This window comes from Ostrinia furnacalis, unplaced genomic scaffold, assembly GCF_004193835.3.
Source record: "Ostrinia furnacalis isolate ACB-3 unplaced genomic scaffold, ASM419383v2 OfSCF0629, whole genome shotgun sequence".
In the NCBI taxonomy this organism is placed as follows: domain Eukaryota; kingdom Metazoa; phylum Arthropoda; class Insecta; order Lepidoptera; family Crambidae; genus Ostrinia; species Ostrinia furnacalis.
In genome coordinates, this window is record NW_021130868.1 from 280,271 (window position 1) to 424,449 (window position 144,179).

At 36.7% G+C, this 144,179-nt stretch overlaps 10 protein-coding genes across 12 annotated transcripts; 5 read left to right on the plus strand and 5 right to left on the minus strand.

Annotated features, from left to right (window-relative positions):
* Window positions 1-12,330: 12,330 nt before the first annotated feature.
* LOC114366353 (larval/pupal rigid cuticle protein 66-like) lies at window positions 12,331-12,969 on the plus strand. Its single transcript, XM_028323213.1, has 2 exons — window positions 12,331-12,400; window positions 12,484-12,969. Exons 1-2 carry the CDS (start codon window positions 12,389-12,391, stop codon window positions 12,967-12,969), a joined length of 498 nt encoding a protein of 165 aa, XP_028179014.1. The 5' UTR covers window positions 12,331-12,388.
* Window positions 12,970-16,397: 3,428 nt separating this feature from the next.
* On the plus strand, window positions 16,398-78,268 carry LOC114366356 (Chronologically inappropriate morphogenesis). 3 transcript variants are annotated; one of them, XM_028323218.1, is made up of 7 exons: window positions 16,398-16,519; window positions 44,062-44,207; window positions 70,273-70,496; window positions 71,449-71,771; window positions 72,150-72,355; window positions 72,934-73,128; window positions 73,703-78,268. In XM_028323218.1, exons 2-7 carry the CDS (start codon window positions 44,087-44,089, stop codon window positions 73,921-73,923), a joined length of 1,290 nt encoding a protein of 429 aa, XP_028179019.1. In that variant the 5' UTR covers window positions 16,398-16,519; window positions 44,062-44,086; the 3' UTR covers window positions 73,924-78,268. The 3 variants fall into 3 exon arrangements, with proteins under 3 accessions (XP_028179019.1, XP_028179017.1, XP_028179018.1); XM_028323216.1 differs by lacking the exon at window positions 16,398-16,519 and adding an exon at window positions 24,150-24,921; XM_028323217.1 differs by lacking the exon at window positions 16,398-16,519 and adding an exon at window positions 24,150-24,921 and having other exon boundaries at window positions 72,150-72,346.
* Window positions 78,269-82,744: 4,476 nt separating this feature from the next.
* Window positions 82,745-83,668, plus strand: LOC114366357 (tubulin polyglutamylase complex subunit 2). Its single transcript, XM_028323219.1, is given in 2 exon segments — window positions 82,745-83,331; window positions 83,333-83,668. Coding segments are annotated over 2 exon segments (774 nt in total). The 3' UTR covers window positions 83,520-83,668.
* Window positions 83,669-83,857: 189 nt separating this feature from the next.
* Window positions 83,858-85,052, plus strand: LOC114366360 (larval/pupal rigid cuticle protein 66-like). The gene is made up of 2 exons (XM_028323221.1): window positions 83,858-83,931; window positions 84,425-85,052. The coding sequence occupies exons 1-2, from the start codon at window positions 83,920-83,922 to the stop codon at window positions 84,953-84,955; spliced, it is 543 nt and encodes a 180-aa protein (XP_028179022.1). The 5' UTR covers window positions 83,858-83,919; the 3' UTR covers window positions 84,956-85,052.
* A 3,179-nt stretch (window positions 85,053-88,231) lies between these two features.
* LOC114366358 (cuticle protein 21-like) lies at window positions 88,232-89,774 on the minus strand. The gene is made up of 2 exons (XM_028323220.1): window positions 89,677-89,774; window positions 88,232-89,013 (listed from the first exon to the last, which is right to left on the minus strand). The coding sequence occupies exons 1-2, from the start codon at window positions 89,686-89,688 to the stop codon at window positions 88,363-88,365; spliced, it is 663 nt and encodes a 220-aa protein (XP_028179021.1). The 5' UTR covers window positions 89,689-89,774; the 3' UTR covers window positions 88,232-88,362.
* Window positions 89,775-100,454: 10,680 nt separating this feature from the next.
* Window positions 100,455-101,674, minus strand: LOC114366368 (larval/pupal rigid cuticle protein 66-like). Its single transcript, XM_028323230.1, has 2 exons — window positions 101,640-101,674; window positions 100,455-101,047 (listed from the first exon to the last, which is right to left on the minus strand). Exons 1-2 carry the CDS (start codon window positions 101,649-101,651, stop codon window positions 100,526-100,528), a joined length of 534 nt encoding a protein of 177 aa, XP_028179031.1. The 5' UTR covers window positions 101,652-101,674; the 3' UTR covers window positions 100,455-100,525.
* A 1,251-nt stretch (window positions 101,675-102,925) lies between these two features.
* Window positions 102,926-104,547, plus strand: LOC114366354 (cuticle protein 18.6-like). Its single transcript, XM_028323214.1, has 2 exons — window positions 102,926-102,937; window positions 103,043-104,547. Exons 1-2 carry the CDS (start codon window positions 102,926-102,928, stop codon window positions 103,820-103,822), a joined length of 792 nt encoding a protein of 263 aa, XP_028179015.1. The 3' UTR covers window positions 103,823-104,547.
* A 77-nt stretch (window positions 104,548-104,624) lies between these two features.
* Window positions 104,625-105,554, minus strand: LOC114366367 (larval/pupal rigid cuticle protein 66-like). The gene is made up of 2 exons (XM_028323229.1): window positions 105,491-105,554; window positions 104,625-105,282 (listed from the first exon to the last, which is right to left on the minus strand). The coding sequence occupies exons 1-2, from the start codon at window positions 105,500-105,502 to the stop codon at window positions 104,713-104,715; spliced, it is 582 nt and encodes a 193-aa protein (XP_028179030.1). The 5' UTR covers window positions 105,503-105,554; the 3' UTR covers window positions 104,625-104,712.
* A 4,893-nt stretch (window positions 105,555-110,447) lies between these two features.
* Window positions 110,448-111,436, minus strand: LOC114366369 (larval/pupal rigid cuticle protein 66-like). Its single transcript, XM_028323231.1, has 2 exons — window positions 111,376-111,436; window positions 110,448-110,934 (listed from the first exon to the last, which is right to left on the minus strand). Exons 1-2 carry the CDS (start codon window positions 111,385-111,387, stop codon window positions 110,524-110,526), a joined length of 423 nt encoding a protein of 140 aa, XP_028179032.1. The 5' UTR covers window positions 111,388-111,436; the 3' UTR covers window positions 110,448-110,523.
* Window positions 111,437-112,720: 1,284 nt separating this feature from the next.
* CPR65 (cuticular protein RR-2 motif 65) lies at window positions 112,721-113,509 on the minus strand (the record flags this gene model as incomplete). Its single annotated transcript, XM_028323232.1, has 1 exon — window positions 112,721-113,509. A coding segment is annotated over one exon (504 nt), but the record flags the coding sequence as incomplete, so codon positions are not given.
* Window positions 113,510-144,179: the final 30,670 nt, after the last annotated feature.

Genomic DNA, 144,179 nt, shown 5'->3' on the forward strand with positions numbered 1-144,179 from the left:
TATGGGCATGTATGGAAGTGCGCATATTACGCCTATTTGATTTGGCCGATTCTTCATACAATTTAAAATCAGGCACAACTATCGGCCAACTAAAAATCGGTGTTCTGCGCCTAGTCTTATTGTCACTTAGTATCAAAGTCGATTCGTGACACTTTTATTTAAGTTCCATACTTTGAAGGCAATCTCTATTGGTGAATAACCCAGAAAAAAATTAAAAAATGTGTAATTTTTTCCTTATCCAGTTAATGGCTTGTCACTTTCTGTCTTTTCATTTTGCTGAAAAGAAGAATATATTTTTCAGTTATATCGGTGTTATATGGCCGTTTTAGTTTATAAATAAGAAAGTAAAAGATTACGTCCTCCAGACTTATAATATTAGTGTAGGTAGATAAATTTCGGCCTTTATAAAGCTAAATTTATATTAAGAAGATTATCCTACACGTGTATAGTTAGCGATTCCCGATTGAGATTTACTTAAATCCTTTAAACATCCAAAATTGTAGGCATATTTTCGACTAGGTAGTCTCTATGTTCAGATTTGAACTGACATCAAGTATGTCTTAAAATTTGTTACTTTTTTCTATCAGAAACTGAGCACAATACGTTTCAAACGCGACATTTAATATGTGTACCACATTAAAGTACTTACAGCTTGATGTTTAGGCTGTGTAAAGCTTGTCACAGGCAGACTGAGCTCGCGGCGTCGTATGTTCGGGTGGGCTTTTTTGAGTGTTCCGATTTTTATGACACCAAAATAAAACAATAGAAAAAAAAAAGAATGACTAACGTAAAAAAATATTCATGATTATTTTCAAATTGTGTAAAATGTATGTTTTATCTTAAACGCTTGAAATTAATTAGTTACTTTCCCTAGCAATACCGCATAAATCCACGGGCACAGCTAGTCCAAAATAAATATTCAGATCAAATAACTGTGTAATTCCAAAGTAGGGCTCTCCCCAAGGCATTTACTTTTCGAACATCATCCGTATCATAGACAAACAGTCAGTGCCTAGTTAATACTGTTCAAATTACAAACGATATTGCTTGTGGCACCCGGGCCGCCCTGTAAAGTTTGCCCAGGCCTGATAGCTCGCTGTCAAACTAATATCCGACCTAACAATGGATTCTGAACATTTCTTTGTTTGTCTCAAGATAATTCCGGTCGGTATTATTTTACATTGACTATTGGGTGGTATTGAATCAAACTGATACGGTAAGAAATATAATGCCGTGATTCTAAGGGGGCTCGATTAAGAAAGGCTCGTAAAGTCTCACTGCAATTTGTTATAGTCTGTTATAGGCTATACATAATGTTCTACGTTAAACTTGCTATTATGTGTTACTGAAGCTTGTAAGCTTTAAAAATAGGCAATGTGATGCAAAACAATATACATTTAATTTAAAAAAAATTATGACATTTTTTAATTAAAGTGAATGTTACAACTGTAGTTGAGATAACTAATGTTTTGCGGAATGAGTTAAGTGACAACAGGTACACTTTTCGATTGACCTTTATGTAGAGATCGTTACGACGCATTTTCGGTAGACGTTTTGAGACGTTCGTTTTTCGTCCGTTTTGTAAGACCGCATTTGAAAGAGCTCTAATAATTCGACATTTCCAATGATTTTCCTGTTACTGACGTAAAGTCACACTAATTTCACAAATCATATGCCTAACGGTAGTTTAGGTACCAGACATTTGCGCTAAATGTTGTTAAAGAAACAAGTTGCATTTTATCTCATTGTTGATGGACCATTATTCGAATCGTGCGCACAAAGGGAGATCGGCGTAATCGCCACTTGTGACATACATCCTCAGATCATAGAAAGAGAATAGATATGAAGTCGCGCGTAACTACAACGAGAACCAGTGTCCCCACATTTCCCCCACCACAGCTCCCACACACACATTCAACTGTGTAAAAACAAAGCGACTGAGAGTCTACGACAACATGTGCAACCGGCTTAAAAGTGCTGTGATTGGCCAGAAGGCGTGCCTTATGGCCAATCAATGGCCGCGTGACGTGACGCACACTTTGAAAAAAGCAATTAGAGAGAAGAAAGATAAAATGGAGTCGATAAGATATCGATACTTTAAATCCTGGGGGCAAGGCTCGAAATTGGTTTAAAAAATGCTTGTATGAAAACCTTTTTATTATTATACGTTATTATTATGTTCTTTAACGATTTTTGCATAAAGGAGTCAGTTCCATTTTGTATGGACGAAAAACTCAGAATCAATTATTGGGACTAAATGAAGTTATCTGACGACATTTCAAAATTAGACATTATCCTAGCTGCATCGCCTTCCAAATAGGATAAAAGATAATGAAATTTTTGAATATTTTGTAATCGATCGTTTTTATGAATCAAGTTTTCGAACGTGTCTCGAAATTCAAGCCATTTAAAATATGCACCGTCAAACTTGGCAATCTGTATCTGAGGTAGCTTAATACCAAAATCATGATGATCGGAGGAGCATTGAGTGTCGTTAGCAGTGATCGAATTACGCCTACAATCTTTGTCTATTTGAGCTTGGCGCTCAATGAGCACCTTTGCAGTGGCCATGTTTGTAATAATGCCGCTCTCAATGCTTTCCCGCTCATTTAATTCCAAAGATAAGTTTTCAGAATTTAAAACCTCGATCTCACTTTGCAAATCATCAAATTTTGTCGATAATGACTCACATTTTGCGATTCTAAGACTTAATTCGGATATTTCCAAACTAGTTAATGACTCTTTAGTGCTAATTTGTAGCAAGAAATTTTTAAATTTAGTTATTTGGCCTTTGATTGAGCTACGTTTAATATGTAATTCCTTTAAGCTGGCCATATTTAGTTATTATTGAGATTCGCGAAGTGAAATTACTCCAATTAAATAAAAAGTACAATGAAAAATGATAAGCTCACGTTCCTCGCTTTGACTGCAAACCAGGAAACCGGTCGCGACAGCACAGCAGCCGGTGGTACTCGGATACTTCGAAAATGCAGATGGAATACAGCTGTGCCGCGCAGCGAAGTAACCCTGGAATGTTCAGCGAAATGCGTGAAAATAGGCACTAATTACTGATATTGCGAGACTTAGCTGTCTCTTAAAAACAGTTATTAAACACTGGAAATGAATGCACTTTGAATGATTGAATCTTGTATTGCAAATATTGGAATGAAATGTTTAAATGTGAAATATTCACTCGAAAACGTTTACTGTTGTCAAAAAATAAAATAATCTTTAAGAAATGTATGTTAGAATGTGGATTGAAACTGGATTGACGATATTTGTCGATATTGAACGAGAAATTGTATTGGAATATTGTAGAATGGAAGTTGCGGATGGGGCACTTAGCTATCTGATCTGCGCTGCGGTGTGATGCTCCTGTGACGTCACTGGCCCGGCCAGACGATGCTCGTTACCTCCTTAGATCCTTGGACAACCTCAGACTTCTTGTGCAAATTCCCTTTGCATGTTAGTTAGCATGATGATGAAATTCGACCGTTGAACAAATTCCTTTCATCGGATTTTTCTTGATATTTTGATGAAATTACTTGATGTCTCGATTGTTCCCCTCATGGGCCACCAAATTATGTTTCGTAAAACATGGTGCCATTTAATTAAAACACTTTCTTTTACGGTTTTACAAATATATTGAAACCATGACAGTTCAGTACGTTGACAGCAAGAGAGAAAACAAAAGAAGTCCTATACTAATTAAAAATAAAACGCCGCGCCGCGCACAGATTGAAGCAAGGAGGCTGAACGCCTCAACATCATTGTTTTTGTAAAAACTTAAAAATCGCAAGCAACTCATGATTTTTTCATTCAAAATTAGAAAATAGAAAATAATAATTTACTTCTATTTATCGATAATAGGAAACCGTATTAGAACACGAGCCCTGCACTATGTTACGACCGGCACATGCGGCCGTACTGTGTATTTTCACGCGTCAGTGGATATCGGAAGAAATAAAATACATTGCGCAGTAGTTACGCATGACATAAAGTGGTTGCTAACTAAATCGTCAATGTACAACGTGTTTGAATTTTTATCACCACTAATTTCGATATCGCAGTAAATGTCACGGCACTGAATTCGTTCGTAAAAATGTTTAGTTTTTTTTATTTATAAGCAAAATACCAATGGATTTGCAATACTTACATGTGGTAAATGACTTCATTGTTCCTGTAGTTCTTCGTTTCACTTATGTTATTGCACGTTACGACGCATTATCCAACAATATCTGAGAACATTTCCTCAGTACGACTGAATCGCGACTAACCTGGCGTCGCGGGCGATGTTCGTTTCTGGGCATATCGCGGAGACACGCGCCACGCCCCCGTTTCACATCTATTCCCTTCTATGATCTGAGCATACATCCCACACTTCTGTGTCTATACGGCATCGGCCCTTAATCTTTTGAAGCGCATTTGAAAGAATTTAATAATGAAGCTAGATTGTAAAGGTAATTCGAAGACGATTTTTCACGAAAATACTTTCGGTTTTTTTTTTCAAGAAGAAAGTTTCCATTGAACGTTATTCCAGTTATGCAAACTCGCACAACAAGAAAAGCATTATGAGATTACGATACAGGTATAAAAAATACAAAATAAGAAGTCTTGTGTTTGGTGAACAATTTAATCCGTGCGCTCTTAGTTTAAGATCTACCTACATTTATTTTATAAATAATTGAAATAGGTACCATGTTTCTCATTTTGTACAAGTAGTCCAGTCAATGAATGCTTTAACGACGGTGTAGAGAGAAATCCCTGGAACACAATTTCTGACCTCGGGACTTTTAGACGTCTATACCTAAAGAACCGTTTGAGGTACATTTATGGAATTTGAAGCTGATGTTTATCTTGCAAGTCTCAACACATGAGCCAAATTTGAAGTGTTAATGCACAGTACTTTTTGAGTGATGAGGAGTCAAAAGTGGCTCCAATTGGTTCGTCTAAATATACGCACGGTGTAGTCCCCTCCCTGGAACTAGGCTTAACATGCTTCCGCATGTCTAGAATATTAGCTCAATGTTGATTTAGTCGATTTTCTCCTGTTGGAAACATGTAAGACTAAAATAAAATTTCCAATATTACAGACCTTCTAGAGCAGATGCCGCGAAAACTATACAAGATATATAAAAACTTGACTATCTCACCTGTAGCAAATTTAATAAGCTTTTTTTGGTTCATAGTAGTCATGTCACTAGGACGCATCGTTTCCGAGGATTAAGTGAAAAACCGAAAAGCGGTACGTTTAAACCCCCCTCTCCCCGACGGCTCAAGGGCTAAGGGCGGGGACTTTTGCTATGTTCACCTCCTAACTAGTCTAAATAAAGTCCTGAAGTCAAAAATTGTGTTCCACGGATTTCCATCTATAATGCTTTATTGACTGGACTAAAGTTTTCAAGTGAAATGTACAATTTCTTTTGAGAAATAAATTCTTAAACCTAAAATATTATACAACAAATTTTAATTGTCAATTGTCAAACTTTTCGAATGATTGACGAAAAAAATGCATTAGGATAGTACTTACATAGGCCAACTGAAATAAAGAGAAACAGTAGGTCAAATCAAATATTCATAAAGATATAATGGTTATGTAATACATTCAAATATGTTCATGTTAATACCTATAAAATTAAATAATCTTTCAATAGCACCAATAATTAACTTTAAAAAAAAATAAAACCGACTTCAAATGCGTGAACACAAAAAAAAACTAAAAATTGCGTATAAAAAAGTTCATCCCCAATTTTCCACCCTTGGGGGTGAAATTTTTTCTTCAAATTCGCATGAAACCACCCTTTTGATAATACCTATTCAACAAAAAAATAATCGTTCAAATTGATTTATAATCGGCGGAGATATTGCGTATAAAAAAGTTCATTCCCAATTTTCCACCCTTGGGGGTTGTTTTTTCTATTATTAAATTTAAATGGGACCACCCTTGAGGTATTACCTATACGCCGAAAAAATATTTGTTCAAATCGGTTCATAATTGGCGGAGTTATCGCGTAACAAACATAGAAAAAAAAAAAACATACGTGTCGAATTGAGAACCTCCTCCTTTTTTTTGAAGTCGGTTGAAAACTGAATTACGTTGCATCGGCTGAGTGGGTCACACTTGTGTCCCCATTGTAGATGGATTCATAGATAACCGAATGTAGAGCGTCTGACAGTGCAGTAGTGATGTGTAGTGTCGCAAGGAATCGACGGTCTTTGATAGATAATCGATAATAATCGACAAGGTAATTGAGTAAACCAAGTTTTTCTTCCATTTACTGAAATCTTTATACTTTTTCATTACAGTTTTACCTACTGTTTTCATTAAAAATGCACCGTCAATCATAAGTAACTTTTACTATGTGGAAAATTGGAAAATAAAATTTTTCACCGATTTCCTTAAATCAGATTGCTCGATCCAAATAGGTATTCAAGTCAGATAAATTTCATTGCCTAAGTTAATACTCATGAAGTGGGAAATAAAGGTAGATTTTTATGTTTTCCACTGTATAGTATTGTATGACTACATTACTGATAAACATATTAAAAAGACAAATTTGGGTACACAATCTCCATTTAAAATGTCTAAAAATTAAGACATAACTGTTCGTGCACATCACGCAAGCAGGATTCGATCCCTCACCCACAGCCAGCGTTGTAGTCCGGTTCGCGTTTAAATATCAATAATAAATTAACTGAGTCGATGCTCGGCACATCACTTTATAGGTCGGACCAAACACATAACTAAAAATCCGCTCGTCCCGGCCCACTTTTTACTGGACTATTTTGAGCCTCGGATGATTCGCAGATGCATTCTTTGTTGGAATTATCACTGATTTATCGTTCAAAATGTACTGGATAACTGTAACAACCCACAGCGATGTAAAAATAGTGCAATACCTTCTGGCGCATTCGGATAGAAAAAATGTTTTTCATGTTTGTTTCAGAGTTCATTCATTGACTATGTCGCGATTTTGTGAATGGTTTCAATATTGCTGATATCTTTCAGTAGATAGCTTGATAAATAATTATTAATAATCTGCTAGATTTAAATATAATTGTGCGCACTTTTTACAAAATTACTAATAAAGTAGGTACGAAATCGCTTCTACCTTCGGCCTAAACATCACTTTTCGTCAGTGAGATACGGGCCAAGAGCTTCCTCGTTGTGAATTTCAAAAAATCCAACCATATTATGGACTATGACTATGGTAACCATTTTTATCAATGAACAATTTATACAATGTTTTTCCCCAAAACTGTACGAACCTAAACAAAGGCGGCGACTAGTTCAGAAACGGGGTCAGTGTTGCCAGCAACAAGCGATGCAGCTGCCGAAATAGATGTCGATAAATAGGTCGAAAGATGCGACGCAACTAGTTTCGATACATTTCGCCATTTTTTTAGGGCGTCCCGCGACTCGCTTAGTTATTTATAGAAAAATATCGAAAAGTTGAATTGAATAAAAAAACTAGTTTTCAACTTGATACTCCGTGAGAATACCGGGTGGCAGTTTATTATTTGCGAAATGTGTGTAGGTGTGTTCATCAAAATTAAAAACTAATGAACAAAGAAATAGATAGAATACGTACGTACAAATAAAAACATAATGATTGTAGAGCAAATTTTTTTTTAATAATTGAACATTTTAACCGCGAATTTATTGTATGGGAAACAAAAGGCAAAGATAGCCACGATTCCTTCGCAGACTATATTGATTAAAGATATAGTTTTTCTAATTTAATTAATTATTGCGTGGTACACACTTGTTTCCCTTGATTTTGCAGTGGGTGAGTTAATCCTTTGAAGGGCACGAAACAATGTCCATTCGATTCTATTTTATTTGTGTAGAGCTGGTTCTTAAATTTATTTTCTCTAAGATAAACACATATTCAACTTTAGCCACATAAAGCTGTTACATCCCATTTAAAATAAATTTAATTCTACACAGCCCTGTATCTGATGTAAAATTAATCAAACGAAAATTAGGATAGCCGCGTATCTATTCAGAATTCGCTTCTGCCTGACCGGTTTTATTTATTATGTAAAGTGCGTTCTGTCAATGCAAATGAGTCGTTATGCGTTAAACACAAAAGCGAGATGGAAATATACCGAAACCGGTTGTTGGAGCGAGAGGGGTGTACACGGATTCTTTTGAAAGTAGGCATAGTAGTTTGGAATCAGGAAATAGGCATATCTGCACCAAACTAGAACTACACGACCTTGTTGGCATGTGTGTCTACATGACATTTTGAGTTTAAATAAATTTGCCTAAATATTTATGTTTTAATTAAATAGCAGAGAATAAACGGGTATTAATAGAAGTTAATAGCTAGGAGTAAATTCAGAAACGAGAAAAAAATATTATAAATGAATCAATATTTAATGGACAAGAATGCGTGGACTCTACTTTTTTAGCTCAGACTTCGTTTCTAAATTATTTTGCTTGTAATAAGGTTATTTCTTTCTTTCTTTCTTTTTTACGGCCGACAAAGTGTCCTGAAAAGAGTCAATATTTAAATGATATAACTAAATATTGTTAATATACCAAGTCTTAACCTTTAATAAAATACATAGGCTCTATTTATAGACGATTTCCAAGTTTATAATTTAATCTTCACTGTATTTTTTGTACGTAACATTTGGAACAGATTATCCGCTTATGAAAACTTTTTCACTAAGCTATTCTCGTGCTGATTTATAATAAATTATATTATATTATAATACTATGAAATATCCATCTTATAGCCTCTTTGGCGATGATTAACTTATTTCTAATATAATGTAATAAACAGACACATACAGTTTTTCTGATTGAAAAATCACGAAAAAGTGAAATAAGTGAATTTTTCGTGTTTTTTTTGCATTATGCCTATTAGTGTGGTTTTAGCAAATCTTACATAACAAATTAATCAATAGGAACGCGACCCAAATGTCAAAATGTCAGGGTCAACTATTCGTGAATGCTGTTGGTTTTTACGCGTGTTATAATAATGTATTTCGGCACGGATTTTTCATGCAACCTGCCTGCTTTTTTAACATGAAATGTGCGTAAAAATATTTTAAATTTAAATGACAAGTTTATAGGAAAAATAACGTTAATTTGCATAGAATTAACTTAAGAGCGTTGTCACATTTTTCATGCAGAAATCGAGAATTTGGCAGATTTCGAAATGATTTTAGTCATATAATTTATTGTTATAGCTTCTTTTGACTTATATCATCGTAATTATCATACGTTTTTACGGAATGTCTATTGACAAAATCTCGTTCAAATTGGATTTTTGCCTACGAAAACAGCGAATTTCGAAAGCCCGATTTCCAGGTAACTCGCGAAGGCACAACTTTGAACTAATATTACAACAAATTTATTTCTAAGTAAGAAGATAAAATGTATTCATTAGAATAAGCATACCCTGAAGAAGAAAGTGTATTGAGAAAATTTTGATGTTTAATTCATTAAAATGCATTTTTATCATGTCTAAGATAGTCAAAATTCGAGAAAATTACTGCAAGAAAACAGGTCACATCTCATAATCTAAAAGTCATTTGGCAACATAAACTACTTTATACTTAAGAAGAAACATAGTACTATTATTGTGTGAAAAAGAAAAAATATCTATCTTCAATCTTCAAATGAAAAATTAATTTGAAAATACTATAAAATCGGGTGCATCAAATGGCATAAATCAGTCGTGCTTTGGCACTCGTAGACGCCGGGTCTATGTCAGTTGACTGCCCACTGACGTATATGCGTCACGCGTGATTTTTTCGTAAATTGTAGTATGATTGAGTACTTTTGATCCGCAAGTATTTTTAATTTATTTGTTTAGGTAAATCGGACTTGTAATTTCTTTCTTTTCAAACTTTTTATTATTTTACTTACAGAATATGGGTAGAATAGATAAAAGATATTATTATGGTATCTGTTTGGTCAGGAAAAAATAAATGACTAATAAAAATTTTAACAGGGTGTCAAAACATTAGTCTATGCTATTGTGTTTCTACCAACATAAAATATACTCTTCCTTACTAATAAAAGTTGAATAGCGTCTGTATGGTCACACAACGCTTCGTCATGTTTTTCCGAAAGTTCAATTACTGACGACTGAATGAAAGAAATTGGTGCGTAACTATTCATCTGATATTAAACGTTTAGTAATAAAGGGGTAGGTCAGGTAAATGGCAAATCCACCAGCGGTCGCTCGATGACACTTAGACAAATAGTTTTATAAAACGTCAACTAAGTTGGTTAGGTATTTGTATTGTAGATACTTATACAAATGAATGTATAAAATAAGTTTATTTTTAAAAGTATTGGTACAGGGTGGAAACGATAAGTGATTTCACTTGATTTTTAATTATACAAGATATCGAGAAACTGTTTACTGTTCCTGTAAGTGCTTCATGAGCTCTTTAAAACAATAACAATAAATATGTCAAAGAATAAACTGGATCTATGCGAAAATTCAATGTTTCCTAATTTCATACTAAATGTATGCCGCCAGCCATACCTGCCATATTAGAAGTGTTAATTTTTTAAATTTAAATTTTTAATTGAGTAATATATAATAATCAAACAATTAACTCGTAAATTGCATTCTTATTTAAATTATTTACGGAAAACATGATTTTAGGTTTAACTTGCTACAATATCATCAAGAGATACTAATTAATAAATACTAGATAAACAGATAAAGGGGACGGCATTAATACTCTCATCATCACTCAGAATTCTCAGAAACCATTGATTTCGTGTTTGTTTGTAACTGTATTAAATGTATGAAAGCTGGAAATATAGGTTTTTTGAATAGATTCAGTTCGTTCTTAAACATATTATTGATGCCGTTCGCTAGGTCTCATGAAGCACTTTTTCAGTAAGTAACCATTTATAATTTTCAAAAAAGTAACCATTTGTTCGACATCTTGTATACCTACTATAAGAAATATTCGAGTGAGATCACTTATCGATTATTTTCGTCATCCTTATTTGTATTAAATTTAATTAAAATATACTAAGGCTGAGATGCACCACCTAACTTTGACCCTAACTGACAATAACCGGTGTTTTATGTTAGACAGATTTTTGACATCCAAAATTTTAATGTCAATGTTAAAGTAATACGGTGCAACACGGCCTAACAAATGTAACAAATGTATAGGTATATGTAGACAGTACTTTTTATTTTCTTCATAAANGAAACAAAATATTTGTCTTAATACAAGTCTGGGATAGCTATTATTTTACATTTTGTTAATAGCTGTATACCTTAGCTGCCATTTTGATACGTTTGTTTTGTTAGCACAGTGTACTGTGAATGATTACTCTCTGGGCATGCCGTTCTTTTATATGAGTTTATTGTTTCATAGGAAGTATATCAACACTGAGTAACTGTACTCTCTAGGTCACGCGCGAGGAATTTTCGTCGAGCGTAATTCACCGATCACATATTTTAATCAGGATATATAATACGCCTTAATAATTAACAAAATCGCTAGGACGTAGAATAAAACGAAAAAAAAAACAGCCTAAACTTCTGACACGTGCACTGTATGTTACTTTTCTTTTACTTACCTAAGTTTGAGTCAACAATAAACCTAACAACATGTTAGCAGCAGGTCATTGACATGTATAATAAAGTCATTATCATTGGTTCAAAAAGTCCCTTTGTGGATTATTATTGTTTATTATTTTTACAAAGTATTGTAACTACATTTTGTTTGCTCCTTTTTGATTGTGCTTGGTTTTTTAATAATTTACTGTTTGTATGACCGAATGCGATGTTGAAGCTCATTGGAGGATGCATTCAGCAGTGGACGTTCTGTGACTGAAATGATGATGATGAATAACGAATAAAGAATAGGTATATTCTTAGCCTGACTTGCACCATCTTACCATAACATAGACAAACGTCAAAAATCTGTCAAACTCCATACAAAAACACTGGTTATTATTACGGTTAAAATAAGGTGGTGCAACTCAGCCTTACCTAGTTGTTCTGTTAAATGTGAAGCTATGAATATGAAAATGTTAACTCTATAAATAAACACAAACGAATTAAAAATATACTTAAATCCAATGAAAACCAATAAGGTCATAATAAAATTATTTGCAGCGTGTTTGCAACAAGTTACCAAAACTGTTTTTATGTGTTTCAACCAGTTTACAAATTTTAGTGAGTGTATTAAATAAATATCCTGATTCAAATAATATGTGATCGGTGAATAACACTTGACGAAAATTCCTCGCGTGTGACCTAGAGAGTGTAGTTGCTCGCTCAGTGTTGATATACTTCCTATGAAACAATAAACTCATATAAAAGAACGGCACGCCCAGAGAGTAGTAGTCATTCACAGTACACTGTGCTAACCAAATAAACCTATCAAAATGGCAGCTAAGGTATACAGCTATTTACAAAATGTAAAATATTAATTCCATATAACTATCCCAGACTTGTTTTAAGACAAATCTTTTGTTTCCAGTTCGTCGTTGTTGCTCTCCTGGTGGCGGCCGCTCACGGCAGCGCGATCCACGGCGCCGACTACACCAGCTTCTCGTACGGCGTGTCCGACCCGCACACCGGCGACGTCAAGAGCCAGCACGAGACCCGCGTCGGCGACAGCGTCCGCGGCCAGTACTCGCTGCTGGAGTCCGACGGCACGAAGCGCACCGTAGACTACGCCGCTGACGCGCACAGCGGCTTCAACGCCGTCGTCCGCAAGGACCCCGCTCTGGTCGCGCACGCCGCCTACGCCGCGCCCGTGGCCCACGCCGCGTACGCCGCGCCCGTCGCCCACGCCGCTCCCGTCGCCTACGCCGCGCCCGTGGCTCACGCTCCCGTCGCGTACGCCGCGCACGCCGCCGCTCCCGTCGCCGTCTCTGCCTACTCCACCTCCCTCGCCCACGGCGCGCCCCTCGCCCACGCCGCGCCCCTCGCCTACGCCGCTCCCCTGGCGCACGGTGTTTAGATTTACAAAAACTAAATATTTATTATTAACTTTTAGATAATAAATAATTTGAATGGCACTTACGATGTTTAGTTACGAGCTCTTTGATGGACACAGATATTATAGATAACGTTTAAAAAATGGCACGCTCGTTTTCATACATTTCATTCTATTTATTTAACCTATCCATATTTATGTGCGGAAACGTCACAAAATCAGAATAAATTTTAATTTTTCCAACCCGCATCATAAAAACTAAAAAGTCAGAAGTAAAATTTAAATAGTAAATATTTTTCATAAACAAGCTTTTGATGCTGTAAAAAGAATAAAATAAAACATAAATTCTTTCAAACCCATCAACTTATTACTTTACTCAATTTAAAGATTAAAAACTTGTCGCGAGATTTACTAGTGCAAAAAATACATTATTTACGTAACTTGATTTTGCTAAAAGTCTGATCAGAGAAAAAATCAAATAGGTAAATTATACATTATTTCTTTATTATTATGTATGATGTACTGTCTTAGGTACGATACAACTACGGATTAAGATCGTTTAGTCGACGCAGCGTTGAAATTGTACAGATAAATGCAGTTTGCGCACTCACTACGCGACGTCAAGCAATAAAAACCTAAAATTCGAACGCCAACTTTTTGCTACAACGCTCTTAAGAAATAATAAAGTTAACATTAATATAAACGTTTTCAAAATGAACGACGGTTATATTATATTAGATGAATGGCGAAGCCTTCATGTGTGTAATATTTCCATTTTATACGTCATTATCGAGTGTGATCGACTCCCAAAAAGTAACTAAAGTTTTGAGTAATTTCACGTAACTTAACTTAGGGCTATAGCCCTAAATTAAATACAGTGTACTATGACCGGCAGCGAGATGAAACTAAATATTTAAGAAACACTTCGTTCACTCCAGTTGTAAATTCTCCAACTCATAACTAATGATTATAATTGGATGTAAAAACTAAACAAAAGTTTTGGATTTAATTATCACTGATCTTCAGTATAATTATTTACCGTTTTTCATAACTTATTCGCGCACAATTAAACTATGTGATCAAAGATGAATAAAATAATTTGCGAACCGGTAATTAGCTAATGTCTTTATCAATTTCAGCCGTCTGAAATATTAAGGCTGGGTTGCACCATCTTACTTTAACATTGACAAACGTCAAAAATCTGTCAAATTCTATACAAAAAACACCGGTTATCGTTATCATCATCATCATTTCAGCCATAGGACGTCCACTGCTGAACATAGGCCTCCCCTAATGCTTTCCACGTTGATCGATTGGTAGCGGCCTGCATCCAGCGCTTCCCTGCTACCTTTACGATGTCGTCGGTCCACCTTGTATCTTATAGTTATAGTCTTATAGTTATAGCTTATTGTTATCGTTATAGTTACGTTCAACGTTAGGTGGTGCAACTCGGCCTAAGTAATAGCACATTTCTGAAAGTTTATTAAACAGGGAGTTCTTTCACTAGTGATGCGTAACGGATCGATAAGTCGGTAAAAATTAATTGACACTTCTACGAAGTTTATGTCAGACGTTTCCCGTGTTTTTACCAATATCTAGGTTTTCTCAGTCCATACCAGATCGGATCCTTCGAAGAAATCTTAACATTCTTCTCGTTAAGGTATTGAATATCAAAACATTACTTCTTATTACAAAAATATTTGAATTGGGATAATATGTATTTCCTCCTTTCAAATACCTAGACTAGGCGTACGTTATCTATAACTAAGTAGGTAGTAGTTTTCAGAAATTAATTAGGTATACATACGCATATAAACAACAAACAAAAACAAAAACACAAAGAAAAGTCGAGTTCATATTCAAATTGTAGGCAAATACGATAGTTTAAAACAAATCATAATAAAATGGTTTCAGGTATATAAGAAACGACTCATTTTCAAATCGAAATCAGGTACATACTACGCCAATAAGTTGAAAAAAAAAATTACTTAAGTATTCATTACATTACATTTTGTTACCTAATAATAATGAGTAAAACACAAAAATAGACCTAATTTAAACCACCAGTCTATTTTTGGGCAGACTATCGTATCGATATACTTTTTTTAATGCATTGTCACCATTACGCAGCAAAATAAGTTAAAATTCTTGTAGGAATGTGTTTTGGTTATCCAAAGGCGAAACTCCGAAACTTCATGTGAATTTTAAAGTCTTATAAATAAAAATAAATTTAGATACTAATAGATCCAGGATACAATGTATTGCCTTGAACTCGAGAGGACCGGCAAGAACTCAAGGTAGAGTTTGCATGAATTGGTAATTTTACAAAATTTTGTACATTCATAATCTTTTGTTAATTCAGTGACAATGACAATGTTGAGGGTTATTCACGTACAAAAAACAAAATTTAAGGGTAATTCAGATTTTGTTCTGAAATACATTACATAAAATCCTTATAAATTAAATAGAAAAAGAATTTAAAATATCGTATTTCGAAAGTAGTGATGTGTATATTTATAGGTCCTAAATCAACAAAAGCACCATGCGCGCTTCGTAACGTACGACACGACTACGATTCGTTCGATTGGCTTTCGATTCAAAGGATAGTGCCAGGGTCTGGACCAAGTGTTGCCCAGAATCAACCCATAGTGCATTTTGTTCCTCAGGCCTATACTAAATTTTTTTTGTATTTATTTTCGTGATAGTTATTTTTTTTAATAATATTGTACTCCATGTTTTCAAAACGGACTAAAAATAGTTTTTTAGATTCGATTTTGTAAAAAAATAATAATAATTTAGCGGGTGAAATTTTAAAAATTATATTACGCATGTTTCAGAGTTGGATATGATCAGAAATTATCCTTGATTTCTAATACTTTTAGCAATCGTGAAAACAAATTGCATGCATTGAAATTTTCAAAACTTTAATTTGTTCAAATTCTAAGTTCAAAGCAAGATCTCAAGAAATTGACATAAATAATTTTCTCGAGACGCCGATATGAGCAGAGACAAACTAAATAACAAAGTGACGTCTACTCCAGCCGATTCCGCGAATTAGTACAACGAAAATCCGCCCAAATACGAAGAAAACCCGCGCACCAAAACGAATTAGAACAAAAACTTTCGTGAAGGCAGAACGGGCCAGCAATTACCTAAACTGAACCCATAGTCTTACCGATACAGGTGGATTGATCGGACAAACAGTGGAATTTATAAAACCGTTACGCAATGCATTTTTTAGGGTCGCGAGGTAGTCAGCGCTTTTCAGAAATTACAGCGGGTGGGGTGGTGGTGCGAGCGGTGGCGGGATATGACGTTCGATTTAAAGGGTAGGCGCGGGGTGGGGAGGGGTGGGGCGTCGCTGCAGGCCGGCTGTTGACGGGCGCCCGGCGCAGGCGTACTGCCGCCGCCGGCGCCCACCGCCGCCCGATTTCCGTGCCGATGACAGTTGGCCCGGACTTACTTCCTCGTACTCGCGTGTCCGCGGCTCCGCAGGGCCCGACTCCTAGTTCCTGGCCTGGCCGGCCCGCGCTGATCTCCACGTCGCGCCCGATGGCAGATTGACGTTCCACACGTAAGTACATCTCCCGCCGGCTGCAGTTTCTGTGCCGCGCCACTGTTGAACTGACGCGCAGTCTGAATGAAGACGTGTCGTGCTCGTGACTATTTTGAGGACGATTTTGGGTCTGGAACCCATCGGGCCCACGCTTCCTTTGTCTAGTTCCTTGCTGATGTCATCCATGTAACACTTACAGGTAATTCAATCGGGAGCTTTGCCATTTGCCGGCTCTACTTTCGGATGGCACGAGTAATAGTGACCTAATTAATACTAAGCATGTCACATTTTAGTGTTTTATAAGTTATTCCGCCCGCGGCTTCGCCCGCGTGGACTTCATATTTTTTTCCAAAATAAAATGTAGCCTATGTTACTCGTGAGTAATGTAGCTTTCGAATGGTGAAAGAATTTTTAAAAACGGTCCAGTAGTTTTTGAGCCTATTCATTACAACCAAACAAACAAACAAAGTTTTCCTCTTTATAATATTAGTGTAGATTAAATAAACAAGCCTCGTTGATCAAGTGATGTTTTAGAGTTTGAATGTGAATTATGCACACCAATTAAGTTCTGAAGCGTTGTTGATCGTGGACACAGAAATTGCAGTGCCTGTAACATATGAGTAACGTCTTAACCTAACAGCATTTTAAGTTGGAATGGGGGGTTACAAAGTCTACTCGCATTTTCTTATTTACGTGCGTCATGCCTGCATCATCAAAGATTGTCTTGCAGTTTTAGCATGACTTTTGTGTTTGGGAGGCCATGCCTATGGATTTGCATAGATAACTATTAGGCAGCAGTAACTAATGGGTCCCGAAATGAAAACCTTTTGCGATAGTGCACAATTTGTAATGAAAGCACGGGTTTTGATAGAGCAAAGAATCATAATAGCGTTATTTACGCATTTAATAATCATTTTATGCGTTTTATTTTTAGTGATTAAATATTATCTGATTACTATCTTTATTTACTTATTTATAGTGAAAACGGTATTGTAAGTGACATTTTATTAAGACTGATAAACTAGATTTTTTTTAATTAAAAAGATTAAAATCTTTTTTTTAAACCACACTAATTGTTTTCGACCTGCGCACCTTCATGTAAAATCCCCATCACCTCGATGTTTTTGGTAATTTTCTATACAGAACATTAAAAAGAAAAATAGGTTCATAACATAGACATGAGTCACAATTGACTCAATTGATGCAAGTAGAAACTGTGAAGCCAGGACTTTCAGCTTGACCGCCAATAAAAAAGTAGCATAATTAATAATTTTCTAACAGGTGATATGTTTGTTAAATTGATATTCAATAACCTTACACCGTTGAAAATAATTCAGAAAACAAAAACTTTTAGAACCTATACTTTTAAACAATTTCATATTTCAATGAAATGCATTAACTCTTTTAAATTAATACTTATTCTGAAGAAAGATACCTATTTAAAACTAGGGTTACTTTCAGTATTACTGAATCGTTGTCTAATTTGTCAATCAAACTGTAATTGATACAAGTATGACAATATTCAACTGGTACTTTTGTTTTCATTACCTACTTAACTATAAGGGCCCTCGCCCACGGCGACGTTTCGTAGCGATGCAGTCGCGCGTTAGTAGCGCGTTGGCATCACTTATGCAGTGCGTTGCAAATGCGACTTACGCGCGTTAGTAAAGATAATGAAAATTCTCCGTGGGCGAGACAAGACAAACAATAATAGTAGCTTTTCTCTACGCTTCATTTCCGATTATTAAAAAAAAAACACGTATCCAAACACTGCAATTTAACCCTGAAAAAGTAACAAGCACGTAATGCTTTCTGTATATTTTTAAACTTGAAATAATATTCGCTGTCGCCGGATCACAGATGCATGGCTTAGGCACTGGTACGCCCAATACGCATGCGCTGTTTACCCAGATGTACAGAAAATGCCTCCAAAACAATTCAATGTAGGTAATAACTGCTATTTCGCAGCACATACGTTTCACCTTAGCCATCGATTTAGAATTGATCGGAAATTTCTGCTGGTTTTGTTGAAAGTTGCCTACTAAATTTGGGAGCCACTGTAGCCGATGTCGCTATGAATATTTGATGGGAAGCGTTTACCTCCAATGCCGGGTAGTTTTATTTATAGTTACTTATACATGAAAGACAGTCACATCATTTATGTAAAATCTTAACAGGGTAGAGCTACGGGTAAGTGGGCCCATATTATCTTTAATTTGTGTGTGCGTGATGCAAGAGTTCAAATTCGTATGCGTTTTGATCTTCAGTCAGACCATAGGATTAATGGGGACACACAAAGGCTTAGGTAATGCCAGCTGCAGTTGCAGATTCGATTCCCACTAGAGGTGTGATAATCATAATTAATACTTTCTGAGAAAAATATAAAGTTTGTCCTTTATATCTTTCTCAGTAGAGCTTGCGCAGTGCGCTCTACTTAGTTTGGGTCTGGGTAAATTAGTTACTTTTTGTTATTGAAACTGATTAGTTATTTTAGTATTTTATAACATTAGTAAGAATATTATAACTAGCTAAAAAAATAGGTTATGATAAATAAGAGGCAGACTCATTTCCGCGATAGAAAAACGTGTGTAATAGATTATTTTGATAAAAATCATAGATTACAGAATACTTTGACGCTGTTTTTGAGGCAATTGTAGTTAATACAGTACATCAAGGTGTAGTATCTTAAGCCGTTGGAATAGGAGCGAGTTTTCAACAAAAATTTTGTGTCCGTCGACTGTACATAGATAAATTATTCTATTTCGACACGAGTGTATGATTATTATAATTCTTACATTAAAATGAATGCGTTTTAGATATTCATACCAAAAATATGGTCAACCACCCTAAAATAAATTTTCAGTCCAAAAACTGTTTTTTTTATACCCATTCAGTTGTACATTGTAGAAGTAGTAACGGAGATGTTAGAAAAACGTGTCTAATATCTCCATGAGATAAGATTTGCCCCTGACTTGTGAGTCCAAAACAATTAGATTAGATAACTTGCACGTATTGATTAACTCCACCTCGGTAGTGGGACATCTTGATTTCTTGCTAGATTTTGTATTTGATACTAATAGAAAAACATTGCTGATTGATACTTATTCTCGTTAAACGCCTCCGGTATACTTATACCTACAGACCATCGACTTTTAGTTGGCCGATAGGTGGGTCAGGCTGTTAATCAGTATGGAGATGTATGAGAGTGCGCACATTACACCGATTTGGTATCGGCCGATTCTTCATACAAATTAGAATCGGGCCCAACTATCGGTCAACTAAAAATCGATGGCCTGCGCCTAGGTTTACAATCAGTTATTAGTTACTTACATCTTCTCTATTTAGTTTTAGTGACTATACTCGTACACGCGATATAAGTTTGGTGTAGTCTCAGCATTGGCCCACTTTATTGTCCTCATTGTTTAAATGGGACGTGTAAAAGCGCATTTTAAAGGTCTAATTGCAAAATTTGGCAAAATTTTATAGTTGTGATCACATCGAGGCGTCCACTTTAGGCCCAGAACAGACGGCGAAACGCAACTGCAACGAAACTGCAACTTACTTTTGAGTTGCATCTAAGTTTCTGCCATAGCGTCCGTTGAGAGACCACACATGACGCGACCAGTTTGAAAGTTTCAACTTAGATGCAACTCAAAAGTAACTAGCAGTTGCAGTTTCGTTGCAGTTGAGTTTCACCGTCTGTTCTGGGCCTTAGTGGTAGAGGTGAACACAGCTCTGAGCACGATCTCCCGCCAACTCTCCCTGTTGTTAGTAGGCTGACTGGCGCTGGTTATAATATATTATTTAAAAATATCAAATTCAAACTATGAAAGTAAACCAGTAGGTTTTCTTTTCACTACCAAGTCGAAATTTACTGTTCATTCATATCAAACTTTAGATCAGCGTGAGGAGTTTAGACCAAATCCTCCATTTGCTTCTGGTAAATTAGAGAGGTTCTTGCTCCTGCAGTGGAGACCAAATGGCCTGATTGAAGATGGCGATCAGTGTGATCACGATTATTATTATTATTATCCATTATATCCTTTAATATTCCATTGTACCGCAAATAAAATTATTTGATTTGATTTGATAGAATTGTCTAAAGAATCGAAGCCGCTCCGCAGGCCTCTTTCCGTCGATCTAATTTCAATTTGATAACGGCACGGTGCAGCGGTGTGCGTGCCGAAGGTTGATTAGATAACCCTGCAAGGATTTTACGAGCCCTAACCGTTTGGGTACAGGTTGAAGTTTTTTGGCGTTTCCTACATGCTTAACTTTTTTGGCAACGTTTAAAATTTGTTATTGTATGCCCTTTCTAGGGCACATACGCGCATCCAAATCAAAGCTTACTCTACCACCATTTTGAGAAGTGACATCCCTTACAATTCCATAAGAAGGTTTTTTTCAGTCGGGTAAATTTTCTTACCAAACCCTCAACTTAAGGAGAGCTTGCATTAGTTTATGACGATTGTACGACATAAACAAACCTAAACTGTTGCAAATTAATATAGTATACGCCCATGACTCCGGGCATACATGCTTATTCACACTAGCATTTGCCCCAGCGGGAATCAAACCTGCAACTACACAAATAATAGCGCACAGCGATTTTTTTCAAACATATCGGATTGCCAAATTACCCCTTGATTACCCTTGAAGACATATTTCTTTACGCGAATCATTTTTCCTATAGATTTTAGCTTAGGGGGAATTGAAGGAAAGTAAACAACACAAACAAGTATGAATTTCATAACTACAATGTCACGGCCAAATGTAAGTTAAGATGAATAGGCATTTCTTGCCAGGCAACTAAGAAACGAAAACCTTAAAAGTATTTATCGAATAATTTACGAATAATTTACAATAATAAATATTATGGAACTACATAGGTACAACTAGAGAGTGACTTCTTGTGAAAAAAAAAACCATGTTGAGATCCGCGGTTCTTTATTTTAGTTGGAGAGAACTGTCCGTAAAAATACACTCAATTTTATGACCGCATGAACAATTGATAAACTTAATATAATCTGTTTTTGAAAGCTCTGAAAAACAAGTATACTTTGACTACTGTTCGTGAAAACAATTTAAAGGCGTCGTAAAAATGTGGCAGTTGTAAGACTCATCATCATCATCATCAGCCATAGGACGTCCACTGCTGAACATAGGCCAATATTTTCCATGTTGCCCGGTTCGTAGCGGCCTGCATCCAGCGCTTTTCTGTGAACGAAGCTTATGTCCAATGTCCATGTTGTGCCCTACCCAGATTCGGTTGGGAGCTCAATTCTCGAGAATGTTGACAAGTATGTCTACCTCGGAGAAATGATTTAGCTAGGTAGGCCCAATTTCGAGAAAGAGGTTAATCGGCTCGGCAGCCTTCGGGAAACTACGCAACATCTTTTCATCCAAAATACCTCAGTGCCTGAAGACGAAAGTCAAACCAATGTGTGTTACCAGTGATGACTTAAGACTGTCTAAAGAAAACCTATAGAAAAAGACGTAAAAAAAAGCCCTTATTTTCACAGGGCGGCGCATTTCCAACATCCTGTAGTCTAATGCTAAGCGTAATGCGTTATCACGTTCGCTCGTCACGTGGCCTTGCCTTATTGATAAGCCGAATGTACTTTACGCTATTTATTCTATGAATTTGGGCACGCTGATGCATTGTAAATAATTGAATTCAGGAAAATTTTACGTTTCAATGGGTTTTTATTAAAAAATACACAAAATTTTACAGTTGGGTTTTTGGTGTGGCCTAATACTCGTATTCTAAATCTAAAATAAATTAATTTTGATATACATATTTTACCGTTGCTGGGTTTTTGGTGACGCTAATATTCTCAATCCTCACTATTTCTTTATCCTCAACATTTCCACATTCTATATCCTCAACCTGTCAGGTTAGCGTGAGAAATGTGGGCCACACTGTAAGCCTAATAAAAAAACAAGGTCCTTAAATTCGGAAAATTTCAATTCGAAACGGTTAAGGCACAGATTTTTCATGATAAATTAGCTGTAATCAATGCAGTTTGAAATAAGAAAAGGTGCTTTCAGGAAGTGAGTCGCAAGGCCATGCCGTTTGTGGTTCATTTGCAATACAACGGTTAGTTGTTTCCGGGAGGGAAATGAACTAGACTCAATCTCTACTTCTAAATACTTCGACCGCGTTCTCATCATTTCAGCCACAGGACGTCCACTGCTGAACATAGGCATCCCCAATGATTTCCACAACGCCCGCTTGGTAGCGGTCTGCATCCAGCAGCTATGCAGCTATGGCAGAACTTAGATGCAACTCAAAAGTAACTAGCAGTTGCAGTTTCGTTGCAGTTGCGTTTAACCGTCTGTTCTGGGCCTTACTGCGCATATTAGTCAGGAAATTTCAAATTAGGATTATTCATTATTCATGCATAATGCTCTTATATTCCAAACGAACATACAGCTTAAATGAATGGACTACCTAAGGCGGGTTAAAGGAATTGTACTGCCTCTACATGATGAAAATGAAAAGACGCTGTCTTGCAGCGAAAAATAACTTGAAAGTATTTTAGTTCACTACTTTGTAAACACATTAACCTTAATTAATAGCCATACGACTACAGTAAAATTTTATGTTTTTATATTTCAGTTTAAGAATTAACAACAAGTGACTATAGTGACATGACGTTGCGCTCTGGAGAAATTCAAAACTTATAATCACCACATTAAAAAACGAGTGATGAAAAGTTTCAGTACTGATTTTTGAACCGTAAAGCGAGATGCTAACATGAGTAATAGCAATAGATAGACCCAAAACTACAGAAAGAGTAAGGAGGGAGTAGCGCCCCAGGTTGGAAACGTGTAAGACAGGCTATTAGATGTATTCTGTGCTATTAGATAAAAGGCCTAGGTAGTATAAACTTCGTATGTTGTAGCCTTGATGTCGAAGCTTGTAATTTATAATGATCAACATTAATTATTTATGTTCTCAAACTATAACCAAGTTTTCTTAAGCCTTTTATTTGGTTTTTGATATGCATCTTTCTTAAATAAGCTTGTGGCGAAACACAGAGAGATTGTATCAATTGAAATTAGTTCCACCATCTATTATACTTAAAAGTACATCTAAAAACTATTTTATTAACAATTGGAAACATTAATAACCAAGCAAAGCCATGCTTTTTGTTGAACGGTGTTTCAAACAGATTACAACTTTAACCCATTAGCTATAGAAATGTCTGTCGCTTAACCCTTTTCGTTGTTCAGATTTGACGAAAAAAAGGATGAGAAAAAGATCGCACTTATGCTTGAATTTAATAAAAAATTAGGAACACCGCGTTATCTCTGTATCGCGGTTTACCTCGGAGACCTTTTTTGATAACCGAAGCATCCAATTTTAAGAACGGCCTAGTCACGCAGATTATCCTGGCTTCAGGGGATCTAGATCGTCTTGCTTGAAAACTTTTTGAACTGATTTCGATGGCTGATCTTTGTTTTCATCGCTAGGTGGACTGTTTTTGTCTTCTGTTACATCGTTAGGTAGACTGCTTTTTAGGCAAATGAATTATTTTTTATTAATTTATGAAAGTATTTAGAAGGTAGGTATTATAAAAAAACATTCACTTTGATTAAACGTATTTTTATTCCATCTTGGTATGTACACTTTTATCTATCTTTTAATTTATTAAAAAGAAATCTTTCAAAATCAAAGGGGCTTACATTACAATTTCCTGATTGCTCACGATTTCGTTAACATTTTTCCTTACAATTTCTCAACGAAATTTTAATTAATTAAAGGGCCTTCAAATACAAAAAGAAGTCTTTATGATTATGTTTCCTAAATTCGTACTGAGTACGTAGACAAGATCAAGGCCAGAGAGTACCTGTAATTAGTCATTAAAGTCAACAACCTTGGATATCAACACGCGGCGGGAGCACCCGGCCTAGGCAGCAGCCGCGTCTATCTAGCCTGCGTGCACGCAGCCCGCTGCATCGGAGGGCCCGCAAGGTGCGCCGCCTCTAGCCGTCTTTTTTCATTTGCGTGCGTCTTTTTTTGGCATCGCGCGTTAACCTTGGATTTTTTCATAGCGAAGCGCAGCACGTACGCGCGCAAGTATCGGATAGTCGTAGAGCGTCCCCCACTCGTTCGGCGCGTCCGAATTTTCTGCATTCGGCGGCGCAAAGAGTTTTCGGCTGTCGCATTCGCGAGCGAGGCTCCCGACGGCTAGGAGCGACGCGAGCGCACACGGACCGAGCGGCGCGCGCGCTGCAACATGCGGAAGTGAACCAGCGACCGTCGCTGATGATACCAGTGAACCTCCAGTGTAACAGTGAACACGCACGCTCCCAGTGATACAAACTATGATAGTTGTGCATTGCTCGACAGAGCACTGATGGTTTTCTATTAACGATACAAAGGACTGTGGAATTTACAAAATGGAATCGAGGAAAGTATTGTTTTTTTATTATCAGCGCCCACACGTGGACCGACAATTATTATTTTCAAGCACCGCACATTATTCGGGTGTGACCTTACCAGGAAGTTGTCATGAGAAAAGTGCGTAGCGCTTAACCTCATTTAAAAGTCGCTCTGGATAATTTTTAAATAAGTTTTGGGATACAATGTCATTGATAAATATGTTTTGATGCTCAACGGTATACGATAAATTTTAAGTATTACGGTTGGGTACAGAAGTTTGCACCTTAAAATGTTCCTAAGAGAAGATACTTTTGCGCAGTGGTTCGTTGTCTACGAGTTTTTGCATACACGTGCTGTCATTTTGGGGCTATTGAACTTGATAATGAAGCCGAATCTCTAAAAGTTTTTTGTTGGAAAATATTGCATCACTGTTCTACGCTGAAGTTGCTGCGGCCGGTTCCCTGGCGATTTCTGTCGCTGTATCTGCGATGAGTCACGTGGGTTCTAGCACGTTGGTCGGTAACGAATTTGGTTAAGTGTTAATATAATGTTAAATGGATCCTGTTTGGGATAGTGCGAGTGCTTAGAGGTAATTTATGGGCGTGTATAGTCGAAGAGTAGGCCCGGAACCGCGGGGCCGAAACTGGTCGCGCAGCGCGTGAGCATTTGCATAGAAACTGTCAAGCGTCCGCGGCCTGACCGCGCGCGGGTAGCACCTAGCGCACAGCGCGGAAGAGGCCGCGGCTTGCCATGCGTTTCTCTGCATGATCTCGTGTGGCTAGTCCATTTAGCGACAAGTTCGTGACGAATCTTATAAGTTTAGTGTTAATATTTACAGCTGTATTACAAAAATGATACTCTTTCGTAATGACACTGGATGTTTATTTGGTTGGTTCCCTATTTAACTGCATGACGACTACGCTACAAGTATTTAAAACTTAATACAGGTACATAGTGTTTGCGTAGTTCAGTCTCAAGTTGACTGACCTGCAGCTGTTTAATTTATAACAACAATACTGTATTGTCATCCTCTAAAGTTTAAAGACTTACAGTAAGTAAAAATACATCATATTATTTACTTTCAATGCTTACTAACTACCCGACAGAGATCAGAGTATGACCTGGAGTATTGTAATTTGCGTTTTCACGACTTAAAATCGTATAGTTATGAATTCTAAACCTTGCGAAGTTCGTATGAATAGACAGAAAAGTCTCTCTTCTCAAAATTATTAAGATTTTCGGTATGAAAGTTCTATTTTTCTTTCTCATTCATAACAACATCCCAAAGTGAGTGAGAGAGATGTCTAATTCTAATATGTAAATAGTTTTATTTATACTACAAGCGTGTGAGTCGAATATACAGTCTTGAGTATACATATATGTACCTATAAATAATGTGTATCACATAATGCTCCTTCCGGGACTCGAACCCGCGATGATTTGATGGACCGGGGAACGGCCGTTAAAGTCCACTCGAGCACATTTCAAAGCAATTTAATGAATGTTGAAGACAATTGTATGACGCTGGTGTTACGAGGAAGGTCAATGCTACAATTTAATGTTACAAAATAGTTTTCGTGTAGATACTGATTTGTTGTGCGTAAAAAATGGGATTTAGTTATACATTACTCATGTTAGCGTCTTTCTTTTGCTTGTGTTTATACTCTGCTAGCTGTGCCCGCGAACTCGTATGCATGAAAACAGTTTGAATAATATATTCCGTTTTTGCAACATTTTTTTTTTACTGCTCCGCTTTCTCTATTGGCTGTAGGCTGTAGGCATCTATTGCCTAAAGATTTCTTCAATAAATGGGCTATGCAGCACAAAAATATTTTTTCAAATCGGAACATTATTTTTCCTGAGATTAGCGCGAAAGCAAACAAACAAACTCTTCAGCTTTATAATCTTAGTATAGTATAGATAGTCCAGTAGTGGACTTTGTATTATATCTTATTGCTAATTTATGTACATCTCTATAGCTTGTGACGTAATGTCTATTTTTCAACACCCGCATTTTTGTGTACGTCTTTGTGGCCTAAGGCTACGGATGCTGGTATGTTGCACATGTTAACAACATCTTCCATTGCCATCAGCAACTATTAACACCTTTATGTTGCGCCTACCGTCACAAAAGACGTCATTGAAGTGTCTATTTATAAGTAAACAACACTATTAATATTTAAATCAGTTTTCTCATTCATTTCACGATTCACTTCACTATTTATCTTATTGTTTTTATTTCATGGTGCGTTTAAGAAAAAACGAAATATTTTAAGGAATGACTCTACATTGTAGTTTTGAAAGTCACTGGCCAGTAATAACAATGAAAAAGATAAATTGTTATGAAATAATTATTATTAAAAAAATTCTCTAAACATACGGTTAGGTAGATAGATAGAACACCCTTTATTGTATACCACACAAGAAAAGAAAAAAAGAGAAAGAAATATATTTTTTTGTAATTTTTCACCGCTGTTCGTGACGCTCGGCTCTTCGCACTAGTAGTTCAGATGACAGATTATGAATCGGGGACTCGGCGTCGTGCTCTGATTGATCATCAATGCATTGGTACTTAGACGCCGGAAAAGTACCAGTTGATTGTTGACAATAAGGGCACCGCGCACTTGGCTCATGTCTCTAGAGATTGCTATGACTTTGATAGCTTGGGATCCAAGTCCAACTCCCCCAATTACTGTGGGATTATTTTTGATATAAATGATAAAGCGACACATCGATATTAAAATCTATTTTAGCTTTAACTAATATCTAATTCACTCTCGAAGTATAGTAGGTCCAAATAAAAGACGATGCAATTAGAATTAACAAATTGATGTAATAAATCATGAATGGTGCAACTGGATTCTTCATAGAAACATGCAGTTCAGAATGTATTTTACATTTAGCATCACACATCAGCTCAAAATAAATCCTATTGCAACTTTCATAAAATTTCACACAAATGTGACGTCATTCGTACTTTCCATGCAACTTTTAAAATAAGTGCATCAGCATTGCACCATCTCCCTGCAACCATGACGAAATGTGTACGTAAAGTTTCGACCACCGGCACTTTAGTATTGTTTACAAAGGGGTGTGCTAACGACTTATTTCATCTCGAGATACTTAAAAGGTGAGATACCAACGCCGTTCCGCGTAGTTGAAACCGTAAACCATACCGTCAACCCAAAAAAACTTGAGCTCTATTCCCAGCGGCATAAAGACCAGTCAACAAGCCATGATATCTGCATTGAAGATAACCTTACATTTGGTAGGCCTACCGCACAGATACACGGTTGATAAGAATTATGATTAGAACAGAATAACAGCGGATGCTATCAAAGTTGCAAGGCGATTGGTGCGATTGGTTCAATTGGCGCACGATTAGATTTTTTTTTCAATGTAGCGACAGATATTTTGGCAAAACAATGACGTCCCAGACAATTGATAGTCTGAACTCTTGTTGATCTTACATTGAATGTAGTTGAATGAAAAATTGCATAACGTTTTACGATCGAGTCACTAGCAACTAAAAGCGATTTTATTATGTACGCAAATGTTGCTCAGATAAATACGTATCAGTCACGTGTTCTAACGTTTATTCAATTTTAAAGTTGGTGTAAATAAGAAGAATGATCTTATGATGCGCACAAGATAATATCAATGCCAGTTATAGGCGTATATTTAATGAGATGTCAATTTGTCGGGTCTTTGTGTTTGAATAGAAATATACATAGATCTTTTTTGAGGAATTTCTATCATCTGAATGGCATGATTTGTTGTGAATGGTACATATGAAATCTCTAATTTATTCATTTGAATTTGGAAAATGAGGTGCGGGTTTACGATAAAATACCTACATACTCTTGTGTGATCTTTTAAAATTTCAGCCATATAAAATATTTTGTCGAAACCATTGTTCATAAGGTTCATCCTGATGAATGACCGACCACTGACGAGTTCATTACAATAGAAGTTTTGTGAGACTGTTTTGTTAATGCATTGTTTATTGTTGACATGTGTGATTGTGTGAGATTTATCACCATAACACCCTTGACCTTGCCCGGTACTGACCGTAACAACAATCGCATGGTGTCATGGATATAGAGCAGAGTGTACTCACTCACACTCATGTACTCTTATACGAGAATGTAGCTCACGCTTTGGTATACAAACATAAGTTATGGTCAAGCTGTTCGAAATTAGACTGCATTAGATTACATGGAGGCACTGAAAACCTGCCTTATAAAACGAAAAACAAATGAAAAAACGTTTACGCGCTACGACTATTACGTTTTTCACATGCTATGTCCCTCTTCAAAATACAATTCGAAATTAGGTAGCAAGTGAAAATAAATGATAGGTGAAAATCCCGCCCGAAGCTGTAGAAACGAAATTCCTTTGACACATTTTTCTCGATAAAATGGCTTCTGACACTGGCAGGCACATGCTTTATTGGTGAAAAAAAAACCTGAAATGACGTTGGAATTTTCGAGTGCAGACTAGGCAATTACTCTTTGAAGATGTGGCTACACGAGCCGTCCCGGGCAGGGCGGAGGGGGGAGGGGGAGGGCCAAGGACTCCCCCCGAGGACCTTGGAGGCGCGACGGTTATGTAACCTCAAGGACGCGTCGGTGCGCGTGCAACTTACGCATGTGTGGGTGGTCTTATGTACTTTAATTACGGATCAATTTCGGCTGGTATTAGCGATTCGATCTTGGAGGTGCAAATTGTGTTAATTATCAACAGTTCTCTCTCTTATTAATCGTAGCTAGAGTCGCTTTTGACAAGAAAAGCATTGCGGCAAACATTATAGAGTTTGTGCACTACATTTTCTCTCCACTATTATTGTGTGCATTGTTCATCAAATAATGCTGAGTATAAAATATCTACTTAATTAAACTTTAAATAACTACTGTCTTAATTTTTTAAATTAAAACAGTAGTTATTTAAAGTTTAATTAAGTAGAAACAAAACACGGGTCTTAACACGCGAAAGTTTATAATCTATTTTTTAATTTTAGTTGCTTTGAGCCCCATATCTTACCAGTTATTTTTGCAGTGGTCCGTATCTTACCGGATCTATTGATATAAAACCTTATATTACGTTCCTGAACAAGTTCGTATCGACCTTCCCATTGGTAGACCAAAATATAGTCTTAAAGGTGGTTCCACTTTTGTCTCTACTCGCCTCAACAATCGCACGAATAACCCTTTGCGCTATTTTTTCTCGCAATATTAATTGCGATTCGGCTCTTCAATGAGTTCGTTGGCCTTCATAATGTCGTCAATTACGTCACTTTTGCAAGCCTTCTGACTAAGCCATAGTTAGCAAGTACCTGTATCATGTAGGAAGTTGCCGAATATATTTTTAGACTAGCACGGACGGCACTTCAAGTTAAATACTACACCTTATGCTAGATGTTTTAAGTGCTATTTTGCATTAAACATTTTTCTACCTACTGTACCTACTTACTGCCTAATGCTGATTCAATTGTTACTTATACCTAATACTTTGGTAATATTTAACTGGCGTGCGAGAGAATTTGCATTGCCTCTGATAAGTTTTAATTAGCATGTAATTTTTGCGTTTAATTGCTAATGTGATTCACATAAATAATTATTCAATTTATAAAAAATTAAAAGGCCCAAAAACTAATTTACGGATTTTAGTTAAAAGCAGTATCTGAAAGTAAAACTAATATCGTAACTTCTACCACACATTCCTGTTTAGAACATTGAAAAACTATTAGTTTAATACTAAATTATTCGTACTATTATGTGTGTAACGGACAGCCAACGGGCGTGCGGAAATAAAAAATACCTTCGGTTTAAAATAAAGGTGTATTTCTGCAATATATGCCCTGACGGTTATCAAAAACATATACTTCAAAACTAGAAAACAAAAGGCATCAAAAATAATAAAAAAAGTATAAAAACATTACACAATAACTTTTNAGTTTTTATAGTTTTCCCTTTATGTGGCCATTAAACCCTAACTCTGTACCAAATTTCGGCTCTCTGTGTTTATGGGAAGTACTAGTTCTATTTTGATGATCATCAGTGAGTGAGTGAGTGTCGTAAAAGCGAAACTTTGCTTTCGCTTAACTTCGGAACTAAATGACCTACAGACTTGAAATTTTGGATTTTAAGTATGTGATTATAGCTTACTAGATGACGAAAATTTCTGTGTTCTGGTCTTATCCAGAGGTTCTCAAATAGGGGCCTGAAAATGCGGCGAAATGGTTCCAGTAAAGGATGGTACGGCAGTGTTTGCTTCGCGCTCGACTTGGCGGGGGCACTGCCGTGCCCCCAGATAAAACCTTATATTACGTTCCTGAACAAGTTCGTATCGACCTTCCCATTGGTCCCAATAGTCTTAAAGGTGGTTCCACTTTTGTCTCTACTCGCCTCAACAATCGCACGAATAACCCTTTGCGCTATTTTTTCTCGCAATATTAATTGCGATTCGGCTCTTCAATGAGTTCGTTGGCCTTCATAATGTCGTCAATTACGTCACTTTTGCAAGCCTTCTGACTAAGCCATAGTTAGCAAGTACCTGTATCATGTAGGAAGTTGCCGAATATATTTTTAGACTAGCACGGACGGCACTTCAAGGTAAATATTGCACCTTAAGCAGTGGTATTAAGTGCCATTTTTGCATTAAACATTTTTCTACCTATTGTACCTACCTACTGCCTAATGCTGATTCAATTGTTACTTATACCTAATACTTTGGTAATATTTAACTGGCGTGCGAGAGAATTTGCATTGCCTCTGATAAGTTTTAATTAGTATGTAATTTTTGCGTTTAATTGCTAATGTGATTCACATTAATTAATCAACTTATAAAAAATTAATAGGCCCAAAAACTAATTTACGTATTTTAGATAAAATCAGTATCTGAAAGTAAAACTAATATCGTAACTTCTACCACACATTCCTGTTTAGAACATTGAAAAACAACTAGTTTAATACTAACTTATTCGTACTATTATGTGAATAATATTACATAACTAAGTTCTAGGATAATTCCATGTATAGGTACTTACGCCCGTATTCACAAACATTACTATGAGGTCTCACAGTGCGCGTGGACGCACAGGGTGACACACGAACCAATCACAGAGCTCTATTCAACGCTGTGCGTTCGATTTGCTGCTTCACTTAAGCAAGCATCGTTTGCGAATACGGGCGTTTGTCAGTGAACCAAGACCTCTTATGGATATGGGACTACCTTCATGTTAGGGGTCAAGTTATAATCTAATCTACCATCTGAAAGCTCAACTCAAGCTTTTATCCATCAATATTTCAACCCACTGTACAATTTAATCTTTGAAGCAAAAGCTGTAAGTCGCGGTTACATAAATTAAAATCAAATTAGCCTTTTCATTGTTATATTGATATTCTGAAATTCCTATTCAATAACAAAACAATTTTCAAGGTAGCTGAATGTTCCTAAATTAGTAAGGCCTCGCGGTTGTGAGTGACTCGTGAGCGCAGGGCACGTGTTTGGACTTTGTTTGGTCTCTTTCCATTTCCTCTTGTAGGAAAAAGACGGGTGTCTGTTGTGCGTGTAACTTATGTCATATAAATCCAATAATGTATTTAAGAATGTACTTGCACGTCATTTGTTAACTTATTTTAGGTGTAGTGCTCGTTTGGAGTATCTACTCGTATGTACTTATTTACATTATTTGTATCTAACATAATTAATTATAGCTAGCTCGTATGTTTTTGGTCTATAGCAACGTAGTCTTTATATCTCACACCGTAGCCTATTTTTACTTAAGAAGATAGGATTAGACAACTGAAAGATACATTCGGATTGTAAATAAAATTAGTTCGACGATGAAACCAATGCGAAAAAAGCTCAAAAGTTCGGCGGTCGAATTAAGAACAAAAGTCACTAATTCGACAATCGAACTAATGAATCGAAGTACTTAGTGAGAAAATGTCTACATACAAATAGGCAGAAGAACAAAGTTTCTAAGCACCGCCCCGCAGTTTAGCTCGGGTCATGCACGTGGATGGTCACGTGACAATCGTGCTCGGCCAAAATGTGCGTACCGATTACACCCATACAAATGGGCGGTGTTCTTCCTCATTTCCATGGTTCATATTTGGCAAATAGTACGTTGGGGATTTAGAAAATATGCACTGTATTTTCAGTACTATTTTCAGGAGTGCTAAGCTTATTGAAAATTGATTCACCTAGAGGCAAATTTTGACATCTCTATCTCCTGTATATTTAAAAAAAAAAAATTCACTCGCGAAAAATTTTTAACACGTCAAAAAGAATTTATCAGCAAGTTTACTTACATAAGGGCATAATTAATATTCTTAAAGAAACCTTTGTTCTTGTAAAGTTATAAAATACACAATGTTATTTTGAAAACAAAAAATAGGAAGTGTATTTGACATAGGCCGATTATTATTACAATATTGTAAATACCCATTTTTCGTTTTTTTTTGTCGCTACAAGTGTTTTATGTACTGTAGCTAGTTTTAAAATAAGAATTGTAGAAGCCATTTATTATGTCATATACCAGCATCTTAAGCCGGGTCCAGACAAGTAGCAGATAGTCTATTATAATCCAGTAATAGAGTCTATTATACAACCAAACACGCGAATTCTGTCAAATGCCAAACTTGGTAATATTGAAAAACATAATCCTCTTTCTGGCGCAGTCGGGTAATAAATAATAAACACAAAAGTTGAACCTTATGGCTCTATAATTAAAAATGACTGAGAAAAGTTGAACTGAGTGCGTTCTCTCATTCATTATGTATGGACACAAACATTGTTTCAAGTATTACCTATTTACTCAAGTTTTTGTATTTTTATATTCTCGTAATGTAAGTATACGTGCCTCTTACATAGTAAAAAGTCAGTTACTGGCGTCATAATTTATCTTTTTTGTTTCTAGAGGTTTAGTTTTCTTGCAAAATGTACTGATGGAAATATCTTTTTCTGTCGCTAACAGGTCATTATTAATTATAATTGTACTTTTATCAGTTACTGCCCATATTCATTCGGTCAAAAATTTGTGGTTTATTTGGATAAATCCACAGGAAAACTCAAACCGTGCAATTGACTTCAATACAATGTACATCTCAAATAATTGCCTTTTATAGAATAAAGTTTACCTACTAATTTGAAACGCATTTTGTACTCGTAGTACAAGGAAAACCCATGACTAAGATGTCCCATTTTTGGAAACGATAACCTAAATGATGTTAATGTGTATTTTTTTTAATAAAAAAATCCACTTTTTATAAAGAATACAGCACACATTTTAGGGAACAAAAATGCGGGATAATTAAATAGTATGAGAACTATTCAAAAATGCACGCACTAATCCTATGAGTTTTGCATACATTTGTCCGTACATTTTTTCCCCACCGCGGACAATAAGTAATTTAACCTGTGTGGGACAGGGATACATGGGGATCAAAACTGGTCTTTGCTTTCGCTTATTTGGGTCAAGGAGTACCTATTTCTTACAACAAAACCCCACGATCCGGTTGTAGCATTATTTTTGATCGCCCTACGCGGAATCGTTGAATTTTTCAAGTTTATTTGTCCCTTTTTATAGTTCCTGGTACAAGCGCGATGGGGATATGTTCAAGGAAATTGAGATGACCATTAGTTGTAAATCCGAGGTAATTTGCTCGAAAGGTCTGCCCTTTTAAGAGATTCATTTGGACATAATACGACGGCAAATAGGTCTTGATCCTTGGATAATATTCTTATTAGAAAGACATTAAGTAAGAGAATTAGGGATAAGCTTTATTTTCCGCCAAATTACCCATATTTCACTTAAAATTTTAAGTTACACATTATTGAAATCAGTGTATTTATTTGCTTAATACAAATTGTAGTTTTTCTACAATATGTATTGTTGTGTAATTGTAAAAAGTGAGCTTCACATTAGTAAGATTTATTAAAAGTGCCAACTTTAACAAAGAAAAACACCTGAAATGTACAAACGTTTGCAAGCGAGAACAAGTTTTGAACGACTTTAAAACTTATTTCTAGCCAGTGATAAATTGACTCTGAAAGCACATGAAAGTTCGATGACATCTTTAAACTCGATATTAAGGATCTTGTACTTAGTTATAGTAGAAAATGAAGTGATCAAGAGATTACTTCAATTAAATAACATTATGTAACCTACGAAAGTTGTCATCCACGAATCTGGTTAATTTTAAACTAGTTCTAATGCACGCCTTTAAAACATTTTATGACCGACACTTTATTTCTAGTTGACCATTAATTATGAGGCTAAATCACTTCCAAATGATTATGTAATGCATGCCACCGTCCTTGTTTTAGTTATTTGATATAATTAAAAGCAATTTATTGTACTGAAATCGTACCGGAAATTATTATTTCAAAATAGTTTTTTGTCGAAACCGTTTGTGACACTCGTCCTAAAGATTTGCATCTCGGTAGTTAATATTATGATGTTTAATAGTTACAAGTAAGTTCTAAACAAAAACGAAAACAAATTTGTTTTTCAAATTGTAAACAATCCTCGTCCAAAGTTCAAAGATGTAGCTTACATTCTTTTCAGTATAGCTCTGTGGTTAGCATTTGGAACGAAAAAAGAATACAATCATAAATAGTCTCTGTACGCATCATACGCTTTTTAAGATAGCGCTAGAATACAGTTCTTCTATTTACGTAGATTCAATATTATCATCTCTTGGCTTGCTGATTCATACGTCTGGTTATTAACCTCAGAATTTCAGCTCGTGTTTGCTTCCAAAGTTTGAAACTAGGTATTCTAGTCATCCATTGTTATACATTATGCAAAACGCAGCTGTTTTTTGCATTCTGCTAATGTATTCGTGTTAATACAGAAAAAGACAGAGATCTAATAATAATAATTTAAAATTAGGTACCCGTACGTGCTAGGAATATTTTTGAAATACATAAATTATGCACTTAAAATAATATAAATCATTCCACACACATAATGAATTTGTTACTTACAAAATACTACACAAAGCCCTACATGTAATAAAGCAAAGCAATGGGAAAATGTTTTAAAATTCATCAAGTTGCATTACTTTGTTATGATGCCCATTTTAGGTCATCAAATAGTCATTGTCAAAAACGCAGCGACTGCGCAGATACCGTTATATAAGCGGCATGAATGGAGCGTTTTCGTGGTGCAGCGTAGTGAAAGGCAGCATACTGTACATACAGCCGCGACTAACAAAAACATTTAAGTATCATTCGATTTTACATCTTATTCCATCAATATAAGACCCCTGTTTCGTAGATGATTCGTTCGCGCTTGTACGGTGCGCGTGCGTGCATTCGGTCGTGGATTCACGGTCGCGTTGTGAGTTGAGGCCATGTCTTTTTGTACACACGGAAGTTTAGTTTTAAATGTCATATGACATTAATTTCTAAACCACGATCAATTAGAGTAGTGTTTACACTTTGCTTTACTACAACTTTGTGTAATACAATGTTGTTTTTACTTGTTACTTTATTCATGTAAAATCGTTCATCTTCATGAGAGAGGTCAACACATTTTTTAAATATTATTTTGATAGACCAAGTATCAAAATTGTTTATGTTTACTATAACCAAACCAATGTATAAAATGACAGTTGTAGAAATGCATAATAGTTTTCCAACTTACGTAAACGACATAATTTGAAGAGATTTGACTTCTGAACTAGAAACAAACCTGACAATACAGTAGCGCCGATGAATAGGTACCAGTAATTCTTTCAAATACGCATTCATCCCAGAACGCACAAAGGTGGTTATACACTAGTAGTTAATTGTCACAAGCTTCAGTGTAAAAGTTATCTATCGTGCATTTATGTGTCATATTTTTAAGAATAGCAGCTACTCTTTATTTCTGTTACGTGCACCGGGACGCATTCAAATGAAGTTACAAATTGCATTGGAATTCGTGTACAATTTCCTGTGCGAACTAAGAGTCTTACAAAAATATTGCAGTCGCCGTTTGCATTCTTGTATTCACAGCTTTACCAACGCAGTGCAACCTTACAACTTTCTATTTTGACTAAAATAATGACTCTATTTGTCACTAACAATGAATGATAGATGTCTTACACTGAACCGTCCCAGCTCCAACATTGTCAGGAGGGCGCTACTACCAATACCGGATTATTAGTTCCGATTTTTGCCACGTTGTACAACCATAAAATTATGACATTTTGATTTTTGCTACTTGACGTTTCAAAATAGCTTGACTATACAAAAATATTGGGCATCGTTTGCATTCGTGTGTTTCCAGCTTTACTAACGCACACGCACTGCAACCTCTTGCAACTTTCTATTTTGACGGGCCCCAACCTGCGTGGCAACTGGCACGTTTCTTCTATTAGAAAATAGTTGCAGTAGAAAGTTTTTTTGGCTTGCATTGTTATGCCTCTTGCAATCGTAGCTGTCGTAAATAATTAATTTGACTGTTGTATTTTAGATTTCATACTCCGATCGCATGAATTACATTTTACAATCTTGAACCAGGAATGTGCTGACAAACTTTAACTAAAATAAAACCTTTGTTACTCTAGCAAAACAAAACACTGCCACGTTTTTTGTTCCTGATCTTTCGCAACACACTTCTTCCATTTACTCGAAATAAATCAAGTTTTTTAAACTATACATTGACCTATTTGATTAATACTTTTGCACAAATATTTCAAAACGCACCTTCCGCGTCGCCTTGGCGCTTTGTCTACGAAACTTGGCAATTACCCAAAAGTCTGGAGCAAAAATCACTAACACAAATCCGTCCGATTGCTCATGCAATCGAGAGCCCTTGCAGGCACAAGTTTAGCATCTGCTATCGGTGACTTGGGTGCGATTCGCGTGGGATTTTTCCACACAAGTACTTCTGAAATCAACGGATCATTAGATTCTTTGATATGCGATTTGCAACCGTCTGTCCTTAATCTGTATGCAGGAGGTACATTTGAAATGCGAGTTTGCAAGATGACGAAGTAAAGTCAAAGTTCTGTTTTTGAAATTGCACAACATTTACTTAAACGATGAGTAACCTCTGCGAGAGTCCGAATCCATTAGTGCATTCACAAGAATTCAATCCAAATTGATACATTGTGAACTAAAACATAATCAATATCAAATGGTCACTTAAAATAGAAAAATAGGGCCAATCTGCTATTTTAACCAAAACGACCAATACACCATTTTATAAAAATCATAACATTTAGGTCCAAGCTCTGCTTAATAAATAAACCTACAGTCAAAAGACCCATGCGTAAATTTCCAAAAACCGTAACATTCCAAACAATTATTCCACGTCTTAGTCCCTGTATCCAAAAACCCAAAACTATCCGATACAGATCGACTTATCTCAACGTGCAGCAGCGCGAAACGACTGCACTTAGATAAGCGGGAGAATTTAGAAAACCCGTTTGCTCGCAGTGCGTCGGTTTCAACAGCGGGTTACGTAACCGCCGAATCTACGCACTGCGCATCGGTCATTCGGCCCCGCCTGTCTTTCGCAACTGTAACCGCAGTATGCATTTTCTATGCTGGCTGGCCACAGCGTAGTAGGACAGTATGTGAGGCGAACAGTGGCAAAGTCGCGGCAGTGTTATAAACAGAAGTTACTAATCTATGCCTTCGATTCCTAGAATTGATGAATTCCTAGATGAAAATATGTCTAGAATTCAAATATGTCAAATACTTTAAAAAATAATATGGGTTAGGCATATTACCTATTTGGAAAAATTGAAAATGCTGAATACAACGCCGTAATGTCTCGTCTCGTAGCTACGAACTACGAAAAAAGAGAAAATTGAATATCGGTACATTAACAAACCAAATACACCGCTAACTAACAAAAAAGTGGAAGCTCTAAACACTTTGTGCAAAGATTAGCTTCTACCCATTTTTGCACTGTGCCACTATCATTTGAATTTTGTCGTCAATGTAAGAGTCACGAGGCGACCCAGATTCCGCTTGCTCTACGCCTCTCGCGTTATACCAATACGTTAAATGCACAAACTCCGCTTTTCTCACGTAAAGCACTCGGATTCATACCACTTTTGAAGATCGGAGAGTGTAAATACAGCTGGAATACGCCAACGTAATTTGGACCTTTACGCTTGGGCTTTTGTGTGAATAAGGGCTAGATTGGTCTGCGCTATATCTATGTGTTTTTTTGCAGGGATGATCTCTTAGATATAAGCCCAAAGTTTGGTTTAGGTGCTAATAATGGAAGATCGCGGTTGGTACAAGGGAATACGAACGTTATTGCGTTGGGATGAACTACCTAAACATGAAAGTCATCTTTAAGGTTATTGTTTTTCTTAGACGGGTCATGGTGGTTTGTTTGGTTGTAAACTTTTTGCCTGAATAGTCCATTTAAAAGCATTGTTTTCATTTGTAAACAGGTGGTGCGTTTTATTAATACTATTGTTATCATAATACAATCTTATTTGTATGTTATAACAGTTCTTTGAAAGATTTGGCACGCACTAATCAATGGAGATAAGAATTCTTCAAGATAGCTAATGTATTTCCTAGTATTTCGTAGCTCAATGACTAAGTAATTGAGGTAAATGCAGTTGAAAAATATTGTACATACCTACATAAACTATATTTTGAATAACACATAGACATCTTTTCATCAATGTAAAATAAAACAGGCCTAAACTACTTTATTGTAGCATGAAATACGGCGCTTATTCTACCTTTATCTGAAAACTAGGAAGTTAAATTATATCTTATCGTAAAACAATTCCACGAAACTGACACTGAGTATGTGTGTATAATATGTATCTATCTGCATAAACACTTGTCTTCTAAAAAAGTTATTTTAAAACGCATTGAAAAATATTCATACAAGTGAACGTTTTACTAAATCCATTGTCATGGCGCAGTTACACTATGCAGGAAATTGATCGAACAGAAGTGCGAGCACACATACCGAAGTATGGGCGACGCACGGCGAAACTAACTGAAATGCATGTTTACACTATCTCGATCAATTTCCCGCATGGTGTAACTGCGCCATCAGTGTAGCAAACGCGACTCTACGTAGAGCCAATGCTCGTAGCATGCGTAGTGATTTTAAGGCTACAGCGAACGCACAACCCGAGCGATTTTGGACTTTATTTTTGAAAGCATTAGAGTTAAGTAACAGGTGCTTGGGGGGGAGATGGGAATCAGTGAATGTGCAATGCCGGTCGATGCAAGCCTTTGTTTCGGCACCGTTAGATGCTTGTACTTTGGATAGTTATACGATCGTTACAATTTCTTTGACCTTTTTAGAAATAATTATTAAAGTATGTTGGAAGTGGCCTCGTAATGATCTGACATGCATAGGTAGCAATCAGTAAGTATGAGCTTGTATCCAAGCAAATTAAATTCTAAAGATTGTGTAATTAGTGTATGGTGTGTGTGATAAAACTAATTTACACGTATTGACTAAAACACGCGCCATTTCCACTTCTACTTTAACTTTTAGTCTACATGTCTGGTGTGACATTTCAAAGGATTACCTAACGATAGGTTTAGGTACCTTTGAAATCCTTTAAATTACAAACCGGTGTCCGAATCCATACGCATTAAAATTTTGTCAGTCAAAATGGCCGCCGCTTTCATCATAATGATCATTATGTAGTATGTGCGTAGCCACTTTCCCATCTCGATTTCCACCGTTGCAGAGTGACCGTTGCGGCACTTTGCGCAACTCGGTGCAAGCCCCCCCTCCCCCATTCCCTCCCCCGCTCGACTACGCCTGCGCGCCTACTGCACCCCGGAACCAGGTCGCAGCCGAAATTCCACACTGCCCAGCCTAACTAGACCTACCCCTCGCCCCGCGATCGCCTTCAATCACCGTCCATCGACTGGGTCGACGCAGCTCAGCTTACGCCAGCCCAGATATACCTGCATATGCAAATACAGTTAGCCTGTAACGGTCGGGATCTAATCGATAAGGTATCGACGCGATGCAGTTGCACCCACCGCCCATTGCAGATGCGTAGCTGCCCCGGTGAGGGACTGCGTTCTGTGCTCTTCTGCATTAATTTGCATAATCGGTTATATCGCGCGTGATTGATAGCATCATGAGATCAACGCGACATATCTTCCGCGACCCGCGACAGAAGAGAGGGTATAATTTTTTATAATATCGATGTTGTAAACCTTTTGTTCTTTAGTTGTACCTACTGTCTTGTACCTACTATTTTGTCTTAGTAGAACTTTCTCCGCATCTGTTGCATCCTGTGAATGTTCTGTATGTTTTCTTAAAATTAGGGCTTTGTATTTGCAAAACTACTCTATGTCTAGTTTTCTTATCTTTATTGTCATTGTCTGAAATTAATGTTTCTTATATGATAACGAAAGATCAATCTTTTTGTGTAGTTTGTGAATAAAACTTTTTGTCTAAAGTAGGTAATGCATTTTTAATGTTTAATACTTTTATTGTTAGTAAAATCAAAGTGCTTATAATCAAGGTGTATTAGTACATCAAATAAGGATGGTTCCAAAATTCCATTTTGAAAATTCAAAATGTGAACGCATGACGTCATTACCCACTAACCCACCCCCGCCCTCTATCTGTCCCCCTCTTGCGTATGACGCTTTCCTATTCCATAGGCACTATCGATTGGTAGTAGATGCAACCAGATATAGGTAGCTCGTATGCATGTGCGTGTGGGTGTAAGTACTTCGCGTTACGTAACACAGATTTGGAGGTAGCTACGGTCCCTGCGACTGAATCGAACGATTTGAAGATTGCGCGCCGTTATGATAGTGCGATGATACGTTTTAAAAACGCAGATAGAGTTAGTTTTTCCGAATACAGACCCAGAATTGAAAGTTAAGCCTTTAATTGCAAGTCTAAACGGGAATTTGATATTGTAAAGAGAACAGAAACAATTTAAAAATCGTATCAAATTGATGCTACCTACAAGGCAGAGATTCAAGACGGATTCAGGCGTCAATTTGAGTTTCATTCGAATATTTCACTAATTGGGTAGTTTAAGAGCCATATAGTTAACTTAATAGTTAGCTTAATAGGTACGAGTATAAAGGCTTAGGCTTTTTAGTAGTCTATACTAATATAGGCCATTTAATACAGCACACTGCAATCAATACCACCTTAAAGATTTTTCACCACAGTTAGTATCAACGATTTCCGCGCACATGTCGTTTCCCGCCGTGGGAAAGCCACCATTGGCCGAACGCATTACGTATTCATGGGACAGTTCCGTGCTGAGGTGGTCGATGATCGACTGTCCACCCGACCTTGGTGGTTCACTAGCTAACCACCTTTATTGTGCCCTCGGTGTATTCGTTTGAAAGTAATAGCTTGGCTTGTTAATTACTTTTTCTGGAAGTATAGGCAATGTAATATGGCTAGTGACCTGTGATATTTCACTAGTTCAAGTTTTCCCTAAGCGGAAGGACATCAATGAAACGTAAACGTAATTTTTTGAATTACATTCGTTATTATCAAAATTTTGTGGTGGCTTAGTACTGAATTAAGTTTGATGGACTCCAAAAAGGGAGAAAGATTATTTTTATCTTCGATAGTGGAGCTATTTTAATAAGTTGCAATGTTATTGTACAAATAACGGCAAATCAAGTGACTTTACAACCATTTATAGTTTGATATGTTAACGACTGTACGTACAGTCAACTTACAATAGTTCGTGACATCCAAAGTACCCAATAAGTTGATAACACAAACTTATTTCAATGAGGGTTTTCACGAATGAAAGATCCGGTAGATGGCGGGACGTGGATGTGGGGTCTGACTGCTGCGTGATTGGTGGATTTTGACATATCTGTGAATGTCATGTCAAAAATAACCAATCATGCAGCATTTGGACCTCGCGTCTACGTATTGCCATCTGGCGGATTTTTCATTCGCGAAAACCCTCATTGCAACAAAGACGTGTTGCGAACTTTTTTGTATCAGGAGATTTTTTTTTTGGATCCATAAGATTCCGTATGCTTTCCGCATGTCTATGGGGTTCCTCCGTAACTTCGTTTCCGTATTTCCGGTTCTGTGTCGCGGTCTTTCATGTTGGCATCACGCTTTGGGCGAAAAGGATAGATAGATCTGATAATACATACAACTTTGTAGGAAGTACCCTCGTAGAGCTTTTACGCTCAACTTTGACTTTAATAAGTATGTTTTTTAAAGTCTGCTATGTTTGATTCTGCTAGGTGAAACAAAGACCTCATAAAGGTAGCAGGTGCTGAATGCAGGCCACTACCAACGGGTCAATATAGAAATCATTGGGAGGAGATCTACCTACGTTCCAACAGTGGACGTCCTGTGGCTGAAATAATGATAATGACGTTTATGCTCATACTCGTAGTGGCCATTAAGTACGAGTATGTAAGGTACATTGGAGGAGGCCTTTATCCAGCAGTGGACTTCATTTGGCTGAAACGAACGAACGATGTAAGGTACAATATGTTTTGGGTAATGCAATCACGGATAGCGTTATTACTACTCACAAGCAAGTATTATGCACGTAATGATGCTAATAATATTATGACTATTTGTCAGTCCTTCGTTCGAAGCTAAAATTATAACATTAACTTAATGTAACATCCCAATCTACCGGTACAGTCAATCACATTATTGTTGTGGGTAGACTCGAAGCAAGGCGCCCCATGCATACTCATAATGATATTGTTTTTATAAATGACTTCATCGGTGCGGTCTGTATTACACCCTTTGTTTAGATAGAGGGGATCAAGATACTATAAGAGCACGTGCCATAGTCTTTATCGGTGCTACGAATTGATGTTTTACATACTATTTTTAATAACTTTAGGTGTTAAATGATTAACGCGTAAAAATACGAAAAAAGTTTTTCATGATTCTACAGCGGATATGTAGGATTAAGGACAATTTTAAATCATCAAAAGGTGTTTGGCTAAAACATCTGTAACCCATCAAACCCAAAGCGGTCGCATAAGATCGCGCAACATTTTTTTTATATTGTATCTCAATTCGCGGGGCTTGAAGGGTGAAGCATTTTTGACCAAAATCAAAAGTAAAAAATATGGCTCTTTGTCTTTAATCCCTAACGGCGACACTGTGGTATCTTTTGTACCTCCTTTCTTACGGATAGTGTAAGTAAATCTGAGCGTTTAATTTGAACTAGTGATGTTTGTACAGGGCAGGTATCCGAGGCGGCCCGGGCATGGACTCCCAACAGCAGCAGTACTGCCTGAAATGGAACAGCTTCGGCTCCAACCTGGCCACCTCGTTCGCGAACCTCTGGAACTCGGAGAGTCTCGCAGACGTCACTCTATACTGCGAAGGTAAGACTTTGTACTTCTTTCATTGAACTGCCTTTGTTGTCTACTAGCTGTGCCCCGCGGTGTTACCCGCGGTAAAACGTAGCCTATGTTAGTCCAGGGTGTCAGCTAACTCCATACCAAATTTTGTTAAAATCGCTCCAGCCATATAGACGTGAAGAAGTAACAAACATACACATTACACACTCACCAACTTTCGCCTTTATAATATTAGACTTAGTGTGACTACACTTAGTTGGAGAATCAACTCCTTTACATCTATAGATTGAGCTATCGTGCACAACTCAATGCAATTTAATATGAGCTTTAGGTTTTTATTAGAAAAATAGACTGAAGAATCAAATTCAGGACTGTTCTACACAACGTTATTTTTTAGTGTGGATTTGTATTCTCGAATCTTAGCATTATAATCAGAGAGATGTGTAATGGAACTGCCTTCCAACGCAGCCATGCTGGGTGTTTTGGTTCCATGTCGTTTGATCCACATGAAAGCTCATGAACCGTAGATAACATAAGACACAGCGGACTAAAACTAAACCGATAATCGATTAGAAAGATATTTTTAAGTCGCCTAGCTTGTATTTGAGCGCTGACAAAAGCTTATGGAAGAAGCATTTAGTCCTATAACAACACTGCATAAAAGATATTGTACCGATAAAAATCTCGGTCAAATGAATCACAGCTACACAACTTTACAGCAAACACGAGGGTTCTTCATACAATCGGTACAGTGACCAAGTTCTTTACCTTTATGGAAAACAATTGAAGGGTTATAAAAACGTTTCTGAAAAGATGCAACTTTTTAAAAAAGTTTCGCAGGAAAATACTACTGCCCTTGTACATAAACAATAGAAAGCTCACGTTTGACATTAAAAAACTCACGTTAAAATTCAAAATCAGACATTAAAATTTTTCACAATAACCGTGGCCAAGTTCAAGTTGGTCCTTTCTTACGAGTCCATGAAACATTGTTTGCAGGGCTTCCGAACTTCAAAAAGTTAAAACAACAAAGTCAAGAGCGTTGTTGTTCTCATTATGTAATTGTAACAATTAATTTCCTTGACATTATGTACTGCCAAGGTTTTCATCTCTCCCTTTTTCTGTGCCAGAGTTGTGATTCGTTTGTTTTGTTAATTGTAAATTAAAATAAGTAATCTTAACCTAGCCCACAGGAGTCACAAACGGACATAGTTCCACAGCTGGACATTGGTTCAAAGTTGGCCTATCTACCAATGAACTTAAAAAAAAACTTAGATTTTTTCATACTCACCGTTCCGCATAATTACGCACGCCGTTTTATTTTTAAAAACAAAATTGTACTTTTGAAGATGTAGACTTTTTACGAAACGGAAAAGTATAATTTGGCATTTGGCTACATTCCAAAATGTTGACGGTACCTATATAAAAGTTTCTCGCTCTTGTTTTGATGGTCTATCCCACAGAGTTTTATGGTTCCTCTTATCTATGGCAATTGGATCATAAAATATTATTTTTTTACAAGTTACCTTCATAGATTTTTTTTTAATTTAAGCACCTATTACATTTGTTATTATTATTTTCTATTATTAACTTTATACGTAAGTTCCTCTTCAAAATAATTTTCGTGCAGTTAATTGAAAATGAACCTTAAGGCTTCAAGTTTAAGGATCTATCAATCATTAACGCAGTTGCCAAGCAGGACTCTACGATAATTTATTTACGACTGTGGTATTGATCGCTACCATAGAATGACGTTATTACTAGCGCATTGACACATAAATGGAACGTGACATATGTCAGCTAGGAAACTAAGGTAAATTCAGTGAACTGCTCCTGAATGAAATGTACCTACTACTGCTTTTTCTATTTATTTAAATTAACCGGCAGACAGTGGTGACTGAGTTTGTTGCGGCGCTTCTTCTCAGCACTTGCCAAATGTTGGTCTCGAAGCGCTGGTAGGGTAAAAAGATTATGAGACATGTAGAGGCTCCTTAAGTGCAAAATATTTGACGATTTGTAAGAACTATTTAATAGTCTATACAAATAAAGAAATTTTGACTTTGACTTTGACTTTGACAAAAGTGAAGTATTAAGTTATGATGTAACAAAAATAAACACAACATTGACAATTTATGTTATGATTAAATATCGCGACAGTAGTCAAAACGCATACCCAGTAAAAAAAAAAATAAAGTATTTTTGAAATCAGAGATACTCGTAGGTAAGTTCTAACTCGTAAATTCCAGGCAAACTCGCTCGCGTTCCCGCACCGCTCAGTCACTACAGTCAGGCACTTACTAAATGGCTCGAAGTTATGACTGCGATGTTCCCACGATTTGATCATAAAACAACTCTGAAACTGGATTAGGCATTAAAGGTTTCAGCCTACAGGCGATGTGGGTACCTACTAGAAATACATATTTGATTCTTTTTATTATGTCTTATGAGTTTTAAAGGAAAATAAATTGTCAACTTGAACATGGAGGACGGAGTAATAAAAATATACATAAAAACATACATAACATACAGGAAGTAAACAACATTTGAATTAATTTCGGCATTGGCTTAATATAGAATTATCTAATCGCTGCACTTTGAAGAAAACAAGGTTGATATTAAAGAAATACGAAGTTCATCTGATTATAATCACGCCACATAGGTGTTAAATCGCGTACGTGTCACAAATTACAAAGATATGGATATGTTAGTCTAATAATAATAGGTACGGTATTTTCATACAAAGTATAATATTTTGTTTGACAGATCATGAAAAGTATTTCAATTATCCGCGGTGTCCGATCGCCTATTAGGTACTTTAAAAATCCTTGAAAAAGTAAATTTTAAGGAATTTATCTATGTTTGAAAGTTCGAAAAACTTCGTATCTTGTTGTTCATATTATTAAGAAAGAAAAAAATTGTGTACCGAGTTGATAAGCGATAAGGTTACAATCCACAAAATATACAAATGAACTTATACATAATGTAAGAAAACAGTAGTAGTATACCAAAAATTTTCGTAACTCATCTTTTATTTAAACTACTACCTAACTGCGTCACTTATTATTATTCTCTAAAAACAACTTGTGAGTTCAAGTAATATCTGTTTTGCAATATTACCTGCTAGTGGTCATTGAACTGACTGCATCGTGCATGACGAAATGATGTATTTATTTTAGTATACATATAGTTATGAAAAATATTTAACGATTTACCTCTTATTAGTATGGTACAGTTTTTGGTTGAAAACATTCATATTGCGCTTTGCAAAAACATATTTGTTTATTTATTTAGGTTTACAACAGAATACAAATTAGTTTTTATATGAAACTATAGAAGAATATTTACACATTTTTTAGATTTCAGTCTTTACTAAAACTCTACCATTAGTTATGTTCCAGCCGACTGTGTTTGTAGAAGACGCAATATATTAGTATTAGGAGTTCCACCACCCACTGCTTGTCTGTCGCTGCCAAAACTGGCTGCTGCTGTTATGAAACGAATTCAAAACTAGATTCCAACTTAAGCATAAATTCAAGTCAATGTCTATGACAAGTTTCTGTTGGAAACTTCTCATGTTGTATTGTCCTGAACTGTTGGTAGAGCATGCTGTATTGGGGAGTATAATAAGTCAGACTCTAGCATGAGGCTGGTTTTAGTGTCACGCGGACCGTCCGTTGCGGACCCGCTCCGCACGGCCAATCTGTATGAACTTCTAGGGAGCGTTTTAGAGTAATGCGGTCCGGAGGAACCGCTCCGCTCCCTAGCAGTTCATACCGATCGGCTGTGCAGAGCGAGGCTCCGTTTCATCGGGCTCCGGTGGACACCGTCGGGTATTAGTGGCGGGCATGTCATCATGATGATGATGATGATCCATCCGACCGATTTCGGCCATGGCGACCACTCCGACTCCTAGCTGTCTTGACGGCGATGGTGTGCCCGAAGATGGCTTACGTAGCCGATCTTCGCGGCAAACCCCCTCGCACATTGGAGGGCATCTAAGCACGCCGCCAACATAGTTATAGTGAATGGCGGCAGATGGACGGGCCATCAAGTCATCGCGCTTCGCGTCGAGTTCAGTCGTACGCTGCTGTACAATAAAAAGGGCCTAACTCTACATACTAGGTAATAAATAATTTGAATAAGTGTTTTTCCTCAATACGGAAAGAATATCAGTTTCGTAACAGGCGCCACAAATTACATTATCGCCATTTATCAAGCCAATAACAGGCGTAATGTCACGAATGCAGGCGTAGCCTTGAAATTCGCTAAACTGATAAACAGGTCGTTGACTCCGCTGATAAGTTTTGGCACTACTTTTTGAATAACCAAATACGTGATACCTAGGTCTTATCGCTCGATGCTGGGAATGCAATGCGATAAAAATTAAGGCGCATTTGTATCGCGATACATCCGTATTTATAATGCAAATATGTGTTTTTGGATAAGTGCGAATGCGCACAGCTGCGACTGTGAAAAGCAAGAATGTTCAATTGGGTAAAAATTTTTTTGGCAAGTCTGAAGAAAGCCAGTGTTTATGTGAAAAATAGTAACAGGTCACAATTAAAACTACACTTAGTACCTAACTATTAACTAATTAACCTTAACTAATTTTGACACATGGCGTGCAGCATTAAATTCGTACATGTATACCGCAATTGGCTGAGTACACACACACACACTAAACACTTTTCCGTATAAAATATCTAAAACTTCAGCTAATAGTAATATGGTTGTTTTTCCAAGAGGTCCAAAATAAAAGCAAGCCATGGCAAGTTTCTTTTGGGGGCAATCGTGGAACGGAACCATATAAAATCGCCGACCCGAAAGCCTATGGGTTTAGTCACCCCGCGACGCAGCCTGGGTCAATGGGCAAATGGGCATACACTAGATTTATTTTATTTTCCTGCTGTTAGATTGATTATAGCACCAAGTTCTTTATTGCGCCTATATTTTAGGATATTTTGATGTCAAGTAAAACTTTTCTACTCAACATTAGTTTATCTACAATGACGATGTACTTTTAGTTAGAATGAATCAACATTATTTTTACATTATACCTATGTGTGATACCTACTTATGTGTATGTGTCACTTATGAATGCATCTATGAAACAAGTTATAATTAATGTATGTAGGTAAGGACATTATTTGCGAGTGTGAGTACAAAGGTGCTAAGCAAAACTATTCAGATATTTTTCAGAGGGAACTATAAAATTAATTATCTAATCTCAAAACTACAAATGATAAACTGTTCGTCTCAAGTCCATGCCTGAAAACAAAATCGTGAACGCAAAAACGGGGATCTGTTGATATGTTCGGGAGAGTCAATGGTCGCATCATGTAATTTTAATAAAACTTACATGACTTTTTAATATATAATAATAATATGAAGTTCTTTGTGTTCTATTTCTGTCATGACCAACAATAACTGGGACGTGTCATTCATAAAATAAATTATGTATTCTAAACTAATCACATCAATTTCCTAGGCTCAAACCAAGCAGAGCATGCAAATAGTGACTAGCTAACGGACCATAATGACTAAATAGGTACAAAGATGCACTAAAAATAAATAGTCTCAGGATTATGATTGCTCGTGTCACAGTAACGTTTTGTTACTTATGGGGTTCGAATCTACAACCCCAGTTGAGTTGTCTTGATGTCACTCTAATGCAGTTAATTTACCTTTAATAATCACAGCGATGACGTCATCATTACAGGAAAACTATTTAACGCAACTTAATGACGTTCGATTGTTACCAAGCCTCCGTTACACGTGTCGTGAAATTCTTGCATTATCAAAAACACGCAGTTATCACAACGTTTTGGCCAAAACATATGACGAGTTGCATATTTATCGCTTGAACCCGAAGGCCGTGGTTTGCGGTTTAATTCATGCGCTGAGATAAAGTTAATTAATTCAATTAGTTAAATGTTTAATCGGTCGGAGTTAACATTTCGCTTGGAAAGTCAAGAATGAGATGTCATTGCGCTAGCTAGATAAAAACATCGTTTGACATAAAATTTACCTTGAATTATAATTGAGTGCATTAATTAGTTAAAATTATGCAATTAATTATTTTAAAAAACTATTGAACTAATGCTACAGATACGTTTTATATTTCAAGGTTTTTATTATTTTGTGTAACTAATAGGCACACACACAATGCTTAGGTGTTTTATGGGTAACTTTTGTGTTAAAACTTTTCTCAAATTTAGCCTTATTTAATAGCTCACAGACTAACGCTGATTTTCAATGTGAGGCCTTACAGAATCCACGGGCGAGGTTTCTTTCTCATTTGATCGAAATCTGAATATTTGTACAAGTCATGTAACACGCACCATTGGTAGAAGCGTCGCAAAAATCTCCGAAATATCTTCACGTCGAAAACATTTTTCACATCATGCACAATACTTTATCATACTTGAACATTTCTTAAACCGTGTACTGAAAGTCATTGAGCACATAACCTAAAACACGTGACCTAGATCGTTACGCAAGCTCAGGTCATATTTTACGCTTTTTCGTCAAGATTTCTAAGGCTTCATGTGCCTTTCGAGGCCTTATCGAGCAAGTGCGCTAGACGCACCGGGCGGAGGGTGGGAGAATTGGGTGGGGAGGTGGAGAAATGGGGTAGTGGGGAAACAGGGTGAAGTGCGGCGCGGGTAACTGAAAATGCGTAGGAAGTTTGCAGCGAAGGCTGTTTTCGGGAGCGCTGTAGTTTTACAATGCATTATCTTTTACCGTCAAAGTTGCTCGCCGGAGTCGTAGGTTCGTGTCGGAAACTTTGAAATGTATTTTAGTGTAAAATTTTATCGGATTTCTTGAAATAACTTCCATAAATGATTACGTATACTGGTAAATAATACCGTAGCGAGAGATTATTAGATTTTTAAACGCATATGCGGTCTAATTTTCTCCGTGCGTTATCTTTATGGCATTGTGACAAATAAAACATTGTAGATAAAATTAAAAGTCAATAATACCAGCCCCGTGAAAATTTTGTAAATTGTTTATAAGGATGTCGATATTTGTTCTTGAGCCGGAAGAGGCTTATCTAAATAAAGTAGTTCGATAAATTTCGATGAGGCACTCGAACTGCGCTAACGATGCTAACGAGCTTATTAATCCGTGAAAATGCGATCTCAATTAAAAACAGATTCGTTACCAATAGCGATGTATATTCTTAGTAGCCTTTGTGTTCTAAGGCAAAGGCATCCTTTGTGATAAACAAATTAGATTAGATTTCGTTAATCTCCTGATTAAGGGTGCATTATTAATTGTCGCGTTCTGAAATGACAGTTTTAAAGAAAAAAATACTACGAAACTTTTTATAATATGTCTTCGCTATTGACAAATTAACATTGGAAACTTTTTTGGCTTATGAATAAACTAAACTTTTTCCTGTAACTATATGTAATATAAAAGCTGTATGTTTCTTTCATTAAATAAATAAATAAATAAAAAGGTGAATTAAGAACTTTACAAATTGCATTCTACACACGAAGGTACTGCTTGTGACCAGGGCTGTAGTAACACAGCCGAAACGTGGAACTTTATAGGCATGTGCTACATAGCAAATGTTGCTTTAAAGACCCGTGCTTCTCTATTTTAAAGGTCATTCCAATCTTGACGATCAGGCCATTATTTTCCAAGAGTCAGTACGTCTCTCCTGCCATCTCATGAACCTGGTGCTTTTGAGGGTGAATCTCATTTTACGGGTCAGCAGACGGAGTTCTCGTTAGGCGCATTTGTGAAGCGTGGCTTAGGCCGCGTTCACGCTAGAGGCATCGTCAGCAACTGTCAGTAAGCTCCAGTTGTCCTTTGAACGATAAAGCAGAATTTTGTGACTGCTGCAGCAAGTTTAAAATGTTACTGATTCTAGCATAAAGTTTATTTTCATTGTCAACGAGGACTCTTGACCTGCATCTCACCTGATGGAAAATGATTAACAGGCCAATGGTGGAAAAGAGCTTTCCATACTCAACTACAGAGGAACTAGTTATCTTACCTCGAACTGCGTCAATACAACAATGCTGTTAACATTTTTTGTTATGGCGACAAACTTATTTATGTAAGGTGGTAGACGTAGATGGCCAGGCGGACTTATTCCAGTTTTCACCATCAATCCCTAAGTCTTTTAAGTGACCCCTTTGGTAACAGAACAGGCATTTTGTTTTCATAGGACTCACTTAAAAAATAGGGATTGATGGTGAAAACAGGCATTAGAATACCAACCAAACTGAGCAGAAAATCTTGTCCCCACTGGGAATCGAACCCCTTTTTTACCGCCGCAACTACATCAAAATAACATTTGTAATTTAACTAATTCTAGCGTAAAGGACTGATCTGATCTTATGTTGGACGTAAAACGGGCTTCACCGGGCTAATCCCCTACGCAAGCAAGGCCAGTGTAGTAAAGTCAGGATCTACAGCTTTGTCGCCAATGAATCCCAACAGTGAAGGTTGAGTTGGGGTAACTACTTATCTTAGGAGCCCCAACCTATTTAATCAGAAGAGTAAATAAGTAATTGCGAGTATAACATCGTTTCGAATGGTAAAGTATAACGCCTGTATTTACAAACAATGCTTTCTTAAGTGAAGTAGCAAATCGAACGCACAGCGTTGAATAGAGCTCTATGGTTGGTTCGTGTGTCACCCTGTGCGTCCACAAACACTGTGAGATCTCATAGTAATGTTTGTCAATACGGGCGTTAGACTCGTATCATTCTTAACTCGTCCTAACAAAGGTCTGCAATGTAGACGTGAAATTCTTGGTAATGCACCTTTTTTGTTTCTGAAACGAATCTATACTAATATTATAAACAAACTCTTGTTTGTTTGTTTATTTATTTCGATTCGAAAAATTATTTCAGTGTTAGATAGCCCATTTATTAAGGAAGGCTTTAGGCCATCACGCTACGAGTAATAGGAGCAGAGAAACAATGAAAAATCCTGTGAAAATGGGTTTTCGCGCGTACGAAGTCGCGGGCACAGCTAGTTGCATAATAATAAGAAAGGTAGTTACTTAATTATTTAGAATCCTTATTATTTTAAACTAATGTTGATGCGCTGTTCCCATAACATGGAGGGCTCTTGCTAGACTCTCTATCAAGTAAGCCAAATATAAAAGAGTAAACTTAATCTATTAATATTTCTTTGTAAAAAACATTGTATTCCATGGTATCATGGTATCACTCGTATTCCAATCGAAACAAGCACAAACGACGTGGGCGGTCGGTGATATATTGTTATAATCATGGATAACTATAACAGTAACATTTTTGGGTATCGTACAATGAATAATTCAATACAAAACTAAAACAACGCGTCTTGGACTTTTTTCCTTGTTCTTGACTTCGGATGTTGTAGGGAGAAAAATGCAAAATTTTGTTTATTTATTTTTTTGTTTTCGTTGCAATCAGTATGTATGAAGAAGAATGTTTGGTTTCGAAAATTATTACGAGATATACAATTATCTGCAGTATAATAATAAGATATAAATAGCAACAATGCTAAAACCACAAATTTATGTAAAGTTGTGTTTTTTACACTTTTTTTTTATTCTAACATAAACCAAGTCGTTCGAAATTGCTAAATACTCACTGAACATGTTAAATTCATACTAATAATTTACTTACCCCGTAAATATCTAGCCAACCGAACAGTGTCACTGTTAGTCATTTGTTCCGTGGTGTTGCCAATACAATAAGAATTTAAGCTACAATGTCACGGCTGTGGGTCAATGTCGTATGACGCTTCCTCATTATTTCACTTCGCGTTTCTTTGCTCGTTTGTTTTGTAATCCACTGTGATGTTCTATTACTCGTACATCTCTATCTGTAAATAAAGTGTATTTAACGTTGTTATTATGCATTATAATTATTTTTGATGTGACTAATATTGTCATCACATAGAATGAATGATATTTGCGGTTAGTTTTCGTATAGATAAGCTTGTTTACAAATAAAATGAACGTATTTAATTAAAATAACTTAAATAAATAAAAAAATACGGCTATTTACCTGTTATGTTAAATGATAACTCGGAATTTGGAAAGCTAATAATAATTTTATTTACTACACTATTAGTTGTAATAAAAACAAACTAACAACACAAAAAATAACCAATTTGTGAATGATGCGCAAAAGTGACAAATCAAACGAGTAACAATAAAGGTCGACCTTCGTAAATGCATATGTCGCGATCCATCGACGACTATTTATAGTGAAACATCACTGACTCTGCGCAAGACCCTTCAATGGATACGTTTGTTTTTCTGCCGCGTTCCCCCTGGCATTGTAGCGAACGGACTATTGAGGAAATTAATGTACACCATAAAGATGTTGTCAGTGTGTTTGTAGGGGTAATCTATGGAAATGTTAATCCTACCTCTCTTTCCCATCAATGAAATTTATAATAGGTTTTATTTAGCCATAGAAAGCTCAGGTTTTCCGGTTTTTTGCCAAGAAATTCTGTCTCACCTAAATGCTCTCTATTAAATTGAATTTCGAGATCACGGATGACTACATAATAAATATAGATACCCTTGTAGTCTACTAGGTTTATAACTCTATCGTTTTTACCACTTTTCTTTCAAAAAAGAGTCTTCTTCCTAGATTTTCTGGAAGAGATCACAAATCGTTTTATTTTTGTGTTATCGCTTAATTTATAGTCTTGCAACATTCTAACTATCAATACCTTTTGTGCACAATTTGAAAGTAATAGAACACGCTATTGTACCGCCATACAATATTGTAATAAACGAAAACATCTTCTGAAATAATAATGGTAATTTCACTTAATTGTTGAAACAATCTTCTATTTTCTGTTACATAATGAACTCTTGTTTCGCCCGAATGCTCCTGAAAATTTAGAATTGAGTAAATATTAATTGTTTCGTGGTGCTAATATAATAAGGCATCTACAGGGTGACGAGAAAAATGGGCAATCTTTGAAAACGCATATTAAAATTAATACTTAGACTTATTTATTTACATAATGGCCTTTTTTATTAGTCACGTGATGAGTCTGCATTTTTTTTTACATATTAAAAATGAAATAAAAATTGAACATTTGAAAAGTATGCACTATTCCAAAGTGACCCTGAACTTAAGATTTCTGTAAATTCAGGTACTATGGGCGACAATAGTCAATTTACCATCAGGTGATCCATATGCTCGTTTTCCTCCTGGCCCATTAAAAAAACTTTTGAAAAAATGCAAAAAATAATTTAAGATTTTTTTACTGTTCAAAGCTACACTGAAATTCAAATGGTGATTGTACGCCGCGTTTTTCACGATGTATGCCAATTTTGCTCAATCTCTAGGTTTCTGTACATGCTTCTTGTTGCACAGTAACAAGGGCTGCCCTGTTTTCCTACGCCCTGTACTATGAGGATTACTTCCAGGAGTTCAAGGCCAAACAATACTTCCCCTTAGATCCAGTATAATAACTGTCCTTTGTATATTAACATTCCAAGTTAAAGCTCTCTCGCGTGTCACTGGCTCTGGTATTATGGAAATTATGTTTACCGTTGCATGATTTGTATGACCGGATGCGTAGAGAATCTTAAATTATTACCTGACACGTGTTTAAGAATAAGCATAAGAACATTTTATTCACCATAGAAAGAAAAATGCAGTACCTACATAACATTAAACTATAAACTATGCTGAAGTGGCGTCCGCTCAGCTATATTTGCGACATAGCAAGCGCCATGTCGAGAAGCTGGTTTTCAGCGGGAACCATTATACGATGAGGATTGCGGATTGCGCGCTCTCTTGACCGAGACCAAATTGAGGCTACCAGCCAAGAAGGCACGCAACAGGGGGCGTTATGGACGGTGATCACAAAAAGAATTTGAAACAACTCAAAATAACAATAATAACTTATTAAAACTAAGCAGAATTAAAAACTAATGTTTGTGTGGAAGCCCAGAATGAAGCTTTCTTAAACACCCGAATACCCTAAAAATTACTCTACTTGCATTAAGGCATATACAAACAGTCCAAAAGTTTGTTTTTATTTGTATAGAGAACAATAGTGTCTAGACAAACCTAAAGAGGATTTAGGACGCTATTTGGATCAAATATGTAATTGCTCAATAATAAATAAATAAATAAATAAAAGGACATGGAAGTATTGGGACATGAACAAGACGTTCAAGATAGAATCAAATGGCGGCGCATGATTGGGAAAGCCGACCCCGCGTAACGGGATAAGGTGAGGCAAAAGAAGAAGCATTATGGCATACACAATTTGATTCTGTCTTGATATAATATTAGTGGGATTAAAAAAGCTCTGCCTTTTTCTTTGTTACAGTTAAAATAAGGAAGCTTTTTAATTTGGTAGTTGACACAGTTCTAAGGCTACCTTAATCGCTCGAACTGAAAACCCCATTTTTCAATAAATGTAAATTAAATTCTTTTTGCCTTGAATTCAATAAATATAAATTAAGTTGTCGAACAAAGAAAGTTAAAGATTCTTAAGAATCTTTTGCGTGAATCTGATGTTTTGAGAGCTCAAAGTTCTATGCCAATGAATTGTAGGTGATTACTCTATTAAAGAATTATGTTTCAAAAATGTATCTTAATTCAAAATGTCAACCTTTCTCGGCCGCTACGCAAACTTGAACTGCCAAAAATGATAATGAAATAAACATGTGACCTTCCCGTGGGTCAAGGGCAAGTGACATCTTTTGTTCTTCCTAATAAGCTCATTTTGCCTCATTTGGTCTTGCTGATCTGACATTAGCTACATTAGGCGATATCAAGGGTTGAAGGGACAGCTTAAATGTCATGCAGTATCAGTTGATGCATTGTGCCAAATCTTGGTCGAGCGTGAATAAAAGGCATTTTATTTTATTTCAGTAAATCTCGAAACAAAGAAAACCTATTCAGTAGAACAGTTTGACCTATATTTTGGAATAAAAACTAAGTTACTAATCTTAAATGCTACTGGCTATACAAACCAATTCAGAAATCAGCAAATCCATACGTTCGTTTGAAATTCGCTCGAGGTAGAGCGAATAAAAAAGAATGATTCCATATTTTTCTCTGTGTCGAGATTATCCTTATTTCACTAGAATCGCCCCCTCACCTTTTGCGCAGCAAAAACTGAGCGAGCATTAAACAACTGCGTTGCTTAAAATTCTGTAGAGTAGATGAACACATTTTCGGAAATAAACATGCAAATGTTTTAGTTAGCTAAGGTAAAATGCTTTTTTATTTAATCAGCTGCATTTTAAACAAGCTTATAGGTCATTGCGTTTGTTTAAAGATTTAAGTTTGTTTGCAAACAGATTTTTGAAATTTATTAGTTACCTAGAATTTATGACACAAAGAAATATTTTAATTTCATATTAACTATACTACCTTAACCTCTCAGAAATGAAAACAAAAACCTTCGAGATATTGACACACTAACGTTACCTAATTTGCATTGATGTAAATACAGATTCGTTTTATCAGGTAAATCGACTGCAAAGTACGAGCGAAGCGTACCTACCTGTATCTGGTAGCTACGACACTTGATCTACAATCTACAGCGCGATCGCGTCTTTCCATTCTACATATAGGTACATAGCCAGAACGTAGGGTGTGTAACTTAATCGAGTATAGTTTAGAAATGGCTTTTTTACTAAGCTCTTCTCTTCTTACTTTGTAGTGATTTACGAAAAACATCTTGTTCCATAATGTACATCGCCAGTGATTGGACTAATCATGTATGTATTTGTTACTTCGATAGTGAGTGTAGTGGAAGTTAATTAAATGAAAGAGTGGACTGTATACAATTAATTGTCTATTCGGTATAAATTAACAATGATATTGAGACCGTTTAGTGCAAAGTCGTTGAAGAGAGTGCGTCAGGATCGTCTTCTTCGATGTTCGCTCGCGAACCGAACATTGCTCGTTCGTTCGCCGAACGCTCGCCGCTCCCTCCGGTCACGCCGCCCGCGGGCAATGTCCGTGAGTAGACAGTATTGGATATAAGTACTTACGCGATTACAATTTATAAGCGAGTAGTTGTATGCTCGACATTTTGACTTAAAGACATGGTAATCGTGTATACTTTGTAGTCACAGATTTACAAAGAGCATTTACAAAATATACACGAGCAGTTTCCAATGGCTTCGTTCTGGCCATGTATAGAACGGAACGACGCGGCGCGATCCTCTTCCCGCACCCATCGGCAATAGGTACCTACATAACTATCCGATCCGGTATAGTCCCTGTTAGCACAGCCGCATTCGGTGCGTTTCGGAACGCATCGAGCCGGTCTCCTTATCGACCGGTGCGTGGGCGGCCCCGCCCGCCACCCCAAGGGCGTTTTACACCAGCTGACACAGTGTTGTGTCGCACATTTTTATTTATAACAAACGACCTAATAGGACAGACGATAAACAGACAGCCCTGACAGGATCCTAGCGTTTGAAAGGGATTTTTTTGCTTGTGACAGCCGTGGAAAAGTAAATCAGTTAAAATAAAAATTGTTTTTCTTAATAAAAGTTTTCCTTTTTCAATATTGTATGTCCAGTGTTGGAGTTTATGCCTGCTATTTGCATTTTTGGGTATACGAAAGGTGAAATAACACAATTAAGTATTTATCCACGGTAGACATATTATTACGAAACACATTCGTTCTATTCTGTAGTAGTTGAAACGGGTAATTTGAATACGTAATATGCGTTGTAAACGTGTCTTCTTTTGATTGGTGAGTATGTGGGCCATAATTATACGCACCGTGTAATATCGATTGATAAGGTTGAGTTGTTTTAATAAATTCCGTTCTTTGGTTCTATACAACTATCTATAACTATATCTACTCGTATATTTAACAATACAATGTTGTTATTCTTACACAACTTTAAAAAGAAAATAAAACGTAATTGTTATCGTACATAGTTAAGTTTACTTATGGTAACGTTTTAATATCTTTGTTTTTTTTACACTCCTATTTTCAGGAAATAAAAATATGTATATCAATTCACAAAAACACAGGGCTTCAAATTAAATAAGCAGAATTTATAATCATCATTTTAATTTCTAAAACTTTTCATTTATCAAAATGAGTTCCAAAATTTGCCAATTGAAAATTGCCGCAGTAAGACTATACCGACTTGTCAGATATCGCGGCAATATTTAATAATGCTACAGAGAGCGTCACGTCAAGCTTAAAAGTGGGGCATTTTACGTAGTGGTAATAGAGGTGATTTTGCAACAGAAATGTATAGTATTTTGTGCTGATGTATGAAAACCGTCTTTGGAGGGGTGCGCTGAGATTCGTTTGCATCGGTTTATGGCTTCTATGTGGTACATTTTCCGCTTGCACCCAGATAGGGAGATATTGTTTGAGGAAAATTAATCTTGGAAATATGAATTTTGAGTCAGGTAGACGGCCTACTACGACGTAAGAGAACTACGACGTAAGGGAACTACGACGTAAGGGAACTACGACGCCCGGTACAGTTGTGGATTTGAGCCCAGGTAGGGGTAGTTTTAGTGTATTAAGCACATGTCCGTTTTCACCTACAATCCCTAATTTTAAGTGACCCCTATGAAAACAATCCTGTTATGTGTAGGGGTCACTTAAAAAATAGGGATTGTAGGTGAAAACGGGCATTATAGACATTTTTATGGTTGTTTAGACGTCTTCGTTTTTTTGGGTTACGTGATTAGTATCAGAGTACAATTTAGTTTTAAATAATATTATCTAAATTTAGCTTGTTAATGAAGAACGTATCAAGTGACTTTTTGCCCCAGAAAAATGACCTGTCCAAGTCCATACCTACCTACCGCCGGGGGGCGGTAGCGTTACTTATATTTTATATCTTTGACTCATTTCCTGATCGAACTAATACCTATATCAGAAATAATCGATAATGCATAAAAAATTAAATCCGTAGCATTTGTGCTTATGTAATCCAAAAAACTATGTCTTTATCAGTGATATTTGGGCCTAGCCCTTATCATAGACACGATAAGCCTACGCATATACTATGATAAACGTTGATAGTGCATAGTACTTGGAAAATACACCGAATATCGATTGGGTTTGAATATGCAGTAAAAATTACACAATTTTACAACAAAATTACAAAAAGAAAGAAAATCCATTTATTTGGCACACATTCCGAATTACAGAATTATAGATCATAAAACCTAAATAATGCGAAAAAGGCTTTACATTCACATTTGCAGCTTCTGTCTATGGTTTCTTATCTGAATTTACACAATATGTCCATCTGAAATTTATATACANATATTTATATTTGTGCGGCAAACTTACCCCTGCCTACAGTTACTGTAAGCTACCTTGCTGGCTGGGTTGCACCATCTTACTATAACTTTGAAAAACGTCAAAAATCCATCAAACTCCATACAAAAAACACGGGTTATCGTTAAAGTTACGGCCAAGTTAGGTGGTGCAACTCAACCTTAAAGTTGTACAAGACCTCACAAAATTTACCTCACTGTGCCATTGTCCGCATTATAAAGACAAAACTTTTAAAAATGATGCAGCGCTAAAAGCATTCTACGCTGTCTACATCGTTCCTAGGTCCCCATTTGTTCTTTTCAAGTACAGTTCGTAAAAGAAAAACTCTCAAAATAAAGCTCCTCCAAGGTATAAACTTCCAACGCCTCCTCTCCTTGGGGATACAAAAGGCATACTTTGGCTTCTAGAGGAAAACTCGGAACCTTTGTGCAACCGAAGCGACGTAAAAAGAAACAGGTTCCAGTTAATCGAGTTCTTTGAGAATAATATATTTTTTCTCTATTCTCTAATTCGCGAATTCGTGTAGGTTTTAGCGAAGTAGGTGTAAGTAGGTTTACTTTTACGCTGTTGGGTTGTTTAATCTGTGCTAATATTACAAAGGCAAATACGATTAAGTACTTACTTAACATTTCACCTTTCTCTTCGCTCTTAAAAATTGTATAATATTTTATTTAACCATCATAGACTTCCAAGATTTTAGACTTATTCTGACATGTTGAGTAGGAGTTACATCTCTCCGTTTGAACGTAGAGTCAGTCTATGAGCTGTCGTGTCTGACTTATCTTAATCATAGTCACGGCATAATGTGCCCTTTGAAGCTTGTTATGTCCAAAACTAGGTCAAATTATACTAAGTGATTTTCCAACATGACTCCTTCTGTAAAACTCCCAGCTCTAACAAGTCCAACTACTTACTAGTCCATGGACTACACAAGTTCAAGTTACTTACTTACGTCCGTAAAGATGACAAAATTTCCTTATGTGATTTATCCCATCACACTTTCCAACTACTGCAACTCCTGTACAGGATTTAGAGCTTGGCATTTAATGAAACCCAACCAATCAAGCTTGAGTAGTCCCGGGGGATAGTAACTGGCTTGTAACCCGCAAAGAATTTAATCAGAAGAATATAAGAGTTCAAAAAACACACAAACATAAAATTATCATGTGTTTTCCCTTCAAACTGGGATCTTACCAATGCTCATTGTAATTAGTAAAACTATCCGCCTGTAAAGGTAACCCGTATGCATCCAACCCCTATCCCCGCAGAATTTGACACAATAATTGTTCACCACGCATGCAAAGGGCCTTAGCAACCAGAGATGCTGGGGACCTATTACATTGTTAACAGAATTTGAATTTAGATAGCAACGTGTTTGAAATCATTTATCATAGTCATAAGACTTGATTAAGTAAGCCAAAACTATTATAAAATAGAATAAAAAATAGAACCGGTCGTTTCAACATTTCAAACAAAAAATACTCGTCAATATTCTATCTTAGTAAGTTAAAATAAAATTAAGAAAATTTTAGGTAAATTACAACATGTGTTGGCCAAAATGAAAAGTGAAAAGTTTACATGAGCAGGCCAAAGATGACATCTAAAAATATTTCTTAATCAATATAGTGAATTACAGAGTTTTATTGTTTTTTTTATGCATGACAAGGTAGGTACTTGACCGCAATCCTACCTCTGGTATTATGTGAGATACAGTCTAGGATGGTACATTTCTGCCCTATAAGTGCCTATTCACTCTCGCCTTGAAAATCCATTGTTTTAAGATCCAAAAAGTTTTCAGTGATATTCAGTTTCAGCACGTTTCAGTTAGTCGCCCTCGCTCTGTCAAATATTACATTTAACCCTTTAACATTACTATAGTTATACTCTTGACAGTCGAGGCTATTTCAATAGTTGATAAGGAACGTCAATCGTTCGATTTGATGTCCAATAAAGGCTTTTATGCCGCATTTACTGCTCTATTTCAATCTCAATCGATATAATTATGTATTGGTATCGATTATTAGTATGTTCGACTTTGGTAGATTTGTGAATTATGCAGATACTGTATCAGTATTTTATGATTAGTTGTAAAAGTAGGTATAGACGGCTTCATTACAATGAATTTGTTTACGCTACTTGAGGTGGTGAGGTTAATATTAAAAATGTTAAGTTTTTGCTAACTCATTAAATGCTGGGACATGTAAAAGCTACCATAATATGAATAAATTACATTTTCATGTAGCAGATTCTATAAGCGGTAGTTAGGTACTATAATCTTTTACCACATTACTACGAGTACTAATGGTTCAATAAAGGCATATTTTTAACCCTATAAACATAAATAACTTAATTTATTATACTAATCTTTAGTAACTAATGCTTTGAAAATACGATAGAATGTAAAGAAGAAAGAAAAGAAGATACTAAATTAATTTCCTGTGCGGGTAAACTACACGAGCACTTACGAGTATATCCGTAGTCATACATTAATTATAGAACATAGAAAGATGCCTAATTTAAATGCCGAAACTTGACGCATAGTAACATGAAACGTCTAAAAATAAACCTTACTAAATGTCTGTCGAACTGAAAAAATAAATGAGTATTATAACAGCCCACTTATGTACTTGTATCTACATTAACGTAACAAACTTGCGAAAAGATCAAAACAGCTGTTTATCAAATTACACGTCGTGAGTGAACGGAAAAAGTTTGTAAAATTTTCTTCTACCTCTCGTAATAAAGGTCAAAATGGCTTTCGCTTTCAATTTCGGCTGCCGGTTTTTATGGATATGATTTTTTAATCTCTGCACGCTTTGTTCGATAAACGTTAAACCTAAATTTATCACGGCGTTTTAGTTAACGTCAGAATCAAGGTAGGGTTTGGGGTGGGCCAGGGTTGCCTAGAAAAATTCAACACTAAAATGCTGCAGCTATTATGATGAAAATCGAAACGAAAGTATTTTTGGAACACGTAATGTAGCATCCTAATGACACATTAATGCTAAGTCATCCTTTGAAGGGCGGGAATAAAAAATATTGGCAACAGGTGATCCGTCTATCTGTCTAGCCGATTGTATTATTGTTGTTTTTGTTTTCGCTGTTGGGGAATACTTAATCTGTTTGAGGCTTATTACGTAAAATAACTATTTTAGTTATTCGCTAAAAGCTAACGCAAATTTTAATTGCGTCTATTTTCCGTGAGGCTTTAAGTCTAAACTTACCTACTTCATAAGCTAGTGCCTATATTTAACAAGCAGATAAACGCCAATAGTCACATTTCCATATTTACCTGTCAGTTACGGTTACTCCCGTGATTTTAGCACAAACACTTCCAATCCCATGGAAAACAAAGCCATAGTAACCCTGCCATGGGGGGTGGGGGTTCTTTCGCTCGGGCGGCAACACCCCTCCCTGCTATAATCGAGTGCATTATACGTGAAACAGCCCTTCCAAATTTTCACTCTCTAGTTGCATGCCCGCGGTTTAATTTGTACCCCTACAGGGGGATGTGCAGGGACGTGTATCTATCGATTGGGCAGGGAGTGCGGAAGGGTTAAATTTACCTTCATGCCGTTACTTCGTTAGTCGTGATGATTGAGCCGTTTCGGATTCAATTTGAGTGGATGAGGTATTTTCGTTTGTTATGATACTGGCGCTCGTTTTGGCATTTGTTATGATGTGCCTTCGCGGTCGTTAGTATAGAGTCGTTACTCATTAGTGTGGAGGCACTAGGTCACTCACACAGACTTACATTGTGATTTCAGCTTGAGTTTAGTTGAAAAAAAAATGTTTTACGTCGTTTTAACATGTTAATGATTATTTTTATTTGTACATTTAGATAATTTTGCGTAACGCATAAAAAAATTCAATTATTATTTTCATGCTCTTCGTAAGAAAGCGATTTTTTTTGATTTGACATAAATGAAGCCAAAATTATTTACACCAGAATAACATTTTGTTAGCACTAGAGCTTTTCTTTTAGCACTAAACCTAAACTAAATATTCATATTAGCTAGCATAGAAATGGCATATCCATTACGACGTATGCTTGCGTAGCACACAATACTATTGATCAGGGCGCGAACGGGGTGAGACCGGTATTTGAAATATTTGATAATATACGCCTGAGAGTGTTGTATGTGAAGTTTGGAATATTACTCATGCTTAACGAACACACACTAAAGCTTAGATGCTTTGATGAGATGATTTCTATTCAACATGACCTTTATGACTATTATTTCGGGCATAAAGTATCGAAACATCATTCGTTTCAATTGTTTTCTGGTCAGATACAAAGTGAGTCTAGCTATAGACAGCTTCGTGAAGAAATGTAGTCATGCTTACTAAGCTAAAGACGAATGTTTCTAAAGATCAAGCGATAATTACTCAAAACGATCCTACACTTAATAACACCGAGAAATGTGTTGTACGATCAAAAAAATACGCGCAAAAACGCAATTCTTTTGCAGTCGATTTCCGAATGCCGATCGCACAACGAAGCATCCATTCCTATCGGCTGCAATATTAAAACGCTCGCATCTACAGCCGAAGCACGTACCGACGCCGAAAGTCCGAAAACGGTTCACCTAGTTTTTCAGCCTCCCCACTCCGTGCAAGATTGATTTTCTCGCGCATTTCACTTGCACTTTCCCCAGGGGTGTGTATCTTTCCCTCTCTGACGGCCACCCGGGTCGACCTTGAAAGGGCGCCCGCACACAGTCTAGCAGGATGCGTTGTCATCCCACGCTCTCGCTTGTGGGGTGGGTAAAATGGGGTTAGTCGGTTCCCCCCAATGGTGTCGCTCTCGCTTGCATCCGGGAGCGTATCGCGTACCTACATCTTCCTATAGAACCATTTTCAATTTGGTTTCGGATTCGCTTGGAATTCTCGCACCGATTGAGCGCTCGCATGGCCGCGTTTTGCCGTTTGATAGGCTTATATTGTCGTTTCTGTGCATCTGTTTTACTGATAAGGTCAGATGGCGAGGACATTTTCCTGTTTTGACAACGTATGACTGGGACAGGCTTTGCGTGGGCAATATAGAGTCGCTAAACATAGATTTGCTTTGCTGAACATAGTTTTGACAGGCCTAAATTGGGAATTGTCATACAATTTTCGTGTTTGTGCACAAAAGAACAAATTCTTGTCATAATACAGACATGTGTGTTCGTTTTACATAACAATAGCGCTCTGTATAATAATACCAGTGCGTGAAGGACTCAGGGTTTCATTGTTTTAACAATTACTTCACACATCTTCGACGTGGCTTCCTATCATTCATGTAAAATTAAAGAAATTATAATATAACATACTTTAAAACCACATGCCAAAGGTTGAATCTACTCTGTACAGATTTACTGTTCCAGCTTAATCAAAACAAGTAACTCCCAACTTACAATTAAATTCATGGAATATTAAATAATACATTACTGTAAGGCTTTGCTGTCACAATTATCTTGTACAACATAAGTATTGAGTAACTATAGTAGATGTATACTCATCTTTGCGAAAATGAATCGATAGCGTAAAATAGAAATCAATTTCTACGTCAAAATGTAGCTCACTTTTGTCGTTAATACATATTATGCAATGTTAGTATTAAAGTACTTTCATAAAAAAAACATTATTCAGTCGTTACTCTTCCAAGAATATTCTTATAAAGATGTTTCAGTAACAAGTGTTCTTCGATTCTGATTCTAAAATCATGTTACAAGGTAAGAAATATTTCTAAAGTTCCCAAATAACATATCCGAAGTCTTCAACGAAAAAAGTGCCACTGAATTTTAGAGATAGTGAAAAATTTCTAACGAAAACTGAACGAACCTAAACTATAGATACCGCGACGTCTATAGATAGCGTCAATTGCTGCAACTCCCCTCCCCGCGCCTCGAGGAAGCGCCCGACATCATTGGTCGCCTGCGCAGCTTGCAACACGCGACATTGGCCCACTTTACAGACCTACAAACGCTTATCACAGTTTGGGAACGCTCCAGCGCACAGTAGTTTTTTGTTGATTGAAATGGGCGAAGGAATATACCCGCATGAACGGGATCGAAAGGGTTATTCGATTATTAAGGTCCAATTGCAGCAGTGGCAGGGTTAATTTGACATCTGAAATAGAGCTATTAGTTACAGTAAAGTTAAGAAAGAATAATTGTAATCAACGATAAAAGGAGATGCAGGAAACGCCTGTAACTTGCAGATCTATGTTTTTCTCTAAGTTCCAAAAAAATTACAGAACTCAACAACTTTTTTAACTTTGAATTTTTAATGCATGATATTTTTATCCATTCATGACTTGCAATCTACCTCGACGACATTATTATGTTCGGTATTCAGACTTATAACTTTAAAGTATCATTTTCATGATATTATAGCTACAAAAACAGCTACAAAACTTTGTGCACAATTTTTCGCAGTATCGTTATTTCCCTGCTTTTTGTACCGTGTACTTGAATTGTCGAAGTCAGCGAAATGATAGAACAAGGAAGTGTTCGAACAAATTCGTAGGCGGCAGCGGGAGCGGAACGGCCGTGCATGTAGAGGCCTAGGTTAGGCCGGTGACAGTGCCGCGATTTGTCTGGAGGATACTTTCGATGTAGTTTTCTGTATCAAAATAAACACAGGACTGAATTACAGAAAAGGACTTAAAAATTATAGTACCTTTGTCTTCCTACAGCTACCAAGTTTTGTGACTCCCAAATTCAACTCCTTTTTTATTCTGTATGATAAGAGGTGAGATGCCATTGATGTAGATCGCGAGTCGTCATTTGTGGTTTAAAAGATAAACCAACTCGCTTTTATCAATAGAACACCAAAGTTCAATTCACATAACAAAATCCTAATCAATTTCACAGGTTGCCACAGCAACAGTGGCGTACTACATACTCGTAGTAGTAATGATTATGAGTCATACAAACATGTGCGTAAGATAGTAATAACTCTATCTGCTGAACAAGCGCGACTAATCGCAAGCGAATCGCGTGCGTGTGACCGGCCGCGCGCATTCCAAGGCTAAGCTTATTTGGTTCCGCGCGATTCGCTCTGACGTAATGCGCGTACGCATGTATCGTGGCTCTATCTGCAATTACACCTTTATTCACTTTTCGACTCTATTGCAACGACATTAAATCTATATTCGAATGTGATTTGGCCATAGGTATCTCATGTCGTGTTGTTTTGGTGTTTTAACCAAACGAACAATGTAGGTGAGAATTATGGATTCCATATGGTTAATTTGAATTTACATTTTAAAGCCCTTTGCTGAGTATTACGACATTTGTATGACGATATAGGATTTTAGATTTATTTTTAATTCTTGCTTAATTAAGCACACTTAAATTAGTTGGTACCTACGTAGAAAGAATAAAAGGAAAATGACAATTACTAAATCAATAACCTACGACTAGTTCATGAAGTTATTTAGGGCATCTTATTTTGGTAGTAAGAAATGAAATACATAATTAATGTATGAAAAACATAAGCGGCGCTACAATTTTAAGCACTATTTAACATATAACCACTTACGTGTATACCTCTATAAAATTAAGTTATAAAGGTACACGATGAGTCATTCTTATCATCAATCTACTATGGGAAGTATTCGTGACTACTTGCAACAATCGTAATGGGAAGTAGCTCGTGGTTACTGACCTTGGGATATTTAGAATATTTCTTTAATAAGCAGAGTATCACAAAAGGTCGCTCTATTAGCGCCATCTATGGCGCTGTTGCACAAACTACGCCTACCGGCGATTGTTGGAACTAAAAGTTCGTAACATTTGGCGACTACAGCAGGAAAATATAGGAAAACTAGCTTTCCACCCGCGGCTTCGCCCGCGTGGACTCCGAAAAACCCAAATATTTTACGGAACCCTATTTTTTTATAAAATTTAGCCTATATCACTCGTGGATAATGTAGCTTTCGAATGGTGAAAGAATTTTTGAAAACGGTCCAGTAGTTTTTGAGCCTATTCATTACAACCAAACAAACAAAGTTTTCCTCTTTATAATATTAGTGTAGACAATTAAAATAAAGTGAAATGGTGAATTTGATTTTGGGTATTTCCTTCAATGAGGAATGCCTCGTTCTATGAAAATTAATAATGCATGTAAACCGCAAAATTTAATTTTAGAGTATTATTATAGTCAATCTCTTATATAAACGGTAGGTATGTTAGTATGAATAATGAAAGCATTAATAATACATTCTAAGAGTCCATATCTTTGCGGGCTTTTCCTTCCTTTTGTAGATAGCTTCATTAATTAGTATTAGGTCAGTACCTAATACCTATGCATTTATAATAATGTTTTTGATCTATTTCTTCTCTATATAGAGCTGCGTAAAGACGCTTTTGAGGCATCTGTCACCGAATTATAACTAAGTACAGTTTGCAATTGGTACTAAAACTCAAAACTCTAATACCTTAACTTCGAGTCAGTGATACAAATGGCCGATATATTCGTAGAATTGCTTTGAGACCGGCCCATCGCCTTGGTTTTTGTTTATCGCACCGCGTGGGAAGCAATGTATAAGCGGTTTTAAATTTAACAGAATCTAAAATAGATGGGGTCAAATCTGGACTGTGTGGAAATATATTTGATAGGCCGTGAACCTATGATTAAATTGTGAAATAGAGTTGATGCGCCTGCGGCTGCTTCTGGGGAGTCGTGTTACACTTCCTTGGAAGTTAAATAAGGAAAACCTAATAATAGATTATCGCAAAAGCATCTATTCGTAAGTACAGCCAGGTGTAAGTAGTCTTTCTATTAAGGCTTATAATAATTCCAACGTATTAATCTAAATCAATTCATTTTAGGAATAAGTCAGTAATATTTTCAGTTACTACCTTTTTTCAGGACTTGAGCCCGTATTCACAAACGATGCTTGCTTGAGTGAAGCACCAAATCGAATGCACAGCGTTGAATAGAGCTCTGTGATTGGTTCCTGTGTCAACACTGTGCCACGCGCATTGTGAGACCTCATAGTAATGTTTGTAAATACGGGCGTTAGCTATGTACGATGACGTCCCTATACGTCAAAACCTGAGTCAATATTTTATGAGTACTTCTTCTGAGAGTTATGTAAAGTGATAATATTTTAAATACTAACTAAACAATTCATGACCTAACTTACTGAATAATAGATTTGCAAGAGAAGCGAGGACGTAGTGTATGGAATTCCAAAGTAGCATGAATGTTTGTAAAATTTTTGCCAATAATTTGGGTCAATGTTAATTGTATAATGAGGAAGGTCGAATCAGGACGTATTGTCATGCAACACGTATTCAAATTGTTGATAACGGTTAAACATTTAAACTAATATCAGTGTCAAAGTGAATTTGTAGGTTAGTTTTGCAACTAGTTTCTTAAAAAAAACTTTTAGTCCGTCAACTACATTATCAAAAAATATTGGACACGTATATTTTTATTTGTCAATGAAACAAGTTATTACAAAGTTATTTGTTGTTGGAGGTCTGCGTTCCGGAAACATCCCTATTCTTTATTGTTTTAAAGATTAATTACCTATTTGTTTTTGGAAGCTTTTTACTGTAATAATAAGAGAAAAATCATAATTACAGCCTGGGGTTTACGAGACAGCCCCCCATAAGCCCCAGTCTAAAACTACTCATGAACTTTTTAATCTGAGTTGCACTTAAAGAATTATTGGTAAAAACTAAACCTCCTCAAATTTTTACTGTGGCCGACAGGGTCCATACTGTCATTATTATATTATTTTGAACAGCCTATGTAACGTGTGGAACAGCAATAAATAATTTGAATTAATATTCCGTTTTCATCTTTCCAGGTCGCCAGTTCAAAGCACACAAGGTGATCCTGGCAGCTTGCAGCAAGCACTTTCAAGAGTTGTTCGACACGGCACCCCCCAGCCATGCGGGCGCCTGTTACGTCATCCTGGAGGCCACCACGGCGGACAACATGCAGGCCCTCCTCGAATTCATGTATAAGGGGGAGGTGCATGTCAGCCAGGACGCCCTATCGAGTTTCCTGAAGAGTGGGGAGAATTTGCAGGTGCGTTTACGAGCTTATAATTTTTTCATGCAGAACAAGGCAGGTATTTGACCGCAATCACACCTGATGTTAAGTGAAATGCAGTCTAGGAAGGTACAGATCTGCCATTTGAAGCAAACTGTAGTTTCCAAAGAATTCATTTTCAATGTCAAAGGTTTAAAAGCCAAATTGATTTCAAAGATTCATGATAATGACATCAGATTACGTCCATGCGATTCTATGCTAATCACTGCATTTGCGCAGTTACCGACGTCATTACGAATATTTTGAATTATCTACTGTTGCGTCTATCTTTCCAATTTCATACACATCTTACAAACCTTCCTAATTTGCATGCAAGCATTGTCTTTGGCTAGGGATTGTAAACCAAATCGCCTATTTTGCTTCTGATAATATACAGGGTGGAATTTTGTAATGCCACCTGGAGGAAAAGTACTCTTAATAATGTAGATAGAAAATTCTACTCAAAGAAAACATTCCTTTATTTTTGAAAAGAAATAAAACTGCATTCAAAGATTTCAGAAATTTTTTCGAAAATTCTCTACTATGCCATACAATTTTCTGTAAATAGTTAAAATAATGTAAGATTTCATGGTTTTCCTTTCACTTGATTAATCAAGTTTGTTAGAGAGATTTCATCCTTATACCTCACCCTAACGATCGATGCAATAAAAATACAGGGTGTAATTTTTAAACAGATTTTAGTTGGTTCGATTCCTGGGTATGGCAAGCAAATTTTTGAAAATCTTTGAATGCAGTTCTATTTCTTTTCAAAAATAAAGGAATGTTTCCTTTGAGTAAAATTTTCTATTTACAGTATTAAGAGTACTTTCCCTCCAGGTGGCATTACAAAATTCCAACCTGTATTAGAGAGTGTATTACGCTCCTGCAGTGGAACCAAGTGACCTGAGGATACACCATTCCAATCCATTATTTTCATTTCATTTTCCAGGTGAAAGGTTTGTCAATGGAAATGTCCCAAGATGCTTGGGTGAAGCAGCAGACCCAGCAATCGGGAGGGGATCGTCACCAGGCTCGCATCAAAACCAGCCCGGTGTCAGGATCGGGCAACTGCGAGGTGCAGGAGTCTGCTCCTCCGACTCACACGGCCACCTTCGCGCCGGTCATGCCTCAGTACGGCATGCCCATACATGGTGGTAGCGGCAACATCGGCAGATATGCACCGCCAGCTCATCATGTACCCATCCACTCGACGACTCATCGACGACCGGCACCGCCCAAACCCTCGCCAAGCCCACACACTAGGAATTATAGGTAAGAATTCAAATTCTTTCTTGTAGGCCCTTTACATGGTCCATCGTCCCAATATAGCTCTTTGCTCTTGCCCTACCAATTCTCCAAGTATCTCCCAGTGATTTTTAATAATAATTAGATTTTTACCAACTAATTCTGAATAGTTATTACAGATCCAGAAAACAATTTGTTAGTCATTAAGAATGAAAATGAGTGACCGATAGGAAGAGATGTGTTGTGACGCCACAAGGCCGATAATACGTAATTCCATGCGCATTTTAGCTACCGTGAGGTAGGTTATTGTTGTTTTAGGTAACCCGCGCTTATCTAGTTCTCTAGTTTAGTATACATACTTAGGCACTAAGGCTTTGGTATTAACAAAATCTCTGTTAATTCCAGGCAAAGCTCATCATCATCGCACTGCGGCAGCGTAGTCGACGAACCGGACACTCGCTCGTCGCCCGGCGCCGGCACACGCTTCGAAGACAACCCGCCCGACTGTACCTCGACCCTCAGCAACCCGATCAAGAACAACGGCTACGAACGCAGCGCTTCGGTCAACGACGAAATGATAGAACGCCTCTCCAACGACCAAGGTGCAGAAGGTTTGTAGTGGATTTAGATGTTTCTTCTCTTGTCAAAGAGTATGAGACTGGGTCGGTAGTAGCTCTCTTAGGAGGGATGTAGTTAGAGATTTTATGTCGTGCCCTTGTTGTTTGGTAGATTACAGGCTGGCGATTCAGAGACCAATATTATTTCAATTGGAGATTGTTATCAAAACGACTTAATGGCAGTGGATTATTAGATAATAATAAGTATTTATTTTTTTAAACAGTTTTTTCATCTTTTATTTCGCATACCGTTCTCGGCGATTTGTACGAATGAATCGTCCAATTAAGATCAGAGGTGGAATTGTGTAAAGCAATCGTAATCATTTGACAGTTCATAACGTACGATAAAGTCAGTTAAACAAAGCGTTTGACAGAATAATCGTACGTTATGAACTGTCAAATGATTACGATTGCTTTACACAATTCTACCTCAGATCGTTAGTTATATTTTTGTATTTGATATTGTTCAACATACTGAATCGCCTCCCTCGTATTGTAGTTGAAATGGACAAAAGTAGCTAGAACCGAGTTTCATATTTTTCTCTTTTTTAACACCCGATGGATTTCCCCAGATCTACGGGTGAAAAGTGAGAACGACTATCACCCAACCGGATACAACAACTCGCCGCCACCGCCGACCCCCCTGCCGCCCGCCAACTACCACGATAAGCCGATCGCGACATCACCCGTGCCACCCAAGCCTGGCCCCGACCTTTGGCCCGCGAAAATGATTACGAGCAAATCTGGAGGCATCGCTACTGCTGATGGTATGTACACAATTGCTAGACACTGTGGCATTGTTGTTGTCAAGTACGATTTTGCAACAGTAATGTAAAGACAGATCTTGATTTTTGATCCTACATCACCTCGCACTGGTTTGACACCTAACAATCGAAATAAATGTTGGGTACATTGGAAATTCTGAGAAGACTTAGCTCTAGTAAATCTTAGTACAGTACCATATTATCGCGATAGAGTTATTTTAATACACAAGCAGATAAAGTCGTCTTTGTTATGAAAATAATACAAATATGGTATTTACATAATACAATCTAGTATTAACATGTAACAATGTAGTATTACCATGTAACAAAGTAGTAGACACAATAAAACGGAAGAACACGTAACAAAAGTCACTTTCATAATGTTTGTTTATTTTTCCTTTCTTTCTCCCGGTGTTAAATAGTACTTGATAGGAGATTCGAGGCTCGTGTTCCAGTAGTAGAGCTGAAGACTAAATAATCTGATGATGATGATGATCTATGGAGCGAAGCGAACTATGGTGTTTTGAAATAGTAGTCTGATTAACACGTCCTATAACTTCTTTCATACATTTTCCAGGTAAAAAACTGAAGTGTCCATATTGCGAGCGGCTGTACGGTTACGAGACAAACCTCCGCGCGCACATCAGGCAGCGGCACCAGGGCATCCGCGTGCCCTGCCCGCACTGCAGCCGCACGTTCACGCGCAACAACACCGTGCGCCGCCACATCGCGCGCGAGCACCGCCACCAGGTCACGCCGCACCTGCCGCAGGGCCCGCTGCCCAACCACACGCAGTAAGCGCGCCGCCGGCCGCCCGGGATCGCTGACGTTACATCTTTAACGCGGTCAGCCAACGCGTCGCACCCGCATGCAACTGACGCCCGGACAGTTTGAGACGCCTGATTAGAAAACATCTTTATGACAACTGAATGCGAATTTCGAATTGAATTTTTAATTAACTTTGGAATTTTGTGCGGTATTGTTGCATAGCGCGTGTGACGCGGCGGCACGGTGTACCCGGGCCCAGCGCGCCGCGTCTCGAAGCGCGTACAATAAAATACCTCGTCGATGCATATTATGTAATCAATGATCTACCTCAAAATTGATCTTAAGATTTTTTAAGGTTTTTGAAATTGTGCGATAATTGTTACTTAATTTAATATTTCGAGTGTGACTTCGGACGGTCGCTCAGAGGTCGTCTCCGTTCGGTACCGTGTTTCAAAAATATTGTACCTTGCGTCTGCACCCGTTGCGTTGGAGTACCTTGATTTGTTTGCGAATGTCCTAGTATATGTCCGGATGACTGTGAGATGAAGTTACCTTTGTAGACGATTTATTTTGAGCTCTCGGTCGAGTACGACATAGCTTATATTATATTACCTGAGCTAGGGAATCTTATAGATGATGTTGAGACTGATGGTCATAGGCTAAGTGTATGTAAATAATAGGAGAATGTTGTAAATCGCCGTGGCCTAGGTTGAAACATGATTTAAAGTTACATTGTGGCAAAACTACCTCAGTTTTTATTGATTATATTATATTATTTTACATTCATATTACACTACACTATACTCGTATGACAATAGATTATGTACCAGGTTTAAGTTGCATATTTTATTCTGACACAACTGTGATACAATAGGAAACGGGCTTTATACTTAAAGATATATCTTTTATTTTATTTTGCCACTTTGTCGTTTTAAGGAGAAGGTAAAACGTGCGGGACATACGAATGTAGGGTTTCTGCAGTTTTTTACTGTACAGTGAATTTGAAAGGTTTTCGTTTTGTACAAAGTACAATTTGCCCTAGATACATAAGTAGTTAGGTAAAGAAACGTTATAAAATGTGCATGTAAGGTGTGATGCATGAATGGTGTTTCAATCCATTTCAGTCGTTCGCTCCAGGCTCGCCTGCGCGAATGTTACTATTGAGACCAAATAATTATATGTTTCTATGGGATGGTGTCGATTTTAACATTCCGTTTTGATGTTTTATTTCATAGTACATTTAGATGAAGGCCACTTACTACTTCTATATTCCTAGTCATTGAAGTGCAACCAGTTGAGATTTTAAAGAAAATAATAGTTTAATAAGGGCCGGGGGCCGCGAGTATTATAATGTTGTGCGGGCCCCGCCTTCGACGACGGGACAGTGCCAAATAACCTCAATTTTAAGTTCACATCTACTATTTATTTTATATTTTTGTTAAGTGTGAATGTAGCGACTGTGTGTGTTATTCCTGATATTTAGGAATAGGTTGCATTCATATTTATTATATTTATATTTTAGGATACACAATTGAATATATTTTATGAGAAATGCTTTATGAAGGCTCAGTGACTTTTTTTAATGCTATAGATTTTGTTACTCGTACCATTTGGAAGACAGCGTTTTAGTTATCTTTTGATGGGCTGAAGCTTACTCGTTTTTAGAATACACGAAAGATGCTGAGTATTGTCCTATATGCTATATCAATATACCGAAGAGAAGCTATAGTGTATTGTACCTACTCGAGATGTCAATATTATATTTTTAGAATCGAATAAGCAGGCTATTACTCTATTTACACAACTGATATTTTACTATAATCTCTGTCCTCACGAATATTTTTTACCGCAGAAGTTATACAGGGTGTAAGGGGTCAGCAAAACCTTAAACAGTGAGATCAGACGTCTGAATTGAAGACTTGAGACTTGACTTTTTTGAGTAGTCAATGAAAAATCTTACCTATGTATTTTTTAAAGTACACACTTTGAATATAAATACAGCAATTTTTCAACTTTGATACAAAAGAAGAAGTATGTTGTACAACGAGGAGAGTAAAAAGCAAACCAAAATATTTTTTTGCCTATGATTTTAATTCAAAGGTGTTGATTTACTTTTAAGACTATTCAGAGCACTCATTTCACTGTTTATGTTTTGCAAATTTATTCTTGACACCCTGTATTAAAGGTGAATCTGCATTGATTTCTGGTTCGTCTAGGTGGAGGGTCCGGGGAGTTTGCATTGGTGAGACTTCACAGACTCATAGCTGTCCTGTCTGGAATTTGAAAATAGAATTTTGCGATGTTTTTTTATTTTTGCGCTGGGTGAATCACAACGGCCTACTGTCCCTCAAATGGCAATTGTCTTTTAGACCTTATAGTCGTTGTAATAAGATTGTTTTATTATTTTGTAGCAATCTTACGATTTGACTAACATTTAGTTACCAAAACATTTAATATGATTTTGATGATAAACCTAAAGCACGACAATTTTTGGGACATGAGTTGGTCTCCATTTTCACCCTGTATAAAAGGTACTGATTCTTTATTCTAGGTTTCATATGCGCCAATCATTTTACTAGTATACTATAATGGATTGCACGTGTATTTGGTTGAGGGTGATAATGAATTTGATGTTATCGAATTTGGGTCTTGGGTGGCTTGCATTAAGAATCAGTTTTTTCAATAAGTTTGCATTTAGATTATTTTTCTATTGTACTGCTGAAGATTATCGCACATATTTTATTTACGGTTAGTTTGTCTGTGACGTCTGGGTTCGTTTGGATTGAGTTACATCCCTAAGGAGTTGGGTTTCCGATTACGAGCACTTTTAGAATAACACACCTGGGTGTGTGAGTGGTGAAAAGTATAAAACGATCAAAATTATAGGCATTCGAGCGAAGTGTCAAACGGAAACGATCGGTCAGTAGCTCGGCTATACACAGCACTAAACTACTTTTGTATTTGGCCGAGTATAATTTATTGTATAAAAATCATTACTTCTTCATATTATTGGATTTTTTTCGGTAAGTGTATATTATTGTTAAGACAATGTTTTGCTATTTCGAACGAAAATTTGTTAACATTTATGTTTTATTATTATTGGAAACAAAAACTATTTTTGTCCTTTCGTTTTTTTTTCTTATGAATTAAAAATTCATAGTTGTGATTTCTTTTCGACATTTAATGTTTTTTGTGATACGTAAAAGAGAATTGCATTAATGCATCATGTTTTAAGCTTTTTATTATTTTCTTTCGGTTAGTAAGACCATGGGTATAAGTTACGATTATGAGTGATCGTTAGGGGCTTGAAATCAATTGGATTTGCTTTTATCTAAAATGATAAGGTACAAACTTTAGATTACACTATCACGCGTCAATTCTTTATTTGTGTAGTTTTGTTTTTGAAGGAAATTTCACTTTACCTAATGTAAAAATGTTTCGTATACCTTGATATAGGTATTTGCATATAACACGTGTAAATTAAGTTGATGCATTGTTAAAGCTAATTAGTGGACAAGTAAGTGTTCCCTAATAGTCGTAATGTTGTATTTGGTGTGATAAGTAAATCACGTTTAGTCGGTGTATTGCAATCCCCCCGTTTTAAGACTTGGGCCGATTTCCCTTAGTTTTGTTGCTGTAACCCTGTTGGAAAGCAAAGGTTGGACAAAAGTGAAGTGTTTACGCTGGTATACGATAAGCATCTTGATCCAACATTTGGTCAAACATCACAGTAAAGTATCCAATGTTGGTGATTAAATTGGACGTAATGCGACCTGTACGGCTAGCACGAAAAACTTTCGAGTTCGAATCGTTTGCGTATTCGAATCGCCATCAAAAGATTTAGTACGAAAACTACAACAGCGCCCTTGTGAAGGTGTCATAAAGTGAACTTAGTACGAGAAATGGTTGCACGAAACATTTTGAGAATCAAAATTGTCACGTTATCGTTGAATTCGAAGGTTGAGTATCGAATTCTGTCGAATACGCAAACGATACGAAGACGAAAGTTGTTCATGATAGAGGTACTGATATTGGACTAGTTTGCTAGTCTCGTTACCACTGGGTCGTCAGTCGATAAGCTCTTTTGTGTTAGTTAAGTTTAGATTAGTTTCTTTATTTGTAAATAAATCGCGATAATGTCGTGATGGTAAAGCCAAAGATTGTTACGGGTATGGTGACCCTCTGCCGTCACATGGGCCTTGTACAGATTTTACATTCGATTGGTTGAAAATTAATATCTTTTCGCTGGTCGATAACATTGGGCATTTAAAATCAGTAAAAACGAATGTAGACTCATGCGGGGCCCTCTTAGGATAAGTCTATCTACCTCGAGGAGTAAACCTAGTTGTAAGTGTAAGCTTATAGATTTTTTATATGAAGATGAAAATATAAAATTAAGTTTTTAAGAGAAATTGTGAAAAGATAAAAAAAATAAAAAATTTAAAGTACAAATATTCTACCTCAGGATTCAACTTTAGTCCCTTCTAAAATTCTATCACGCAGATGTATTTTGAAATGTTTCGAGAAAAATATATTGATGTGTATACCTCTATATTTTTTATTTTGTATCATGTTTCCGAGTGTTATTCCACTCTGATATATTTATTGATCCTAAAGTTGTGTGGAACAACCTTGTATATTGTTGAATTGTAAATAATTCAGTTGGAATACTATTAATGATAAATAAATCGCATACATTTGAATCTCTGCAAGGTAGACAGTGCTTTCGGCCTGGTGCGTCTCTGAGGGTAGATGCCCTCACGACGAGCCACCGGGTTGATAGTCCTAGTTAATATTTAGCCAGTAAGTGTTAATTAGGTTAGATTTAATAATCTCATCGATGTACCTCATTTCGTAAGCACAATCTTCTGGGGGTCGGCCGCAAGTCATCTCAAGTAATCTAGTTGTACCTTCCTTCACTCCCCGGAGTATAAATCATTTTTTTTATTCGTAATTTTATTATCATTACATTTTCCCAGTTACTTTTTGTGTTTCATAGATGTTACTATGTTTTAAGGAGATGAAAAAAATTGAAAATTATTGTTTGTTAGGTTTAAAAAATTAAAAAATTGTAACAAAATTTATTTTTTTCGTTATTTTTGTTTCCTTTTATTTCCTTTTCTTTTATTTTTTTCAGTCTTTGACAAGTTACACCCGTCCATCGTGTTTAATGTTTATTATTAAATATTTAAGTACATTATTTAAGGAATTGACATTTAAGTACCTAATATTCATAAAATAGTTGCACTTAACTGGACAGGAAATATTTAAGTAATCATTGGATGTTTTTATATTTTAAGGATGCACTAGCGAAGGGGCCGACAACAACACCCGGTCGGCTCATCTTTACGAATTTGATATTGAAAAAAAAAATATAAATGTTCTCTCGCGTTTAATGTTATGTAAGTAAAATTAAAATGGTAATTTTATGCTCACTTCCTGATCACTAGAGTAATTTCACGAAGTACTTGGATTGTTTGGTATAGACAGGTTAGTTTCGGAACGTAGGTAGAATCGACTCCCGCGCGCTGCGGTGGCCGATTCTCATGATGGACATGTAGGTATAAAATTATTATGTATATTGATGTTTGAAAGGTAGTCAGGGTGGCGTCCACGCGTACATGGTCATTTCATGACTGTAAATAAAACATTGTTTCATGAAATAAAAAAATGTTTATCCTTAAATTCATGTCATAAGTTCGAATGGGGTAAGTCTCGATGTCACTTAAATGTCTTGGTGTCATCTTTGTGTGTTACACGGTAACGAAATGTAGGTAAACGTCACTAAAAGAATAAAAAAACAACGAGCACTCTATACAAGAACTAAAGTACAAATTTCTGAAGTCTTAAAGAGTTACTGCCAGTACAAATTAATTAAAAAATAATATCGGTTTTTATTGTTGCCAAAATCGTATTTTTTGGGGCATCAGTAAAATTTAATTTAGTGTAGGTTATTCGAGAATAGTACAAAATTGAGTGGATTTAAGTATTGTTCTTTGTATTATGTACGACAGCCCGCAGTGTGAGGTGGTAGAGCTCTGAATTTGACTGCTGTACGATAAAAGTTAAACTGTAAATCAATAAAAATGTATTTTTGGGAAGCTAGAAATTAATAAAATCAAATATTTACTACAATAATAAGGTGAAATCTTAAACGCAGTAACGTTTACAGCAGTCAAATTTCAGGTTGTATGTATAATGATAATGTATTACGTATATGGTTATTATATTTCTGTATGTAATCCTATATTTTTCATGGCCAGTGCTAGATTCGAACGGTGGACACCTGAGTACGCGGAAACATTGGTATATACTGGATAAAGTATAAGATTGTATAAACCAGGTCGGTTGTAAAACTAAGTAAATAGGGTTTTGTACGTAGCAAGGTAATGCTTATAAGAAATAATTCGATCGGTTCGGTGTCGGTCTATGTCTGTAAAAGAAAAGGTGATTGTCTGTGATTTTTTTAAGCGACTTTTTTATATATGGAAAAAAAAATATAAATTCCTTAACAGTAAGAATAGCACTACTTGTGATTTTACATTAGATATTTATTAGTTGACTTCTTTTTTTTGTACCATATAGGACTAGTAGCGTGGTTTAGATGAATGTCGCGGGTTGAATGTACATATACACTTATTAAATGTAAAATGGCAGATATCTGGTCCGCTGGATTTAATGTTTGGCTAATGGTTTAACCACAATGCGAATGCTTTAGTTTTTGCGATGGGCCACGAGACCTTACTTAATCTCATACGAATTAACAGGGCGAGGTTTAGGCCCAGGTATTAGCGAATTGGTTTGTGCGTAAAATTAATTGTAACGGTAATAATTTACCTGATTAGCGAATTTTTTAGTGTGGTAAAACATTTTTGCGTATTTTGTTAGTTATGTGTAGTGTCGTTACGTTTGCTTCAGGTATTGGGAACATGCGACATCGGAGATTATGTCACTTTTACCTATTGAAGAGATATTTTCGGTCAAACGATTTGACTTTCTATCTTTACATAATATAATTGAAGATAACTACGTCTCCACCACTTTGATAGTCTTCATTAGGTATTTCTGAGACCAAATCTCTGATGCTAATTCAATCTTTTTTCAATTTGGATACACGCCATGAGTAGAACGTCTTTTGGACTGCCAATGTAGAGTTCTCAGTTTGAACGCCTAACAAGACTAACTAGCAATGTTTTTAACACACTATTGCCGCTAACCTTAGAAAAGGGAATACGTTGAGCATACAATTACATTCTTCAATAAGTAAGCTTGTATAATGTCTAATAGATATACCTACTAAATAAATTAAATATAACAATATCTACAATAGAACTATAGTTATATTTTTGAATGTTATCTAGAATAAGATTTATCTAAATTCATGTCTACCGTATTTTCATATGATGTACAGGGACAGAGAGCATAATTTGGACAATCTTACTTATTACACTTCTTGAAATTCGTGTATCCAGACTGAAAAAAAATAATATACAGTAGTAGATATGCAAATATTGTTTTGTCCTAATGTATTTTAAATAAGTACAGGTGTATAATTGTCTATATATGTACAGTGAAAGCAAACAGTGTCTGATTCCACACACATACCTACAATCTGACCTAGGTCTAGATTATATTGAAGAAATTTGTTCCATTGTGGAATTCTTAAATTAATAAAAAAATGTTGCTAAAATATGCCCGTCGTTTTATTTACTTTTGTTCTCCTTTTTTTCCTCCTCTACTTTTATATAACTGACAGGTAGGTAGTTAACTTAGATGTCAATGTAAACAATTTATCACACATATACGGAGGGTAGTTGAACGAACGACCATGCTTATTCTGTTTCAATGGTTTTCATTTATTATTTAATGGACTTTAGTGTACAAATCTGGTGTTATTTTGTGTTTTAAAGTGCAGTGAAGTGATCAATAAATGAAAAAATTGAAACACTTCGAATTTCAGACGCATCGAGGTTCGCTTTGCGCCCGATGGCGTCTTAAAACCTGCTTACGGGCATATCTTCATGGAACCGACGAAAAGCAATAGAACTAAAGCACCTATGATCTATCACAGTAGGTAGGTATATTAATGAGTATTGCATAGTTTTCTCGTATTGGTACATTATATCAAAGAAACCACTCGACATTGGCAGAAATGGGGCTTGGTTTTTTTCTTTTGAGGTACGGAACTATTGTAAGGAACCCTAAAAACAACGATTAATTTAAGGATTATGTAATACAAAAGTGTTAAGCACTAATAACAAGGGAGACAAGTAGGATAGGATTAAAAACGTCTTGTACGAGCAAAACCAATTATTTGGGATCTGTTTTAGTGAATTTGGCTTAGGCGCTTGGTTATAACGAATACCTAGTATCGACTCGCAGATGACAATTTATTATGTATATTTATGAGGAAGGAACTAATAACAAAAGTCAAGGCAGTTTATTAAAAGGTTTGCGCACCTAATTTAGCACCTTTTGTATGTTAATTATTCATTTCATTTTGCTTCATGGGGGTCAGAATACACGTAGATTGGTAATGTAGACAGGATTGTTATTAAATTTTCATATAACACATGAAAACGATAAGTTTCTTTGTAATTACGGTACTAAAAAATATATTTTTCAAATTGAAATAGGAAAGTCCTTTTATAAGTCGCTCTTCAAATGTGATAAAAAGTGAAAAAACCTCTTCGAAAATAAAATTATTGAGTAGATACAGGCAACATTATCGAAACATGACGCAATTACTGCATAGCAACTGTCTCCTATGACAACCGTTTGTCCTATTACGAAATCACTTGCAATTTTGTAAAAACCCTAAACTTATTTATAAATAGTCAAAATTTCCGCAATGAGTTTCTGTGTGGATTTAGTGTCTGAGGATTCCTTTTACGAGAATATAACTTTGGGTGTGACGAAGCTCCTAGAGTCGGATCCAAGGATTTGTAATGTGAATGTTGAAAGAAGGCCTCCCTGCGATCGCGTGGCCCTCTCAACTTGGGAACAAAGGCACTCCGCGATGCTCCCTGATGACCTCAGGAACTTCTACGCTTCAAGCGACGGCTTCCAGCTGACCTGGCACTACAAGTACTCAGCAGACGAGGTACTGCCAGTGGGATCTATCAAAGTCAACGCGCTAAACGAGCTCTGCTTATCACCAGCTCTGAAAGATTTGCTAGACTTCTCTTTGACAAGGCAACACGCTGGTCCCAGACCCGTTCTGAATACTAAAAGTAAAGTTTTTGAGCTGGACAGCTGTCGAACCATCGGAAAAGTATGCTTGGTCTACACCGGAGGCTCCTGGTCGGTGTGGCTTGCGACCAGAGAAGGAGCGTGGGGCTGGTTGGCAGATTCCTTTACTCATTACTTCAGAATGGCCCTGGTACACCTTGGTCTACCTGGATGGCAAGCTGCGTTTGCCAATCTACCCCTCATCCCCTGNACCCCTCATACCCTGGGCTGAGCAGTTATTCCTGCTTCTAGCACCACATTTGCTCGAAAAGCCAGGAACAGAACCAAACTTGATTGCCGTTTCAAGCGAAACAGGACTCAACCACATTGACCCAAATATTTTTAAAACTTCGGTGCGTCACCATAAGAATACAACTCGGCCAGCTAATCAATAGTTCTTATCTCCATAGTGTACAATACAATTAATTAAATCAACAATACAAGTTATGGCAGGAATTTCTTCGCTAAACGGAACCATGGTTATGGAGCATGATAATAAATGGCGAACCAGTTTCCCATTAGTCTTTTGACAACGTCTCTACAATACCTGGTAAGTTGCTTTTATATTATTTACCTTCTGATATTACGTTAGGGTTCAGAATTGTGTGCGTAGATCAGATAGGGTTGTACCTATGTAGAGTCGGTTTATTGCAGATTATAATGCTGAACCATTTTCAAGTTCGTCAAGTGACCGCTAAGACTTTAATATCAATCGCGCGGGACGTTGCTATATAAACGCGGCTTCCTTCATGCCATACATTCATTCTTTGGGTGGATTAACTCAAGTATAACGAAATGGCCGCTAAGGTAGGCGACAATTTTTGTGAAGAGATGTTCGAACATTATGAATAAATTTCTTATTCTTATTCTTATTCGAAAATTAATTGAAAGAATATTTTTTTAATGTTAAATGTTTATTATTTGTCAATATTTTTTTTAATAACTAATGATTCTACATAATTCATTCAATTACATTAAATAAATTACAAATAGAGTTACTTTTTCAGAGCCCACAATTAATAATAATTTATGGTTCTGAATGTGTGATTTTTAAAGCAGTTTAAATTTTTATTCTAAAAATAAAACACATTCAGTTTCTATCGATAATGAATAATTTCAAATTTCATTTGTTGTATTTTAATAATATCGTGCCATGTTTTATTAAAAACATTATAGCCATTGTTTAAATTCATACATTAAGAGCATTTAGTGATAGAGGGCATTTAGATGTCTAGATAAATTCGTGTTTTCATTATTATGGATGAATGCGGATAATTCATTTTCTCTGTGGTTGTTCCAGTTTGTCGTAGTGCTCGCCGCGTTGGTGGCCGCGTGCCAGGCGTCCGTGGTGCCCCTTGCGCGAGCAGACGCCGACTACACCAGCTTCGCGTACGACGTGGCCGACCCCAACACCGGCGACTACAAGAGCCAGGTGGAGACGCGCGTCGGCGGCACCGTGGCCGGCCAGTACTCGCTGCTGGACGCCGACGGCACCAAGCGCACCGTGGACTACACCGCCGACGACGTCAACGGCTTCAACGCCGTCGTGCGTAAAGACCCCGCCGTGGTTGCTGCCCCAGTGGTTGCCGCCGCCCCTGCTGTGGTTGCCTCCGCCCCTGCCGTAGTCGCCGCGCGCACCGTAGCTTCTCCCGCTGTCTACGCCGCCGCTCCTTCCGTCTACGCCGCTCCCTCAGTCTACGCTGCTTCTGCTCCCGCCGTCTACGCTGCTTCTGCTCCCTCCGTCTACGCTGCTTCTTCCCCCGTAGTTGCCGCTCCCTCTTTCTACTCCGCTCCCCTCTCCTACGCCCAAGCCCCCGTCACCTACTGGTAAATTAACGTCAACGCAAGCTCCGGCCATGTTCCATATTTTATTGTAAATATTATGTAATTATAAATTTCTTTTGTAAAATAAAAGTGAAACTACCGTATTTTGTTGTTTTAAAGTCTTCAAATCAATAGCACACGTTTACACATTGTTAATTAGTGGTCTACAACTCATTGTAAGTACCCTCGATCAAATATGGTGTTGCACCACAAAAGGCAATGAACGTGGTGATAAATTACACGATTTGACACCTATTTTTTTCCATTGATACAAGTAGATATCAAATAGAGCATTATTGATAGAGCTGTACTCTACATCTAGCCATTTGTATTAAACGAAGGTATTTAGGAAGAAATAACCCAGTCTAGATTTATCAATTAAATGTCTACTTGAATTTAAGACGTGCCTATGTATAGTGGAGTTTAGGACATACCTATTAACAAAATACTTATGTAAAATTCTCGAAAAATTAAATAAGTCGTCTAGAAGAGATTACTTTCTAGCGATAAGACCGTGTACATTGACCGTATAGTGTTACATATACATTATATCTCGGTCGTTATAGCCAAAAAATAATACTATCTTTTATAGAGTTAATAGCCAAATATTCATATCACAAACGTTTAAATTACAAATTAATTAAATTTAATGGTTTCAAGTATTAAGGATTATTTATTCAAATTACCTTCAACAATATCAAACTATTTTGACTGCCAAATCATTCGTCCCAGCGGATGTAACCACAATCCTGACGAGGGTATAAAAAACGTTCAAGGACTATTTAAATGGCACCGCAATGAGGCTGTGCATAAATATGGAGTAACTATTTTGAGCAAAAGGATATTATTATGTCTGCCGGTAAGATACCTATTTGTATAGTGATCTACTATTATAGCAATACACTTTACGCCGCTTAGTGTCCCTCGACTATTCATTCTAAAATGTTCTATTTTAAGGATTAGTAAGTAAACTTTTCATGTCAATCAATTAGCAGAAAATAAAATCTCGACTCTTTTTCGTAGTAATAGCTAATGGTGTTACATAGCAGGGCAAGCTATATTTAGGACTTGTACAAGAGTCCTGGAAATAGCCTTAATCTATATCTATACTAATACACTCGACGTCAAATAAATCGCACCTCTCGCGACAAGCATTTTCAAACGTATACATCCCCACTTCCCACCAATATTGGTACCATTTAAAATCCTAGTTCTAACCTTCATTTCATTAATGGAAAGGTTTTTACCCCAAAAATGTGTCTTTAGAAGGATCCAGAGTCACTTCTTCAAAAAATAGGTAGTTACGCTAGAGCCAACTTTCGTGGCTATAAAACTGTTAAGTTGGGTTTAATTGCTATCCATCTGTTAAAGAGGACACGTGAGATCATTATTTGGTTTTATAACCATAAAAATTGGTCTAATTGATCCCATAGGTGGTCCCAAAGTGAGGTATTTTTTCAAGTCACATTTATGGTATATTTTGAAAATTATAAATGTAAGTTTGAGATGCGACTCTTAACGCTAAAAATTAAATAACTATTTATGGTATATGTTAATAATTTATTAAGAAATTAAATGTGTTTTTCTTAAAGGATATTTATTGGGCTTTCAAATAACACCAATATTGTTGGGGCACCATGATTATGTCAGAAGAAAATCGCTAAAGTTCGCGTCGCGGAAGGTGCGGTTTATTTGATGTTGAGTATATTATAATTGCGAAAGTAACTCTGTCTCTCTTTCACGCCAAAACCACTAAACCAATTTTGAAGAAATTTGGCATAGAGATAGTTTGAGTCCCGAGAAAGGACATAGGATAGTTTTAATCCCGGTTTTTGAAACAGGGACGCGCGCGATAAAGTTTTTCTGTGACAGACAAAATTCCACGCGGGCGAAGCCGCGGGCGGAAAGCTAGGACTGAATAAAAGCTTTTTGATTTTGGTAAATTGTTCCACTGCTGAGAAAAAGCATCTCCTCTACTATTTTAGAATAATAACGTAACGAATTGTACTTTAAATGCACTAAAAATATAATATCGTTAAAAATTAATCGTACAGAAACTCAAATAAGCTCGCTCACTAACATTAGGTAGTTGGAGAAGTAGCGAATCCAAGTTATCGAATTTACTGTGTCTAATCATCGCGGGTATCGTTACATCAAAATTTAATATGGCATAAAGTAATTATTTTTTTGTTCCTAATATAGGTAAATGTAGTCAAGGTCTAGTGTAATAGGCCTAATTAAATACGTTTAAGATCATCAAAACTTCAATAAACAATTATTGTTTATTGGACTACATGATTATAAGAGTTAACACTAGAGTACACGCGCGGACTACTATAGTAGACCAGGGTAACATTTTTCGCTATAACTTTATGAAAACTTGCGCCAGAGAGCTGGCATTCCAGGAAAGCCTCGTTTACTAAATTTTTCAGTAAGCCAGTAAAGCTTCAGTCGCTAGAGTCTGCGCACTTTTCTAAAATTGGCCGTCAAAACTGCGGGTCTACTCAAAAGCCCGAAATCACTCGACAAAAAAATTATGAAAGACTTGTAACAAATGGACTTACACCATGTACCAGGCAGTAGAAAGTCATGAATACTATGACAGATAAAAAACTAATCATATTTTTTCAGTAATTTTTTTTTTGTTAACATTGGTCTCAGAGTGCAATTTTGGTCCAAAAAATTTACAACTTTTAAATCTGTTTATAATCATCATCATCATCATCATTTCAGCCACAGGACGTCCACTGCTGAACATAGGCCTCTAGGCTGTTTATAATGTTTGATCCCAAATAGTTATATAAAGAAACTTTGATTATAAAATAACTATAATAAACACCTTTATCATTTACATAGTAATTCTATTCATAAATTGCTTATAAACTGATTTACAGTGATTTTAAATTGGCTTACCAGAGTAGGCCGCGCGTGTATTCGTGTAAAAAAAGGGGCGCGTGTACTGCAGTGTTAATAGTAGTTAAGTGTTTAGATTTGGCACATAACTTTAAAAAAAAGTTTGGAGAACTTATGATACGAGGTAGGTAATAATTATTGGTCATTGATTTTCCTAGTAGTTGTAGTAGAGTAGGTTCTAGTTCAATGTTGTGCCTTCATTATTTCTTCATTCCATAAATGGCAATGCTAACAAGATCACTTGTGTTTGTGGGTGTAACATGTATCCGCCTATAACAACTACGACTAATATTACTGAGTTGCATTCCATATTTACCATAGAATGAAAGGTAATGTGTTAATCCTAAGGGCATTCAATAAAAGTAAGATGTACAATATTTTAAGTGACTTTATTGTATTACATACTGTCTGTACAAACAAGTAACAATTACCTATTTACAATTCGAAGATCGGAACACTTATGGTATGTCGCTAAAGCCTTGAGGCAAGGCTATCGGAGGTTTACCAGTATGAGACGGGGGCGGCGGAGTAGGTGGAGTAGGCGGCGTAGGGAGAGGCTACACGAGCGGAGTAGACCGCTGGGGCTGCGACCGTGTTGTAGTTGTAGACTGGGGCAGAGTACACCGCTGGGGCGGCGACGGTGCGGGCGTATACAGCAGGGGCGGCGACCGCGCGGGCAGCGACAACGGGAGCGGACGCAGCGTAGACCGCGGGAGCAGCGACGCTGTGAGCGGCGTAGACTGAGGGCACGGACGCGGCGTAGACAGCGGGAGAAGCTACGGTGCGCGCGGCGACGACGGCAGGGGCGGAGGCGACCACGGGAGCGGAGGCAACCACAGGCGCGGAAGCAACCACAGGGGCGGCGGCGACCACCGGGGCAGCAACCACAGCGGGGTCTTTACGCACGACGGCGTTGAAGCCGTTGACGTCGTCGGCGGTGTAGTCCACGGTGCGCTTGGTGCCGTCGGCGTCCAGCAGCGAGTACTGGCCGGCCACGGTGCCGCCCACGCGCGTCTCCACCTGGCTCTTGTAGTCGCCGGTGTTGGGGTCGGCCACGTCGTACGCAAAGCTGGTGTAGTCGGCGTCTGCTCGCGCAAGGGGCACCACGGACGCCTGGCACGCGGCCACCAACGCGGCGAGCACTACGACAAACTGAAACAACAAAAAGACATATTAACTAATTGTAGAGTACTTACAAATTGCCCATTTGATATCTAAAGGTACGCAGAAAATTTTTGCCCGTGACGGTCAAAGATTTATTTGCTAACTGGAAACATTTTCAGTGCCTCATATCGTAGGCTATCGTAGCGTATGTAAAACTTTCCAGCGCGGAGGGTAATTGTCCTGAAGTCCTGATGCACGTAAATTACCTACTTGAATCAAACTTTGATCTATCTAACAAAACTATCTAGTAAATAATTATTCAAGTACGAGGTATAAAGATTAGGCGAACTTTGATAGTTTTGAAATTATATTTGTTTTGTTTTTCTTTAAGTATTTAATTTTTAATTTAATTGTCTAAATAAATGTTTCAGTTTACACGTAGGCAAAATATTCAACAAACTAAGTAGTTGTAAATGTTAAGTTGATTCACAATTATGTTATAATTTATTTTCTTTAGAAACTTTTATTTCATTAATACCTATTGAAAACACTTTTAGTAACTTGACTTGACTCGGCAAAAATTATGGAGCTTTGAATAAATTCTAGCAAAAATAAAAAAAATATTTCGCAAATTAAAAAATCCAACATTAACACAAAACGAGAGCACTATTTTAAATTAAATTCACAAATCACAAAAATAAAATAGATCACCTTAGCGGCCATTGTGAGGGACTAGAGGTGTCTCGGGAAATGAGTACGGATAGACGAAGCCGGGAGTTTATATATGAAGTTGCGTACGCGCAGGCGTGGCCGGTTGATCTTTACGCGTCAAAGCATACGGACGCGGACGCAAGGCCGTTCGATGATCTAAAGAAAGAGCTCGCGTGTGACAGGCAATTAGGTATGAAGCGTTATGGGAAATTTGTGTAGGTACATTCAGTTCATTTGAGAGTTCTTGGCGCTTTTGGAATAAAATATTGTCTGCAGGCTCTTCACGCGACCTTTACCAGATAGTCGGTCCACTTAATAGGAGCGCAGGACCGTGCATTGTGGAAAATCTTGGAGGAGGCCTTTGTCCAGCATTGGACGTTCTTTGACTAAAACGAACGAACGAACGATTGTCTGCTGCAGTCCATGTCACATGGATGTGATCCGGGTTTAAGGGGATGCCTCTAAAATTCGTTGTGAGACTTTAGGAGACGCCTCTAAAATTACTAAAATTAGTTGTGAGACTCTCCTCATAATTATAACTACACGTCATTATGCGTAGCTGAAGCTCATGAAATCTTGTTTAATAGGCTCTGCATTTTTATTTTACTTCACAGCGTACATCGCACTGGAAACAATATTTGTAGATAAAGTATAATTTACTCAAATTAAGAGCTGGGACCTCGCTCTCTCTATACAACATGAAAATAACATCCGGAGCTTAAAGTTAAGGTTGAGAGACTTCTACACTTGCTTATTTTCCAGTAGAAAACCGCCTACGGTTATCAGCTAGCCGTAGGTACGGAAAAAATAAGTGACAACAAACCAATAGAATGACAAAAGTTACTACTTCCGCATATTAGTAGTGGATTAAGGTTTTGGATTTATAACCATAAAGCAGGAATATCGAATCTCGTAGGAAATCAATAGGTTCAGAATGTTTGTTAATAAGTAAGATGGCTCTTACAGATTTTTTTTACATTTAGCATTTTTCAGTGCCAATACAAGAGAAAAGTAAAGAAATTGTATTGTAGAGTCGATTAATTCATAGCATTTCGAAGTCATCAATTATCTCAGTACAAATTGCGAATGACAACATGATTGTTGGCTATCTTTTCAAGTAGTACTTACCTTATTCACCAGTTATTTGTCTTTCTGTCTTTTACATTGAATAAAACAAAGTAAGAATAAATGATAATTGAGCTGTTCCAATCATCAGAACAATTACTTGCTTCCAAATTAGGAAGAGCTTTTTCATGCATTTCCAGTAAATAAAACGAATATAGATGTTGCTTTATGTAGAACTAGCTTTCCGCCCGCGGCTTCGCCCGCGTGGAATTTTGTCTGTCACAGAAAAACTTTATCGTGCGCGTCCCTGTTTCAAAAACCGGGATAAAAACTATCTCTGTGCCAAATTTCATCAAAATCGGTCCAGTGGTTTAGGCGTGAAAGCAAGACACACAGACAGACAGAGTTACTTTCGCATTTATAATATTAGTATAGATTCAAACCTGTAACTCGTAGCTTGTAGTCAAGAGATACTACTGTGCCTAGGCGCAGATCACCGACTTTTAGTTGGCCGACAGTTGGGTCAGGCTGTTGATCAGTATGGAGATGTATGAGAGTGCGCACATTACACCGATTTGGTATCAGCCGATTCTTCATACAAATTAGAATCGGGTTCAACTATCGGCCAACTAAAAGATAAAAAATGCCACTATCTGTGGCGTGCGTTTAATCTTCTTCTTTTCGTGTCGACAACAAACTTTCACAGTGTCACAGTCTACACAGTGACTGTGCGTTTAATTAATCACGCTACTGATTGCGTGCGAGTAGCCCGCGTAATAGGATAAACTCATTGACGAATGAAATAATGAAATGCGGGCAGCTCGTATGCGGACCAGATGCACGCGTGCCAAAATTCGCATCACAGGAAAAAGGCACTAAGTTACAAGTTTATGTTAATTGCCATGTACCATGATGTGTCCTCACTATATTTTATCAAAATTGTTAACCTGTGTTACTTATGGCTGCCGCGACAGAAGCACAGCTTAGTGCAGCAGCCGCTAGATAAACAGACTGTAAAATTTTTGTTGGCAAATAAAATACTTTTTTTTTCTTTTTATTAAACGGATCATTTTGACCTGAATCATAAACTTAATATTATTGCTTATGCCAATGCAATGTGGGTATTCTTATTTTTAATTTTTTCTCAACTACCCGCATCTGTCTAATTATTTTACCCCGCTATTATTCCCTNCTGTTATAAAATTGTACCTGTATTAGTTTATTAGAATGACCCAGTCAAATATGACGTTATTGCTGTGATTTATTAAACCATTTTGGTAACTCTACCTCAACTTTTTATTTACCACCTTAGTTATGTATAACCCATTTATGATGACTTACCTACCGTAACTTCTTCTGAATAGTCAAATACACAACCTTTGCGTCTTGTCAAAATTAAAAATTTAGAAAGCTAGTCATTCGGTCCCTTTAGATATAAAACTCTCTAAAAACTTTTGCATGTTTAATTATGTTATGCACTGATTCAAGGTGAAAAACACTGGCAACCTATACGTATAATCAATCAATGAATAAGCACAATAAAGTTCGCGTGCATATCGTTAATCCTTTCTTTATCGATTAAACTTCAATACTTGAAGTTATTGCTGATTTATTATTTATTGGTAGCATTGGAATACAATTGGAATTAGTTTACAAAAACTACATATTTGCCGCTGTAAATTTCAAGGTTCGATCGGCCATTCAAATAGATCTACTATTGGCATTTATCAAAACTCATTATTTGCGAATGCTTGTAGTAACAAAAGTAGAACTAAATATAGCTTAATGATAACGATGACTTAGGACTGGTACCTATTAATATTAATAAATAGGTAGGCCTATGCTACTCATGATCAGATGAGTGATTTAGCCGGAGTCAAGACCGCTTCATTTCTTTCTAGCTGCATGTCATTGTTCCTTGGTAATTTTTTTAAGCTATAATGTCAGCACTAAGTAAGTACACGTATTTGTCATACAATTTAAATAAACAAATTGTTTTGTTGGTATCTATTTATTGAAATTATTCTCCGCATTATAAGGAAAAGCAGTTCATTTCAGCCTAATTCCGTCGACTACAGGACAAAGGCCTCCCCCATGTATTTCCAAATCGACTGGTCCTTCGTTGCCCGCATCCAGGTTCACCCTGTTCCATCGCGCAGAACTGATTATTATTTAAATAATTTGAAATCCAAACTCCGTAATTATCTGAAAATCTTTTAGATAGTGTTTTAAAGACTGTAAATCCTTGAAAAAGAGGCTGACAATATAATAGTGACTGAGTTTCTAGCGCGGCTTTTTCTCTAGTACTAGTCTATTATTAAAGTAGTGGTAGGGTTAATACTGGGACGAGTAAAAGTGATTTTTAAAAGCCTACTCTCAAAAATAAAATGAGTATTATGGTTTAATGATTTTTTACGAGTATGAGTTTAACTAAATTGAACCAAACATTATATCAATCAAAATAATTATGTTTGTCGCCAGTGGGATTTTTGCCAAAGCCTGGTGTCTACCTATATTTCGATTAAAGTTAGTAAACTACATCATATAGTTAGCGTGACTGAGGTACAGTAAACAATTATCTTTTGTGATATAGTCATGAAAAATGTGACCCCAAAGTTTCTGCCTCTATTTGCCATCCTATGCTTCAACAACTATACGAGTAGTACCAGTTTGCTACTCTTAACGCCAATTGAACGAGAAAGTTAAGTTTCGAAAAACGATAAGTACCCGTAGGCTCCTTTCATTGAAAGAAACGATCCTAGTAGTGCGTATTTATACATAAATGTAGGTAGACACATACATATACGGGGGTTAAAAAGCACCGTTTATCGTAACAAAAATGCAGTCAGATGTTTCTTTTTAAATTGTGTTATCTTGACTTACAGAGACGTAATTGCTTATTTGAAATAACTTTTAACTATGCATTATTATTTTTAAACTGTTTTTATTGCAGCCCATCGGGGCGTAAGGGGGTTTATCATAATTTCTACATGAGTACAAAATAAGTACAAAACTATTATGGAGTCACCAAATTATTTAATCACAGCATTAACGTCAAATTTGACAGGGTCTTAATTAACTATGTACAGGTTCTTTGTCCAAACTAGATGATTAGTATGCGGCATAGCCAAGGTGGGAGCCGTAGAGTCCATGACCAGCGGCAATGCCGTAGGCACCGTGTCCAGCGCCGAGCCCGTAGGCACCGTGCGCCAGGGGAGCGGCGTAGGCGAGGNTGGACTCTATGGCTCTCATCTTGGTTACGCCGCATACTGAACATCCAAATTTAGGCAATGAACTTGTACATAATAATGTAGTCATAACTTAATAAACTTTTTGGTAACTCCTAATTATCAAAGATTATCTTTTACCCTTCCTTTACAGCCAAATCATTGGATCAGAAATCAGATTAAATTATGTGAAAAAAGACACTTCTAATCAAATTACTACACCGATCTTGTCGCGACAAGGATAAATTTCCGTGCTTTTAAGCAATTTTGTGAAAAATATTATTGGCAGGTAGCTAATAGCTCATAAGATAGGCCCCCTTAATTGATGTTTATTGTCCGTGGTGCATAATGTTTTCATAAAGGTTACTAAACCTTTGTTTGTCACCTGTCATCCGCTTTGCAACGGAGCTGAGGGAAGAACCTTAACTTCGAACTCTTCCTATGTTCTTATTAATTTCATTGCGGGTCCAATGACAGTTTAACTTTCCCCCGAGACAAACTTGACCTTCACTGGTTGGGTTTTTATTGGCGGTCATGCTGTAGATCCTGGCTACACAGGAGTTGCAGCGAGTTGCAGCGAGTTGCAGCGATAGTCCCGTTCTAATCAAATTCTAGAAGTTTAGCTAGTTAGCACTAGGCACCATTCAGTCTGTCAACAGGGAAAAAGAGCGGGCGGATACAATCGACGCAAAAGCCTCAATATGACCACAAATGCTCAGCCAAGAGCAAAACGACTGAGAAGAAAATGCTATTTAAGTGATAAATGTCCATTTCAACAAGTTTTATTAGCAGACAATTTGTGAATCGTAACTAAAAGTGTTGATGCAATTTATTACAAAATTAATTTTAAATTAATCGTCTCCTAAAAGTGCAACTCTATCACTAAGCCGTCAATGTCCGTCCGTCCACCCTTATTTGATTGTCTTTCAGTGGGCTACTACAAGAACCCATGAGACGAAATGAAAAACATTATCACACGATATTGAACAAAACTTTGTTCCATGAACTGTCTGCCTATTAGGACATCCGCAGACAGTTAGAGGTGCGTATATGTATATGCGCTACACGCACGTTTGGCCCGTGGCATCCGCTCTTCGAATTAAAGCTGAGTTGCACCACCTAATTTTGACCGTAACTATGACGATAACCGGTGTTTTTTGTATGGAGTTTGACAGATTTTTGACGTTTGTCAAAGTTAAAGTTGGATGGTGCAACCCAGCCTAAGACTGCGTTACGATTCATGAGATAAATGAGACACACAACAGACGGATAGCGAAAGCTTGGGATAGAGTTCCATATTACAAAATGCGCTCGTAACTATACGGAAATAGCACTATGTCAATGACGTATTTTTTATCAATTTTGACTCATGTAATAAGTTCCATTGCTATCCATGATTAATACATAAAACTTCATTTTGGGGTTCAATAGGTAAGCTTAAAAATATGTTTTATAGTGTCAGTCGACGAAGCACTTGATGTCGTGCCCTGCGTGCCCAAATAACTGCACACAGGAAGATTTAATGAAGGCTACTGACAACGCCACTCTTGTGGCGGAGTTTTGGGCTGACGCTGTGTAGGTTTGTAGTCGACACGACAAGAAGAAGAAGTGCCACTGTACGAGGACATGAGCTCCCCTGGCTTACCTGGAATTCTTTAAATAGACTTCGGACGCAGGTTGGGCGTAGTAAGGACAATCTGTTGGTGGGGATTCTTGGATGGCTCAAACTTGGAGGCTTGTGTGGTTTTGTTGCCCAGTCGACGAAGGCTACTGACAACGCCATTCTTGTGGCGATATTTTGCGCTGACGCTGTGTAGGTTTGTTGTCGACACAACAAGAAGAAGAAGTGCCAATGAACTACCAAGTAAGTACCATGCGTTGGACCAATCAATGAAAAACCGTAACAAGACATGTACAAGAAAGCAGTAATGAAGGAATGGTGATCGTTTGTAAAACTTGCCACCAAACCAGCTGTGACCAAAACGACCACTCTGTCAAAAGTGGAGTGACGAAGAAGAAACAAGTAAGTAGTTTAGATGAACTCACATTTTGCGTGCTTTCTAAAGCAAAGAAAGTACCTAGTTAAATTAGGATTAATTTCGGACAATCTGTAATGATTTCATTTATAATAATATGAATAAATAGTCACCAACTTCAAAGATTTTTTGAACATCATGATTGCGCACCATTCCGCGTGTAAATGCACGCGTGTCTTATTTTCAGTTAGGATTTTTTTAAACTAAAACACATGCATTAAAAACATAATAATACCTATCTGAAATAACAGTTGTAAACTGAGATATGAAATAAAAAGTTGTGGTAGAGTTACCAAAATGGTTTAATAAATCACAGCTTTAACGTCATACTTGACTGAGTCAGTCATAACATACTATACAGTTTGTACATTTTTAAATTATTTGTCTAGTAAGCGGCGTATCCGAGGTGGGAGCCGTAGAGTCCATGACCAGCGCCGTATCCGTAGGCACCGTGTCCAGCGGCGAGCCCGTAGGCACCNTATTATTATTGCTTATGCCAATGTGGGTATTCTTATTTTTAATTTTTTCTCAACTACCCGCATCTGTCTAATTATTTTACCCCGCTATTATTCCCTGCTTTCTACACTAGTCTACGAACTGACGTGGCTCACTGCGGACACCGTCGCGCCGCATCGGAGCCACCGCCTCTTCTTGCTGGAACCTTCTATTGTAGAAGTCCAGATCGCTGTGTGTGTGCCTGAACTGTTTAGTCAACGCTGAGAACTGAAATATTGTGAAGTGTATTTTGTGCAGTGCTCTTTTATATGTGTGAACCACGCTGCCTTGATTGACGGAGTCGAAGCTGGTCCTTCATCATCTTCTTCGAGGGCAGACAAGAGATTGGGAACCGCGGTTCACGCCCCACCAGGATTGCAGACCAGGTGAGTGTTTCTTCCCTTTCTTTTGCCCGTATTCACAAACATTACTATGAAGTCTCACAGTGCGCTTGGATGTACTGGATGACGCATGATCATGAACCAATCAGAGAGCTCTATTCAACGCTGTGTATTCGATTTGCTGCTTCACTTAATCAAGTATCGTTTGTGAATGAATACGGGCGTTTATCTTCTTCTCTGAATCATAAAATAACCGTGAGTAGAACCTACGAATCTTCGGATATCTCGTACAATAAAAGACAAGCAAAAATATTATGGTGGTTGGCCCCCACCATCAAAATAACTGTCTCATTTTTGGTCGAAAATTTTTAAGAAATCTGTAAAATATCTTACAAATTGAATTTGTCCTTTATGAAGCTTTTAAATTGGTCTCCGAGAGGGCGTAACCACGCTAAAAGGTTGGCTGTTTAAGAAATAAACGGTTATACTTGTTACAAGAATTATTTATTGCATTTGCGTGAGTGTTTTTTGTCATAGGTATACATATCCGTTTTTACTGATGTTTGTGAAGTAAAAGCACAGAAGTGTAATTTCGGCGTTGTGTTTCCTATATTTTTATAGTGTTTTAATCCGATTCTAGAAAAATAGGGATATGTTTTCACTAGTTATGATATTATGTAATTAAATATCTGAAAATTTTTGAATATTGCCTTTGTTGCGTTTTTTATGGGTTTTCGGGTTCAAAATCAATTAGGAATTTTTGCAAGATGCATGTAAGTTCATCAATTTGTCTTTTGTAAGTAACTTAGTTATTGTATGTGCATAATATTATCCTGATGGTGTAAGTTTCTCAAAGAGAGTTGGTTCTATGTTCTCCCGTTCGCCATGTTTATAGGACAATGAGTAGTTAATACCCGTTTTTGGCAAACAATACAATCAGCATTCATCTCGACGCGTGCTGGCTAGTTTGTATGATATTATTATATCCTTATTTGTAATGCTCAGTACATTTCGAATGTTGGTTTCCGTTATGCTATCTGTAAGAAAGATCAACTATTAAGCTTATCATAACTTTGACTTGATGAAGCTAAAGTTGAAGGCTGTGGCCAAAAGCTTTTTTCAAAATTAGTTACTTATTATAGTGAAATTACAAGATACTAATTATGTACCTATATTTACTTTTAACATTTAGGTACATAACAAAAGCTAGAGTATAAATATTATTCAGAAAATGAAATAAATGATCTTGGGGAAATTATTTGTAAAACAATAAAATATTTAATTTCTTCTATCGTAAATGGCACAATAATATCTACAGAATTTCATAAACTTTCATAATGTAAGCATATTGGAATTTGATAGAAAGCGAGATATTTGGGAGTAATATTACTAAATATTACCTGATGTACGAAGAGATACAGACATTCCGTATCAACTCCCAAAATTAATTATATTTTAAGACTAATTATAATGGATTACACGATATCAGTCATAATTGCATTCATAATTCCATGCAAGCCTGACAGTTGCTCAATGCTCTTAGTCATACGGTTCTGGAATAATTAAATGCGTCAGATCATACCAATTTATTGTCAAGGACCGTAACTTAGGAATTTCTATAAGGACATAACCGCATGTACCGGATTTAATTTAATTGCTGACATATACCGCGATAATACGTGATAACATTTTTAACTGTTAAGGCGATATAATATCAATAGCTCAACTGAGATTTTTTTTACAATTTCTGAGAATCCGTTCTTCACATCCACAGCATTCGATAAGCGCTACCAAAGGTGTGATTAAATTCAACTTAAATATGTCAAAAATTGGTGCTTTCAGTTTTAAGTTCTTAAGTAGATTATTTAAACTAACAGTTTTTAATTGGCAATAGGTATTCATAGCTAAATAAGTAGATACATATTATTTTAATGTGTAATAATCAGACATAAATTATCAAACTTATTTCCGACCGCAAATGCGACTTTGTAGTCGTTCCACAAAAATTATGTTTTGGCAGTTCACCAAACTAGTAAAGTAAATACTATTCATGAAGATAAATTACATAAAACTAGATGTTTATCGGGTTATGCATCGTACTGCTCCACATTCAAGCCTCAAGGTGATCTTGAATAACTGCAAATGATGGTTAGTGGTTTTGAATTTGAATTTTACTTTCTTGCATTCGAAGAATATATCTACAGCTGATAGATGCATTTGCAGCTGCAGAAATATTGTCACTTTAAAATTGTAGGTAGATTGTCGTTGTAACTTTTGCATTTGTAATCAATATTAGGCATCTTTTATTTTACTTATAACTTGCAATACTTACATTTTTGTTTACACATTTTCAAAACATTAAATCAATCAATACTACTAAAATATATTGGATGAAATTCAGGAATTCTTAACCTTTTTTTAAACGAAGTTGTTTCGATTTTAAGATCCCAGAATATTTTTTACAGCTAGAGGATCTTAGTACAATAATTATTACTTATGTATTAAAATAATTTTATTTGCCCCATATACCGCAGTTTCGTTATAGTTTGCGCATTTTTTGTGCCTTTAGAACTGGTCAGACAGGAAATTATTTCATTTATTCATTAAAATGGAAGTTTGTAATTAAATAGCGTATCTATGCTCTAAATCATGATTAGCTTTAAATATTAGTTAGAACTATGCCAAATAAGTAAAATAATTTGATTTAGTTTTTTTGGATGCTTCAAGTATTTTATGCTATTTATAGCAATAAATTAAAACATTAAAATTAACCTTTATTGCTTAATTGGTTTACATTATAATAAAATAAGTCACAACTAGTTCGTACCACTTAACATTTGACGTATTTCGTGATACTTACTATTCTGATTGTTTAAAACTATACTTAAGACAACTAATTTTAGTAGGTAAGGTGTATATTTTGGTAGGTACTAATTTAAGTAACCACGTAATGAGTAGTGCGTTTTACTTACGGGCGACTTAGGGACTACACATCAAACAGAGAATGGGCAGCAGCGCTCTCTGAAAAACATCAATCTTTTAAACTGCGATCTCCAACCCGCCTGCCAAGCGTGGAGATTATGGTAAAACCCTCCACTATAGTGGAGGAGGCTCATAGTCCAGCAGTGGACTGTAAAGGGCTGTTGATGATGATGAGTAGTGCGTTTAAAAGTGCAGCCTTTACCCACTTTGGTGGATAACTAGTGTTTTTCTGAACTTTGTCATTCACTACCTATTCATTATCAAACGAAATTACTAGCTATAGCAAACAGTAGGCGTCCGCTCCTACGCACGTAAGTGCTGTGACTCATTTAATTGTATGGTCTTGTTATAAATACTTCATCTACTTTGTATTTGCGTCAATAGAGATTGAAGCGTTAATCCATCCGTACTATTGTGAAGTATTCGTTGTTGATTTTTAGATCGTTTGTTAAATGAAATGCTTTTTCGATGTGAACATTTTGTTTTATTTACAATTGTACCAAAAGAGAATTCACAAATAAAAAATGAAAAAGATCAAAGTTATGAGGATATTCATAAGTTATTACAAGCAATCAAGTTCATAGAGTAGTAAAAATAGGCAGAAAATAGACCGCAAGAAGAAAAGTATAACGTTATATACAGAAACGGAGAATAATTTTCGTTTGTCCATTAACTTCAGCCAAATTCAGTCTTGACAATTTATTTACCATCCCAAGCCGGCGCCGTAGCCGATGTTTGAGCCGTAGGCGTAGCCAGATAGTCCACCGTAAGCACCATGTGCCAAGGGAGATGCGTAGTTGTTGTAAGACTGGGCTTCGTACGCGAGAGGAGAGGCACCGTAGCCGTGGTTGTAGGCGAGAGATGAGCCGTAGCCGTTGTAGCCGGCACCGTAGCCGCTGTAGCCGGCACCGTAGCCGCCATAGCCGGCGTAGCCTACAGGCGACGTGTAGCCCAAAGCACGACCGTATGACGCGGGATGTTGAGCCAATCCATCTTTACGGACGACTGCGTTGAAGCCAGTATGAGGGTCGGCTTGGTAGTCCACAATGCGTTTGGTTCCATCGGACTCCAGGAGCGAGTACTGGCCGACCACGTGGTTGCCGACTCGGGTCTCGTGCTGGTCTTTTACGTCACCAGTGTGGGGGTCGTTGACACCGTATGAGAAGCTTGAGTAGTCCGAGCTTGAAGCGCTCACGGCTACCGCGAGGAGAGAGAACAATGCGATCTGTGAATCAATTAGTGGTTTAGATACGGTACTTTTCATTGCTTCATTGTTTTGCGAATTTGTGACATATGGAGGACTTAGCTTAGTGTGAGGACACATTACATGATATTCTCTCTAGTGTGTGACAAACTTTCAGACTAATTTAGGTACCTAGGTACCTTTGAACGTATTAACTTTTTTTTTATTTTTTTTTATGCATAACAAGGCAGGTATTTGACCACAATGTAAAATGTATTCTATGTATATATATAAAAGAAAGTCGTGTTAGTTACTCCACTTATAACTCAAGAACGGCTGAACCGATTTAGCTGAAAATTGTCAGGGAGGTAGTTTAGAGCCAGGAGAAGGACATAGGATACTTTTTATCCCGTTCGAAATTAAAAAAAAAGTCTGCTTATTTATGCCATTAAGGCGGAACAACGTTCGCCGGGTCAGCTAGTTTGTGATAAATATTGTGTGTTCGATACAAGTTCACACTTTACTTTTAAAAATATTTTTTAATTGGACAACCAAGACACACAATAAAATTAAAACTAATGAAGGGTCTAATTAACCGCGTAAACTGAAGATGATGTAATCAAACAATAGTTACCTTTGAGAACATTTTTTGTTTGCTGTTTACACTGCAACTGATGTATGTACTGTTATGTACCGTGTTTATATACTGGCCTAATTGAAGATACACATTATGATGCAACTGAAGAACTGCAGGAAACTAGAAAGATAACGCGAACTTCACTTGCGGAAGCCTTCATCCTTAACACATTAATTAAAATGATCTATGATAATGAGCTCAATGTTTAGTGAGTTAGACTCGAAATTGTAATTGCATAAAGCTAGCCTCTGTAGAGCAAATTTTAAATAATGTTATTGCTTTTTCTAAAGTATTCCACGGAGAAAATGCTCAATAATATAATAATTAACAGATATGTACCATCCTAGACTGCATCCCACCTAGCATCAGGTGCGATTGTGATGAAATACCTGTCTTGTTTTGCATAAAAAAAATAATTATCAAATACTCTCCAATGTAGAGTGTACCTCAGGTAATGTTATTGCCCTTTCTCTATACTAAAGTATTTCACGGATAAAGTTAATGCTTAATATTTTATTATTCAATACTCAATCAAAGGCTCTCTCATATTCTAATTTAAAGTGAGAGTTCGAGTTAAAGGAGAGCCCGTTTCAAACTATGCGATAGTTAGTTGCATACGAGTATGATTCTATCTAACAAGTAAATGGTTGCTGATTATCAGTGACTTTGTCTGCCAGATATATTTCAAGACCTGTGCAACTAGAAGTTGTAGTTTTAATGACTGATACTCGTAGTTCAAAACTTTAGAAAGAATACTAGCGGATGCCCGTAACTTCTTTCACGTGAATTAAGCATAATTACAATTATGTTGTGAAAAATATACCAATCATCTTCGGAAAATCTAATAATAATGAAAACATGCGTTAAAATATAGCGCTATGAATAGAGTCAATATTTGAATCAAAATATGCTTTGCGCACAAAAATCAATTTTGATTTATTAGTCACAATATAGAGTACTTTCAATGAAACTCCATTAGCATTGTATACATCCATGCATTTCAATTAATTACAAACACTTTATTACCTCCAGATAAGGCATACTTTTAATTGTAGAGCTTTGTATTACACATGTTAACGAGGCTATTAACCGTTCCTAGGCTCATTTTCAGCCTAATGATTCTAAACAACTGAGTAAAGTTACAAAATATTCATGTAGTGCAAGAGATGATTTCGTTTTTTGACCCCCAAAACTACAATCCGTGTGAATATAAATATCCAAAATCTTGGGGTTAAATCATTCTCAAGCCAGATCCGAGCAAGAGCACAAGAAACATCACAACAATGGCCGCAAAGGTAATATAACACGCGAATATTTTCATGCAACGCTTGGCAACATTACCGCAGGTGTATTGTGAGTGCTAAGTTTTGGTTAATTAAGACGTACATAAACCTAATTAGATTCTGTTTCCACAGTTTATCGTTCTTGCTGCATTAGTGGCGGCTGCGAGTGCCGGGGGCGTCAACGGAGGAGCCGGGGCTGGTGATGACTTCAGTTTCTCATACGGAGTCAAAGATCCCAACACCGGTGACGTGAAGGATCAGCATGAGAAACGCGTCGGCGGCAGCGTCGTCGGAACATACTCTCTCTTAGAATCCGATGGTACCAAGCGTGTTGTGGAATACACCGCTGACCCTCACTCTGGATTCAACGCTGTCGTCCGCAAGGAAGGTCTCGCCACCCATCCTCCGTCCCCTTTGCAGCCCGGTGCTCGCGCTTTAGCTGGACCCGCTGGATACGCTCCTGGATCTCCTCTAGCCCACCCTGGAGCGTATGGTCCTCACGCCAATCCTTTGGCTTACGGAGGCCTTGCAAACCCTCTTGCGTACGGACCCCACGCCAACCCTCTCGCGTTTGGAGCTGCAAACCCGTTGGCCTACGGAGCCCATGCTCGTGGATATGCTGGCGCTCTCGCTAACCCCTTGGCTGCTGGTGCTTACGGTGGACTTGCCGGTCCCTTGGCCCATGGAGCGTACCCTGGCCATGCTGGCTATGGCGCATTCGGTGCAGCTGGCTATGGTGCTCCTGGAGCGTACGGCGCGTACGGACCCCACGCCACGTTTGGACATCATGGTGCTTTAGGGCCTCTGGCTGGTTCCTTGGGTCATGGCCCATTGGCTGGACCTCTAGCCCATGGCGCCCTTGCACCCAACGGTCTCGCTCAAGGTGCTCGCTGGTAGTTATCTATTTATTTATTTGTTATCGACTTGAAACGACGACTGTGTTTTCTTTTTGTAATAAAATAAAATAATTTACAATTCAATTCTATGCATTTATTATTATTTTTTGATTTTACACTTCTTGGAAAATTTCTTACCACTCATGGAGTAGGTACCAATCGTTGAAAAATTTGTAAAAGAGTGCAGTAGTCATACAGATTAAACCAGTGTAGTGGTCAAACAGTGATTTTTTGATAGTACAATTTTAGACTAAGTAGATCATTTAAATAATACTTTTCAAATTTTACTTCTATCATTAACTTATTATTATAAACTTCACTTTCTTTGATTTTTTTGAGTCGATTCGCTGAATGATAGCAAACTGAAAAAATCCAGAGCAAACAAATTCATCAAAAACAACATTGCCTATAATTAAGTAATTGTTGCTACGCTTACACTTACTTCGTGAAAATCCAGTTTTAAATGTTTCTGAATTTATTAATTGCATTATTATCTCGTTATTGATTTGCTGATTATTATTTTAATTTGATTTGTTAATTTGTAAAAAAATATATCAGCGTTTATTTATCTATTACCTACTCAAATTGCTGATAACGAGGTAGTTTTTTTCTTGTAAATTGTTGTATTATAAAGCCACGTACCTATCAACATTGCGAGGCTGGCTCGCGCCTCTTGGTATGAAGACGCATTTGCCTCTCAGTATTTCATTTTTAAAGAAAATTATTTAAGTAGGTATTCTTATGACCTTTCATTAATAAAAGGTTCATTTATATCAATAGGTCTTGGAAAAGAAAACATTGAATTAGAGTCACCAAAAAGGTTTATAACATCACAGTCATGCGTAGTTCTTAACAGGTCAATATGATCTATTCAGGTACATAATAAATTATCTAGTAGGCAGCATATCCGAGGTGGGAGCCGTAGAGTCCATGACCAGCGGCAATGCCGTAGGCACCGTGTCCAGCGGCGAGCCCGTAGGCACCGTGCGCCAGGGGAGCGGCGTAGGCGAGGGGCGCGGCGTGGGCGAGGGGCGCGCCGTGGGCGAGGGAGGTGGAGTAGGCAGAGACGGCGACGGGAGCGGCGGCGTGCGCGGCGTACGCGACGGGAGCGTGAGCCACGGGCGCGGCGTAGGCGACGGGAGCGGCGTGGGCGACGGGCGCGGCGTACGCGGCGTGGGCCACGGGCGCGGCGTAGGCGGCGTGCGCGACCAGAGCGGGGTCCTTGCGGACGACGGCGTTGAAGCCGCTGTGCGCGTCAGCGGCGTAGTCTACGGTGCGCTTCGTGCCGTCGGACTCCAGCAGCGAGTACTGGCCGCGGACGCTGTCGCCGACGCGGGTCTCGTGCTGGCTCTTGACGTCGCCGGTGTGCGGGTCGGACACGCCGTACGAGAAGCTGGTGTAGTCGGCGCCGTGGATCGCGCTGCCGTGAGCGGCCGCCACCAGGAGAGCAACAACGACGAACTGGAAACACAAAAATAGAGCATATAGTTTTTGAAGAGTATCACTTTTTTAACTCACATTCACTTGTTTTCAGTATCACTTTTTTTAGATTTGGATTAATAGTCTAAGCTGAACACTGCATGACCTCAATATGATTAACTATTAATGCAATTCGAGCTTGCATTATTAAATGCACTCCATAACTGCACTGGCCACTTAAGACAATTACCTTAGCTGCCATTTTGATACGTTTGTTTTGGTTGCACAGTAGACTGCGAATGATTGATCCCTGATTTGGCCGTTCTTTTATATGATTGTGCACTTGGTTCATACAGCTGTAGGAAGTAGAGACAGTGCGGTGCGCTCTAGGTCACGCGGCGAGGGTTTCGTTCGAACGTAATTTCGCCGGATACAATTTGAATGGTATGCGTTTGATAATTTTATGACTAATAAAACAAAGGAATTATGATAATCTAAAGTTCTAACGGTTAAATACTGCATGATAATAAAAGTAACGTTTAGTCTCAAAAATGTTTTTGTTGTTTCATGATTTACGACAATTTGGTCGCGGATGGTTAAAAAATCAGAAATAGCTGTTAGTTTTTATGGTCAAATATGAGTGGTCTATTAGTACCTACCTTATGTAGGTAACGTTTAAAAAATAACGGCACTTACGCCCGATTCCCATATTTAATTTTTGGTCAAATCCGTCCTTCTACTGTCAAATTTCCATCTGGATTAGTATATCCACGACTAGAGATTGCAATCTGCGCTTGCAATCTATTCATGGGAGGGTCAGATCATTAGAGTTCTTGTGTTTTAAATGTAGAATAGGTAGCTATTGTGTTTTAGATTAAGGCTAGAATTTACTTTGATAAGTAGATGCTATTTGTATGGGTGACCAGTCTTAAGTATATGTAGGTACCATATAATATTTCTAATCCTTGCAAACCGCAGCATTCAGCACGAACTCGATATACGTGAGTTATACTCGTATACGAGTTACTATAGTTAAATATATTTATAGCCCTATTGAAGTATGAACGAATATTCCTGGCAAGCTAATACACGTAATAATAGAGTTTTAGTAAGTTGTTTATTCACCGATGGAACACGCAAATCATTGATTTGCTATGAACTAATTGGAGTTTAATTGTACCCCATTTTTCTAAGCGTTGGCTTATTGGTAGCTAAGTATTAGCTATGTTATTAGATCCCAGTAATCTTATCTAGAGTCGCCGGTTGACTCAATTTTAAAAATGTTTTTCAACTGGGATGCCATTCGTTAAAATCTGTACTTATAATAAATCTGTAGAGAGGTCAATTCTGTACATGAAGTATATTTTCAAAATAACTATCAGGGGGTGATTAGTGATCGATACTGATGCCAAAAATGCAATCAGTAAATTTTTGTCTGTCTGTCTGTCTGCCTGCCTGTCTGTCTGTCCGTCTGTATGTTCTTTATAGAAACTTACTAGATGGATTTTAACGAAACTTGGAACAATTATTCTTCATACTCCTGGGCAGGTTATAGTATAGGTACTTAAGATTTCCCCAGGGCAACAGGAAAATTCTTTTGTATGAAAAATCTAAATCGCTTTAGTTAGACGCTTGAAATTAGGCATGTAGGTACCTAAGTAAACTTAAAGCTTAGTTACAACAAGGATTCCCGAAATTCCCACGGGAACGGGAATTAGCGGGAAAATCCTTTTGTATGAAAAAATCTAAACCGCGTAAGATAGATGAAGGGGGTAAAACGGTATCCACGCGTACGAATTCGCAGGCGGCCGCTAGTTTATAAATAATATTCATTTAAGTCTGCACTTCTTATTCATTTCATTCTTGGCAGAGCGGTCGTGGTCACGTTGAGGCGTTGTTCACATCTGTTGTAGAGGCGGATACAACTCTCCGCACGATCTCCCACCATCTTTCTCTGTATTTGTTTTGTCACTTTACTATCTGAATATCAGCGATGCATTTATTGTAATGGGAGACGGAGTATGTGACTGCGACAGACAGTCTGCCAACAGAGGGCGTAGTGTGAACTAATTCTCTAACAATTACTCACTCAGCCCAAAAACCCTAAAAAAATGTATAAACATTTTAGTTTTTGAACGTTTCTCGCTAGGGGCGTTGTTTTTATGTAAACTTACACTAGGCCCTCTGTTGGCGGACCCGTGGCGGCGGCGCGCGCATGTGTTCACGCGCACCGTTAGCGAAGATCAGGGGAGGTACTACTCCCCTGAAGCCAGTCGTCGCTTGCTCAAACAGAGCGAGCCACAGTCTGGGGCGGAGCCGCGAAAGAATGTCTAGGCCGTCTAGCTCGGACAATAACTCGCAGCACCGTCCCAAAGACTTCAACGACACCGTCAGGTTTTAGTGAGTAGACCCTGCCCATCTGGCAGGGTGAGCCTTACATAACCCACTGGTTCTCCCGGGCCGTGTGGGTATGCAATTTCATGCATTTCCTGACGAAAAAAGAAAAAAAAAAGCCCTCTGTTGGCAGATTGTCTGGCGCAGTCACATACTCCGTCTCCCATTATACTAAATGAATCGCTGATATTCAGATAGTAAAGTGACAAATACCTATTCAAAGTCTTAGGCGATTAAACCCATCTAACTTGCGTTAGGAAAATCCCCATTAACTATAGGTAATACAGCTCGCCCTTTACATTTACCTTCAACGGTGAAGGCCTCTCTCCTTAGGATTATTGACCATTAATTAACTTAAATTGATCCTAACACAACAAATTACCTAATAAAACGGTAATTGTCACTTCCTACGCGTTATTTATTGTTATTTGTATCGTTATTGACAAGAAAGAGACCGATGTTTTTCGATTTTAAAAAAACAGAAAAATATGAAAACTTCCTTGTTCCGTAAAACAAATTATGTCTTGAATCAATTATATTGTGTGAAAGTGTTTTGTGGTTGTTCACTTTGTAAATTGTATAAAAAAGTTATATGGACCTAACAATGACGCTTACGCCCGTATTCACAAAAAAAAAAGTACTATGAGATCTCACAGTGCGCGTGGACGCACAGGGTAACGCACGAACCAATAACAGAGCTCTATTCAACGTTGTGCGTTCGATTCGCTGCTTCACTTAATCAAGCATCGTTTGTGAATACGGGCATTAGTATTAGTAAGTAGGTAAGTTTCCCAGTTACATTGTGCCATATTTGGTATTAGTCGCCTTCATAAGTTATTGTCCTCGAATCCAAGGCGGTGATATTTTCTGGGATTCCATGATGCCATCACTATCAGAGCAGGGACTTATCATGGTTGGTTAGGTAGTATTGTAAAATTTATTCCTCGTCAACCAGCCAAAAACTATTTTTGCATTTAGGATGCTAGATTTTTACAATTGCAGGTAAAAATAAAAAAATAAAAAAAATAATTGGACATAACATTTTCCTTAGAATTTATTCCTTAATAGATACAGCGGAATTAAATTATTAGGTTTAGTACAATTTTCTGCCTGTGACTGTATAACAATACATACTAACGATTATGACGACTATGACTGTCTTTGTCGCTACTAAGATTCACGTAAAGATAAATAAGGAGTTTAAGCTTTCCAATAGGTAAAGAACCTAGTACGTTTTGTTAGTTAATGTTTTGTAAAGTAATGTTTTGATTGCATTTTGTAATGTGAAAGTTAATTTACTTAAATACCTTTTACATTAATTAAGCTTTATAGTTCGTTTAATCTATCAAATAATTGTCATTGCAATACCTAAGTGATTGGTGAAATTGCACTTGACAAAAATTCAACGCGCATGACCTAGAGAGAGCGTATAGAAATAGTGTTGTCGTTTCCTTTGGAGTAAGTCTACATTCATATAAAAGAACGGCGTTGCACGACAGTTAAGCATTCGCAGTCCACTGTGTAAACAAAACAAACGTACCAAAATGGCAGCTAAGGTAGTTTATTGATAATGTAACAACATAAATGAATACAGATATTAGATAGACATAGAAAGCTATTTAAAAATTTTCTAAACATATTTATAGTCGATTTTGTCGTGAACAATTTTAGCGAATTTAGTGAATTGTAATTTTTTTTGTCTAAACATTTAAAACTTACATCAGTCCCTGACTTGTATTAAGACTAATCCTGTTTCCAGTTCGTCGTTGTTGCTCTCCTGGTGGCGGCCGCTCACGGCAGCGCGATCCACGGCGCCGACTACACCAGCTACTCGTACGNAATTAATTAATATTTTATCCCTTTCTTCCCAATCAAAGAAAATCAGTTTTTTATTTGGTGATTCATTCCTATCTAGGCCAATTGGAAATTTTTCGATGCACTGATTTGTTGCAAATAATTGATATCCCAAATGATAAACTTTGGATATCAATATCACTGAGGCTATTAATAGTCCGATTGGTATTGTCTCACATTCACCACTTCACCGCAGCACTAAAGTTACACTGACCGCAAGGAACATTTACCTTAGCTGCCATTTCGATACGTTTGTTTTGGTTGCACAGTGAACTGCGAATGGTTAATCCCTGCCCTGGACGTTCTTTTATACGAGTCCTGAACATTCATTTCGTGCCAACAATAGGAAGTAAAAGACAGCACTATTCTCTAGGTCACATAGCGTTTTTTTCGTCGGCTTCAATTTCGTCAGTAAATCAGTAACGCGGAACTCGACCATGCTGACCACCGCTCGCGTTTATTATTATTTTTAATAAACACGAACAAAGGAACAATCACTTATAAAGCCCATATTGGAATACCCCGCCTTCAATGCTGCGGTTGATCCTTGAGATATTAGATAATGCTTACAACATCGTTTGCCAAATTCGTTAATATTTTTGTGTTAATTGTGCGATTAGAATTTAAAATTAGGTGAATCAGTAATACTTCAATTGCAGTGTTTTGTTTTTAACTTATCTTACTGACTACACTTTGCCATCTTTTTGTAACATGAAAAGATTCATTGAATACAAGATACTATGGTGTGTGTTGTAATAATAAAGCAATGTTTGACTGACAATTTGGTCATAGTACTTTGATTCTCTATAATTTGGTAAAGGTTGTGGGAAGTATCTTAATGGGAGAATCAGTCGTTCCGGAAATTTAGAGCGCACATTTTTGTCCAGCAGGGGACGTCTTTTGGTTGAGATGAATGAATTTCCTTGTGATTGAATTAAAACAAGAAATAGTATCGAATGTTCATAAACTTTTATTTACAGAACCAATATATTTACAACATAGAGTTTTATTATCAATAGGAGCAGGTAACGGTGTTCAGAAGTACTTGGCGTAGGCGTAGGGGGCGAACTTGGCGTAGGGGAGCGCTGGGTAGCCGAAGCCGGCAGAGTAGACGGCAGGGGCAGCGGAGTAGACGCTAGGGGCGGCCGAGTAGACGGCAGGGGCGGCGGAGTAGACGGCAGGGGCGGCTGAGTAGACGGCAGGGGCAGCGATGAAGGCAGGGTCTTTGCGGACCTGCGCGTTGAAGCCCTCTGCTCCGGCGGCGTAGTCCACCGTACGCTTGGTGCCGTCGGACTCCAGCAGCGAGTACTGGCCGCGCACGCGGTCGCCGACGCGCGTCTCCGCCTGGCTCTTGAAGTCGCCGGTGAACGGGTCGGCCACGTCGTACGCGAAGCTGTTGAAGTTGCTGGCGTTGGCAGCTACCGCCAGAGCGAGGATTACGACGAACTGGAAGGAGAACAGGATGGTTTATTTACACGAAGGAGCATGACCCTCTCCAGAGGCAAATGGGGGATTTTGCCTAAACTCTCCAAGTCCTCATGCTAACGGGACTATTCCCACCTCTCGTTCCCACCACTGCAACTCCTGTGTAGCCAGGATCTACAGCTTGACCGCCACAAAAACCCAACCAATGAAGGTCAAGTCATCATGCTAGGCAGGATTATTATGTTGGAGAAGCCTAATGTTGGCGCATTATTCCTTTAGTCACCTTTCCATGTACAAGAAGAGGGGTCTCTATCCTACTATGCCGAAACCATAGTACTAACTTTAGCTACTTTTGAGTAAATAACAGTATTGCAAGCAAATGATGAACTAGGTATAAATGAAACCTTTAATAATGATCAAATTTCTAAGGATAGATTGATTAGAAAACTATAGAATATTTACCTTCACAACCATTTTGAAGAATTAAATTGGGTGATGTGACTACGTCGGAAGATACTTGGATCTGATACTTTGCTCTGAACTGCATTATCCTTTTATACATCTTGAAATCGTTCCAGTTCTACTTTAACTCGTTTGTTTGCGAAGAAATTCAGGAAATAACTAAAAGTCAAGACCGACAGGGCGATGCACCGAAAGCTGCAGGTTATTTATATCAATATGGACTGTGAGTATGTTGTTTCGTGTCACCATTGATCACAATTGTAAATGAAGTACTAAAAAACGACCGCATTTTAATTTATGGTTTCATAAAATTCAAGTGTTGGTTTTTGTAATTCCTAGGTTGACAGCGTTACTTGAAGGTATACCAAGGTAATTAGTAACTAAAAGAAATTTTAATCTTTTCGATGCATTGAACGAAAACGGTATTCTTGTGTAGGTTTAATTAATTCTATGTGTCTCACCAGAAAACCATAAATCTATAATAACGTTATGGTATTTGAGATTGTGATCATAATTATTTTAATTTAGTCAATGTACCCTGAGTTAACCATGTAAATAATTAAAAATCAAGTTAGTGTTTTGCATTCTTTAAGATTTCAATTATTATGGTTGGAAGGCGACCTAGTGTCTAACTAGGTCAGTTTAAGTATACTTAACAACATAACCTTGAATTAAAAACTCAATAGCATCTAAATATGTACCTTTATCTCAAAAGTTTCCACATATTATTGATACCAAATAAAGTAAAATGTATTAAATAACATTGAAAAAAAAAGCCAGCCTTATAAATATTATTTTGGTTATTGAAGTTTAATTGTTTTGTTGTTTATTTCCAAAGTAGAGTACTACAATATTTTTATGTTTTAGGCTTGTAAGACAAGTTTTTCTGCACGTACCCAGCACGTGTTATGTGTAATACGTTTACCTTAATGCTTTTAATTGTATGACGATAACACAACTAGCTAAACACTCGAATTTTTTGTAATCGTCGATATCACCTCAGTCACAGGACGTTCACTGCTGAACATAGGCCTCGCTATTTGCTATTTTTATTATGAGGTTTTTCCAAAAGTATCTTACTTGTAGTCTGATTATGCTGTCGACAGTATTTAATTAAGTTTAAACATATACATTCAACTGTAATGTTTCTTTTGTTCTACAGCTCATAATTATTATGAGTTAAAACAATCTCATTTTTCCCTAGAGCTACGTGTTCAGTTATTCACACTGCAATTACCACAGCTTGTGGAATTTCACGAATGAGACTAATTACAAAAGGGTATGCCAGGAATTAGTACGTATCACGTCTGGGAACGAAACACAAAAGGACATTGCGAATATTTTATTATGCAACATAAATGTTTAAAGGATTACAAAGGTTAGCGCATAGAACTGGCGTTATAGGGCAATTTCCCTCGCCGGGTACTCGAAGGTTAACCGGTCCGGTCACCAATTATACTCATTACCATTCCATTCATCGACAAACGTTTTCAACTACACTAATAAACTCTTTGTTTGATAGCTACGAAAGTGTCGACATTGAGACGGTAAGGAATAAGCAAGGTATTCAATTTCATCGGTGTCCGTTGTCGTCGCCTTTTAAATTTACGCTTCATTGATTTCATGGAATTCACAGCCAAGGATTATTTGGGTGCACGTTGGAAATGGTCTGTTGAAAGGATGTCCTAGAAATGGCTACTGGAGCAGGGCTGGTGGTGGACACAGCAGGGGTCGGCCATGGGTAGCTGATGTGGAGAGCTAGATTGGGTTGCCTAGGTGCTTCTTCTTGAGGTGCGGTTTCCAGGGTCGGGTGGGCAAGAGGCCTGCCTTCGTTGTTGACTGTAGCGTGGAACCCTGTGTGCTCATCAGCTCGGTAGTCCACTGTCCTTCTGACGCCATCAGGTTGAACCAACGAGTACTGTCCTTGGACTATGTCTCCACGTCTGCTTTCGTGCTGGTTCTTGATGTCACCAGTGTGGGGATCGTTCACTTCGTACGCGAAGTTGTAGTTCGGGACAGATGGTGTCTCATGGTATTGGAGGTCCAAATATATCGGTAGCGGAGCTTGGTGTAGAACTGTGCACGTGGTAGAGATGATGAGGTAAGACAGGACGGCGAGCTGTAATACAAAATGGATCAATCAGTCAATTTCATTTACATATTCGTTCACTTTATAGGCAGCTTAGTTATGCATTAGTAGAATATTTTGGTCAAATGAAGTTATTCGACCTTTGCTTATCTAGATGAAGTATGATAGGCATTTGTATTTACAATCAAATAGTTCTAGTTTCATCGCCCTTGGAATTCTAATATTAAAATTAGAATAATTGTAGCATTATTTTTAATGTCAACGTTATGTTTTAATTAATTGGTTTAAATTAGAAGTGATTTCATTTGTTTGATAGTTAAGTTTAATAAAATACCGACCCTTGGCATTGATAAAATTATTATTTAGCGCCAAAATCTTTCATGGGTGTTTCAAAAAAAGATGACAGGTTCTCAAAGAAACTATTCTGAACTTTCACCGTATATGGTAATGGAGTAAAATGTATCAAATCGTTGTCAATTGAATAGAGTAACCCCCGATGATGATGCAAATGATAATTGTTTTAATAAAAGACTTAAAAATACCTCATAATTATGACCTCATACTAAGTAGAGACCAATTTGGTACGACGTATTTTGCTCTTTACGTTGATTTTGTACTTTTTTGGTACCAAATTAATTTTTTTTCTTTCTTTCTTTAAAAACCGAACAATACTTGTTACAAATAATAAATTAACTACTTAAGTAAAATACCTTTTGAAACATGTTGAAGTGTTGATATTCTCGACTTGCCTGTGAGGTATGATCCTGCTTCTGTTTCCCCGCAATTTATATGCAAAATAAATTGAAAATCGATCCCAGATGTGCAATAACTATTGGGTTTCGCCGGAATTGGAGCGTTTAAGTTTACTACAAACCGATACCTTTTTGGTTAGATTAATTAGTTTATTTGCTTAGTAACAAGGCTTATTTTGCTACTGTGTTTGAATTTATGTCTAAAGTAACAACTGATGGAATAGGTACTTACTTTAAGAATCATTCATGAAAAGTTTCTGGCTGAGGGTAAGCTTGTCTTTTGTTTTCCATTATTAGCAATAAATCATTTTCAGTGACTCATTTTTTCTGGACTCCATGCTGTTCTTGCCAATATCACGTCGACCCCAACGATGTGGTCTTATCTTTACTTTTTGGCAGAAGGAATTAGCTCACTCTACGTTAGTTTCAACAAAGAGCGAATTTATCAAATTCTAGACCGATTAGAAAAAATCTAAGTAAGATTTCTCATCTGAGTTTTACAATGATTCACACGGTACTTTAATGTCTTCATTTATCGAGCCATCTTGATTACAAATGTCTAACATACCGCATAACCATGACGCTTCCTTAATCATGGTTAGATATCTCTTAACCATTCCAGATAAAACAACAATTTCCAAAGTTCATTAAGCACATTAGTATTACACAATTAAAACGAGCAAAAGGATGGTTTCATGCAACAATGCGCGTCAAAGTTGCGCAAGTGAGCTCATCTGCTCGAGCTAACGATCGGCCGTGGCAATGAACTTGATCTCAGAGCATCGCTTGCAGCGAGGCCGCGGGCGCCGAAATCTGACAACTTTTATTTCGAGAGCTATTGCATAATGCGGCCCAAGGTAGAGGCGAGAACGAATCATACATTTTTACTGTAGTTACTTACCTATTCCATTTTATTAATCGTAAGCGCTCAGTTGGATTATTGTATGTTTATTATTAACATTAGAAGAAAAAGCTCCTGATCTTGGCATCGAAATAAAATACATACCTAACAACATAACTACTTGTCTTAAAGTGCTTTTCAGTGTTTAATGAAAATAATCAAACACTTTTTTCTGATTTGTAGACTACCAGATATGAGCTAATTGCAGATTTTTGTTTGAAAATATCGTATCATAACATAAACTATGGATGAAAGTCTGAAATAAGTTATTTATTATTAGTAACTAAATTATTTATTATTAGTATTAGTAACACCGGTTATGGTTATAGTCATGGTTAAATAAGGTAGTGCAACTCAGCCTAATTTTTTGAGGATTACAAAAGCTCTACATTTTGGGTTCGTTCGATCGTTTGTTAATTTCAGTCAATTAATGACGTTTACTGCTGTACAAAGGCCTCCCAAAAGACACATTGCGTGAAAATGATGAATTATCTTGAATTGTGAGCGATTTTTTACATTATTCAAAGTTTTCTTTTAAAAAACGCTACCGCTTATGAGTTGTCGCTGACCTATTTTTTGAGTGGCTAATTATAACTCCACAGATGTTTCACTTACTATGACTTACTAATGTGATATCATATTAAACTTACATAATCGTCAATCAGTCGGTGATTGATTGTGCCTCTCTGTCTAACATTTATGACATGGCATTACTTTTGGAATTAACCTCTGCTCTTTGTTTATTAGATTAAAGTTGGTACAAACAACTTGTTTTGACTGAGAAATGTCCGTGGGAAAATGATTTAAAATATATTTAGTCAGTGCCTGAGGTATGGAAGCGACACGGGGGGTGTTTTTGGAACGTCAAATGTCAACGAGAAAGAAAGAAAATAACTTTATTTTGACAATAAAAAAAATTACGAGACTAAGGCCCAGAACAGACGGTGAAACGCAACTGCAACTTTTGAAGATTCTGATGAATGAAACTGAAACTGAAAGTTTCAAACTGGTCGCGTTATGTGTGGTCTCTCAACGGACGCTATGGCAGAAACTTAGATGGAACTCAAAAGTAACTAGCAGTTGCAGTTGCGTTTCACCGTCTGTTCTGGGCCTAACACCCGTATTCACAAACGATGCTAGCTTAAGTGAGGAAAAAAATCGAACGCACATCTTTGAATAGAGCTCTGTGGTCGGTTCGTGTATGACCCTGTGCGTCCGTGGGCACTGTGAGACCTCATAGTAATGTTTGTGAATACGGGCGTATTGTACTTCAGATTTGTATGCTATGTCACGTCATAATTTATCAATGTCACTCTTCCCGTGCCGCTTTCATAACTTAGACACTGACAGAGTTAAGCACAAGACTGTAAAAAAGTGCTGACTGTGTAAAAGTGCTTTTTTAAAGCCTACTTACAGAAATAAATGAGTTTTACTGAGTTTTACTTATAAAATGTTTCTTTATTTGTCACTTTGTACTATTTGCGACACGGCAACCATGATAATGTCATTGTTAAGGCTAAACTAAAACAAATTGACCTTGAACTAGTCATTGACTACAACTTAAAACAAAAAAGACCACAGGTACTTCTTAAAGTTCACGGTAAAAGATAAAGATAAAACAAAAACATTAGTCAATCAATCGTTTGAAACAAATATCACAGACTAAAGCAAAAAATCGGACTTATTCGTAACTGAGATAATAGCCGTGTAATCTATTTAAAATTTAAATAAAAGCGAAATACCACTCACTGATTTTATTAATCAGTGATTAATCACGAAATCTTAGAAACTATAACACTTACAATCTTGGAATTTGGCTGGTAGGTTCCATATAGGGTGTACCTAAACATCCGCCAAGAACATATTTTAAAAAACTTCACCCCTAAGGGGGTAAACGGGGGTTGAAAGTTTCCACGCATACGAAGTGGATAGCGGCCGCTAGTAATTTTATAAGGGCTAAATAAGTATGACTTAAGGCCCTATGTCCCCTAGATGAGGCAAAGGGCGTCCACAACAGTCCTCCATCGCGTTCGGTCTTGAGCTTTGCGTTTGATTTCGCTCCAAGTCTTGCCGATCTTCTTCGCCTCGTCTGCCACAGTGCGCCGCCAAGTTGGGGCGACCGTTGAATAAGTATGGATAAATAGATTTAACTATATTTGTGAACAAATAAATGCATTCAGTATGTCATTTGTGGTTTAATTATAACATTTAAATAGGACTAAAAATTAAATAGAAGCGATAAGATCAGCTCAAAGTACGAGCTATCAATTTTATTTTATTTCGATAGTCGCATGTTTTATTCGCCCACCTCGTAACACACGTAATACTTTATTTTAGCGAGTAACCTGTTGTATCGCGAATCATAATAGGCTTGAAATAAAGCCACAAAGTAATCCAATTTAGAAGTTAATTGCCCAGGAAATAAATTCAACGTAAATCAACCTTTATGGCTGGAAAAAATGATCTGATTCTTAAATGTCAACGCTCAACGGTGGAAATAAAAATGTTTAGGTAATTGATCGAGAAAACTATTAGATCACCGAATGTACGGCGATATACAGCCGTAAGCGTTTTTAAATTTCATGAAAAATTTATTCTTTTGTGCGTGGAATGGTATGATGTAGCTGAACAATATTTTATGAATTTTGTAACCTGCTGAGCTGGTTAAAAAGAGTTAACTATACCTAAGTCAAGTCTTCTAATATTTCAATTTAAAATTACTTAAACATTTTATTACTTTAACATGCCATGTCATGGTATTGTAATAAATTGAAGTATCAATGCCCTTACCTGTCTTAAGAGTTGATAGCTCAACAGCTCAGCTATTGTTACTCTATTTGCAAGTTAAAGTCATTAATTTGACATGACAATTTATGGTATTTCATACATACTTTAAACTTATAACGCTATCGCTTCCGCTTCAGCTTGTGTTCAGCCAATACCTACTCATAGTATTATTACAAGTTGAACTACCTACAGTGTAATTTATTTCTAGCCAAGGACACGCGCTTAGCATTGTGTTTTGTTACTCAAAGGTCGTCATTATGAAATATTTTAATTGTACCTGCACCCTTTTATATCTTTAGCTCACATCTCTTGGGTTTAATTATTTGATATTGTAATTATGTTAGTTATGATTTGAAGCCCCCTACCGCGAATGCCTATCCTATAGATTGTTTATGTTAAGATTTTGATAAGATTGTTTACATGCATTTCATTCACAATAAACCAAACAAAAAAAGCACAGTATTATCTAGTTTAGCCTACCTTAATTGCAATTGCAATATGCCTATTCATTGAGGTTACAAAAGAACTTTGTATATAGAGAAATCAACGTCTCCTCTACCTGAATTTTGAATTCTTGACTTGTCTTGTCTTGGTCACATTATCACTTCATCGTAAGAGTTTGAAAACAAACACAATAATAACTGGATGAACTTACAAATGTACCTACTAGACATTTCATGAACTAATGGATCAGATACTTAACTTATTGGTCTGTATCTGGTAAGAGACCATCATTTAAGTTGGGATAAAATAAACAAACACCTACAGTATAATTTTACACTATGTCTATGGGTCCCTCTGAATCATAGACTAAGTTGCAGATAAGGCTCTGGATTAAACAGACCATAAAGTTTAGAGCATCTTTGACACAAAGCGAAAGAGCACTAACCGTGCCGTAAACTTAACAAAGTAGTTTTAGTTCAACTCATTATTATTTCAAACGCTTCCCGTTTTGACCTGTCTCAAGTTTGTTACTCTATTAAAGTAGACTGTAACAAAGCATCATTATTTTATACTAGCTTCAGCCCACAGCTTCGCTCGCGAGAAGTTCTGTTTGTCACAAATTACTTATCGTTATAATTTGACTGGTTAACTCAATATGTCGCAGTTGTATTATTTTTTTGTATTTTGAAACTTATTACTTATCCATATCCTTTATTTTGATGTATTGCCAGCTATTTTATTCAAATCTGACGTCATTTTACAATTCAAGTTCAAACTTTGTTCTATTTGCTTATAACGCGTGAATTGTTGTTATTAAAAATTGCAGTAATTTGTTAAGTATACAATTATACGCGTAAAGTAATGCCGCCAGTCGACCTTGCCCACCGTCTACTGGATTGTAGACTAGTGTTGTCCTGAGTGGACATAGTTTATCGATAACTCTGTGGACGAGAAATAGGTGGATAGGCTTATTGTTAACTCCTGATTCTTATAATCAGAAGTGAAAGCTCTAGAATAAAATCGAATGAGTAAGTATACCAAGCGAACTCTGAACGCAGTGTCGATAGCAATATTCACAGATCATGATAAAATGGTGGTGGTCCCAGTATGATTTCTGAACTCGTACAATCCAAAAGCTTTCAAGGCCTGACTAAAAAGCATCTTTAAAGAAAGCTCACTGAATCTTAGTCACATTTACAAAGTAAGTTAGTGGTTAATTTGGTTAATGATTAAAAAGCATGTTATTTAAAAAATAGAGTCGTTAGTGGTTTCAATGGACTTACATAGTTTTGATGCAGGACAGGACCGGCGCAGGACCGGTCTTTGTGGAAATCCTTGGGGGAGACCTTTGTACAGCAGTGGAGTTTGTCTTTCAGCTGAAACGAACGAACGAACATATCTTTGATGTACTGTGAACTATTTATGTCCAAATATCGATAAATTAAAATATCGACCTTCCAACAAATCTACACCGTGAGTGGTATAACATTCAAACATTTGACATTTGCAGCAAACATTGATGGAAATCAGCTCTTTCATTAGGCAAATGGTTAGTAAATAGTGTATAACTAAATTTTATTAGTGTCACACTAATAGAGATAAAAGTGGGCAAAAGCTTTACACCCACTTACCTATGCCTAATAAGAACTTGAAACGTTTCAATATTTTTGCTTCAAACTACAAAATATGACATTTTGAATAGATACTGTCGTATGAATATTCATGTATGGAAATCAGAATGTGCATAACGTGTGTTTTGCAAATTTTAAAGCTCTAAATAACGCGCCATTTTTACGGAAAACATAAATCTGTAGGTGTACTAATGTATAGTTTGGAATTTATTTAAATTGTGTCTAGGTAAAGTACCTACGAGTATGACTTGCAAAATGTAATTATTATGCAACCTAGCCTCGTCAACGAATTAAGTTGGGAATGTTCAGAGCTGTCTATTAAATATGTTTTAAAATTAATTATACACTGATATTATATTTCCTATGGGACAAGGAAAAACTAATTGTCTAGAGTAAACTACCTGTTATTGTCATTTATAAACTTACTAGCTGACCCGGCGAACTTTGTTCCGCCTTAATGGCAATAAATAAGCAGACTTTTTTTTAATTTCGAACGGGATAAAAAGTATCCTATGTCCTTCTCCTGGCTCTAAACTACCTCCCTGACAATTTTTAGCTAAATTGGTTCAGCCGTTCTTGAGTTATAAGCGAAGTAACTAACACGACTTTCTTTTATATATATAAAGATTATTATTCTTTTTATAAATTGTTTGTGCCAAAAAATAACTTGCCCGTAATTTCATTACTCCCAATTACCATTAATTTTCGATGGTAGAGCGCTCTTTAAAATAAATACGATCTTCTCTATAAAATTACAATCAGTACCGTTAGTCTATGACGCAAAAGATCATTTTAAAGGTCAACACATAACAATAAGGTCAACATTTGACTCATCTTGAGGTCGTTGACTGGGATGCTCGGATGAATGAACGTACGGCGCGTCACGTGACCGAAGATGCGCGGGCGCTGCGAGGACGACGCAAGCTTTTGGCGGAATGCGGATAGTAGATCTAGTATGAAAGTAGAGTCAGCAAAATAGCTGTGCCTTTTTGGAAATTATTAAAAGCTATCATTACTTATCTTTTTGTCACTGAAGATAATTGTGTCAATTGCGGAAAACATTGACATTTTAGCAGTTAATAGAAGCTTTCAATGATTACTGTTTAATCTTATAGATGGCAAATCGTTGAAATCGTTTTATTACACAACATCTAGTTAGGTTCTTAGTAATTAATTTACTGCAAAATGACTATATGTAAGTATTGAAATAGCTAATTATGAACTAAAATAAATGAATAGAATACAGACGATGGCACATGAGCTTAACGTTATGGCATTTTATTTATTATTAGTGTTAGCTTTCGACTGTACAGTAATTAAATTAGTGCAATTAATGCAATCTAATTGATTATTATGTATTATCGCCTCACAGTTAAGTTAAGAAATATACTGATAATAATAAAGACGGTAGTATATTTTACAACGTAAGAACAAAAATAAAAATAATCATTTTATACGATGACGGTACAAACCATGAGTCGCGCGAATGCGTACGCGCAGGCAAGGTCGCCGCGTCCGTTCAAAAGTCTTTGTTACGTTATACCAAATAGGCAATGGCTATCAATATAAACAAAGCATGACTTATGTTTTGTGACACTTATGTTTTATAAATATTGTACACATCTAAAAATAAGGGAGTGTAAAAAACTTTGTCCTTTAGCTTAAGAAAGTGATTATGTGTAATTATTTATTATCTTATTTGTAACCTTTGATCAAATCACTTTCGTTAATCGAGCACTTAGTTGAGGCCTTGATCTGGTCTGTCCATCTCATTGTTCTCATCTCATAGTAAAGTGGGTCTACTGTACTCTTAAGTGGGTCTACTTTTGACAAAATGTTGTGGCCGTACTACTCGTAGTAACTTATCATTAAACATAATTTATCCACGCCATAATATCGTACACAGGAACCGGATTCGTAATGGCTTAACTATTTTTTGTAAGTTAATCAATACCTATGACGAAGCTTTGCGAAAGATCCTGGTAGGTACGGAATGAACAAAAAAGCAGCACCTACCTTAGTGAATATTTTACAGAAATGAGCAATAGCTAAGAATTTTCCTTGAATGACTGGTTTAAAACCTACAGGAATTCGTAAAGGATACATTGTTGGCGTTTATTAGCTCAATTAGGATTCAAATGAAAGTCCAAATTCCGAGAAGAAAATTTTCTTACACTAGACAAATACTCGTAAAAGCTATTTTTAGGCTATTTTAATAAAAAAATCAGGTATCTGTTTATTTCAGAGAATCAAAGTTTTTGTACTATTGACTCATATTATTAACATTTAAGATTATTGTATTTTTTCAATCCTCCATTTGTCCTCCACCTCTGTTAGAGTAATTAGAGAGAGTCGTGATTCTGCGGTGGAGAGCAAATGACCTGATGATGACGATTCGTTACATTACTGACTAGTTTCAATTTTAATATAAAAAATATTGGACACATATATTTTTAATTGTCAATCAAACAAATAATTACAAAGTTATAGTGCATTGAATTTCCGCGCGACGTCATAAAGTGCTGCACTTTTACGCACTCACTGACGTCACGGGCCTTTTCTTTAGAACTTTGGCACGCTTTATCTCTTTTCATTTTCATTAATTTTAAAAAGTGAAAAATACGTGTCGATTAGTTTTTGTTAAGCTAACTGACGGACTAATTAAAACTCTTGCTTTTTTACCCAGGAAACATCCCTATACTAACATCTCACCGTAATTGAAGTAAATCGGAACATACAGCCAATCCAATTTGACAGTAGATTAAGCTGCGCGGGCGTCGGTCGCGTCGCGTCATTTGCGACCTTGCCGCGCTTCCGCGAGAGAAAGGTGATACCAATACGACGTATGCCGGCCACATGGTGGCTTCCAATGGCGGGTAATGTAGCAGGCCCAGGTTGATGGCGTGGATTGCTTTTTGTTTTGAAATTATACGAGAAACATCTATTTTTAGGGTTCAGTTAAAATTAAATGTTAGGAAGTTCATCGCAACTCATGACGACTTCTACTCTATCAAGAGTAGAAAAGTAATCGTTACAGATTAGAAGAAGAAAAAGATGAAGTTTAGTGATGTATATCAATTTTCAGTTACAATAGGTAAAAGCAAGAGTTTTAAGAGTCTTTTTTTNAAAAAAACACAATATCTATTAACATGAAGCCAAAAATAACATTAATATATCTTAAATATTACAAGGTCTTTAAGCCTTGTGCCGCCACAATGAAAGTTTTAATACCAGGTTTATTGACCTTGTACCGAAGGAATGGAAAGTATTAGAAAGTTACTGCCGCAGCAAAGGTGTTAACTATTTTTTGTAAGTTAATCAATACCTATGACGAAGCTTTGCGAAAGATCCTGGTAGGTACGGAATGAACAAAAAAGCAGCACCTACCTTAGTGAATATTTTACAGAAAAGAGCAATATCTAAGAATTTTCCTTGAATGACTGGTCTAAAACCTAAAGGAATTCGTAAAGGATACATTGTTGGCGTTTATTAGCTCAATTAGGATTCAAATGAAAGTCCCTTGAGAGGAGAATGAGAGGTAAATTTTCTTACACTAGACAAATAAAACCTATTTTTAGGCTATTTTAATAAAGAATTCAGTTATCCGTTTATTTCAAAGAATCAAAGTTTTTGTACTATTGACTCATTATTATTAACATTTAAGATTATTGTACTGAGCTTAAAAGTTCTTTTAATTCTTACATTTTTTATTATGCGAGTAGAATAGAACCACACTGTGCCTTCTCGTGGATATCGTAAAAGGTGATTTGGGCACAAATCCTCCATTTGCCAAACCTCTGGTAGAGTAATAGACAGTCGTACTTCTGTAGTTGAAAGTAAAAAATGGCCTGATGATGACGATTCGTCACATTACTGATCTTGAGTTGATCGCAATATTAAGAAATAAGGTAAACCAATACTAACACCTCACCTTAATTAAAGTAAATCGGAACATACAGCCAATCCAATTTGACAGTAGATTAAGCTGCGCGGGCGTCGGTCGCGTCGCGTCATTTGCGACCTTGCCGCGCTTCCGCGAGAGAAAGGTGATACCAATACGACGTATGCCGGCCACATGGTGGCTTCCAATGGCGGATGGGGTAGTAGGCTTATGCGCGTTTTCACCATCAATCCCTAATTTTTAAGTGAACTCTATGGTAACACATAAAGGAATTTTGTTTTCATGTAAGTCACTTAAAAATAGAGATTGATGGTGAAAAAAAAAATAAAATTTTTTTTTTTTTAAATTGTGCGCACAATTGCAACCTCAACTTCTGACTTAACGTTTAATATTGGTTGTATTCTAGCGAATTACTTGAAAATATTTTTTACCCGGAATAAAACCACTTACGATAGAGCTTGCTGACTCTACCCCAATTTGTAGTGGTTCGCCGTTGGCGATATACTCTTCCTTCATGGTTATTGATTTCCGTGAACATTGTAAAGTGTATCGCACTTTGGGATTTCTCCAACCTTAGTATTGCCGTTGATAAAAAAATATAAGGTTACCAGTTTCAAGGACAGCATGGTTAATGAATATGGACGGTACGGTTTTGAGAGCTGAAGGAGTATATTTGTACAAAAAAAATGTAACCTTTAAAATTATTTATAAATAAACTTTGGTTGGACAATCCTAGCAAAATTTTCCTGCTATCGTAGGTATCAAATAATCAATTTATTCGTATCTTTAAAACCAATCAACTGATTGCTCTATTAAGCAATTTGCCTAAGGACGTTAAAAATTGATTGTACTTGAACGTAAAAGCTAAAAACTGGTCACACAACCAATCGCCATTAATAATTATGTCGTCCACATAGACCATGATTTACAGCCGAACCAATTTCATTAAAAGCCAACATCATTTGGTTAAATGCCACTTGATTTTAATTACGGGGGAAGAGAGTGGTTATGGTGTAGATAAGAATCCCATAAAATGATATCGTTAAGTGGGGTCCATTTAAAAATATACTTTTCAGACAGGTTTAAAAATTAGCAATTTAAAAAAATTGTTTAGCGAAAAAGCCAACGTTTAACGTGAAACAAAACTGGCACGACGCAAACAGCGCGGATTGCTATAAAATAAATAGAAAATAAAATGATATTTTAAGAAATAAAGTATGGGTGAATGTTTAAATTATCGAAATGTTACTGGCACAAAATGTGTCATAAGAAAAAATCACCATGTCTGAACCAAAAAAATAAAACTACATTACACCTTATTGGTGTGCTTTTAGAACACCAACCAGATTTAAAAATAGAACGCTCTAATCACAATAGATGGAGCTGTTCTAAATACGAACTCGGCGCGCGCCGGCCGCTATTTCTGTCTCCGCGGCGGGGGTGTTCTATTTCCACCTGAATACATCCGAGTTTCCAAGCGAACGCCTGTAGAGTTCTGCTCGCCTGGTACTTCGGGGGCGGGAGTTGACTTCTGTGACGTAACGGACGTGCACCCGTCACTGTCATTGTTGACGCTTATTGGGAAAGGCGGGCGAAGTGGGAGTGTTTTCCCACGAGTCGTTCCGTTTTCAGGGATATTTTCAGAGATTTCGGGCGCATTACGTGAATAAACCAATCACAATAAAATTTAACTAAATTCGTAATTAAAAGTTCAGTTATTAAAGTTTACCCGGAATATCCATACATTAATAAAATGTCTTGAGCACATTAATTATAATTAAATGCGTTAATAAGTTTAAATTAATCTCACCGGCTACGAAGCAAGTTATCTCCGTGACATTATTTTCGAATAGCATACCAAAACCATGTACCAATTAACAATTTCCCATAATTCCTTTAAACCTTTCAGCTACCTCGGAAAATTACCTTGGAAATTTCCAGTTTCCTGGCAACGGGTTTCCTTGAAACTTCAGTAATAAGGTTAAGAGTACCAGGATAGCAAAGGTTGTAAGGACAATGCGTAGCGGCCCGAACTGAAGCCACCTGTAAGATTGCGGAAGCCGTTGCTTGGCAACCGCAATAATTAATCGCTAAAGGACGCGTAACATCGAGTTAAATGATTAATTGACTGAAGATTAATTAGAAGGTGCTCGAGTAATTTTCTAATAAATACGATTTCAATTAGTTGTTAGTTTGCTGTCGTTAAGGGTAGAAATAGTTATAGCACAGCTAGATTATTATATTTTATTCTTTTCGTTACACATGCTTAAACTCTAGAGTAACATGATGAAGGTAGATCATACTTTTATGAATAATAAATGTTTAATGCCTTGTGAAAACCCATTCGCTTTCGTCACTCAGTAAGCTTTTAGATAAGCTGTTACCTTTTTTCCGTAAACAACCAAAAAAGGCTTATTACTCACGTAATTCTCAATTAACGTACAGATGTTGCGAATGTAAGCAGATTAACTGTCATTCACATTGCTTAGAAAACCTAAACAAATATACCTGTGTGTGCGTTCATACTCACACTTTCACACACCGCGAACTTTTCAGACTGCTTGGCGCTGCCCAATTTAGAACTATCCCCGTCTTTGCCGCACCCCTATTTTTAGCGTATGCACGTCTCGCTCGCTCTCCCGCTTTCCCCGAGGTTTCCCTGAGCATGCGCAGTGCGTCGCGACGCACGTGTGCAGCCATCTCCTCGTGTATTCTGGACGCCTGGTACCGGGCGCGCCTTGGGCAGCCGAGTCGCGCCGCCGCCCATCGCCGCAGCCGCCCTACCGACCCGCCCGCCCAGAAGCACAGCCGATCGCTAACGATACGGTCCTATCCCGCTGCGCGCCCATGCACGAAGTTTTCGCGCGACTTTCGAAATTTTAAAATGTTTTAATTTTCTTCTCTAGTGTTCTCTCTTCAGCCAGGTTTTTTTGAGTTTATTGAGAAATCTTTTTGGTAATTTAAATTTCAAAGTGTGTTGTTAAACAGGTGTTGTGGAGTGTTAGTGTCCAGTCAGCTGATGCGAGGTGGTCTCTGAGGTGCTTCAAGATGAGGAGACACGCTTCTATCCCAGGTAAGCTAGATATTTTAATTATAGCTCCTTTAATTAAAATTAAAAGAAACCTCTTACAAACCTTCATCTCTTAAAATCACAAATCTTTCACAAAAACTATTATCTCGTTACAAAGTAGTCTAAAACTAACGACTTTCATCTCAAATGCTGGGAAAGCTCTCCTTAATAAACTTAAAAGCAATCTCTTAAGTTACAGCGCTGGTAACTTTGAAGCATAGGCTGGAAGTAGTTAACGATTAAAGTATAGAAGGCTATTACGGGCTATATTGGTTGAACAGGACATAAATTTGATGCACAATGATTATTTTTCATTAATCTAGTGTTTGGAAACACTTAAACTGAAAGTAAGAAAATATTAATTAGGCTATAATACTTTTTTAATGTTAGTTGTCAAACATATCCTTTAGATACAATTTATCTGACGATTGTGAAATCCTTATCCATTAGATTATTAAATTTTATCAAAACTGTTTCAGATTTTTGGTAGTGAGTAGTGTAACAGTTGATAAAGAAAATTGAAATGAACATATTTGTTAAATCCGAAATGCTATTTGGAACATTTGCGAACAGGAGCTGATGAAATAATTAAAATGGATTTAAATGTCAACATAAAATGAATTACTAATTAGTTACGTGCAGGCTTGTACAGGCAATGAGTAGGTAATTAGTATTAATTATGAATTAATAAAATTAATCAGTTTTGGAGTTAAGTTTCGTTAGTTAGCGTTCGGGATAAAACTGAAGTACATACTTAACATCATCAAGAAGTCACTGACTTAAGTACAAACTGAAATGCTATTTCATTTCTTATCATAAGTTTAAGGCCCAGAACAGACGGTGAAACGCAACTGCAACGAAACTGCAACTGCTAGTTACTTTTGAGTTGCATCAAGTTTCTGCCATAGCGTCCGTTGAGAGACCACACATGACGCGACCAGTTTAAAACTTTGAATGTATTATAATATAATGGTTTTTAATTAGTATAATATTGGGTAAAGAACTATTTCTATTAATTTTCGTTCGCAGCATACACGGGTTTATGTATTTAGTAAGTAAATAGTTTTCTTCGTGGCTAATTTAATCCGAGAAGACAAGTTACTAGCGAGATAATAAAATTTACGACATGCGACTTTGAAGTTAATATTTCTTGATATACTTACTTACATGGTTGATTTATTTAATTGGCTTTTGTGGCTAATACCAAAACTATAAAGCAAATATACTAAAAAACAAAACATTCATTCATCGTTGATTGAAAAGAATCCTATTACTTACAAATAAGTATGCAACACCACCATATTTAACTTACTACGAAGGAATTAACGGGATTACAAAAATTACAAATTAAAAAAAGTTTTCATAAATTCGTATAATTGGGTATTGCGTATAATCGTATAATTCGTATAATAAACTAACTTTTAACTTTCAAGGGTGCCATTGGGACCCTATCGACCCTAGATACCCCCGCTATCTCTTCGCCAAAGGCCTTACATAATGTCTTGTGCTAACTTCTCATATTATCATATTAGGACTCCATCTTGCCAGCTGGAGGACATCTCACACTACACGACATGATATAATCGAAATTAAATTAACCTACTACGTTACGCTTACTACGTTAATTCAATTTCTTTTGTGTAACGCCTATAATTAAGATAGCACTTAACCTATTATACATATAAGCATGTATAATATTGCCTAAAAAGGTGTATGTTTGGTGTTAACAAATAAATAAATAAAATAAAAACCTTATTTGAAATGTTATAGCTCTACTAATTCTATTTAATCTGTGCATATCTAGTAGTAGTATAATGGTTGTCATACCAGACAACCTATAAAAAATCCAAATTATCTTTATTTGTGTAGACTAATTAAATTAGTACTTACAAATCGTCAAATTAATGCTCTTAAGGAGCCTATACATGTCTCATTCTTTTTTTGCCCTACCAGCGCTTCGAGACAAACATTTGGCAAGTGCTGAGAAGAAGCGCCGCAACAAACTTAGTTATAAATTTTGATATTAGTTTGATGGCAAAATATTTCAGTACACGTTGTACGAGTACGTAATTATTTGTAGTTGACAGTATTGATAAATTTAAATGAATTAAAATACAGGAATACCTACATCTCGTAGGTTGGAAAGAATTTCGCATCGTTCCGGAGTCAATATCTTTCCGTATTTTTCCCGGAAATTAAAGATGAACTTTTTCAGTCTTTTTTACACCTTAAACGCTCAACTTAGGTAAGTATTGATTACTGCTGTGTGTACTGCTTGAGGCTCGATATAAAATTGTATCACATAATATCATCAAGGCATGTAAAATTAGTTAAAATTACTTTTACTGATACGATGTAAATTCGTACCTCGCATGACTAACTATCCTATCTCAGTTTTGCCACTTTCTCAAAACCAAGGTTTTCAGTTAGGTCATTTCAAATTTAGTTTCTGTTTATACTTTACGGACCTCGTGGGAGGAAAAATAGGTACAGATACGTGAGTTAGAGAAAATCGTAGGCAATGGAAGCAGGAAAAAATTTGTAATCCGTTAGGACTTGAGTTATCAAATCGCCAAAAGACTGAGACAGGATAGTTACTCATGCGAGGGACGAATTGAACTCTTCAGGACAATACTCTTGTCTACTGAAAAGAAGCAGACACCAAACTCGGTCACAATCGACAGTCAATCTTCAAAAAGTTTAGCATTAACTACATACTATTATTTTACTAACTCTCCAAAATCTGAATAACATGGAAATTACGAGCAGTACAGCTAGGAAATGTTTGACTGTAAAAGCAGCTTGTTAAAAATATAAAATGTAGCGTATACAAAATAATTGATGTCGCAGCAACACGTTTTACTGTGCTCGCCTCGGGACTGGCTAAAATTTAATAATAGGCATATTTAATCAGATTTCGCAGAATGTATATTAATTTAACTTTATTATAGGTACTTTTGAGATACCCTATCGTTTAGAAAATAAAATTGAGTAATATGACAACTCATCTTAAGGTGTACAGTAACCTAGAATTTACTTTACTTATAGGTATTTACAAGTATACCGGCATACTTTGAAGTAATTTTGGAATTGTGTGTTCTGGTCATTCACACAACTAAAGCTTTGTTTCAGTATACATATTTTTATGCACTTACATTATTTGGGAATTGCTGGTTTTTGGCGCAGAATAAATATTTTATTACGAAAATTCATCAATCCCAAAATTGTTTTTTACTTTTACAGTTATTAATAAATAATGTATGTAAGCTCAATGATGGTCAAATTAACTTCCAATCATCTGTAATTGAACGCATTACCTGTTACCGAAATATCGAGTGTTCGTCCAAAAATAAATAGGTATAAGGTCTAATTAGACCTCAGGTATTTACCTAGGTAATTAGAAATATTTATTTTATTTTTGGCCGCCCGCGACTTCGAACGCATGAATCCCGTTTTACCCCTTAGGGGTAGTTTCCTAAAATCCGTTCTTAGTGAGCAGGTTCTAAAAGGAACCCCCCTTCAAAATTTGAGACTCCTAGCACTTGTAGTTTCTGAAATTTCGTGATGAGTGAGTGAGTCGGTCAGTCAGTGACCTTTCGCTTTTATAAATATAGGTAATCAATTATGCAATACTTCTCTATCCGTGTGGATCCAGCAGAAGTAAGTAATAGAACAGGACCACCTCACTCTCTCGTGGATGTCGTAAGAGGCGACTAAAGTAGAAACAAGTGACCAGGCTTGTCCAGCCCGTCTGGCTAGCGTAAGGATTGTTGCTCAAAACCTCAATTTTTAATAGTGACTGAGTTTCTTGCGCTGCTTCTCAGCACTGGCCCATTATAGTCCCGAAGCAGTGGTAGGGTTATAAAAACTGGGACTTATGAAAGTGCTTTTTAATAGCCTTTTTGCAAAAATAAATGAGTTTTATGAGTTTTTTTTCCCTGGTATTTTTTTTTTTTTAAAAGATTTCCCGTTAGCCCCTCGTACTAAGCTAAATATGCTTGTGTCACGAGTGAGCTCACCGCAATACTCGAGCGGCGGCGGGGACCGAACCCGCGTTCCCCGGATCACGAGTCGGCCAGTCCGACCCCTTCACCGTTCGGCTATCGTGGCTTTAATGTAATTAGAAAGAGTAGTCCTCCTGCAAAGAGTAGTGGAGACTATAACCTCATGATGATGATTGATACCATTCTGCATTGATGAACGACGCTAGCTCACAGCGTCAAATAAACCTGAATCTTATCAATGTCTTGCGCTGCTTCTTCTCAAAATTAGCCCATTTATTGTCCTGAAGCAGTGGTGGGTAGATATGGGACGTGTAAAAGTCCTGTTTAAAAGCCTACTTGCAATAATAAATGAGTTTTTTCTGAGTCTCCATAGCTTGGATGCCAGCGGCTGACAAACTGATTTAGCTACAGTTACTAAAACTATAAATTCTGGTCACAGCAACACTAAAATCACTTATAGTGTAGTGTACCTAACCTCTTCCTTATTTCTGCCTTTTCCTGGATTTGCATTTCATTCTAAAAATACTTTGATCCTGGCTTAGTTCTCCTCACACTCGGATTACAAAATTTACTTTGAGTGTGTCAAAAGGCACAATTTATGGTCCGCATCAGCTTTCAACCCTCCCACGCCGTAAATAATGCATTCGTGGAGTAGTTTGCAAATACAAATAAAGACCCGAGAGCTACCTTACGAGAGTGTGCCGCTTCAAATATTTTAGCATTTAAGGGTTAGCTGTATGTTGTGACTGAAATTTTTAAGTTTCTGTTTTGAAATCCTCTACGATAGCTAAGTAGGAGATGGATGATAGCGCTGGATAGTTTTAATCTTTTGTTTTTTTTTTTGTTTGTTTAATAAGTATAATATAACAATATATTGGACTTACAACATGTCAAGTATACCTACAATTAATGAGATTATTTGCTGTCGATTGTACCTACGGTAGCTGCCAAACATAATTTTCTGACTCTAAAATTCACACAACTTAGTATGGTAATAAGAAAAAATATATTCTATGAAACAATAAGAGTGATCACATACGAGTACAAGCTGAAGAGGGTGAAACAAAGCACAAAAGTTTTAGGTACCTATTTAAAATCTTTCAGATTAATAAAAGTTTTCAGCCTTAATTGCAATATCTTTCAAACAAGTGTACCTACTATTTAAGATGAAAATTGATATGAGGTAACGTCAGGAGTATTTCCAGTGGCATTCGCTGAATTTATCTAATATGTAGGAATAGTGGGTATATTCTATTCTAAGTATTACAGGAATATGCTACCCAGAATAATACCTACATACGGAATCTTCCCAGTAACGTATCTCTCCCATTTCGTAACATTGTCGAACGACGTACGGTATATATATTTTAGACGTTGTATTTGTATATTATATTTCAGACGTTGTATTTGTATATTTAATTTCAGACGTTGTATTTGTAACATGTCACCCAATAAAGTCGCGGTTTGCAATGTAAAGAAGATCGTGGAAGTCAATGAAAAACATGAATTTTTTGAACATTCGTTTTTCACGCTTTATGAGCATCCCATCTGATATATTATTACATCGCGGATACGCGGAAATGATACGTATTTTTTCTTGAAATTGAACTGTTTGTGTTCTGGTAGAGAAAAAATATGGAGACATTTAAATAATGTTTTTTTTTTCTGTATTCTAATGGCGTAGTTAAAAACTAATTAGAGCTTACAAGTAATGTAAAGTAGCTATTAAAGCTGAATAAACATAACAAAAATACAGAAAAAACACTTTGATTTTCTTCCAGCAGTGAACTTCACTAAATGAAACTATGACGACTGCTAAAAATATTCCGGGTATAAATGTTTTTCCCTTCATACTTTTAAACGAAAAAAACAAATCGAAATCAGTTCATCCCACCTTCAGACGAACACAGACTAATATTTCCCCTATTTTTCCGAGAGGGGTTAAAATAATATACAATCTTACTGCGACAAATAGTCCGCAATGTCACTAAAAATAGCTCTACCTAAATGCCAGACTTTAACAAACAATTTGAAATTTATTGCCAAATAAAATACAGCGTTGATATTATGCCAGCAATTAATAACTGCCAAGCTATTTCTAAGGCACCAATTGCGGTTATTGGACAAACCTTTCAGCTTTTAGATTGTTTATGGAATTATTACAAAGGTTATGTTTCTGGGAATATCTGTTATCTGTCACTGTAATAGTAACCAAATATCCGGCCTTATTTTGCTCGTGGAAACGTTTTAATGAGAATCTTCGTGGCGACCTTCAGACGGTTGACTCTTATGATCTGGATGTCCTAGGTTCGATTCCCTTGAGGGACGGATTGATTGTGTGATAAGAAAGATGGGGTCGGCCCCAAAAGAACTAAAGATTTTTAGGGACCTTAAAAAAAGAAACATGTTATGGCTTTTGAACAATCTTAAATAAAACAATAAGTATGTTTTTTTTTATTTGACTTATGCCCGTTTTCACTATCAATCCCTAATTTTTAACTGACCTTTATGGTAACACATAACATGACTTTTGTTTTCATACGGGTCACTTAAAAATTAGGGATTGATGGTGAAAACGGCCATTAGTTTACCTGTCTTTTGAATCTAATACAAGCAAACCTACGCAGGATAAGCGCTCTATTAATATTCGAATTTACTTTTGAATACAAACAACTCATTTTTAAAAACATCATCAAGTAAAACAACTTTTAGAACTATTTTAGAGTTCAAAGATAGAACGCATCTCTTGATGGTTTTTCCGATCACTGTCCATTCACAGAATATAAACCCTTCCTGCCTGGAAAGTCGTCTGTAAAACGGTATTTGTTCGACCGTGAAAAATACTAGGTATAAAATACTAGGTCCGTATATCTGGTGGAATACCGCACACAAGTCACAGCGTCACTTGAAGGGAACATATTGCTCAGTGGGAACTGTGACGTGTCGTTCCGTACGTTAGGGTGTGTTCACACTTGCAGAGCTAGGAAAGCTATCCTCAGTAACTGTTTAAAGCAGCTTTCGGAAGCTACCAAATATGCGTTTAAGCTTTTACCTTCTATTTTCATTACTTTCAATTATTCTTCAGTAAATATAATAATGTAATAAGAGGATACTAAGAGTAGTTTGTGCTTCGTTGTCCCAGGACGTGTTTATTGTGTACCCACATGACAAATGCAGTTGGATAATTTTGATTTTATTATTTTTCATTATTATCAAAATACACACTAGTGTGAACACAGCTTAATGTTATTCGTATCAGCCTTGTACGAATAGAGTTATGAAGACGAATTCAGGTGGACGATAGAATATTGACACGATAGCTGCTTTCGTAGTAAAAAGCTCTACGTAAGAGCTTTTTGAATTAAAACACCTGATCCAATCAACTGCCTACAAGGCCTTTACCAAATCATTATTTATTTAAGTCAAGATAATAAACAGTTATGCTGAGTTGCAACACCTAACTGTAACGGTGACTTTAACGTTTTTGACTTTGACTGGTGTTTTTTGTATGAAGTTTGACAGATTTTTGACGTTTGTTAAAGTTAAAGTAAGATGGTGCAACCCAGCCTTAGATATAAATGCACACGTCATTGTCTTTTAGACTATAGTTACTGGACTATTGTGGTGAATCCACTTGTAACACAAGCATATTTAATCGCACGAGGGGATTATTCGCAATATAATCCTGTAACTATTTTGTAATTTGTGAAATAAAAATACTAAAATTCATTCTAAAAAAACTTTTGGAATTGAACTAGAAATAAAACAAAATTAAATTATTTCTAAAAAATCCCTTTGAATTTTCGCCCTTGTTTCTATAGTTACTTAGCTTGAAATGTGTGAACAATGAACATCCCTAACTTTATTGTGTCCTTTCCTCCACGATCTCAATAAGTAAAAATGTACAGCGGAGTTACACACCACATGGCCACAAAACAACAAATACCTTCAATCAATTTTGGACCTTATCCCAAAGCAATAAAGTTCAAAATAAAAATTGAGTAGGTTGATCTGCTGCTCTTACGTCGTAATAGAACACCTCTAACCTCAACTAATCACGCATTCCGAACCCGCATTACGGGATACCGCAACTCCTCGGGGATTAAATAGATTAATTAACGGTAATTCCCATTTCGGCAACGGAAAAATATATTACTATTACCGATATTTGCGGGAACGATCAGGATAATGTTGTTTCTAGATCTTTGGCTGTTTAATTTATAATGTAGTAGGATTTTTTCAATCTTTACTATACCATAAAAAACGAATGGCGACCTTTATGCCTGGAGGCATTGTGTATAGGTTGTTGCAATTCACGAAGGCGAGTGAGCTTTACATGTGTGGTGGCTCACTACTGTTCTTTTTTCAATAAAGTTTTGATAGACAATACTATTACACTATCGTTATGTGCAATGTGCATTTACACGTACACACACAAGTAAAGCTCACTCACCTTCGTGACTTGCAAGAACTATATTATTACCGTGACTAAGTATTGTAGAAGGCCTTTTTTATCTTTACTGCACCTTAAAAACAAGTGGTAACCATAATGTAAGGGGGCATTCTCTACCAGCTATTTGTTGTTTTGGCAAGCAAAACAGACGATCATAGCTGTTACTACTCGTAGCAAATCAGAATAGTGAGTATAATCATCTTAAAATCAAAATGCTGGAATACTCCAGCTAGAATCCTGATATTAACTCATAGCTTCAAATTCTCCGCTCTCTAACAAATTGCACGAGCAATACAACAGCGATATGTGCTCAACATCTAAACGTAGCTGAATTGGGTGTTATTGCATTTGTGGGTAAACTGATGCGCTTTTGAAAACTAGATAGAGCTAATATAATTTTGAGAGTTCTTTTGGAGAAAATAAAAATGATTGAAAAAGTCTGACAGATTTTTTTTATGCAGGACAAGGAAAGGAAGGACAGCAATCGTACCTGGTGTTAAGTAAGATGCAGTCTAGGATGGTACATATCAGATAGGCCGCCTCCTAGTCCTCCGGAGTCCTATGTTCAGCAGTGGACGTCCTATGGCTGAGATAATGATGATGATAGATTTTTGACCAAAGATTAATTAGAAGTATCAGCCTAAGATGTCTCTATGTCACTAACAAGACAGTTTTAAGTAGACAAGTCTATATGTCACTAACAAGACAGTTTTAAGTAGACAAGTCTATATGTCACTAACAAGACAGTTTTAAGTAGACAAATTATATAAAATAATGCTCTCGCACTTTCATCAAACATCAAACCAGTACAGAAGCTTCATGTAATATGCTTCAATATGCATTGCTGAGACACAATAAGTAGCTAAATCATAATTTAAGTTCTAAGAAACTTGGTTTAATGTCCCCACGTTGCTCGGTTTGAGCAGCGTCGATGGCTCCAACTCCAACTTTCTTGCTTAAACTTAATAAATTGCATCGTATCTATTGTGATTTTATGCACGTATTGCATGCAAGTTAACTAGCATTGCAGCAGTATGCATAACTTTATCTTTTGATTAATTAATGAGTGTTATCTATGCAAATAGCAGACTTGCTTATTCATGATGGATCTTCTCGTTATTTGCCAGTCTGTCACCGAAGTCTTCTCTTTGGCAGTATATTATAACAACTAGGTACTTCTGACTAACAAATTACAAAAAAAAATAGGTGCGACCCGCGAGAACTGTTTGTCCAAAACATATGAATTTGGTCTTATTCAACGCAGGATTAAATGCCCTTCAACCGTCATGAAGACCAGTTTTCGATAGGGTAAGTCCTTTACGTGGTATAACCATAAAACCGAAAAAGCGCCCCTTTCGGGGGCCCCCAACACTTAAGCACAACCCCGTCGAAGTCAAGTCTAATGCCTAGGAGAGTCTTAATGGGCAACCAATGAAGCCATTAAAGCAATAAAATCTTTTGTAGGAATTATTTCCGATTTGATGAATTTTTGTGTTCATTCTACAGGAACCTACCTGCCACAAGTTTGTAGGTGTTCTAGTTTCTGAGATTTCTGATGAGTGAGTCAGTCAATGAGCTTTTATAGATATAGAAGATACATAGACAATTAGGTAGTCTTTTGGTAAAGTTTAGAATAAAGTATAGCAACGCATATTCGAAAAAAAAAAACTACTTTAATAAAAAAGGGGAATTCCTAAAATTACTTTCATCTTCAGGCTCTCAGCAATTCATTTCTCGTACGAAGTTTGCGGTGTGGATGCATTATGGATGAACCGGCTCTGGCTTGGATTATAGCCAATTGTGTTTACAGTGGTCATGTTTACAAGGTAAGCTGTATGAGCTGATATCTAAATATATATAACTCAAAGGACTGGCTGACTGACTGACTGACTGACTGACATAGTGATCTATCAACGCACAGCCCAAACCACTAGACGGATCGGGCTGAAATTTGGCATGCAGGTAGATGTTATGACGTAGGCATCCGCTAAGAAAGGATTTTACGAAACTCCACCCCTAAGGGGGTAAAACGGGATCCACGCGTACTTAGTCGCAGGCGGCCGCTACTTGGATAATATGCTGTATGAGCTGATATAAATTGATAAATATCGTCGCTATTGTGCTTTCACTTCAGTCCCTATAGTTACGCAACGCGTTAGCCGTGTTTATTTTAAATCATAAATGTGTTTGAAGTGTTTGAACAGAAAATTTAGTAAATTTAAAGAAATTTAATATACCTACTTACCTAGTTATTTCAATTAACTTTATGATTTGTATAAGTAGCTTGAATAATTAATCTTTGTTGGCGCAGAAAATATAAGTAATGTGCGCATTACGATTTAAAAAGCAGTTAACAAATTGATTACGTACATTTATTAAATAAGTAACATGTCTATTACCTAATATAAATTTTTTTAAAGCCCCGTTATGGCGTATTTTCAACTCATAAAATATAACGACAGAATATACGAAAAATCTTTTAGCAATATGGCTCAAGCTACCTTCGATGTTTTGAGCAGTTTATAAAATCCTCTCACGGTTTAATATTAACCCTGTATACGCTGTACGCCTGTAGTTCGCTGCTTCGAGCCCGAAAGTCTACCACAATGGCCCGCGATATGTTTCAGCCTGAAATATGTAAAGGTTTATGCGAACATTCTCGGTAGAGCGCTGTAATTTTTACAGCTCTACGCTGAACGTGGGTATTTATAACTAAAGAGCTTGTTCATTAATTAATGTGAATGTTTTCTTTTATTAACAGAGCCAAGAATGTATACTTGATGCCTTAAAATAAATTCCAAAATACTCTCTTTGGAAAATCATAGAACTAAACTTTATACAATATATCTAATATCTAAGAAACCGACTTTTATTCTAGAACATTGAAGCCAAGAAATAACGTCAGATTTCAAAAAGGTGCGAGTTGATGACATAAAAAACAGAAGGTGCCAACTCACACCTTCAGAGGTGCGAGTTGACGAATAACTCAAATATAGGGTATTTTATTTATTTCTTTAAGACCCAAAATCTAGAGCTCTAGGCTAAAAAAATATGATACTTCTGTAAAATAGACTTTAGCAGCTGATTACGTACTTATGATTTTATATAGTACCCTGTATCATTCCCAATAACCGCGATATGATTCAGGCTGAAATAAGAAGTTTTATGCTGCGAACATTCACGATAAAGCGCTGTAATTTTTACAGCTCTGCGCTGAATGTGGGTATTTTTATCTGTGTATGTGTAGTGTTAATTAATGTGAATGTTTTCTTTTATTAACGAAGCAAGTAATATAAAATATACGACCATAAAAAACTTGATTCCTTAGGATAAAAACTTGGAATATTATCCGTGAACAGCTCTCTTTAAAAATCATATAGATCTAAACTTCGCATAGTGTTGTTGATATCTTAAAGAAATAAATACCTTCTGAAGGTAAGCAAAACATAATATACTTAGGTATTATTAATTTACCNACAAACTGCATCTGACAAACAATTAATTACCATAGACCTAACTTGTGATAATACTTTAAACAATACTCCTGTATGTGGTAAGATTGTCAGATGCAGTAAAAATAAATTTAAAAAGTATGTAAAAATTAGTAATTATATTAAAAAAACAAATAAGTTGATTAAAAAACAAAAATGCTTATACAACAAAGTAAACTATATAANCCTTAACCAGCATTGCAGCAGTATGCATAACTTTATATTTGGATTAATTAAGCTGAGTGTTATCTATGCAAATAGCAGACTTGCTTATTCATGATGTATCTTCTCGTTATTTGCCAGTCTGTCACCGAAGTTTTCTCTTTGGCAGTATATTATAACAACTAGGTACTTCTGACTAACAAATTACAAAAAAAAAATTAGGTACCTAACTAGCGGCCGCCCGCGACTGCGACCCGCGAGAACTGTTTGTCCAAAACATATGAATTTGGTCTTATTCAACGCAGGATTAAATGCCCTTCAACCGTCATGAAGACCAGTTTTAGATAGGGTAAGCCCTTTACGCGGTATAACCATAAAACCGAAAATACGCCCCTATCGGGGGCCCCCACCACTTAAGCACAACCCCGTCGAAGTCGAAAACCTAGGATGAAGCCATTAAAGCAATAAAATCTTTTGTAGGAATTATTTCCGATTTTATGAATTTTTGTGTTTATTTCTACTGGCCTAATAAGGAAGGTGTTACAGTTTCTGAGATTTCGTGATGAGTGAGATTTTATAGATATAGAAGATACATAGACATAATTAGTCTTTTGGTAAAGTTTAGCATAAAGTATAGCAACGCATATAAAAAAACCACTTTAATAAAAAAGGGGAATTCCCAAAATTACTTTCATCTTCAAAGGCTCTAAGCAATTCATTTCTCGTACGAAGTTTGCGGTGTAGATGCATTATGGATGAACCGGCTCTGGCTTGGATTATAGCCAATTGTATTTACAGTGGTCATGTTTACACGGTAAGCTGCATGAGCTGATATAAATTGATGAATACCATCTCTATTGTGCTTTCACTTCAGTCCCTATAGTTACGCAACGCGTTAGCCGTTTTTATTTTAAATCATAAACGTGTTTGAAGTGTTTGGACAGAAAATTTAATAAAAAAGAAATTTAATATACCTACCTACCTAGTTATTTCAATTAACTTTATGATTTGTATAAGTAGCTTGAATAATTTCATCTTTGTTGGCGCAGAAAATATAAGTAATGTGCGCATTACGATTTAAAAAACAGTTAACAAATTGATTGAGTACATTTATTAAATAAGTAACATGTGAATTACCTAATATACATTTTTTAAAGCCCCGCTATGGCGTGTTTTCAAGTAGTAAAATATAACGACAGAATATACGAAGAATCTTTTAGCAATATGCCTTCTAAAGCTACCTTCGATGTTCCGAGCAGTTTATTAAATACTCTCACGGTTTAATATTAACCCTGTATACGCTTAGTTCGCTGCTTCGAGCCCCAAAGTCTACCACAATGGCCCGCGATATGTTTCAGCCTGAAATATGTAAAGGTTTATACGAACATTCACGGTAGAGCGCTGTAATTTTTACAGCTCTGCGCTGAACGTGGGTATTTATATCTAAAACTTCGTAAGTAGCTTGTTCATTAATTAATGTGAATGTCTTCTTTTAATAACAGAGCCAAGAATGTATTATAAGTCCGTTAAATACTTGATGCCTGAGAACAAATTGCAAATAGCTCTCTTTGGAAATCATAGAACTAAACTTTATAGAATATATTTAATATCTAAAAAAAACATACTTTTATTCTAGGAACATAAAAGGCAAGAAATAAAATACTATACAATTTTAATATAACTTATTTTATTTCTTTAAGACTCATAGTCTAGAGCTGTAGACTAAAGAAATTTATGATACTTCTGTAAAATAGACTTTAGCAGCTGATTACGTACCTTTGATTTCATACATACCCTGTATGATTCCCAATAACCACTGTTTTAGACTGAAATACGTAAAGGTTTATGCTGCGAACATTCACGATAAAGCGCTATAATTTTTACAGCTCTGCGCTGAATGTGGGTATTTATATCTAAAACTTCGTAAGTAGCTTGTTAATTAATTAATGTGAATGTTTTCTTTTATTAACAAAGCGAATAATATAAAACTTACGACCGTAAAAAAACTTAGGATATTATCCGTGAAAAGCTCTCTTTAACAATCATACAGATCTAAACTTCGTATAGTTTTGTTGATATCTTAAAGAAATGCTTTTATTTTAGGAATATCTTCTAAAGGTAATCAAGACATCATCATCATCATCATCTCAGTCACAGGACGTGCACTGCTGAACATAGGCCTCCCTCAATGCTTTCGATGTTGCCTGGTTGGTAGCGGCCTGCATTCAGCGCCTTCGTGCTACCTTTACGATGTCGTCGGTCCACCTTGTGGGTTCCACGCTGCGTTCTCCGGTACGCGGCCTCCACTCCAGAACCTTGCTGCACAAGATATATTAAATGTATCTTATTGCTATCTGTAGCATTTTAAAAGTCTAGACTAGGTATAAATATGAAACACGATACTGTAAAAAGATTTCAGCAGCTGATTACACATCCACAATTTCACACACACCCTGTATCATTCCCAATAGCCCGCGATATGTCTCCAGATGAAATATGTAAAGGTTTACCCGCGAACAGTCTACCGAGCTGTAATTTTTACGGCTCTGCACCGAATGGGGGCATTTATAATTTCATCTCCCTCATATGTCGGGGCTTCGCTTAGAAATGTATATGAAAAATCCCCGAGTAGGTTGTGAAGAAAAGGTTAAATTATATGAGTAGACACCGCACAAAGAGGAACGTAAATTATAACACAAAATAGAAGGTACTTTTAATTCAATTTTCCTAAGAATAGAATGAATTCAAATAAAATTCTGCAAATACGAAACTTTAAAATCCAGCGAATAAAGAGAGCAATCGTCTCACGAATGAAAGAATTTTCTAAATCCTCTCAAATTAAAAGTAAGGATAAATCGGCTTCCCCTGAAGGCATTCCTTAATCCTGGACTTATCAGCTGAGAGCAGGGACATTCCATAAGGATTTTCATCCAGAAACTTGTCCCTTAATACTTTAACCACCCTGTATAAGGAAAAAATACGAGCACTCTAGCAAATGGAAATAAAGTTCCGATTGATATAAGTGGCAGATTCACTCTGGAGCCAATTCATATCTTGAAGCCATTAACAGAAGAGTTTTCATTTTCAATTCACTGTTCAAGACTTTATATTATTTGAAGTCAGATGTAGATGAATGAAAATGTGACGAATTTCGTCATTTGATTTTGAAATTAAAATTAATGTATGCAGTTTAAAATATCCTTTCATAATTATTCGTTTTGTGGTTTTATTAATCTGCTGATTAATGTGTTTTCCATAAAATAGACATGATTTCTGAGTCAAAAGACCATGAAATAATTTAGGAAATTCATCTTCATTCTGAAAGTAGGCACTCCTTATTAATGCGGAGATATTCTTAAGTACCTCTCGGGATGTGGTTTCTATCTCAAATCACTGACGCTACGAGAGGGTGGCTGGGCCACCTATTTTGCATGTTCTTCAATAGAAATCTTAATTTTAATCAAGTGTTATTTAATTTTATCAGTGGGTTCTTATACAAATGAATAAATTATTTCTTCTGTATTGCTTAGATGCTACATTATCAACAATATTTTTTCGTTTTCTCTACCATTTTGTGACAGGGCAACAGCCCAACGTTACCATCCTTCCGGTGTATTAATCCTAACATGTTAGGAAGGTTATTAATTAATTCCACTTCCAAAACCCTCATGTGGCGGTTAAAAATAAAAGTGGCTGGTTATTTATGCCAGGATTCAATGAATTCCAGTAAAAACAAAAACGATGATGGGTCGCAGATTTACAAACATTATTTTGCTAGATACTCGCGTTTTACACCGTTATCGTTTCAGGAAGCGGTAAGTTTCAAAGTGGTCATCATCATTTTATAGTAACTTTCAGTCAGTTTTGTTCTTTTCTTCTGTTATTTTAGACACGAGCAGTTTAAGATAAACTTTATTTAATGTACACCTTTAAGTATCATACAATATGATAAACTAAAACATCAGAAATTCATCAATTTAGTACATGATTTGGCAGCTTAAAAATAAATTCTCTAATATCAAGTAAATCATTAGTTTAATTTTGAGTAAGCATTTAATAAAAGCTTAGTAATAAAACCGACTCCAAAAAACCTACACTGAAAAGTAGAAAAATAATTACTAATTACCTACTTATTTATTAGGACGAATTAATATTTATGTAGGTATACTATGATTGATACTTCTGGAGTCGGTGCCAAGATTATGAAACATGTAAAGTTTGCCTGCACCGACTCCAAAAGTATCAATCATGGTATACCTACATAAATATTAATTCGTCCTAATAAATAAGTAGGTAATTAGTAATTATTTTTCTACTTTTCAGTGTAGGTTTTTTGGAGTCGGTTTTATTTTTTTTTATAAAATTTTACTTATTTCTTGCTTTTTAGTTAACTAATTACTACCTTGATGTTACCACTGAAGGTAGGCAGTACATTGATACCATATTCTTCATGTCTACTGTAAAATAATATTCCCTACAAAATACAGGTTACCATAATATAGGAAACATAAAAAGACCTTAAACCGTCAGCCCACCTTAAAAACATGAAAGAATACAACTGTTGGTCTATTTGTAACTAAGTATAATATTTAAAGAATTATCCTCCAACTCCTAAGCATTAAGGAGTTGTACCTACCATGACCAGTTCATCATGATGAGATGATGAATATCTGATGTAAACACTTGAATAACTTTAGAAACTATACTTATCTATTTTAAAAGAATTATCTTCCAACTCCTAAGCATTAAGGAGTTTTACCTTCTATCATCAGCTCATCAATATGAAATGATGATTTCCAGGAGCAAATACTTCAATAACTTAAGAAAAAGTTTGAAAAACTATATACGTGCCTATAAAATTTGAGGGTTGCCCTCGATTTACCTAAGATCCCATCATCAGATCCTAACTTGGTGACAATGGGACCACCTCAAAAGTGTACCCTATCGAACAAAAAAAGAATTTTGAAAATCGGTCCACAATTGACGGAGTAATCGGTGAACATACATAGAAAAAAAAATACTTACAGTCGAACATATAACCTCCTCCTTTTTTGAAGTCGATTAAAATTATTAATTTTGCTCTTAAAATCTTACCTAAACCCAAACCTTAAAATGTTTC

Excerpts from the sequence above, each read along its gene's own strand:
- LOC114366356 (XM_028323216.1), top strand. Across the intron at positions 72,356-72,933 it reads CAACGACCAAGGTGCAGAAG|ATCTACGGGTGAAAAGTGAG; the intron begins GTTTGTAGTGGA and ends GGATTTCCCCAG. Across the intron at positions 73,129-73,702 it reads AGGCATCGCTACTGCTGATG|GTAAAAAACTGAAGTGTCCA; the intron begins GTATGTACACAA and ends TACATTTTCCAG.